Source organism: Micromys minutus (assembly GCF_963924665.1).
Source record: "Micromys minutus genome assembly, chromosome: 3".
In the NCBI taxonomy this organism is placed as follows: Eukaryota; Metazoa; Chordata; class Mammalia; order Rodentia; family Muridae; genus Micromys; species Micromys minutus.
The window spans coordinates 64,103,048-64,224,943 of NC_137972.1; the positions used below are offsets into that span (position 1 = coordinate 64,103,048).

At 36.3% G+C, this 121,896-nt stretch overlaps 1 long non-coding RNA gene and 1 pseudogene across 2 annotated transcripts; one reads left to right on the forward strand and one right to left on the reverse strand.

Annotated features, from left to right (window-relative positions):
* The first annotated feature begins 1,978 nt into the window (after window positions 1-1,978).
* Window positions 1,979-2,737, forward strand: LOC308418932 (serine/threonine-protein phosphatase 4 regulatory subunit 2-like; annotated as a pseudogene). The gene has a single exon. The product of its transcript is annotated as a serine/threonine-protein phosphatase 4 regulatory subunit 2-like (transcript).
* A 19,029-nt stretch (window positions 2,738-21,766) lies between these two features.
* Window positions 21,767-115,997, reverse strand: LOC308419139. Its single transcript, XR_013974978.1, has 5 exons — window positions 115,706-115,997; window positions 114,790-114,900; window positions 112,999-113,095; window positions 60,574-60,745; window positions 21,767-22,255 (listed from the first exon to the last, which is right to left on the reverse strand). It is a non-coding gene; the product is annotated as an uncharacterized lncRNA (long non-coding RNA).
* Window positions 115,998-121,896: the final 5,899 nt, after the last annotated feature.

The window sequence follows — 121,896 nt, forward strand, 5'->3', positions numbered from 1 at the left end:
CTCATTAACCTTATCACAATTCTTTTATACATAATAGAAATGTACTAAAATCAGGTTCAATAGCTGTATAGAAACAAATTTGCATGTACATATCTTTTCTTTATTAGTCTATGCCTATGCTTCATATCTCCAAGGACATGTTGATTTAGGTCAAAGCTGCATGTAACAGTTGTGTGGGAGAACCCTGGATATACATCTAAATGTATCTTACCTCTACTTTCTTTTCTATGTGGGAACAGAAACAGTAATGAAGCCATACTAGGAAACTCTTACAACCTGTCACATCTACACTCCCAAGATATTAGTTATATGACTAAGAATACAGTTCAAGTGTAGTTCAGTATAAAAATGTTATATGTAGATATCCCAAATAAATAAATAAAATTATGTGCTGCAACCAACAGGGAAGGATGGACATTTCAACAGGATTGTATCTCTGATATTCTTCATATTCAAATCTGATCTCCAGAAGAGCAAGTTGGAGATCACTCTGAGAGTCAACAGCTATTTATTTTTGGATTATATTTATAATGTTGTCTGCAGTTATGAACAAACAAAAGAAAATAGATATACAGCTAAATGATCTTTCCATACTCAGTAAGCTTTCACATACATACTCATTCATACATTCACATATATTTACTCATGGCATATTTGCTTATGACTTTTATTTTTCAAAATGATTTGTGATATTAATGTCTGCTTTCCACATCATATTTTACTACACAACCATGAAAGCTAAAGAAACATCATAGATTAGGTAGGACCTGCATAAGAAGCAATTCTAGCAATGGTGCACTGTCCACAAGGAGAGGTCTAGAGCCAGAGTGGTAAGGAGAATCTCATTGCGGAAAAGATGCAATAGTCCCAAAGATCAGCAAGATAAAGTTATCCATGTTGTGACTTGTAGACATTTGGTAGGTCACTGTTCAGCATGGGGTAGCATCTGGATGGGCAATATTGATACAAATTTTGCTAGAGCTTGATAAGTGATGATGTCTGAATTGAGCATGTTTCTTGAGGAACTGAAGCAAAGTAAAAATAGATACAACATATAAACAATAGTCAAAACAAACAAGACTTCAGAAAAAGAATAACTCCAGGTGCTTGGTACAGGGCAGTCTAGTCTAGTCTTTTATAGCCCCTAGTCTTAAACTCTTCTCGTGTTCCTATCTCTACCAGATTGAATGGTAGGACCTACACCTACTACACCTATTGGTTGCTTGTATTTGATGCTATAAAATTGCTTTCTTAATTCAAACACATTAATCTTGAATAAATAATACCTTTCTTTTGCCTATGAAAGAGAAACCATTCAAAAATCCATTCAGTAATTGTGTTTTCCTTAACTATTTGTCCAAATTTATAGATTGTAAGCAATAATTCAATAATTAATCTCATATAGGTTTCTAGGTGATTTGGGGGTTACATGTTGCCAAGCATCCCAGAATCACATAGTTCCCATACTTATACTTTTTTGAACTCTAGCTCTGTATCTTCTCTTCATTTCTTCTAAAAATGTTTTCAATTAATATAAGTGTCCCATTTCACAATGCTCAATTTTACTTTTTTTTATACCCTCATGCTTATGCAAGTGCCCTTCTCTCTGTTATTGCTGTAATGTCTGTATATACCAACAAAAGGGAAGGGGAAAGAAATTAGAATTACTAAAACAGGCTATGTTAGAGCAAGAACGTGTAAAATAAACATAGAAAATAAAGTCTTTTGGACTTGGCATGACTGTTACAACATGAAGACATAAAGTCACAGAGATGTTGATTAGAACCTTTGCAAATGCTAGTGAGTTATGAATTCCAACAAGGCATGTTGGAGGGCTGGAAGTAGCAGCTCAGAGAAGTTCTTGCCCAATCTATCTTGTTCCTTCTCACGCTTACCCCTTGGCTTCCTTCAGAACCCCTCTGCCTGATTGCTAGTGTGTGACTATGTGTGCCAGTGCTGGTGTAGACACCACAGCACTATGGATTTCGGCCGAGGGAGGCACAGGCAGCGAGGAAATCCACGCCGTGAGGCTGCAGGTGGCACAGAAACATTTGAGAAAAGAGGGAAAAAGGAAGTTTGTCCTGTACTGGATCATCTTCTTTGTCATGTAGCCAAAACTGGAGAAACAATTATTTGATGGTCCCAATTTAAAGGCTATTTCATTTTCAAACTAGAGAAACTGATAGATGATTTCAGAACTTCAGCACCTCAACAAAGAGTTCCTCCCAATCCTAAAACTGAATATATTCCCTTTGATGAAATAAAGAAAATAATACTGAAAATTGCCACTGGATTAAATGGTATCTCTTTTGCTATTCAACGAACATGTGAATTGTTGACAGATCTAACAAAAAATTACACAGGAACAGATAAAGTTCTTAGAGGAGTAGAAAAGAATGTGATGGCTGTTAGCTGTGTTTGTCCTTCAGAGAAGAACAATTCTAATAGTTTAAACATAATGAATGGTGTTATATTTCCTGGAAACTCACCAAAATATACTGACAGATCTAATATAAGCTGGCCTGAGACACCCAGGCCACTTAATCAACAAAATCTTTCTATGTCAGCCTCCTTGACCACAAATGATTTGCCTAAGAGCACAGATAGCAAAGATTCAGACCTATAGCTAAGGGAAAAAAAATCCCACAGTGATTTTTCAGCATCTGAATCAGAAATTTCCTCACTGAGACCTTTAAAAAAGGTCTATTTTGGTCTAGAGAAAGTGCCAGATTCTTAACAGTAGTGCTCAGGACCTGTGGAAACATGCCTGAGCTACCAGGACATCTTCACAAGAGCTCCTACACTTGAGACCACAAAAACAGAGCTGAGTCACTGCTACCAGAACTTACTCCTTGCCCAGTAAAAAACAAACACTCAGAAAAAAATTTTCTTCCTTAGCCCAAGGGCCCTCAGATCCACAGAAGAGACAGGTACCAATCACTTACAAAAAGACCACGTACAATTACAGATAACAAGATGGCAAGAAGAAATTGAAAGAACTTAAGCAATGGAAACCTCAACAACCTTGCAACATCAGAATCCAGCTTTCCCACCACAGTAAGCAGTGGATTGTCAAACACTCCATAAAAAGAAGACTTATATTTTAAATAATACCTCAATATGATGATGGAGATCTTTGAGAAGAGCATGAATAATTCCCTTAACATATATGGGAGGACAACCATAAACAATAGAAACTTTTAAAGAGGAAACACACACACACACACACACACACACACACACACACACACACACAAACACACACATACACAAACACTCAAAGAAATCAAAAAACTACAGGAAAACAAAATGAAAAATGAAAGATGTGAACGAATAGAAAATCCAAATAGAAACAATAAAGAAAATACAAACACAGACAACCCTGTAGATGAAAAACCTAAAAAAAAAAAAAAAAAAATAGGAGTCACAGTTGCAAGCGTCACCAACAGACTACAAGAGAGGGAAGAGAGAAACTCAGGGGCTAATGACAACATAGAAAACATAAAAAAAATATTTAGAGAAGATGCTAAAACTAAAAAGCTCCTAAGCCAAAATTTCCTGGAGATCCGGAATTCAAGAAGACCAAACCTATGGATAATAGCAATAGAGGGGGAGAAGAATATCAACTAAGAGGTACAGAAAATATATTCAACAAAATTGTAAAAGAAAACTTTCCTACCCTTAAGAATGAGATGACCATGAACATAAAAGAAACTTATGGAACTCCAAATAGATTGGACCAAAAAGAAATTCTTCCCAACACACAATATTCAAAATGTCAAGTGTTCAAAAGAATGAAAAAATACTAAAAGCAGTAAGGGGAAAATATAATATATGATGGCAGACCAATCAGAATCGTGCACACTTCTCTACAGTGACTATGAAAGCTAGAAGATCCTGGACCGACATCATACAGCCACTAAGAGAACACAAATGCCAGCCCGGGTTACTATAACCAGCAAAACTCTCAATCACAATAGATGGAAAGACCAGGATATTCCGGGACAAAACTAGATTTACACAATATCTGACCACAAATCCAGCCCTACAAAGAATAATGGATGAAAGACCCAACACAAGGAGGGAAACTACATACTACAAAATGAAGAAAATAACTATGGAGAGAGACAGAGAGAGAGAGAGAGAGAGAGAGAGAGAGAGAGAGAGAGAGAGAGAGAGAGAGAGAGAGAAAAGAAGAAAGACACACAGATATAATTCTACCTCTAAAAGCACAAAAAGCAAGAAACAGCAACCACTATTCATTAATATATCTTAAAATAAATGGACTCAATTTCTCAATAAAGAGACATAAACTATGAGACTAGATATAAACAGAATACAACATTTTGCTTCACACAGGAAACTTATCTCAGCGAAAAAGAGGGATATTATCTCAGAGTAAAAGGCTGGGAAAAAAACCGTCCAAGCAAATGACCCTAAGAAACCATCTGGAGTAGCCATTCTAATATCAAATAAAGAAGATTTTCAACCAATAATTATCAAAAAATATAAGGAAGTCCACTTTTTACTCATTACTGGAAAAATTTCCCAGGATGAATTATCAATTCTTAATATATATTCTCCAAATACAAGAGCATCTATATTCATAAAGGAAACTATACTAAAGCTCAAAACATACAATGCACCACACACAATGATAGTGAGAGACTTTAACACCCCACTGTCATGTATGAACAGATTATGAAAGCAGAAACTGAACAAGGACACACTGAAAATACCAGATATTATGAATGAATTGGAATTAATAGATATCTACAGAATGTTTCACTCTAAAACAAAAGAATACACCCTTTTCTCAGCACCTCTCAGCACCTCACAGCATCTTCTCCAAAACTGATCATATAGTCAGTTATAAAACAAGCCTCAATAGATATAAGAAGAATGAATACTCCCATGCATCATATCAGATCAGCATGGACTAAGGCTGGTCTTTAATAACAAAAGAAAACAAACAAACAAAAAAAGTATATATACACATAGAAGCTGAACACTGCTCTACTCAACAATAGTATGGTCAAGGAAGAAATAAAAAAAATAAGGATTTTATAGAATAATATGAAAATGATAGCACAACATGCCCAAACCTATGAGATACAATGATAGCTCTGAATGTCTCCAAAAAAAGAAAAAAAAAATGGAGAGAACATACACAAGCAACTTGACAGCACATTTAAAATCTCTAGAACAAAAAGAAGCAAATACACCCAAGAGGAGTAGTTGGCAAGAAATAATCACAGTCAGAGCAGAAATTAACCAAGTAGAGTAAAAAATAACCATTAAAAGAATCAACAAAACAAAGAGGTGGTTCTTATAGAAAATTAACAAGATTGATAAGCCAGACTAACTAGAGGGCAAAGAGAGAGTATCCAAATTAACAAAATGAGAAATGAAAGTGGAGACAAAACAACTGAAACTGCGGAAATTCAAAAAAATCATCAGATCCTTCTACAAAGGCCTATACTCAACCAAACTGGAACATCTGGACGAAATAGATGAATTCCTAGACATATACCAAACAGACATCAAAGTTAAACCAGGAGCAGTAAACCTTATAAATAATCCCATAACAACTAAAGAAATAGTAGTAGTTATCAAAAGCCGACCCCCCCCCCCAAAAAAAAAAGCCAAGGACAAGATAGGTTAAGTAGAGAATTCTATCAGACATTTATTGACAACCCAATACCAATACTTTCCAAATTATTCAACAAAATAGAGTTAGATGGAACACTACACAACTCATTTTTCGCAGCCACAATAACACTCATTCCTAAACCACAAAAAGACCCTACAAGAAAAAAGTGCTTCAGACCAATCTGACTTATGAACATTGAAGCAAAAATACTCAACAAAATTCTTGCAAACTGAATCCAAGAATACATCAAAAGGATCATTCATCAGGATCAAGTAGGCTTCATCCCTGCGATGCAGGGATGGTTTAATATACAGAAATGCATCAACATAATCCACCATATAAACAAACTCAAAGAAAAAAATACACATGTTCATCTAACTAGATGCTGAGAAATCATTGGAAAAAATTCAACACCCCTTAATGTTACGTCTTGGAAAGAACAGAAATCCAAGGCCCATAACTAAACATAATAAAAGCAATATATAGGAAACCAATACCCAACATCAAACTTAACTGTGAGAAACTTGAAGCAATCTCATTAAAATCAGAGCTTAGACAAGGCTGCCCTCTCTCCCCTTACTTATTCAACAGAGTACTGAAATTCTGGCCTGAGCAATTAGACAGAAAAAAAAAAATTTAAAAGAATGCGAATCAGAAAGGAAGAAGTTAAAATATCACTATTTGCAGAAGACATGATAGTGTACTTTAGTGACCTTAGAATTTTAACCATAGAACTTTTACAGCTGACAAACAACTTCAGCAAAGTGGCTGGATACAAAATTAACTCAAACAAATCAGTAGCCTTCCTCTACTCAAACAATATGAAATACCTCGGTGTGACTCTAAGCAAGTGGAAGACCTCTATGGCAAGAATTTCAAATCTCTGAGAAAGAAAATCAAAGAGGGTCTCAGAAGATGGAAAAATCTCCCATGCTCATGAATTGGAAGGACTAATATTATGAAAATGGCCATTTTACCAAAAACAATCTTCAGATTCAGTGCAATCCCCATCAAAGTTCCAACTCAATTTTTCATAAAGTTGGAAATAGCAAATTGCAAATTCATCTGGAACAACAAAATACCTAGAGTATCTAAATCCATCCGCTAAAACTAGAAAACATCTGCAGGAATCACCGTCCCTGACCTCAAGCAATATTACAAGGCAATTGTGTTAAAAATCGCATGATACTGGTACAGAGATAGGCAGGTTGATCAATGTAATCGAAAAGAAGTTCCAGAAATAAACCCTCACACATATGGTCACTTAATTTTGGCAACAGGGCTGAAAACATTCAATGGAAAAAGAACAGCCACTTCAACAAAGGTGTTGGCTCAACTGGTATTCAGCATTAAGAAGAGTGAAATGAGCCCTTTCTTATCTCCTTGTATAAAGCTCAAGTGGGATGGATCAAAGATGTCCACATTAATCCAGGTACACTGAAAGTGTTAGAAGATAAAATAAGCAAAACCTTAGAATACATAAGCACAGGGAAATTTTTCCGTGCAAAACACCAATGGTTTATGGACTATTTTAGAATATAGATGCCAGGAAGAAAGTCACATATGTGTGGACTGTTTTTTGTAGGATTCCAATGTATCAGTGATTTATCAATAACCATATCTAAAGAAAGACTACTTATTAAGCTCTATGGGTTAACATCTAATTAAGGAATAAATAAATCTGAACTTATTGTTCATAGTAGTATTTTGGATGGTGTATCCATTCCTTATAGCTAAAGAATGCTTCAGATTTATATCAGTGGGAGACTGGAAATATATCATAAATGAAGAGTCAGGTTCTATAGAAATATAAGTAAATGATATAGAGAACACAGTATTGGTGGATATGGTTGTAACTGTCATTATGACAGTTTTGCTTCTCCAGAGAACTATGATGTATGCACAGAGAAATTTTATGAAAAAAAAAATTTACTAGGGACTCCTTTTATTTAGGGTGAACAACAAAGCCTGGGGAGGCCAGGTGCAGTCATGAGTGTACAAGGTAAAGATAGCTCTGATTGATCATTCTAGGGCATGGTTAAGAACCACAATGGATAAAAGGAAGGAGTTATTTAGCAAAGCAAGTGGGGGAGGAAAAAATAAGGCCAGGCTCCAATGGTGTGTTACAATATTAGCCAAAGCAAACCTATGTTAATCTACAAAATGTTCTTAATGTTACCTAGGCTAGATGTTTTTCTTCACATTGACAAGTTTCCATTGCTGAAAAGATTACCTACATAACCCATGAATACTGAGATATTCTACATATAGCATTCTACCATATGTTACTGTGTCCATGATAAAATGACTCTAAAGATATTATGTTATATTCATAAAGTAGTGTCTTGTTCAGCTTTTATCAGAGAAGCTTTCTCCTACAACAGAATGTACAAATATAGAGACCTACAAGACATTATTCAGACACTGATAGACTTTGCAACACTCAGCCTTTGATAGAATGTCTTCATTAAATCTCTCCCCTCATAGTCCAGGAAACCAAACTGAAAGTATGACCCAGAGGGATAGAGGACACCATGAAAACAAGAGACTGTAATTCCATGTTCATTGAACTCAGAGATTCAATCAACATGCACAATGTCTGCAAATTTCTCCTCTAAATCATATGTATGTATGTATATATGTATATATATATATTGATTGTACTATATTTATTGTACTATTTTATGAGTTTTATTTTTATTTTTAAATTGGATATTTTATTTATTTATATTTCAATGTCATTCCCTTTTCATATTTCCCTGTTTTATAAAGTTATTATGCAGGGAGGGGGTTCCAGGATAAGGCATAGCCTATTAATGAATGAGAAGGAAAGTTAGGTGGGAAAAGGTCTAGGAAGGAGAGAGTAGTAGGTAAGGAAGGAGCAAAAGGAAGATGGAGATGAAAGAGAATGTTTCAGATCCTGTTAACTAGGTCAATTTTATCTTGTCTGGGTGGGTTGTTTATAGCTTTATTAATTGACAGTAAATTTATTGTGTGAATATATTGTAGACTGAGAATTTAACATATACATCTAATTGCTAAATTACAAGTTTTAAAAATAACCACAACATATGGCAGCCAATATGGGGCAAGAATCGACTAGAAAGTAAAGATTATCAGCCTTAGAGTTAGAGAGAAAGTTTTATAAGTAAGAGGTGACCAATGCCATGTTGAGTCACATGATGTCTCAAGCACAGGAACATTAAACAAAAAAAACACATAGGCAGTCTTCACTGATGAGCTCTAGGTCTCCTGCTATGAAAAATGCAGAATAACCTGAACAGAGAGTTAGAGATTAGAAGCCACTTGCTTCTTTAGCAAAAATTGTTTAGAAAATGATTCGAAATTGCTTTAAAGATAGTAGAAAAATTTAATGTTCTATTAAGTATTTCAGGATACCCATATTCTTTGTATGTGGGATCCACAAGAATTTTGGGTTAAAATCTGAGTTATACAAGCTGCCTGCTTCTTAATGACAAGTGTCAAAGGAAATATGATTAAATTTGTTTTTATAGTTCAAAGGAGATAGTACAGAGTTTATCCAAATCACCTGTGAATTTTCACCTGTTTTCAGAACTAGGATAGGGAAACTAGTTACTAACTACAAGTGGAGAGTGATGATATTTGTCAGTTAATAAGATTATTAAATGTAAAATTCTGAATAAATGCAGACATATTTTCAGAAGTTATTAATTAATAAATATCCAATGCTCCAGGTAGAGAGCATAACATATCTATGCATTTTGGGCTAAAGTCCTGGTTTGACAAGTTACTTACATATTTTCTTTGGTATTGATAGAAATCTATTTAAATCATTTTATTAATTATCTGGCTACTTGCCATGTAGCTGGACGTTAATGCTTCCTAGTGAGTGTTTGTGTTATTGTAAAATTACCACAGTAGGAGGCTCACATTCCTTTAACATGGTCTTCATAGGAATTTTGAGTTAATTTCTTGACATGACAAATTATTAGAGGCCTAAGAATAGGCTCATACAGTGGTTTCTTTCTGGTTCTTTGCCTTGAATAACTACAATGGTGTTGTTTCTGTTTTATGGTATCATTATTTTTTATTATCTAAAAAGTGACTAAATAAACAACAAATTAAACCCTAGCTACTAGTGGAAAGAATAACAACTGAACTCTCACTTATTTCAGTTGAGCAAAGTTTGAAAGCTTCTTTCTTCTTGCTTTTGCTTTTTCCTTTTTGGATGCCTGTATTGTTTCATTTGTTGAATAGGTTTGGGGATTTATTTTGATGTTGCAGTGAACTTGTTTTCATTATTTGACAAGTAACTTAAGGTTGGTTGGGTAGAGAGGGAGAAAAGTTCTGGGAGATCATAGTAAGGGGAAGAATATGATAAATATACTTAACTTTAAAACTTGTTTAAAATAATAGAAATAGGGCAGAAATATACCAAATAGAAACAAAAATCAACAAAACTAAGAGTTTGTTCTTTGAGAAAATCAACAAGATTGATAAACCCCTAGCCAGACTAACTAAAGGGCAAAGAGAGAGTATCCAAATTAACAAAATCAGAAAGGAAAGTGGTGACATAACAACTTAAACTAAGGAAATTCAAGAAATCATCAGATCCTACTACAAAAACTTATACTCCACAAAATTGGAAAATCTGGAAGAAATGGACAAATTCCTAGACAGATACAAGGTCCCAAAGTTTAACCAGGACCAAGTAAACCATCTAAATAACCCTATAACACCTAAAGAAATAGAAGAAGTCATTAAAGCCTCCCAACCAAAAAAAGCCCAGGTCCACACGGGTTCAGTGCAGAATTTTATCAGACATTTATTGGGGATATAACACCAATATTCGCCAAACTATTCCAAAAGATAGAATCAGATGGAATATTACCCAACTCATTTTTTGAGGCTACAATAACCCTCGTACCTAAACCACACAAAGACCCTACAAGGAAAGAGAACTTCAGACCAATCTCACTTATGAACATTGATGCAAAAATACTCAACAAAATCTTTGCTAACCGAATCCAAGAATATATCAAAACGATCATTCATCATGACCAAGTAGGCTTCATCCCTGGGATGCAGGGATGGTTTAACATAAGGAAAACCATCAATGTAATCCACCATATAAACAAACTTAAAGACCAAAATCACATGGTCATCTCACTAGACGCTGAGAAAGCATTCGACAAAATCCAACACCCCTTCATGTTAAAAGTCCTGGAAAGAACAGGAATCCAAGGCCCATATTTAAACATAATAAAAGCAATATAGAGCAAACCAACAGCCAACATCAAACTTAATGGAGAGAAACTTGAAGCAATCCCACTAAAATCAGGGACTCGACAAGGCTGCCCACTCTCCCCCTACCTATTCAACTTAGTACTGGATGTCCTGGCTGGAGCAATTAGACAGCAAAAGGAGATCAAAAGGATACAAATCGGAAAGGAAGAGATAAAAACATTACTCTTTGCCGATGACATGATTGTATACTTGAGTTACCCCAAAAAATCCACCAGAGAACTCCTACAGCTGATAAACAAGTTTAGCAAAGTGGCCGGATACAAAATTAACTCAAACAAATCAGTAGCCTTCCTATACTCAAAGGACAAACATGTGGAGAAAGAAATTAGGGAAAAGGTACCCTTCACAATAGTTACAAAAACTATGAAATACCTTGGTGTGACTCTAACTAAGGAAGTGAAGGACCTGTATGACAAGAACTTCAAACCTTTAAAGAAAGAAATTGAGAAGGATCTCAGAAAATGGAAAGATCTCCCATGCTCATGGATTGGAAAGATGAACATCTTAAAAATGGCCATCCCACCAAAAGCAATCTACAGATTAATTGCAATCCTCATCAAAATTCCAACCCAGTTCTTCATGGAATTGGAAAGATCAATGTGCAATTTCATATGGAATAACAAAAGACCTAGAATAGCGAAATCCATCTTCAACAACAAAAAAACATCTGCGGGAATCACTATCCCTGACCTCAAGCTATATTACAAGGCAACTGTGCTGAAAACTGCATGGTACTGGTACAGAAATAGGCAGGTGGATCAATGGAATAGAATAGAAGATCCAGAAATGAGCCCTCATGTATATGGTCACCTGATTTTTGACAAAGGAGCAGTAAACATTCAATGGAAAAAGGACAGCCTATTCAACAAATGGTGCTGGTCCAACTGGCACTCAACATGCAAAATAATGAAAATAGACCTGTTCTTATCTCCTTGTACAAAGATCAAGTGTAAGTGGATTAAAGATGTCCACATTAAACCAGATACACTGAAACTATTAGATGAGAAAGTAGGGAAAACCTTAGAACACATAGGCACAGGAGAAAATTTCCTGAACAAAACACCAATGGCTCAAGCTCTAAGGTCAAAGATTAACAAATGGGACTTAATGAGATTGCAAAGTTTCTGTAAGGCTAAGGACATCGTCAAGAAAACAAAACGGCAACCAACAGAATGGGAAAAGATCTTTACCAACACCACATCAGATAGAGGCCTAATATTCAAGGTGTACAAGGAACTCAAAAAGCTAGACACCAGAGAATCAAATAACCCTATTAAAAAATGGGGTACAGAGCTAAACAAATCATTTTCAGTTGAGGAACACCGAATGGCCGAGAAATATCTGAGGAAGTGCTCGACATCCTTAGCCATCAGGGAAATGCAAATCAAAACAACCCTAAGATTCCACCTCACACATGTCAGATTGGCCAAGATCCAAAACTCAGATGACAGCAGATGCTGGCAAGGCTGCGGAGAAAGAGGAACACTTCTCCACTGTTGGTGGGGTTGCAAGCTAATACAACCACTCTGGAAATCTGTCTGGCGATACCTCAGAAAATTGGATATAGTACTACCTGAAGACCCAGCTATTCCACTTCTGGACATATACCTCAGAGACACTTTAATACACAATAAAGATATATGCACCACAATGTTCATAGCGGCTCTGTTTATAATAGCCAGAAGCTGGAAGGATCCCAGATGTCCTTCAGAAGACGAATGGATACAAAAATTGTGGTACCTATACACAATGGAATACTACTCAGCCACCAGAAACAATGACTTAACCAAATTCTTAAGAAAATGGCTGCATCTAGAGAAGATCATCCTAAGTGAGATAACCCAGTCACAAAAGAACAGACATAATATGCAGTCACTGATAGTGGGATGCTAACCCCAGAGGCTTGCACTCCCCCAGAAACAACTCACAGACTGTATGAAGTCCAAGAAATAAAGAAAAGAAAAAATATACATATATTCACACAACAAGAAGACTTTGACTATTTCCATGTTGCGTTTTGTTTTGCATGTACTTTATGCTTATTGTAACTAGTAGGTTTTCAATGCATACTGTCAAGCCCTTGAAAAAAATCAAGTACTGACTAAAAAATATATTCACATGGTTTTATGTAAAATTTATTTTAATGTCTGAAAAAACAGTACTGACAAAAATGTATAATTTTAAGCAAAAAATGTTTAAAATCTGTACATTTATCTTTGTTTTGCAAAATAAAGTTGTTTAAAAAAATAATAGAAAACATAATAAAAAAGAAAACAGGAAACTTATATTTAGACAACAGCTATTTAAGAAAACATTAGCTATTTACATTTCAAGAAAATAAACTTTCAACTGTGTATTTTTTTAAATCACTGTATAAAAATGCTTTGTATTAAAGGAAAAAAAACTTTAAAATTCTGGGCAGGAAAGAAACTGTGTGAAGAAATATTTAAAAGAGAAGAATCTGGATTTTTGGTGTAAATCTTGTAATGTAGTATATACTAAAACAAACAATGGTGAGCAAACTGGAAACTATTGTGAAAATACATAGAATAAATAATTTGTGGCTAATGTAAAAAACAGTGGAACTTTTATAAAATTGTCAAGAAAATGTTAATAGAAGTTCTCTTGCTAAGAATAATAGTAAATGAAGGGTAACTCGCAAGGTCAGGCAACAACAAAGTGCAGCCTTCATTTTTTGGCTACATATATGTTTAAAACTGTCAAAGAACAGATCCAATGAAAGTTATATCAGTAAAATAAAGAAAGAATAAGTTTGGCATGCTCAGGAGTAGCCTCAGCAACAAATATAAATTAGTTACTATATCTGGATAATAGGTCTTATCAGAATAATATATAGAATGCAACTGACAAGTGTGAAATTCTGTGAAAAGAATATTAAGGAACTGCTAAACTGAATATATCTCTGATGACTTACAGAATGGCATTACAAGATATATATATATATATATATATATATATATATATATATATATATATATATATATATATCACTGTATAGAAACCAGTTCTTGTGAATGTGTAAATTTGCTCAATTGCTAAGACCACAACTTGCCCACTAGCTTCAGACCACTATCTGGTGAAATTTGTGGCTATTTCTATTATTCTTTTTATCTACAATTCTTTCTAATGGGCCAAGCAATAATATTTGACATAATGTCGTAGAAAGGGTCCTGCTAGCAATTTTCAGTTTCTGAACGTGGCAGTATGCAATGATACTTCTCCTTGACTAAATTATTTTTCTAAGTATATGTAGAGACATTTTTAGTGCCTTCCACTTTCTTATCTTTACTTATTGCACCAAGTCTCCAACTGGCCATATTCATATAAGTTCTGATAATCCACACTATATTGGGGAATAATACCAAGGTAAACTCCAGTGCACAGAGTTTAACAATTAAGGATCAGGTGAAATAACTCTTCACTTACTTAATAGTTTCAAGAGGTACCTGAACTCAAGTGATGCTAAAAGTGGTTCTGAGTATCTTGAGAAGTTTATCAATATGTAACTAGTGTCCAGTCTTCCCATAAAGCTTGCTCATTTATTTTTGTATAATATGTTACATAGATAAAAGTCTGAAGATTCTCATTTAGAACTGCTAAAATATGGCAATATAAATGGCTGTTAATGATGAGTTTTCTCTTTATTCAAAGACATCTGTGTCAGTTTTCTGACACTCAAAAAGTCCTTTGTTAGGAAAATGTTTCAAGCTCTGAAACACAGGGAATTTTCAGTATACATTGTTTTGCTTTGTGCTTGCCTTGGGACTGTTCTTCTAAAAAATAGAGGACTTCACTTGCAAGTCACTATGTTTGGCTACCCAGTCATATATCTGTTTAAGTTAGATTACTCTTGTGTGATGATTACAATAACCATGTCTTTGTTTTAGTTAATGAGTGTTTTGGGCTCCTATAATCCTAACATCTAGTTGTTCCTTTTACATTCAGCAGTAGTTGTACTTTTAAATTTGTTCTTTTCAGTGACCAATATTCCTTGTGTTGTTTCTGTCATAAATAAGATATTAGAAATGTACTGTAATGACTTATTTTTCACAATCATATTGAATTGTTTTTTAGGCAAACATTGAAATTTCAGGTTCTCTACACTTGTGGTTCAACATTCAATTTAAACTTTTTTAGCATTTCTTACTTTTTTTATATATGCAAGCAGTCTGACAGTCTTTTACCCAATCTATAAAAAAATTGTTGTGGGCAGTGTTCAAAATTTGTGAAGTCATTAATATACACTAATTTTAACACACTTTTTCTATTTGAGCATTGTTACAACTATTTATAAATATTATACAAATTAACTCCCAGTACCAGACTTATCGCCCCTTGATTTTGTATTAAAAAATAGCTCTTCTTCATTTTTAAAATCCTGTGCCAACTACTCACAGTCTTTCTGGCCAGAATTGCTGATGTGAATCATGGACAAGGCTGATGTCTGAATTTCAGGATCAGCAGAGAGGTCTCCTTCAAGTTAATGTGTTTGTTCTTTTTTTCATTCCTGTTCAGTCAGAATGAATTTTATTAAGAAACAAGCAAAAGAATGAATAAAAATTTATATATATATATATATATATATATATATATATATATATATATATATATACATGCAAAATAATAAGTCTCAAATAATTGTATGAAAAATCATCTTAAAGAGGTAATACAGTAGCTTCCAAATCAGAAATTGTTGCTTCCAATAACACATAAGCAAAACACAAAGGGTTATAGGATAAAAAGAAAATCAAGCATAGGAGGAGCATTTCAAGAATATTCTGGCATTTGGAGAGAGTTAAGTTTTACTTCCAGAGTTATTGCATAGCTAAACTCTACAGCCAATGAACTGAATTTCATTCAGAAATTCAATCATATAAAACTGAGTATAGAAACCAATATAGGAAGAGAACATCACATGGACTTTAGCTGTGGATTCTGGGTTCTGCCTCCTTACACAGGTGTCTAGACACAACTAATACACTAACAGAAATTCTGAGTAAAAATTCTTTTAATTTTGGGGCATTATAATCTTGGTAAACTCAAGACTGGAAGGGGAAGGCAGGGTCTGGGATAAATGCTATATTTCCAAAAGCTCCTTTTGAGATACCCAGGACCCACCAGTTAACCAAAGTCTTTGATTTGTGTTTCTGTTCAGGGCATGAGAGCACTGCTGCACACCAAAATTGAAGGGGAAATAGGGCCATAAATGACTAGGATACACTCCAATCAGAAGCAATTGATGAGAGCCTAAGAGGTTATAAAAAAGAAAAGGTCTGCTTTGGGAATCTTAATGTCATGACTCTTTTAGGCAACCCTGTAGGAACCCCTTATGAAGTAACTTGTCCATATTTATTTATTGTGGATTGAATGCAAATGAAAATAGATTATTTGGAGTAAACATACGATTATATAATTCTGGAGATGAGACTGGAAATATACAAGAAGGGAAAATTATTGGCTGAAGGCTAAGGCTAACGAGGTAATTCATTAGCATGGAGAGGCATTATAGGTGCTTTATTATATGATTTACTTCCTATGTTGCTCTCATTTGGGGGTCATGGTTATGTATAACACAGTAGGTATTGAGAGCAGGAAAGGGTTAGCTCCACTGTGATCATCTCAGTTTTTGGAGATTCCTAAGTTTTGAGCATGGACACCCCATATTTTCCCATTTCCATCTTATAGGGCAGTACATGTACCCTCCATTTAGATACCAGACTCCCAGTTATACATGCTCACAAATCTCCACAAAATAAGAAATTGTTAAAATGTTCCCATCTGGCCATTTCTAGTAACCAAAATGAGGTTTTCAGTATTTCGATTAGTTGCATATTATTGACTTTTTGCCTAAAGATAAAACAAGTAAAATATTTCTCAAAAAATCAGAAAGAAGTACATACATAATAAAATTAACTTCTTAACTCACATGACCTACATATTTTTTTTGCATTTAGGTATATGCATACACACAAGCACACAGAAATATATGTGTATCAATATGTATGGGTGTGTGCATGTGTGTGTGCATGTATGTGTGTGTATGCATGTATTTGTTTGTGTGTCTCTGTGTGTGTGTGTGTGCTTGCAATGACTATATAAAAAGTGTCTATGCCACTGAAAGAAAATAGCTTGGGTTCAATAAATTTTTACATTGAGCAGAAAGGGAATTGTGTAATTAAATTCTAGTTTTAAAAATATAAAGTTGAATAAATATAGATCATGTTTCAAAATAAATGTATAATTTAAAAATGAATTAAATTTTCCAAATATTGGGATTTGAGGATAGAGAAGAGATGCAGCCTTTTGTAATATGTAGCTGAGAAATTTAATTGCAGAAGAAAAAGGATCACAGCAGTTTCTTGTCCTCTACTGTAATTTTGGAAACATAACTCTCTGTACCAATGCTCCAGAAACTGAAATATTTTATTCAAGATGAAAAAATAGAATATAGGTGAAGATATTTTGAGAGATAAATGATCTCTTCTTACACAATATTTTTTGCCCGAAAAAGACTACAATGTTGAGTAGTTTGCTAATGTGGTACTAGAATACCTGACTGAAGCACCACGAACCTTATGCAAATCTATCATTAAATCTCAACTACCTGATTGAAAGAGAATTACTGAAGAAACTATGTATTCATATTATAGGATAGGAAAAAAACTGTCTGTTGTTCAAACAGAAGCTTTCCAATTACACACTATACTTGAAGGTATGGTGCATGATATTTGAGTAGGGAAAATAACAAGATCAAAAGCTACAAACTGGGGCCTAATATTATGGGATTGGCCACATACATTTTTATTGGTTATAATATTTCCTCCATGGGACAAAAGCCCTACTAGTCACTGCTCAAATAACTAACAATTCTAGATTAAATAGGTCATGGGCTTAAAACAAACTTCTATTATTATTGAAAGACAACATAAAAATAAAATGACTACTGAAGATAAAACATTATACCCATATACCAGCACATTGCTTAAACCACATAAAGATTGTTTCTTGCCCTACATGTGAAATAAAAGAATGATATTCAGTGGGTTTGTGTACTGAAAGAGAGACCTCGGAGTCCTAGGTCTTTAGAGAGATGTCTTTATCAGATATTTCCCCTCAAGTTACATGGAGTGGTGTGGAAATAAAGGAAAAAAAAGTAAGGTGTCTGAGGTAGTAGATGACTCCAAAGAAACAATATTTTCTATATACACAATAGAAGCACATATATGCAGTCATAGAGACTAGGGCAACACATGTAAGATTTACATAGGTTCAAATAAAACTACTTTTGAGGGGAGAAATCCACAATCATGCACTCAATATTATATATATATTCTCAGATTCAAAATTGATCTACTATAAAACACTGAGAAAAATATTTAGAAAAATGAATATGTTCATCCTAATAATGAAAATTTCCCCACATCATTTTATATGCAAAGAACCAGTCTTCAATATTGAAGGAAAAAGTTGTGAATTCCCTTCACAATTTTATTTAATATATGATCAAAAGCTAATGTCTTAGGTAAATAAATAAAAAGAGAATTCCTTGACTTATTGCAGGTCTTTCGTTACTTATAAATATATTATAGTACATTTTGTGAAAATGATATAACCTTGTTGATATAAAAATGATAAGGAACTTATAAGCCCGCTTTTTACAATATACAGATATTTGATAATACTGTGGTGCATATGGTCAAAGAATATATTCAAATGTATTTCTACCCAAAAAGTATTGCAAATATTTATTTAAAAAGCATATACACTAAATAAATTATCTGCCATGCTTGGTGATGTCTTGTGTTTACAGCCTAGTGCAGCCTGAAACAGAAGGCTCATTAGAGAGTTTGAGATAAACTCCTTGCTGTTGAACACAGAGAGCTCCAGTACCAAGTGAAGAATTTTGAATAAAAATTTAATTTAATACAATTTAAGTACTTATAGAGCATTGGTAAGTCTATGTCTGGAAACAAATTCCTGCTCTTTGCCTTTTCTCAGAGCTTTGTAAGGAAGAGTTCAGATAGGATGTGATGTCAGAGCAGAAAGTAAAATGGTAGCACAATATCCATGCTGGTGAAGCAATTAGTCAACACAGTTACTTACTGAGTCATAGGTAAGAGTGTATGACACAAGGCAGGTAGATTGTCTAAAATTCTAGAGCAATGTGGGAGAAATCACCTGAGAACTTCTGATTTATGTGCCGTCTTAATCACTGTGAAGCAAACTAACTCTTCTAAACTGTGTATGTCTGATTAGTAATTTACCATTTTCATAAATGTGGAGGATTTAAGTTTCCAAGCCTGCAAATGGAGTGGGTAAGTGATGTGACTTTAGCAGTCACCGTTCTCATGTAGATTCTAGTATAACCGACACTGCAACTTGTGATACAGGTAGAGAAAGGTTCTGATAGAAAGATGTTATGCAAATATGTAATAGATTGTTTAAAAGTAATTAAACTGAGACAACTTTGTAGGTATTAGACCATCATCATTGACAAGCAATAAAGGATAATTAGTAGAACACAATATTATTCTGTGTCATATACAATTTCACCTACAAAACTAAAAATGTTCAGCTATTGTCAAAAGATTCACCATTAAATTAAAAAAGTTGATTTGCTCCATGTTAAGTAGTATCTATACCAAAGTAATTATCAGACTATCACAATAAAAATTGCGAATGACGTGGGGAATTTGTGCTTTCTGACATTGTGTGGGTATCCAAAGTGATATGAATCTGTTACTCATGAAGAACGGTACAGTAATCCCTCACTGTTTCCAGATCTCTGGCTCCTGTAACTTTCTTAAAGATGTCCACTCAGCTATTCAGGATTTTCAACATTTGCCACGTGATAAGCACCTAGAAATGTATAAAACATAAGATTCAAGTTATTTCTCTTTGTAAACTCCTCCATGAATAAATTTACAACAGTCAGCTTCTTCTTAGGTACAGTGTAAATTCCAAGAACCTTGTTTTTCCTTCAAACACGTGTTTAATACTAAAGCTAAGCACCCTCAAAAATATTAGTATCCACCCAGTAGAAAAACTGACTCTGTTTTTTTGATGGCTTTATTAATGTTGTCATAAAGTACTAAACAACAGCAACTTTGGAAGTATAGATTAAAGTTTCAAACTTATTATGCATGAAAAGCAAAGTTTCAACTTAAGACACATATGTGGGGGCAGGAACTGAAGTAGAGACCAGGGCAGGTTTCTTGGGGCTTACTTTATTATAAAAGTCATAATAACACCCTCAGGGGGAGCACCTCACTCATTGCTGGACCTCCCATAACCATCATCAGTCCAACATGCACCCATCATTTACACGGGTGTTCATTAATTTAGGAATGATCTACTCCATTCACCCATATTCATGAAGTTGATAATACCAAAACATTTCCTTCCATTTCACTCAATTTTCACTTCCATTCCCTTCTACCTGCTTTCTTTTTCCATCATCTTCTTCACTATATCTCCTATGTTCCCCTTTCCCACATCTCTAACTACATACACAGATAAGTGTGCAGGCCCTAACACTCACACACCCACACAACTCTCTCTCTCACACACACACTCACACACACACTATCTCTCTTTCTTTCTCTCTCACAAACACTCATACACTCTCTCTCACACACACACTCACACACACACACACACACACACACACACACACACACACACACACACATACCTCCTCCCATTTGGCCCTTCCAAACTGAGTTCCTATTATAACAGAAACTACAAAAATACCTGTAATACCAAGTTTCCATTATTGCAAGAATAACAGATGTCTATTTTCTACAATCCCTTCAAGTGCCATCTAAATCAAATCACTAGCTTGCTTGTTATGTTTGCTATTGCTTCTTTAAAAATTGCTCATAAGGTCAGGTTAATTATGGTCAGAATCTCAGGTATGGTAGGATTGAGAGATGCCCATATCAGTACCATTTGTCAGCTCCTTCTATCCACTCTACTACTTCACAACTCTGTTATTTTGCTGGATACGTGGTTCTTTTGTTTATAAGTCATAAAAAATTTAACACTCTCCTAATTTGGTGAGCTGTTCTTTCCTGTCTTATGTTTCAAACAGTCAAGTCCTGTGTTCTTGCTCTATCAGTCCTCCCAGTGAGAGTAAAGCCTTTGTAAAAACCAAATAAATAAATATAGAACAAAGGACACCATTATTTACAATAGAGATATGAGACAGCATCTCAAACACCAGTGAACACATTATGACCTCCACCAAGCTGAGGATCTCAAAAACGTTGTCAGTATAGCAATGAGGACATTCCTCATTGTTCTATGAAATCTGGATTTGGATTCTTGAAAAAGTCTTAGAAATTGTGGCTTTTTTTGTGATTCACTCAGGAAAAGACAATGCTTTCATAAAGCATAGAGGAATATAAATCTTTCATGTTTTTTAAGTGAATGGAAATATCAGACAGAAAAAGTAATGCTATAATATCTGTTTACCTGTTTTTGTATATTTCATGACCAAATAATATTCATTACGACTTTGTCTGTTGACTGTTGTATTGTCTGTTTGATGAGGGTTATTGGAGTATGGAAACAGTTCAGAGACAAAAAGGGACTTCAGTGGACATTTAAGAAAATATTGGTTATTTTATTTATAAACATTTCAAATACTATCCCCCTTTCCAGTTTTCCCCTCCACAAACCCCATATCCCCTTCTTTCTCTCCTGCTTCTATTAAGGTTCTCTCCCAATACCCACCCCATCCTATCTCAACACCCTAGCATTCCAATATGATGATCACTGATCCACCACAGGACTAAGGGGCTCTCTTATTGGTGATGACAGTTAAGGCTATGTACACATCTGCTATGTACACAGATGGAGCCATGGGTTCCTCCATATGCACTATTTGGTTGGCAGTTTAATCCCTGGGATTGTTCAAGGGGAGGTCCGGTTGGTTGCTTCCTATGAGATTGCAAACGCCTTCAGCTTTTACAGTTCTTCCACTAACTCCTCCACTGGTGCTCAGCATCTGCATCTGTATCAGCAAGGCCTTGGGAGAGCTTCTCAGGAGTCATCGATATCAGGTTCCTGTCAGCAAGCATTTCTTTGCATCAGAAATAGAGTCTGGGTTTCTTCTCTGCAGATGGGATGGATCCCTAGGTAGGAAAGTCTCTGGATGGCCTTTCCGTGAGTCTCTTCTCCACTCATTCCTCTGCATTTCTTTTTGACAGGAGCAATTCTGGATTAATATTTTTGAGTTGGGTGTAAGCCACATCTCTCAACCATGAGACCAGGGGAAAGGACTGCAATCTGGATGTAATTTGAATAAAAATAATTATTCAGCAAGAAAGAAAAAAGGTCCCTCATATAATGATTGAGTCATTAAAATAGTTTTAAGATTATAATAATTATGTGAAGGATTTTATTAATCCTTGCTATTAATGATGAGGTGTTGACCACTTAAATATGAGTATAACAGTTAGATAGGAAGAAAAGAACATTAAATCTAGATTGTTTCCAGTTCATTTATTTTATTATCCCACTTTACCTGAATACTTGGCAAACACAGTAGCCTTTGTTCTCTGGAAAAGTGGAACAAAATGTTTTCATCATTTCATAGTTGCGAATTTCTCTCTCTCTCTCTCTCTCTCTCTCTCTCTCTCTCTCTCTCTCTCTCTCGCTCTCTCTCTCTCTCTCTCCCTCCCTCTCTCCCTCCCTCCCTCCCTTCCTCTCTGTCTGTCTGTCTGTCTGTCTGTCTCTCTCTGTCTCTCTCTTTCTCTCTCGTTCTCTCTGTATATATATATATATATATATATATATGTGTGTGTGTGTGTGTGTGTGTGTGTGTGTGTGTATAATGTATATGTACATATATATGTATGTATATATGTTTTTGTGCGTGTGTGTACAGTTATGCCTGTGAAGGATGAAAGTACCTGGCCATATAATGTAATATTTATATTAATGTAATATTTATTTTTCTGTATTATTTGATCCATCTTCTGTGACACCTCACAAATAAGTTATTAGGTAGCTTTAAACCAAGTCTTCTCAGAAAGTCTTCTTTGAAGAATGCATAGCACAGGCTCAGATGTGCTAACTGTATCACAGAGTGGCAAGTATATGTAATATGTTTCTCTTAATTCTATAAATGTTTAACTCACTGATTCTGTCCCTAACAGATTGGTGATTCCTTGTGGTGATGTGTCTTTCTTTTCTGACAGTCCATTTTGCCATAATGTTGTGAGAAGTACCGGGTGTAGGAATAAACTCCTATTATACAGTTTGACAGTACACCCATAAAGATAAAAGAGTTAAATGGAATCATACACTTCTTAAATGATTTCACAGAATTGCTCCACGGTAAAATATTTCTATTGTTTTATATACATTGATATTCTTCTTTCAGTGTAAAACACATTGTAAATTATTAATTTTCTTCCATGCTAAAATATGATATGTAAATATTTGTTTTCATATGATGAAATTAGTTGTTTACCTAAGTTACTATGTTATTGTTTATTTTTTCTGATGATTTTCTATAGAGTAAAAGCATCATCTCAATATTTTCTTTTTTATGCTTTTAGAGCCAGGTGTAAAAAATACAATATTTATTATGTGAGTGACACACAGTAAATATCCTCAGTAAATATTTAATACTTTCTTCATAATAAAATCACTTAGTTAATTATACAGATTAAGATACAGTAGCAATGACTTGAAATCCTTAAAATATGCATGCACCAAGAAGATACTTGTGTACAGAATTGACTTATTTTCCCTGGTATGGAGATTGGGAATTATGGTAGCAACATTTTGATTATATTTACCTTTGTGGTCCCAACACAATGTAAGGCTATGTTGGGATCCTGAATATTTTAAGTACTGTTTAAATTTTGTGTCCATCAAATTAGCATATTCTTTGTGTATTTCTTACATGACACACTGTGTTTCAAATGTGCAAACTAATAACACAACACAAACTGTCTGCAATAGTAACCACTATTCGTTTTACAGATCTCTTGCCTAGAACATTGAGTATTCATTACTATTGTATTGGGGGGGGGATACAGCTCATGATATGACTCTTTCAAAGAAATAAATTTGTCTTCATGAATTACCATGTTTCACAGAATGATTTAAATGACTTTGGAAATAATTTCCTTGGGCAATGTAAATTCTTTTGCTTTACTTATTACTATGATTTTAATATCAGTCTCATGTTATCCACAAGTTTTTTTTTTTTTGTTTTTTTTTTTTTGCAAATTTTAGAGTACAAGAGGCTACATTTCTGGAGCCATATATCACTTACAATGTTTTGGTATGCCCTTCCATTTATCCTGAAATTATTCTTCTCAAACAACCATGCCAGAAGGTGTTACAGACTGTAGAAGTGACAGTTCTATCTAATTTGTCATTGGAGTGAGCAGAGTCTAGGAGTTATTGATATAATAAAAGAAGAAAGGAACCCTTAATGAGTATACGTCTGCCTTATAATCTGGGCTGTGGAAAAGCAGCCAGATATCCTCTATTGAATTTTTTTTATATAGAATTAGAGCACAGGATATTTTTCATTCCTTCACTATCATCTCCCAATTTCTCTTTTTATTGGTATTGTTAAAATTTTTATTAAAAACCCTTTATATTGATAGTGTTAGAAAAATGAAGTAGTATAGAGTTTCCTTACAGGATTTCTTCCCTGGTGTGCAAAGGTATATTGCATAAATATATATATGAAAATTATTATGAGGGAATTTAACCAATATAATTTATTGGTCTGTGTCTAGTTCAAATAAATGAAAATATTTCTAAATACTTTTAGTGAAACAACTTAACAAGTGGTAGAACATCTGGACATTCAGTTTGGATTTTTGGTTTTGTTTTACTTTTTGGAAAAACAAAGGCCAATTCATCTTTTAAGAGTGAAACAATAAGTGACCTACACCTTATATGAGGGATACATTTATCAAGATGATCCTTGAAACCTGTAATTTTTTCTCCATACATTAGCTAAAGTGCTTCATTTAAAATTGCTTAAATCCTCTCATTATTTACAAGTCTTCTTTGTTCAAACCATGAACATTTTAACTAAAGTTTAAGAAATGTATGGTAAAATTGAAGGTGGATACAAATTTCCAGTTCCTGTTAAAAAGTGGGTAGCATAAGGAACAAAATCATTGGATGGATTTCTAAACAAGAAATAAAATTGTCTTCACCTATATGGATTATTCATAGATATATAAATTCCATGTTGCTTTTAAAAAATTCCTGTAATACCATAAGCACAATTAGCACAGAATTAACATTTTTCACTTTTTTTCTTAGAATACAAACCGATCTATTCTTATAGCCTTCTACAAAATACAAATCTAAGTGGTTCAAGGACTTCCACATAAAACCACATACTCTAAAACTAATAGAAAAAATAAACTTGGAAATAGCCTCTAACACATGGGCACAGGAGAAAATCTCCTGAACAGAAGAACACCAATGGCTTATGCTCTAAGATCAAGAATCACAAAATAGGACCTCATAAAATTGTAAAGTTTCTGTAACTCAAATGACATTGTTATTACAATAAAACAGCAACCAAGAAATTAGGAAAAGATCTTTACCAATCCTACATATGAAAGAGGGGTAAATTCAATATATACAAAAACTCAAGAAGTTAGACTAAAGATAATCAAATAACTCTATTTAAAAGTAGGGTACAGAGCTAATCAAAGAATTATAAACTGAAGAATATCAAATGGCTTAGAAGCACCTAAAAATGTACAACATCCTTAGTAATCCCAAAAACGCTGAAATTCCACCTTACACCAGTCAGAATGGTCAAGATCAGAAACTCAGGTGATAACAGATGCTGCCCATAATGTGGAGAAAAAGGAACATTCCTCTTTTGTGGGTGACATTGTAAGTTGGCACAACCACTCTAGAAGTCAGACTGGCATTTCTTCAGAAAATTGGACATAGTACTACCTGAAGATCCAGCTTTACCACTCCTGGTTATATATACAAAAGATGTTCTATCATATAACAGGGAAAGTTACATGGCTCTACTACCATCATAGTTGCCTCATTTTTTATATTGAAAATCTGGGAAGAAGCCAGATGTCCCTCAACATAAGAGTAGATTCAGAAAATGTGGAACATTTACACAATGTAATGCCACTCAGATGTTTAAAAAATTACTTCATTAATTCTTAGGCAAATAGATAGAACCTGAAGATATCATCCTGAGTTAGGTACCCAGTCACAAAATAACACACATGGTATACATTCACTTATAAATGGATATTAGCCCAAAACTCAAATATCTAAAATATAATTTATAGACCAACTGAAGCTCAGAAGGGGGAAAAATATTCACTGGAAAAAATACAGATACAAACTGAGCAGAAACTAAAGGAAAGTCCATTCAGATACTGTCCAACCTGGGATTCCATCTAATATACAGTCACCATACATAGAAAATATTGAAGAAATCAAAAAGTATGTGCTGATAAGATCCTGATATAGCAGTCTCCTGACAATCTCTGCCAGAATCTTCCAAATACAGAGGCAGATGCTCACAATCAACCATTGATCTGAGGATGGTGCACACAAAGAAGGAGTTAGAGAAAGAACAGAAGGAGCTGAAGGAGTTTTCAACCCCAAAAGAGCATCAATATCAGCCAACCAGAGATCCCAGTGGCTAAATAACCATCCAACCAGTAAACATGGACAGACCAGCTATGGATCTAGCCAAACAGATAGCAGAGGAAGGCATTAAAGAGCATCAGTGGGAGTACTGGCCCTTGGTCCTTGGAAAACCCAATTCCCAAAGTAGAGGAATGCCAGGGCAGGGATACAGGAGTGGGTGTATGGGTGGGAGAGAGAGCACCTTCACAGAGGCAACGGGAGGAAAGATGGGATAGGGATTTTCCAAAGGGGAAACGAGGAAAGGCAATAACATTTGAAAGGTAAATAAATATAAAGTTATCTAATAAATCTTTCAATGGTATCTATAAAATTTAAAACAAATGACTCAATTCAGAGACAAAGAAAGACACTATCTCAGAGTAAAAAGATGGGAAAAAACTTTCAAGCAAACAGCCCCAAGAAGCAAGCTGGAATGGCTATTCTAATATCGAATAAAGTAAATTTCCAACCAAAAGTAATCAAAAAAGATAAGGAAGGACACTTTTTACTCATTACCAGGGAAATCTGTCAGGAGGAACTCTCAATTCTTAACATATATGCTCCAAATAAAAAAGCACCCACATTCATAAAAGAAACCCTACTAAAGCTCAAAAAATACATTTCACCCCACACAATAATAGTGGGAGACTTTAATACCCCACTCTCACCAATGGACAGATCATGGAAACAGAAACTGACCAAAGACACTGCAAAGCTAGCAGAGACTTTGAACCAACTAGAATTAATATATATATACAGAACATATCATCCTAAAGTAAAAGAATACACCTTCTTCTCACCACACCAAGGGCACCTTCTCGAAAATTGACCACATAATTGGACACAGAACGAGCCTCAATCAATATGAGAAGATTAAAATACTCCCATGCATCCTCTCAGATTACCAAGTTCTAAGGCTGGTCTTTAAAAACAACAAAGACAACACAAAGCCCACATACACATGGAAACTAAACAACACGCAGTCAAACGATAGCAGGGTCAAAGAAGAAATAAAAAAAGAAATTAAGGATTTTCTAGAATACAACAAAAACAAAACCACAACATACACAAACCTATGGGATGCAATGAAAGCTTTACTGAGAGGAAAACTCATAGACCTAAGTGCTTCCAAAAAGAAACTGGAGAGAGCTCACATCAGCAACCTGACACCACAACTAAAAGCCCTAAAACAAATGAAAGCAGATACACCGAAGAAGAGTAGATGGCAAGAAATAATCAAAATTAGGGCAGAAAAAGACCAAATAGAAACAAAAATTACCATTGAAAAAATCAACAAAACCAAGAGTTGGATCTTTGAGAAAATCAACAAGATTGATAAACCCCTAGCCAGACTAACTAGAGGGTAAAGAGAGAGTATGCAAATTAACAAAATCAGAAAGGAAAGTGGAGACATGACAACTGAAACAGAGGAAATTCAAAAAATCATTAAATCCTACTACAAAAACTTATACTCCACCAAATTGGAAAATCTGGAGGAAATGGACAAATTCCTAGACAGATACAAGATCCTAAAGTAAAACCAGGACCAAGTAAACCATCTAAATATCCCTATAACTCATAAAAAAATAGAAGAAGTCATCAAAAGCCTCCCAACCAAAAAAAGTCCAGTTCCAGACAGGTTCAGTGCAGAATTTTATCAGACATTTATTGAGGATATAACACCAATGCTCTCCAAACTTTTTCCAAAAGATAGAATCAGATGGAATACTACCTAACTCATTTTTTGAGGCTATAATAACCCACGTACCTAAACCACAAAAAGACCCCACAGTGAAAGAGAACTTCAGACCAATCTCACTTATGAACATCAATGCAAAAATACTCAACAAAATCATTGCAAACCGAATCCAAGAACACATCAAAATGATCATTCATCATGACCAAGTAGGCTTCATCCGTGGGATGCAGAGATGGTTTAATATAAGGAAATCCATCAATGTAATCCACAATATAAACAAACCCAAAGAACAAAATCACATTGGTCATCTCACTGGAAGCTGAGAAAGCATTTGACAAAATTCAACACCCATTCATGTTAAAAGTCATGGAAAGAACAGGAATCCAAGGTCCATAGTTAAACATAATAAAAGGAATATACAGAAAACTAACAGCCAACTTCAAAATTAAAGGTGGAAAACTTGAAGCAATCCCACAAAAATCAGCGACTCGACAAGGCTGCCCACTCTCCCCCTACCTATTCAAAATAGTACTGGAAGTCCTGGCTGGAGCAATTAGACAGCAAAAGGAGATCAAGGGGATACAAATTGGAAAGGAAGAGAAAATCATCATTCTTTGCAGAGGAAATGATATTATAATTATGTGACCCCAAAAATTCCACCAGAGAAGTCCTACAGGTGATAAACAATAACAGCAAAGTGTTTGGATACAAAATTAACTCAAACAAATCAGTAGCCTTCCTATCCTCAAAGCACAAACATGTGGAGAAAGAAATTAGGGAAAAGGTACCCTTCACAATTATCACAAACACTATGAAATTCCTTGCTGTGACTCTAACTAAGCAAGTGAAGGACCTGTATGACAAAAACTCCAAACCTCTATAGAAGAAAATTGAGGAGGATCTCAGAAAATGGAAAGATGTCCCATGCTTAGAGATTGGAAAGATCAACATTTAAAAAATGGCCATCCTACCAAAAGCAATCTACAGATTCAATGCAATCCCGATCAAAATCCCAACCCAGTTCTTCATGGAATTGGAAAGATCAATGTGCAATTTCATATGGAATAACCAAAGACCTAGAAAAGTGAAATTCATCCTCAACAACAAGAAAATATCTGCGGGAATCACTATCCCTGACATCAAGCTATATTACAATGCAATTGTGCTGAAAACTGCTTGGTACTGGTACAGAAATAGGCATGTGGATCAATGGAATAGAATAGAAGATCCAGAAATGAGCCCTCATGTATATGGTTACCTTATTTTTGACAAAAGAGCTGTAAACATTCAGTGGAAAAAGGACAGCCTATTAAACAAATGGTGCTGGTCCAACTGGCACTCAGCATGCAAAAGAATGAAAATAGACCCTACTTATCTTCTTGTACAATCTCAAGTGTAAGTGGATCAATTATCTCCAAATTAAACCAGATACACTGAAACTATTAGATAAGAAAGTATGGAAAACCTTAGAACACATAGGCAGAGGAGAAAATTTCCTGAACAAAACACCCATTGCTCAAGCTCTAAGGTCAAAGATTAACAAATGGGACTTAATGAGATTGCAAAGTTTCTGTAAGGCTAAGGACATTGTCAAGAAAACAAAACGGCAGCCAACAGAATGTGAAAAGATATTTACCAACTCCACATCAGATAGAGGCCTAATATATAAGGTATACAAAGAAGTCAAAAAGCTAGACACCAGAGAATCAAATAACCCTATTAAAAATGGGGTACAGAGCTAAACAAAACGTTCTCATTTGAGGAATATCGAATGGCTGAGAAACATCTGAAGAAGTGCTCAACATCCTTAGCCATCAGGGAAATGCAAATCAAAACAACCCAGAGATTCCACCTCACACCAGTCAGATTGGCCAAGATCCAAAACCCAGATGACAACAGATGCTGGCGAAGTTGTGGTTAAAGAGGAACACTTCTCCACTGTTGGTGCGGTTGCAAACTAATACAACCACTCTGGAAATCTGTCTGGCGAAACCTCAGAAAATTGGACATAATACTACCCGAAGACCCAGCTATTCCACTTCTGGGCCTATACCCCAGAAGTACCTTAGTACACGACAAAGATATATGCACCACAATGTTCATAGCAGCTCTATTTATAATAGCCAGAAGCTGGAACTTACCCAGATGTCCTTCAGAAGATGAATAGATACAAAAATTGCGGTAAATTTACACAATGGAATACTACTCTGCCACCAGAAACAATGACTTAACCAAATTCTTAAGAAAATGGTTGCATCTAGAGAATATCATCTTGAGTGAGATAATCCAGTCACAAAAGAACAGACATAATATGCAGTCACTGATAGTGGGATGCTAACCCCAGAGGCTCGCACTACCCCAGAAACAACTCACAGACTTATGAATTACAAGAAATAAAGAAACCAAACAAAACCAAAAAAAAACTTTATACCACAAGAAAACTTTTGACTATTTCCATGTTACATTTTGTTTTACATGTACTTTATGCTCATTTTAACTATTAAGTTTTCAATGCATACTATCAAATATTTAAAAAAATCAAGTACTGACTAAAAATATATTCATATAGTTTTATGTAAAAATTATTTTAAAATCTTATAAAAAGTACTGACAAAAATGTATTGTATAATTTTATGCAAAAAAATGCTTAAAATCTGTACATTTATCTTTGTTTTGTAAAATAAATTTGTTAAAAAAAATAAATAAAAAAGTTAAAAATTGGGTACAGAGCTAAACAATAAGTTTTCAATCAAGGAATATTGAATGGTGAAGAAGTCTCTAAGGAAGTGCTTGACATCCTTTGCCATCAGGGAGATGCAAATCAAAACATCCCTGAGATTATACCTCACACCAGTCAAAATTGCTAATACAACCACTCTGGAAATCAGTCTTGTGGATCCTCAGAAAATTGGACATAATAATACCTGAAGATCCAGTTATCTCACATCTTGCCATATACCCCAGAGATGCTCTAACATACAATAAAGACACATGCACCACAATGTTCATAGCAGTCTTATTTATAGTAGCTAAAACCTGGGAAGAACCCAGGTGTTCTTCAGTAGATGAATGGGTATAAAAATTGTGGTACACTTATACAATGAGGTTCTAGTTAGCTATCAGAAACAATAACCTTATGGAATTCTTAAGAAAATGGATGCATCGAGAGAATATCATCCTGAGTGAGATAACACAGTCACCAAGAACAAAGAGAATATGCAGTCACTGATAATTGGATACTAACCCCAGAAAACTCTGGACACCCCAGAAATAACTCACAGACTGTGTGAAGTTCAAGAAAAACAAAGGCCGAAAAAAAAAAAAAAGAAAGAAAAATCATTATGCTTAATCCTTACCAAGAAAACGTTTGCCTATTTCCAGGTTACATCTTTTTTTTTTTTTACTTGTACTTTATGCTCATTGTAACTAGTAAGATTTTAATGCATACTATCAAACCTTTTAAAAATCAAATATAGACAAAAATGTATTCATATAATTTTATGCAAAAATGCTTTTAAAATCTGTACATTTATCTTTGTTTTTTTAAATAAAGTTGTTCAATTAAAAAACAAAAAAATGACAAAAGATGTTTGAGTCACAAGCATGAAAAAAACTGCTACCTCTCCAATACACAAAGTAAATTTATATTCCCTGTATATCGACAAATAATACAGAGAAAAGCATGTTTCCAATCAAGCATTCTACCATTGAGCCAAATCTTTAGTCAGTAGAGTTATTTTCCTAACCATATTTTTGCCTGATCCTATATCATTGTGTGAGCCTGGTAACATTGGCAGAGCCAGGAGAAGTATTTGCCCTCATTATGAGACAAACAAAAACCTACAGCACGGAAATGTCACATGTATAGAGAACTAATGTACAAAACATAGCTATTTCTGCTAAACAGGCAAGCTGATCAGACTCTTCTTTTAACGCCTGCTCCATCATATCATATATCATATCTTATAAGGTGCTCATGGGTAAGCAAATAAGAATTAGAATACTCAAGTCTCTTAGCAGTTAACAAAGACAGAAACTGACAATGCTTTCACTGTATTAGCCATGGTGCTATCACTCTGCTCACTCAGAAAAATCTCTCATGATTACATGACAGTCAAATCTTCCAATTCTTTCTTCATAATTGTCACTAAGAAGTATTAACATGAATATAAATTATCAAATATTATGGATGTGGGGCACAGAACAGGGCTCGGCCCATCTGCCACCCAGACCAGCACTTCCTAAAATTTTAAAGACTGGTGAGTAGGAGATCTGGGCAGCAAGGGAGCAGAGAGATCTCTGCAAAGTGCACACGGAAAGCACTCCACCCCCATGCTTCCACCCGGAGGCTTTTGGGTGCAGAACAGGGCTCAGACCATCCGCCACCTGGACCAGTGGAGATTCAGGGTCATTGACCAGATACAAGGGAAAGGTAAGAACATATCACTGACAACAAGATGGCAAGAGGGAAGTGAAAGAGTATATCCCAAGGAAACCAAGACAACCTGGCAACAACAGAACCCAGCTGTCCCATAACAGCACTCCAGAAAAACAAGATGCAGACATGAAATCATACCTCAAGACGCTGATAAAGATACTTAAACAAGAAAGGGAGGAAAAGCAAAAAGAATAAGAAGCTTTTAAAGAGGAAACAAGAAAAACACTCAAAGAACTCAAAGAACTAGAGGAAAACAGAACCAAAGAGATGTAGGAATGGAAGAGGGAATTTAAAACGGAAATTGACACAATAAAGAAAACACTAAAAGAGATAACCCTAGAGGTAGAACACCTAAAAAAGAAATCAGGAGTCACAGAGGCAAGCATTTCCAATAGACTACAAGAGATGGAATAGAGAATCTTGGGGGAAGAAGACAACATTGTAAACATAGACAAAACAGCCAGAGAAGATGCAAAAAACAAAAAGCTCCTAACCCAAAATGTCCAGGAAATCCAGGACACAATGAGAAGACCGAAACTAAGGGTAACAGGAATAGAAGAAAGAGAAGATTATAAACTAAGAGGCACAGTAAATATCTTCAACAATATCATAGAAGAAAACTTCCCACCCTTAAGAATGTGATGACCATGAGCATGAAAGAAGCCTTCATACCTCCAAATAGGTTGGACCAGAAAAAAAAATACCTCCAGACACATAATAGTTAAAAAACCGAGTACCCAAAGAAAAGAAAGAATACTAAAAGCAGTAAGGGAAAAAGGTCAGGAAACATACAAAGGCAGACCAATCAAAATCACACCCGATTTCTCAACATAGACTATGAAAGCTAGAAGAGCCTGAACAGACATCACACACACCCTAATAGAGCACAAGTGCCAGCCCAAGCTGTTATAGCCAGCAAAACTATCAATCACCATAAATGGACAGATGAAGATATTTCAAGACAAATCTAAATTTACAAAATATCTGACCACAAACCCAGAACTACAACGAATTCTAGGTGGAAAACCCAACACAACGAGGGTAAATACATCCTAGTAAAAAAAAGAAAACTCCTAAGCAAGAAAACCAAAAAAAAGAAAAAGACACAGACACCACTCAACCCACTAAATCAATAATAGCAAGAAACAGGAACAACTATTCATTGATATCTATTAAACTAAATGGACTCAACTCCACAATAAAGAGACACAGACTATCAGATTAGATACATAAAAATAATCCAGCATTTTGCTGCATACATGAAACTCATCTGAGAGACAAAGACAGACACTATATCAGAGTAAAAGGGTGGGAAAAAAACTTCCAAGCAAACAGCCCCAAGAAGCAAGCTGGAACAGCTATTCTAATATAGAATAAAGTAAATTTCCAACCAAAAGTTATCAAGAAAGATAAAGAAGGTCACTTTTTACTCATTACCGGGGAAATCTGTCAGGAGGAACTCTCAATCCTTAACATATAAGCTCCAAATAAAAAAGCACCCACATTCATAAAAGAAACCCTACTAAAGCTCAAAATATACATTTCAACAAACACAATAATAGTGGGAGACTTTAATACCCCACTCTCTCCAAAGGACATATCATGGAAACAGAAACTGAACAAGGAGACTGTACAACTAACTAAGACTTTGAACCAACTAAAATTAATAGAATCATACAGAACATATCATCATAAAGTAAAAGAATACACCTTCTTCACATCACCCCATGACACCTTCTCAAAAATTGACCACATAATTGGACACAGAACGAGCCTTAATCGATATAAGAAGATTGAAATACTCCCATGCATCCTCTCAGATCACCATAATCTACTGCTGGTCTTTAACAACAACAAAGACAACAAAAAGCACACACATACACATGAGAACTAAACAACCCTCTGTTAAATGATAGCAGGGTCAAAGAAGAAATAAAGAAATAAATTATGGATTTTCTGGAATTCAACGAAAACAAAAACACAACATACCCAAACCTATTGGATGCAATGAAAGCATTACTGAGAGGAAAACTCATAGCCCTAAGCGCTTCCAAAAAGAAACTGGAGAGAGCATACATAAGCAACTTGACAGCACAGCTAAAAGCCCTAGAACAAAAATAAGCAGATACACCCAAGAAGAGTAGATGGCAAGAAATAATCAAAATTAGGGCAGAAATAGACCAAATAGGAAAAAAAGAACCATTGAAAAAAATCAACAAAACAAGAGCGGGATCTTTGAGAAAAGCAACAAGATTCATAACCCCCTAGCCAGACTAACTAGAGGGCAAAGAGAGAGTATACAAATTAACAAAATCAGAAAGGAAAGTGGAGACATAACAACAGAAACTGAGGAAATTCAAGAAATCATCAGATCCTACTACAAAAACCTATACTCCAAAAAGTTGGAAAATCTGGAAGAAATGGACGAACTACTAGACAGATACAAGAACATAAAGTTAAACCAGGACCAAGTAAACCATCTAAATAATCCCATAACACATAAAGAAATAGAAAAAATCATCAAAATCCTACCAACCAAAAAAAAAAAAAAAAAAAAAAAGCCCAATTCCGTGCAGAATTTTATCAGAAATTTATTGGGGACATAACACAAATACTCTCCAATCTATTGCAAAAGATAGAATCAGATGGAATACTACCTAACTTGTATTTTTGAGGCTACAATTATTGTCCTTTCTAAACCAAAAAAGCCTCTCAAGGAAAAAGAACTTCAGACCAAACTCACTAATGAACATTGATGTAAAAATACTCAACAAAATCCTTGCAAACCGAATCCAAGAACACATCAAAATGATAATTTACTATGACCAAGTAGGCTTCATCCCTGAGATGCAGGGATTGTTTAATATAAGAAAATCCATCAATGTAATCCTCCATATAAACAAACTCAAAGAACAAAATAACATGGTCATCTCACTAGATCCTGAGAAAGCATTTGACAAAATTCAACACCCCTTCATGTTAAAAGTCCTGGAAAGAACAGGAATCCAAGGTCCATACCTAAACATAATAAGAGCAATATACACCAAACCAATAGCCAACATCAAACTTAACTGTGGGAAACTTGAAGCCACCCCACTAAAATCAGTGGCTCGAAAAGGCTGCCCACTCTCCCCCTACCTATTCAACATAGTACTGGAACTCCTGGCTGGAGCAATTAGACAGCAAAATGAGATCAAGGGGATACAAATCTGAGAGGAAGAGTTAAAAACATCACTCTTTGCAGAAGACATGATAGTGTACATAAGTGACCCCACAAATTTCACCAGAGAACACCTACAGGGGATAAAAAAGTTCAGCAAAGTGGTTGGATACAAAATTAACTCAAACAAATCAGTAGCCTTCCTATACTCAAAGGACAAACATGTGGAGAAAGAAATTAGGGAAAAGTTACCCTTCACAATAGTAACAAAAACTATGAAATACCTTGGTGTGACTCTAACTAAGCAAGTGAAGGACCTATATGACAAGAACTTCAAACCTCTAAAGAAGGAAATCAAGGAAGATCGCTGAAAATGGAAATATTTCCTTTGCTCATGAATTGGAAGGATCAACATTTTACAAATGGCCATTCTACCAAAAGCAATCTACAGATTAAATGCAATCCCCATCAAAATTCAAACCCAGTTTTTCATTGAGTTGGAAAGATCAATGTGTAATTTCATATGGAACAACAAAAGAACTAAATAGCAAAATTTACCCTCAAAAACAAGAAAACATCTGCGGGAATGACTATCCCTGACCTCAAGCTATATAACAAGGCAATTGTGCTGAAAACTTTATTTTACTGGTATAGAAATAATCACATGGATCAATGGAATAGAATAGAAGATCCAGAAATGAGCTTTTATGTATATGGTCACCTTACTTTTTACAAAGGGGCCGTAAACATTCAATGGAAAAATGACAGCCTATTCAAAAAATGGTGCTGGTCCAACTGGCACTCAGCATGCAAAAGAATGAAAATAGACCCTTTCTTATCTCCTTGTACAAAGCTCAAGTGTAAGTGGATCAATGATCTCCACATTAAACCAGATACACTGAAACTATTAGATGGGAAAGTAGGGAAATCCTTAGGACACATAGGAACAAAAGAAAAATTTCTGAAGAAAACACCAGTGGCTCAAGCTCTAAGGTCAATGATTAACCAATGTGACTTAATGAGATTGCAAAGTTTCTGTAAGGTTAAGGACATTGTCAAGAAAACAAAATGGCAGCCAACAGAATGTGAAAAGATATTTACCAACTCCACATCAGATAGAGGCCTACTATCCAAGGTATACAAAGAACTCAAAAATCTAGACACCGGAGAATCAAACAGCCCCATAACAAAATGGGGTACAGAGGTAAACAAAATGTTCTCAATTGAATATCAAATGGCTGAGAAACATCTGAGGAAGTGTTCAACATCCTTAGCCATCAGGAAAATGCAAATCAAAACAACCCTGAGATTCTACCTCCCACCAGTCATATTGGCCAAGATCCAAAACACAGATTACAACAGATGCTGGGGAGGTTGTGGAGAAAGAGGAACACTTCTCCACTGTTTGTGGGGTTGTGAACTGATACAACCACTCTGTAAAGCAGTCTGGCAATACCTCAGAAAATTGGACATATTACTACCTGAATACCCAGCTATTCCACTTCTTTGATTAAACCCCAGAGACACTTTAATACACAACAAAGATGCATGCACCACAATATTCTTAGCAGCTCTATTAATAATAGCCCGAAGCTGGAAAGAACCCAGATGTCCTTCAGTAGATGAATGGATACAAAAATTGTGGTACATATACACAATGGAATACTACTCAGCCACCAGAAACAATAACTTAACCAAATTCTTAAGAAAATGGCTGCATCTAGACAATATCATCATGAGTGAGATAACCCAGTCACAAAAGAACAGACATAATATGCAGTCACTGATAGTGGCATGCTAACCCCAGAGGCTTTTACTGCCCAAAAACAACTCACAGGCTGTGTGAAGTCCAAGAAAAAAAGAAAAGAAAAGAAAAGAAAACAAACAAAAAAAAATGTCATGCTCAATACTTACCCACCAAGAACACATTGACAAATTCCGGGTTACACCCCGTACTACATGTACTGCTTGCTCATTGTAAAAAAATAAAAAAAAATCTTTACACACCAAGAAAACTTTGACTATTTCCAAGTTACATCTTGTTTTACATGTACTTTATGCTCATTGTAACTAGTAAGATCATAATCACACTATCAAACCTTAAAAAAAAAAAACAAGTACTGACAAAAATGTATTGTCTACTTTTATGCAAAAATGCTTAAAATCTGTACATTTTTCTTTGTTTTTTAAAATAAAGTTGTAAAAAATAAAAATATAAAATATTGGATGTGAATCCCTGCAGATGGTAAATAAAGGGATGTTGATCATTTAGATATTTGCTGATGTCACTTCCTGGGAAATACAGATTATTAAGTCTTGGAAAAATCTATATTAACAAGCTTTTTGAAGTGTTAGTACAGGATGGAATTACTCCAAATCCTTAATTCTGCCAAGTGACCTTTGGTGAGCTGTTTTAACACTTCCTTCGCTCCTTCCATATTCACTGATATTATTCTTCACAAACTGCCTGTGAAACCTGCTCTTCATTTCTTCTAGAAATATCTTCTAGGAAAACTAATACCCAATATCACACAATGTTAAGATTTGAAAACTTGACAATTTTAAAGTCTCTGCATATTCCACATTCTTCAAACTAATCCAGGCATTGAACTCATGGGCTTTTAACTACATGTTTACCTTTAGCTCAAATCTGATACAACCTTTGAATTGTTCTGTTTAGCTTAGTCCCTCATATATCTTTTAAAATGAACATCATGATTTTTTTTGTTGAAAGCTATTATACAAAAGATATTTTGGGTAAAGCTGTGCTAAGTGGTAAAGATCTTGTTCTCTCTTGATTTCCTGCTATTTTATATATTTCTCTTACACCTGTCTCTGTATTTACACCTACATAGAGTAAATTTTAGTAAAATTGATTATCAGTGTATCATTTTGTAAGTCAGTTAAACATCTATCTCTTCTATGTTTGCAATACTTAGAGTTTTTCTCTATTATATTTCAGTTGCTCATCAGGTAAAATTCTAAATTCTTTTCCTCTCAAATTGTCTATTAGAAGTGTAATATAGAACGCATAACATTTCATAGGATATGATAATATCTATATAATTTATAATATATGAAATTGAAGCAGTTTCATGATTACAAGGAAATACTTAAACAAGCAATATAATTGCATAAACACATCAGAAGAATCATAGAGATGTAATTGGTGATATGAGAATGGCCATGAAAAGATACTGGCCAGACAGTTTGGATTCACAAAAAAAAAAAAAAAAAAAAAAAAAAAAAAAAAAAAAAAATGACAAGACAAATCTGTTAGATAAATTCTTTTGGAGGGTAATACAGAATACTGCTTTGACACTACGGACTCAAAAGGGATTTTATAATAACTTTGCTAGACATCATAAAAAGGAACAGACAGTTGAAAATATGATAACAAACTATACTCTTTTTTTCAAGGAATCATGACAATATAATGCTTATTGTAATACCTCAGTTGGAATTCCGAACCTCTGAGACTCTTAAAGGTAGCAAGATAAATGATGTACCTCACGTTATATTTCTTTCTCAAAAAATAAATTGGAAGACAGGTAAGATAATGTTCTGGAAATGTTAAGGTTGGTCTCTCGGGGTATATCCATGGGCCAAAGAGTGTAGGAACAAAATATACCTAGAATCTGTCATAAACTGACTGGCAAAGTTTAAAATCCTCCGTGAAGGTGATGAAGGGCCCCTAGACTGAAAAATGGAATATAATTTTTTAAGTAGAGAAGGTGTCTTCATTAAGACTAGGAGAAATATATTTTCTGTATAATAAAACAGAAGCCAATGACTCAGAGCAGGAGAGGAAGACATCTCAGCAAGCAAGCCACTGCCTATGCTACATCTCCACTGGTTCAGGATACAGCAGGAACAGTCTTTCTCTTTAGAGCAGTTTATTGTCAGGCTAGATCAGATACCATCTGATAACTGGACTCTAGCCAGCAGCCTGATTTGGGGAAAAAATCTGTAAAAGCAATTTTTATTAGCTCCCTTTGATTCTGATTGGAGGAATGTGTACATGGAAATACAGAATGTATTAAGAGCCAATCAGGAGAGACATCTCAAACATAAGAATGCCAAGTGCAGAGCCTGCAGTAACCTTGGAGATCTCCATTAGTGCTGATGAGTCACTTATCTTTCTTTCCTCCCTGTCTGTTGCTGTGGAAGCAAGAAAAGGGAGAAAAGGAACAAAACAAAGCGAAACAAAACAAAACGAAAAATATAATGTACCCTGAGATCTTACTCCAGTTAACAATACACAATATCAGAAAGTGATGATGGGGGCTTTATGATGCTCAGGGGTTCTTGGGAATATATTATGCCTATCTACAAGAAAACCTCTGCTTCTGTTTGTAGGCTTTCTGATTGTGACTCTAGGATATGAAATACAGCTTGCTGCTGAGTCATTCGTCTCTTCTTGTGTATGTTTCCTCCATTGTGTGAATGTGTGTGTGAATTATTACAGTAAAAAATATACTTATATCGATTAGACTGTCTTATTAAATAAAGTCTGCTAAGACTGAAAGGCAGAAATGTGGCTTTAATATTCTGCTCCAAAATAAGCAATTATTATAGAATGTTACCCAGTGTCTTAATGATAAAAATAATTTTAGAAATATTTATGTTTACCTCAAAATGCTTAAAAATATACATTTTCAAAAATTATCTTTGAATGTATATAAGATTTATGTGTGATGGCACATTACATTTGAATGCAGGTATACCTTTCTTTCATTTTGTTGTTTCTTAGGTGCAGTTGATAGTAAAAAATATATATATATATTTTTTTAAATTTGGAACTGGTATATGAAATTGTGTATTTGAAAAATCCACTCCATTTCCCTACACTATATTTTATTTCCAGTAACAGCAATTCCTATTCCCTCAGAAGTCATTGTCTATTCTGCCTCTCTAAAAATCTGAGTTCAGTTAAGGCACTTGTCTGTACATGAATATGGCACCATCTACTGGAAAATTTGTAGTCTCTCAATGTGAACATCATAATTTTACTTACTTTATAAAGCCTTACATTTTGCAAAATCTCAGTCCTTGAAGGGTATTAATGGCTTGGTGCTCAAAGAAAATATTAAATTTTCATTGTATATTCAGTGAGTAATGCAGACAGACCTATATTATAGCCAGGAAAAAATGGTTCATGCCCAATAAAGCAAACATAGCTTATTACACATGGTTTTTAATTGACAAATCTTTAAAGAAGCTATTCTGCTGCTAATTGTTCTTATATACTATAGTTTTAACTCTGTTTTAAATATCTAGCCTTATATTCACAAACGAGCTTTGCTATCACCCTTAGCAAAATCTCCAGTTAGAAGCACACAAAGACCATTACAGTACTACATAACTTGTAGAGGTTCCAGAACAACTGACAGTGTTGTTTCTTACCAACTCATGAATTAAGTAAACTCATAATTGTTGAGATTCTGTAAACCCCACCTCTCAATTTCCCAGCAACAGCCAGGTATACCCCACCCCTCACTTAACCAGCAGTAACCAGGTGTGCTCTGCCCCAGTGACCTGACACTATAAAAGGAGCTGCTTGACCCCTCCTCCCTCTCTTGCTCTCTTTCCTCTCTAAACCTCTTGCAGCCTTGCTCTCCCTTGCCTACCCCTCCTCTTCCCCTTTCCTTCCCCCCTTTCCCTCCACATGCTCATGGCAGGCCTCTACTCCTCTCTCTCTCTCTCTCTCTCTCTCTCTCTCTCTCTCTCTCTCTCTCTCTCTCTCTCTCTCCTCCCTCCCTCCCTCCCTCCCTCCCTCCCTCCTTCTGTCTGGCTGTCTATTTATCTATCTATCTATCTATCTATCTATCTATCTATCTATCTATCTATCTATCTTTCTATCTCCCTCTCCTATAACCTGAATTACACCCTCTTAACTCTTCTATAACCTGAGTTAACTCTATTCTGTACTATACCGTCATGTGACTAGTCCCTCATGGGGAAGGGATTCTCATCATGGGCTTCACAGAGGCATCACCTTTGCCCCCAGGCTTTACCGCACCTTCATGGGCCATATGCCCCCACTCTCTTCATCCTTCCCCTAACATTGATGCCAAAACCAGAAAAGTCATCATTTCAAAACATTGGTGGCCCTGCCCCATGACTTTTCCTTTCATTGGTGCCCCATGTGAATTGGTGCCCCGTGTGAGGACATTAGATTTCCTCAGGACCAGATATCTCTTTTTCCTTTCCTTATGTGACTTTTGACAACATTGGCTTGGTGCTCCGACTCAAGAAAATGCAGGTTCTCATCCCAACGCTCACTAGCCCAAGACCTGGTAAGCTCTCTTCCCACATTGGTCAGAGTAAGCATCCACACAGTCCCAGGGAAGTGTTCCTGAGATACCTCTGAAAACTTTTGTCCTTGGGAAACCCCTCCCCCTTCTACTAGAGCCAAGCCTGGCCTGGATCTAATTCTGAAGCACTGCCTCCAAGGGACACTGCCTCAGACGGGCACTGCCTCCGATTTAGCCCCATTGCTGACCTTCACCCATGGGCCGCCTCTGTGGAGCACAGCCTCCAAGTTTAGGCCCCCATGGCAGCTGTCTCTATCCTCACCCATGGGTTTGCCTTCACCGTCTTTGCCCCTATTTCCTGGGATGCTTTGGTTTAATTTGCAGTAAGTAGAAACAAATAAACTGCACTCCCTTGTTAGCTATCTGTTACATAGTTTTCTGTGTAAAGAGCAGCTCAGTCCCTGCCCCTAGCTTCTGCTTGGGACTCTGTTTTTTAGACCTAGCTGTTCCCATCCCACCTGTGCTTTCTCCATCCTGGTCTCTGTCCCAGACCTTTTCTGTGCACTGGGAGGTGGTGGGCAGGCATCTGATCCCTCAAGAGGTTGAGCCAAGTTTGTTTGGGCCTGGGGAAGGAATCCGGAGCTAACCACCCATAGCTAGTAGAGGACAGTACTGCAAGCAGCAGTAGCCAGTGACACTGCTCCAGAAGGAGCTTCAGGGCAGGCTGAGGTCCCCTGGGCCGAGCTCCCCAAGCTCAGGCCACTCCCTTGGGGCAACAAGCAAAAGGGTGGCAACTGGGTTTTTGCAGGGACCCTGGCCCTGCTTTCAGGCTCTAGGGAAACCATGAAAGCAGACCACCTGGTAAGCAGTGACCTAATCACACACATGGTCTCCCCAACCATGGCAGCATCACAGGTACTTCCCCACCAACCAAGGGGTGGGGTGGCATGCCCCCTGGCTGGAACCACTTGTCCAGAATTTCTGCCTGCCTTACCCTTGTCCTGCTTCTACAGAACCACACCCCCTCCCTGTATGTGAGTGCCTCCAGTGCATCAACTGCATTCTCTCACCCATGTGCAATAGTGCCTTCTCAAACAACATGTTTTATTTATCTTTATTATTTCCAATCTTATTCTGCCTGCTAGATTAAAGTTTTATTTATTCTGAGCAAGATTTATGACTACATTGACAGCTAAAATAACTGCACTTTAACAACTAAAATAAACAAAATTTTATTTTCTAACAAGTAGCTCATATATACGGTTACTTTCTTATGTAAGCTCTGGTTCCATTAATGCTTCAGGTTTCCTCTTGCTAAACTTCCTTTTTCCACTACATATAATTCTTGCTCCTACTGCTCCACAAAAGCTCATCTTAAAAATGTTTATGTTGTTATCTCATGTTGTTATCTATTTATAAACTTATAAGCTACAGGAAACCCACTCAAATCTACCTTCAATGAGCCAAATAAGACCCCACTCAGATAAGTACATCTGGCTAAACCTTAATACCTATTCTAAAGGGTGGGATTCCTCTAGATTTCAAATATTGGTTTCAAATGTACATCTAAGGATTTTTCTTTCTTTTCATGACTATAGCTCTCTCCAAGTGGTCCACTGAGATAAGTGACATGATTCTACTTTTCCTGATACCAGATTGTGGCTAAGGCTCCCGCACAAACACCGGCAAATTGTTAGAAATTAGTATATCAGTCAGCAAAAAGAATCCCCTATTTCCCAAACAAGGCCTGACTAGCCTTTGCAGGCAAAAGAGGGTTAATTCTCTATAGCCAATGGTTTAAGACAGACATTGACCATTGGGAAGACCCCTCTTGAAGGCTTTTGCAGCTGGGCTTTCACAACGGTTCTCTCGGTAGTATGCATCCTCTTCTTCAGGGCTCTAGCACCCAGTCTTCTTGTTCCCCAACTCCAGGGCTTTCATACCCAGACCCTACGCTTAAAAGTCGAGGCCTGGAAAAGAGCACTCTTCCTCTATGTTAGCTTCAGTAACCTGAGTAACATCTCCAGATCCCTGCACATAGGCAAAACTTTTTATACAGAGTTTTATCCACTGGGACACTGGTTTGAGATTACTTGGTAGCCTCCTTTGTTTCTTCCCAATGGGCAACTCAGTGTATCAAAACATGTCACCGGTCTCCCCATTGGGATTTCTTCTTGAAAATTTCAAATCTCTAAAACTAACACCTCAGCTAAAGACACCTAAATTGATACACCTCTGCAACAATGTTTCTAATCAGTATCCACTAGATAATGACTCAAAATGGCCAAAAAATGGCACTCTAGACTAGTTAATTTTACAAGACATTCACTCATATGGCCAACAACCTGGTAAATGAAAAGAGGTTCTCTATGTACAGGCATTAATCTACCTCAGCTCTCCTATTTTCCCATTGTCGGTTAGGAGGACAACCTTACCGTCTTCACCAGACTCCACCACTATTTACATGTTTAGGGGTGTAACTCTCACCCATTGCTTTTAGTAGTGCCAACATGCCCTGTCCCCTTATTGGGAAGAGATCTTCTAGTTAAGTTGGGAGTCTCTATTTCCTTTACTTCCCCCCAATTCTCCTGAACACAATCTTGCCAGCAACCCCTCTGCTCCTTCTTCTAGCCTGTCAAATTACTAGCACAAACATCTTTCCTTTTCCAGTTTCTCAGGTAGACCCCCAAGTCTGTTTCTAAACATTCTTCCGTTGTGATTCCATAGCTAGACCCTACCAGGACCCTTTTAAGGTGATTCTTGTAATGCCTACAGTTCTTTTTTTTCCACATACAAGATCCATAGAATCCCAAGTGGGAGACAAAAGTTGTTGGTAAGCTCTACTAAAAAAAAACAACCCAGGTCTCCAATAAGTATTATCAAAATTCAACTGCCCTGACACTGACGTTGCCCTGACTACACACCTTTCCTCTATTCCTCTTCATGGCATGACAAACTGTTTTAAAACATCCACAACATATCCTGTAAAAATTTGCTCAAAACCTTATCAATTTTGTTTCTACATTCCTTCAATGATAGGTACAAAAATATTCTAACCAAACTATTAGTTCCTGTTATAGGACTACAAGCCTCTGTCCATAGAGGAGCCTGATGTGAATATTTGCCAGGTGGATCCCTATGGTGAAAGCCAGCTTCACTTCCTATGATGCCCCAAGTCATCAGGAAGTACTCAATGAAACTCATGATACCCCTATTCCCCTTTCACCATCAGCCTTCCCCTCTCCTTTTTCTCCTTTTTATGTTAAGAGAAGGGGTGGAATGACAGCACTAGGACTGCACCTGAAAAAAAAAATATTTCTCTATTCCAAATCAAATGTACTTAATCTCTACACACAGTGTATACATATATGTGTTCCAGCATCTTGTAAAATACAGGCACTCATTACATCCAGAACAGCTCCAGAGAAGCAACCTAGAGATAGATGCTTTAGCCTTCTTTTGCAGACACAGCTGCTTCTACTGGACCTGTTCCTTCTGACCTATCATCAGATGATTCCACAGACCCTGGACAACAAGGGAACAGCCAACTCTAAGACTGGACAAATATCCCTAACCCCACTTTTCTGCACACACTAGAAACATCGCCCCAAACAAGTATGAAGCAGTCAAGAAATCAAAACGACCCTATTCCTGGTCCACCATCACATCTAATTTTTCTTTTTAATTAAACCAAAATGGGGGAATGTTGGGATTCTGTAAACCCCACCCCTTAGTTACCAGGTATACCCCACCCCTCAATTATCCAGCTGTAGCCAAGTATGCTCTGCCCCAGTGACCTGACACTAAAAAAGAAGCTAATTGACCCTTCCTTTCTTTATTGCTCTCTTGCCTCTCTAGGCCTCTTGCAGCCTTGCTCTCCCATGCCTACCCCTCCTCTTTCTCTTCCTTTACCCCCTCTCCCTCCACATGCTCATGGCCGACCTCTACTCCTCTCTCTCTCTCTCTCTCTCTCTCTCTCTCTCTCTCTCTCTCTCTCTCTACCTCTACCGCACTCTTAACTCTCCAATGACCTGAATAAACTCTATTCTGTATCATACCATCATGTTGCTAGTCCATCAGGGAGAAGAGATTCTCAACATGGGTCCCCCAGAGGCATTTCTCTTGCCCCCAGGTCTTGTCCCACACCCGTTTTATCCTTCCACTAACATTGGTGCCAAAACCTGGGACATCATCTTTTCTCAACAATAATTATTTAAAGAAGGTAATAGCATTCAGGAAATGTATAGATAGGTTATAAGACACAGAGTGAATCAAAGTGTCTTATGTGGAGTAAGGATTTCTGTATAGTTTAAGAAAGTTACAAAAAGAATATTAGCCAAAAAAGGTATGGAATACTCATGATACAATCCAAAAAACTCAAAAAAAAAACTTACTAAGCTAAAGAACCCAATTGAAAAGTTCCTAATTCCACTTGGGAGGTTAAAGAAAACAATCACCGAAGAAGGGAGGAAGGGATATTTGAGGGAAATGGGACAGGGAGGAGAAAAAATGATCAGGTATTGGGTGGGAGAAATAAGTCTGAGGTCCTGAGGCCCAGCAGAAACAAAGAAACAATGTAAGAGGTTGGGGAAGCCTGAGAATAGTAGAGACATGGGTAGTAAGATAATCTAAGGACTCAACAAGAGGGACATTAGAAGAAATGCCCTGTTGGACTCAGTTCAGTACCACAAAGCCTGTCTGACAGAGTGAAGTTTCACACTGCCAGTCTGAAATAATGCAGCTTCTGCAGCTTTAAGGCTGTCACATAGGAGTTCAAGCTAGGAAGCATAGGAACAAATATCAGCGGGGCACTGACATCTGGCCTGTGAACTTTGGCAGGTCAATGCTCAGCAGGGTGCTGAGATGAAAGTCTGGCCATCAGGCTGGCTTGTTAACCCTGGCCTGGCTCCCAGAGTAAATGCAGAGCTGTGAAGAAAGAGCTCCTGAATAGAGCATTCACTGAAGACAAAAGGAGCCAAGATGAAGATGATTTCAACATGTGTGCTTTATTTTACTGTGTCTTTCAGTCCTTTGTTCTCTCCTTTTAATTTTTTTATTTTCTTTTTTTCCTCTGCCTACTGCTACTGAGATCTGTGTTTCATGAACATGTCTAATATTTTGACATTGCAACATGACACTGTTATATACAAAATTCATGCTCAAGAGACACACAATCAAGATACCCTTCACAAACACACACACACATACACACACAGACACACATACACACACACACACACACACACACACACACACAGAGAGAAATAATTTTTAATTAGGGTAAATTTACTATTTTGTGTTGGGCCACATTCATAGGCATCCTTGATTACTTGTAGCACATTGGCTACCATATGTCAAGCCATCAATACGTCCTCTGCGGAGCATTCCTGTGCCTCCCTTTACCAGCATCTACCCAGGTGGGCTATGGATCAAAATACCCATGTAATTGATCCAATTTATTTTTTTTTACAACTTTATTTTAAAAAAAGGATACATGTACAGATTTTAAAGGCATTTTGGCATAATACTGTATGAATATATTTTTGTCAGTACTTAATTCTTTTAGAGGTTTGATAGCAAGTTCTGAAATCACACTGGTTATTATAAGCATAAAGTACATGTCGGACAGAACATAACATGAAACAGTTATTTTTTTCTTGGTTTGTATAGATTAAGCATAATGATCTTTGAATACCAAAAATTGCCAAAAGGCTCTATTCTTAGCTCTTGGATTATTAATGATTTAAGGTCCAGGTGTACCACACTCTGAGAGGGTGCTCTACATTTATTTTTTTTCCTAAGAAGGACTGAGGCTTTCACTTTTTGGTCTTTGTTTTTCTTGAGCTTCATATGGCCTATTAGTTTTTTTCTGGGGTATTCAGAGCTTTCTGGGGCTAGTATCCAATTATCAGTTACTACATTTTATGTATTTTCTTTTGTGACTGGGTTATCTCACTCAGGATGTTATTCTCTAGATGCATTCATTTTATTAGGAATTTTATAAAGCCATTGTTTCTAATAGCTGAGTAGTACACCATTGTTCTTTCTTTTGAAACAGCTCAGGATCCAGCCACCAGCTTCTCATCCATTTGCCTCTGAGATTGGCCAGGGCTGTTTCTCTAGGACTACTTTTGTAGAAAAAAGGGACTAAGGGAGTGGATGATTTGTTAGAGTCTATGTCATCTTCTCCTATGAAGGCAGAATGTGGAAGATGGCTACAGCTTTGTACGTCTTCCCACTGTGGTGGGGTTAAGACAGAGTGGATTTACAATCTGGGAGTTCAGAAAGCACCTACCATTTCATTATTACTTTCATAATCACTTTATGGATTTCAACTAAACTCAACCAGATTATGCCCCCAGCACAACCTGTCTGATGCACAATGCCCTACAGTGGGGAGGGAAAACTTGTAGAGCTCAACTTCAGTAGAAAAAAAGGGCATCAAAGAAGAGATGGGTTTGCCATCCCAAAGACAAAACTCTAATCTGTAATTGGTTTTGTCTGAATGAACTTAAGAGAACAAAACTAGAGAAGAACCTGAGGAAAGGGGATCCAACCTTCAATATGAACTAGTAAGTTTTCAAGATATGTTGTTGTCATACATATTATCAGAAAATCTGTCAGGCAAGGGGTCCCTGACACCAGATAGAAGAACTGGTAAGGTTGTTGTAGATTCAAAAACCAAAGGGAACCTAATATTTGAGAATGACAGGTCTTAGAAGCAGCTCCTGGTCAAGTGCTACCTGTCTGGAACACAGAACCATTATACTCCAATGAGATGACCATTACATCATATCATGTAACATAAAACCTATAATTCTCCACACTCATTATGAATCTAGATAGGCCCCATGTGCTTGTCAATGAGCTTCCCTTACTGTGGATCCATTCCTGAAAAAGATTTTCAACTCCTCATTCACCCAGTGTAAGATATAAGTATTCACACTTGCCATAAATAAAGAAGTTTGAATCATTGTGGAAGTGTGAGGGTGAGAGGGTGGTTTTTTATCTTCATAAATGGCTATACCTAATTGTACCTGAGAAGACCTTGTCTTTTTCAGTCTCTCTTTACTTATTCCCTAGAAAACAGATCTGATTCTGTCCTGTCCTAGCGTCAGCCATCCTATTCTTACCTGGCTAGGAAAGGAGAGATTCCTGCACCACTGTTTTTAGCTCATTGAGGCCTCCAGCAACTTTGGGTTATACAAGACACTGAGAACCACAGCACCAGCATCTGGACCCTCTGTTTCTCTTGCAGAGAAATACAGGCTGGGACCCCCAATGGTGGACTTTGTTCTACCTTTTCTTAGTTGCATGGTGGCACTCTGGCATCCCAGTTGGTTGGCAGACATGCAGTCTGACTGTAATCTACTATTTTGGTTCTTCTATAATACAATACATCTGAACCATGTTTCTCTTCCTCCATCTTTGTTAGGTCTAGTCCCTCTATCTCCTCTTCAGAAAGGAGCAGGTTTCCATTTCCATGAGACGAAAGCTGTACCTCACAGTGCTAACAAGAAAAAGAAACTGAGTCTAATGGAAAAAAAACTACAGAGGCAAAACCAAAACTATAACAAAAATATTGATTTCATTCTGCTAAAAATATAAAAATAAAAATTAAAAATTTTAATTGCATATTATTTTATCCATAAATTAATACATTACTTGAAACTCATCAGAGGTGCTTCTAGCACAGCCATCCCTTCACTGTCATTAGAGTCTACCTCTTCAAGAATGTACCATATACAGAAAACAAGCTGAGACACACCATCTTATGGAACTGAATTACCACTGGATAATTGAAATTTCCATTCATAGCTACCTTTTGTTTGATTAGTAGGAATTGGTAGCAGCTTATATGTCATTCCAATAAATTTCACTTATCCACAAACATAACCACAGGCATATATTTGTATACATCTATATGTATACCCATACCCACATGCATACTTCATATACATATGCACATGCACAGACACACACATCTTACATACATGCACACATATAGCCATGTATACATATTAATATCTAAATTCAGGAAACATAAGAGAAAGGATAATATCTGCAAGGCAAAACATTTTGATGGCTAGTCCATCTCATCAGACTTTCTTCCTGTGGCCATAAAAGTACAAAAATTATAGAGTTTAATATAACATTAAGATAATATTTCTACCCACTATATGCAATCATCTATTCCTAATCACCTATTCTCCAGTCCCCATTATTCATTTTTAAACACTGGACTTAGGAAATACATAAATGTCTGAGCTATGTTTCTGTCATCTCTAAACTTTTAGTGAAATAATATATACATAGAAGTCTCTCACAGAAAGTTCTGGACAGCAACATAGCTATATAATAATTTCTAAAAAACTCCCTCTCTACTCTCTGATTGCTTTATTAGAAAGTAGATGTTATATAACTAATTCATGAAGGAGGTGTGACTTCCAGGTAGAGCGAGCGAGAGAGAGAGAGAGAGAGAGAGAGAGAGAGAGAGAGAGAAACCCTGGGGAAGAGATAGGCATAAGAGATTAGGCACTGAGATGTAGAAATCAGACTATGGAACTATGGAGAAGTAACCAGCCATGTAGCAGAATAGAATAGTATAAATGGGTTAACTGAGATATAGCCTAGATCAGTAAGAAATCTAGCTTAAGGCCAAGGCAATAATTGATAAATAAATAAGCATGTCTTTATTCTGTAAATGAGGTAGACATACAAAAGAAATGTTTGTTACATGCAAACTTTTTCTATTTTGTTTATTTTGATATCAAACTATCACTAGTATTTGTCATATAGTTTCTGATGATCTTGAGCATTTATGACCTACTAACTCCTAATATTTACAGACACATTTTCATTAATTATTTGATCTACTTGTGGCTCATTTGTGACATTTTACTATGCTTTAGTGGAAATTATCTAATGTAGGAATTCATTCAGGTTATATAGTATGTCAAGACTTATAAGAGTCAATAAGAAGAGGCAAATGGAATTTTATACTTGTTACAAAGTTTAACATACTTGTTATAAAATGGAATTTTCTTGTTCCTTTATACTACCTACATCTCTCCACCTGTGTAGAACACACTTCCAATTATTATCTTCATATGACGAATTTCAGGTTTCTAATAGTTTGTCTTTTTATGCAGTAATCTCTAGTTAACTAACTTCCTATGTTAATGGTCTTTTATTTTGCTAGTTTTTAAATAATAAAACTTACTTTCAACATTTTCTTTTATATTATGGAAGATATCATTTCTGCCTGGGAATGAAAAAGACAGAAAGGTCTTAGTACATTCCACACAATATCTCATAATTATATATTATTTAATGATTAAAGATTGAGATACAGTTATGACTTGAAACTTAAAAGCAAAGTATGCCACCCTAATGAATAAAGGTCACTTATGGTACCTACTCTGAATGTTGCCAATGATGGAATTATAGTTCTAATAATTGTCTGTTTAATTTGTAGTAATATAAAGTATGATTTTCTATCTTCTTAAAAAATTCTATTTGAAATTTAAGGCCATTAAACTAGCAATTTATCACTGCATTTATTTCCAGATACATTGGCATTTTTGCATACAAAACAAATATATCCTGCCTGCCATCTTGATCATTATTATTTACATTACTAGGGTTCTGGTGGACCTAAAACCTAGGGTATTCATTGGTGCCATTAATAATGTGTGTAGAATATATCCAATGGTTTGACATCATCAAAACAAATATACTAGTTATGTAGATAGCTATGGTCTTTGCCGTGAGAATTTATGGATTTGAAAGCTTTCTTTGTTAACATGATTCCTGGCCAAAATTCATGTAAAGCACAACAGACAGTGGCTGTATGATTACAGTGAACAGTCCACATATCTGCTGGTTCCTGTCATTATCTACATGTACAGCCTATCCTTCAGTTACTGTCATTAGTTCCTTCAGTTCTGCCTCTATAAATGAGGCTGATTGATGTCTGTGCCTTTGTTTCTTTTTTTGTTAAAGGACCTCTTCATATACCAATAAATTCTAAATCATCATATTCATCAATCTGTGAAAATTGTGGTTCCAAAATGTTCATACACCATATTGTTACTGATGTATGATATGAGCATGATTCCATGTTAAGTTACTAAGTTCTATTTTTTTCAGTAAAATCATCTAATTTTTCATCAATGCAATATATTTTATACATAGGTTTGGCCTTGAGAAATATACCAGAAGGAACTGAAATATAATACTAGCTGGATACAACTGAGTCTAGATTAAAATGGTCACTACTAACATGTTTCATTTTTAAAATCAAGAAAAGTTCGTATGCCTTAATACATGTCTGTGTGAAATTGTGCCTGTATTTTGGTATATGTGTATTTTTATATGAATGTGAGGTATTTTGTGCTTGTGTATGATTAGATTTGGCATTCTTAATGCATTTTAAGGTTCTGAAGTTATATCTGATATTAAAAGCAGATACAATGTCTTCTTATTCAAGAGGTGCTCATCTACAGGATTACTGGGGTTATTCCTTGCTGTGGACAAAGAATTGACCATATGTTCATGAGAAAACTAAAATTCTGAGATTATTTTCTTAGGCCCTGTATATATTCTGTTCCCCTTATTATTTCAGATTCAATGCCAGACTGAGGCCTAGTGTCATTTTCTCTCTGTAAGACATTATATTACAAGGGGTTAAACCTTCAGAAGTCAGATATTATTTGCCTTGTTTAGCTATGTGGCCCCCTATCTGTCTTTATTTTCTTCTCAGAAATTAAAAACAATGATTATTGGAGTGAAGTGTAAGTTATCTCATTAAATTTTGATCAGAGTGGGCAGAGTATAAGAGATATTCATGTAAAGAATAGGGACCTTGGCAAAGTGCACTCTGCTGCTCATTTAAACAGCATTTGGATGAGCAATGAACCTTTATTGGATCCATTAAAAGTCAAAGTAAACAATTTATTTTTTGTCTCCTCCAATATTGCCTGTATGTTAGGAATTCATTAGTAAAATACTTAAGTATTTCAACATAAACATATCTTGATAGTAATAGATATATGAGGAGGGTTGTGTGTTGTTATACACTCTTTCCTCTTATGCTGTAGGGCATGATATTTTATATATGTTTTACAATAAGAAAATAAAACAATTTTACCAATACAAAGACCCTGTACTACTGACTATTGAAATATATGAGAAATTCCTCCAAAGTGTTGCTTTAAACCTTCAAATGAGTAGAGGAATGGTCTGTGTTGAATAACTTTTGTTTTCCTTTGTTCTTTGTTCTTCTTTTCAATCTTCAGAGAAAAGTTAATTTTAGTTCCTTGATATGCTATACCCAGGATTACTTTTCAAGTCATTTTAAATATGATGGATTGGCTGGAATAATAGTGTAAATGTCTCTATATATGTGTTTGAAAAATTTGAGGAAGAAGAATGTTAACCAGCATTTAATTTTCATACAAATGCAATGGATTTTCGCCCAACTTTAGCTGAAAGTACACACTGAAGTGTTACATTTTATCTAGTGTCATCATGTCCTATGTCTGGTATACATGCAATATTAACCACACCAGAACTAAGCAAAGTAAGATGATTGTACCATGAGAAGCCCCACTTGAACAATATATTTTAAACTTAATTATACAATATAATATAATTTATGTATTATAGAAAAATGGAGAGTGAGACAGAGACAGAGACAGAGAGACAGAGAGAGACAGAGTAAGGGGGTGATTCAAAATATTTTTCCATTTGAGGTGATGATCCTTTCCCGGGGCAAAAGGCAAATCACACACACACACACACACACACACACACACACACACACACACAATCTTCATTGTTGGATATGTAAAATCTCCTTTTAAACTACGATAAGAGAATTCTAAGAAACTTGTAAAACAATACAGTTTATTGCCAATTTTCTAGGTTGTTTCTTTCAAGTATTCTAATTAGGACCCTATTTCTGATTAGACCACCCACTATGGACATAGGAATTTGATACAGGAATATAGAAAAACAGTCTTATGCATGAATACTGCATCTCATAACATGTGAAGATGTTTTTCAAGCTGTAAAGCCTCTGAACTGCATTGACACTCATGTTAAAATCCATGTAATTATGCAATAAAGCACTTATGTCCTCTATGTGAAAAACAGTTGTCTAATTGGACATAAGGTCCATGATAGAAGAAAATTCATGTCTGCTACTGAAACTATTGTTGGAAAATTTATAAATCATAGAGAAGAGCTTAAATACTATGATGTTTTTAACTCACTATATTCCCCAATTATACTTATTAACTATTGTTTACAGGTAAAGGTAACTTGACTCTTTAGAAAAGAAGCTTTTATTAGTCAGTAAATATGTCCTCAACTACATAGAACAGTGAGCTGACTGGAGCTCAACTACATATATACACTTCATCAACACAACTCCTATATTAAATCTCAGTACATTGGAAGATTATAAAAAGGTTTAAAGATACATATGAACCAAACTTCTGCTTCAGGCTAGGTTCGATTTTTATATAGTACTGATTTAGGTCAATGTAATCTTAAAATATTGACTATACAACATCTGCACAATCACATCACCATGACTAAGTAGACAAAGATAATCTCCAAAATCCCTTTCCTATATATGGAGAAATATAGGCAAATAGAAACTGTTTCAAGAGAGGAAACATGTATTTTTAAGTAATGTGGCTCATAAAAGGAGAACCAGTATCAAATGAGCTGGAAAGGAAATGCCTGAGGAAAAGAAGGTGCGTCAACAGGCCCAAAGTGGGATCAAGCTCAAATGGAAGCCTCAAGGTCTGACACTATTACTGAGGATATGAAGTGCTCACAAAATGGACCTATCATGACTGCCTTCTAAAAGACCCAAGAAACACCGGAAAGGGTCACATACAGATATTTGCACCCATCCAATGAACAGAAGCTGTTGACCCCTTTATTAAGGGAAAAATGAAAAAAAGTGAGGAAGAAGGTGACCCTATAGAAGGATCAGCAGTCTTAGTGAACCGATACCCTGAGACATTGTTTGGATCTCAGACACTAGATTACCAAACAGGCAGAATACACCAGCTGATATGAGGCCCCAAACACAAATACAGCAGAGGATTTCCAGATCTGGTCTCAGTCAGAGAAGATGCACCTAACCCTCAAGAGACTGGGGGCTCCAGGGAGTTTAGATGTTTAACAGGGTGGGTAGAGTGGCTTGGAGAAGGGGATCAGGAAGGAGTTATGGGATGTGGAAGAGTAGGAGAGTGGGTCAAGAGGAGAATTAAAAATATGTAATCTGGCTAGTTATGATACATTTTTTTTTCAAAAAAAATTAAGAAAATCTGATAGGACACAAAACCAAAGGCTAATGAAATGTTTTCTTTTCCACATAGTACATGTTCAGAATTTTTACTTCAGTCCTAACTGATGCAAGCATTGCACTGACATCATAAAAGCATGCAAAGGACTAGTACTGAAGTCACATTTAGGTTATTCAGTTTGCTGTAAGTAGGTGTAATGTATCCTCCATAAATTTTATGTGTTTGTTGGTAGAGAGGCATACTTAATCTATAGCAATAATCACTGGATCCATCCTGTCACACAATTTTAGCATAAATGCCCCCATTAAAGTCCTGAATACAGGAACAGGAAAGTTCTCTAGAGTTTTTCTTGATACTTCTGCTCTAAATTTATTGAGTCATTTTACATTTAACTATTATTATCTCTACCAGCCTTAGCTGTTAATGCTTATGGGTTAAGATGAGCATTAGAACAAGCAAAGTCCTATTAGAGAACTACCCAATTCATCAGAATAACTAAAAAGAAATGGTGATGATTGTGTTAGCCTCCCAGTAAATTTGCTCTGAACTAGACCTCTACAAAACTTCTCTGGAGACTAAAATATTTCCTTTATTCTAGACAAAGCATTGAATGCTAGTGAATATACAACTTATGTGAAAAACTAATGAAAAGAAATTTTAAACTGGTCTTGGCATACTTGTAGTGTTTGACTTTTCCAGTTGAGACATAAAGATAAGTCTACACATCTGGAATAAGACATCATTAAGAGCCATTTATTCTCCCCAAATAACATTCTATTCATATAAACAAAAGATAGTATGAGAATATTTTTCAAAGTAGCATGCTACTTAATTTTAAAAAACATGCATATCAAGTAAGAGTCTGAAAATTACAAAAAATTTTTCACAAATGGATGTTTCAATTAAAGGCAAATAGGTTCACAATACAAACATATACTAGAGATGATGTATATGATATGAGGAGAGACTATGAAGTCAAATTGAACAAACTAATGGTACATCCACTTATTAATTGCATAACATCTTATCTTGTTGAGAATGTGGTAAGGGAGTGGTGTGTCTGTTATAATTTCCTTATATTACCCATTTCATCAAAAATATAGTATTTGATTTATTCAACTATTTCATAGTTTCAGTACCCCACCTCTATAACCTTTAACCCAACATTTATCCAGTCTATAAAATATGCAGAAACAGGAAAGGGAGCTGAGGATGAATAGTAAAGCAGTAGCCACCCTGACTAGAGAACCATCACAGAGGCAAGCATTAATCACTGACACTATTACAGATATTCGGTTATGCTTGCAAACAGGAGTCTAGCATGGCTTTCCTCTAAGAGGCTCCACTGAGCAACCGACTCAGAGAAATTAAGAGGCCCACAGCAAAACAGTGATGGGGCTTGGGAAATATTATGGAAGTGTTCAGAGGGCTCGAAAGAGGGTAAAAACTCCACAGGAAAGCTAAGAGTGTCAAATAACCTACACACTTGAATCTCTCAAAGACTGGAACACCAACAAAAGGAAATATACAGGCTAGATATCTGCCTACCCAAACATGTGTAGAAAATGTGTAACTTGGTCTCCATGTGCTCAAGCCTGAGGAACTAGAATAAGGACATTCCCAAAAGCTGTTACCTATCCTTGGGTTATATTCTTTTAGCTGGGCTGACTCTTCTGGCCTCAGAGTTACAGGATGTACCTAGCATTGCAAAGATATTATGTACAGTGTTGAGTGGATATCCATTTGGCCCCCACATTTTCAGAAAAAAAGAGAAGAATGGAGGGGAATTGTGGCTGAGGATGCCTGGGTGAAGGCAGTCAGCATGGTTTAAAGTGAATAAATTTTAATTTTTATTGAATGTTTTAATTATTTATATATCAAATTCTATCCCCTTTCCTCCACTCCCCTCCACAAACCCTCATTGCACCCCCTCCTCCTGCTTCTATGATGATTCTCTCCTACCCACATTCCCACTCCCTTCTCACTGACATGGTATTCTCCTACACTGAGGGTATTGGGTCTTCATAAGGCCAAAGACTTCACCTCCCACCAATGCTAGATAAAGGACATCCTCTGCTACATATGCAGCTGGAGCCATAGGTCTATTCATATGTGCTCTTTGGTCAATGGCTTAGTCCCTGGGAGCTATGGGAGTTCTGGTTGGTTGTTATTGTTTTTCCAATAGGGTTGGAACCCCTTCAGCTTCAGACCTCTCTCTAATTCCTCCACTGTGGTTCCCATTTTCAGTTCAATGATTAACTATGACTATTCACATCTATATTGACCAGGATATGGCAGAGTCTCTCAGCAGAGAGCTATATCTGTTTCCTGGCAACAATAGAATCTCAGGAAACTGGACATATGACAGAAACTCTCTCTAACATTAGAGCTAGAATAGTTCTGCATTACCAAAGTTGTCTACATAACATTTCTTGAGAAATCTATAGTTCCATTGTTCAGTAGATATTACAAAATACCCAAATATAATATCACACCGATTATTGTATGGCTAAAACAACAAGAACAACAACAATAACAAAAAATAATAACAAAAACAAAAAACAAAAAAAATCAAAAATCAAATATCAAATACTACAAAATAAGAAATAATAATTTGTATCACTCAAATTATTTTCAAATGTTTTTCAATTAATTTCCAATGATGTAAATTAATTTTCTATCTTTTATCTATTATTTCCAGAACTATCACTTTCTGTATATACCTTATGGTTTGTTGGTGCTGTATGACCTTGAAAGTTCCCATTACTCCTCAACAAATTTCTTTTATGTTCTAGAATAGCCAATCCATCTTTGTATTAGAATGGTGTTTCTATAGGAACAGACAGGAGACTTCTAAGCAGACAAGAATGTTTACATGCAGAACATCATATTACCAATGATTTCTTGCTAAGAAATTACCCCTACTTATGAAAAGTAAACTAGTATATATATATATATATATATACAATATCAAGTATCTTTTATTAATTTTTGTTTCTCCATTGAAACTATGGAGGCTTAGCTATAATAAGGCAGAATATAATAACAAGCTTTAGAAAAAAATTCCCCTAGTTAATAAAAACATTTTAACTACTTAGTGTTTAAGGCCAATAAAGTCATTAGCACAAAAAATAAAATCACTATTCAAATGACTATACTACTAAAATTAATATACAAACTTACATCCTGACTACTGACTCCTTCCTAATTTTCCATCACAGGGTTCCTCCTGCATTCTACTTCCTCTTTACCATGAAGAGGGTCTTCCCCATCCTGGGTACCATGGCCTCATTACATTAGGTTGATGCAAGGTTATGTGCAACCTTTCCCACTGAGGCCACACAAGGCAGCCAACAGTTACATATATGCATTGCTGGGGGTGGAATGCAGGTTGTTAGTTGACCATTCCTTCAGTCTTTTCCATATTTGTGTGTACATTTCTTTTAGTGAGGGCCAATTTTGGGTCAAATGTATTATAGGTAGTTTGGTATCCCAATACTTCTACCTGAGGCACTTTCAGGCTGCTGTAGGTAGTCTCTTAAGGTTCCATATACCCATCTTGACTAAGGTTATTTATTTTAGCCCTGAGATTAACCCATATACCAATCAGAATGGCAAATAACAAAACTTCAAATAACAAGGATGACAAGGATATAGAGACAGAGCAACAGTCCTCCATTGCTGATACCCTCTCAAAATTGTACAGCCACTATGGACATCAATCTGACTGTTTATCAGAAAATTGTCTAATGTTCTCCCAGAAGACCTACCTATACTGCTCCTGGACATATACCCAAAAGATGCTCTACTACATCACAAGACCACAAGCTTCACTAAGTTTATAGCAACTTTATTCCTAATAGCTAGGAACTGGAAACAATCCAGATGTCCACCAACTGAAAAAAATGGATACAGAAGATTAAGTTCATTTACACAATGGAGTACAATTAAAATATAAAAAACAAGGAAATCATTAATTTTGCAGGAAAATTTATGGAATTGAAAATATCATCCTGAATGAGGTAAACAAGACACAAAAGGACAAGCAGGATGCTTATTCAGTGATACTTAGATATTGGCCAAAAGGTACAGAATACCAATGATACACCTCACAAAACCAAAAATTAAAACAGGAAAGTCCAAATAAGGATGCTTAAAGTACACTTAGAAGGTGAATAAAATTGTCATGTGAGTCAGAATGAAGAAGGGAACTGTGTGGGAGAAGAGTCTAGAAGCGTGATAGGGAACAGTATCAGCTGTGTGGAGAACCAGAAATGAGGTTCAGAGGGGCATGAATGAATGAATGGAAATATGCAGCTACCAATGTTGGTGGTGGGTGTTTGGGAGAGTGCTTATGAATTTACAGCAACCTTGAATGTGGGATGCTCCTAGGAGTCAAATCCTGCTTTTGATTTGCTCCATTTTTGCCCCATAACTAATTTCTATGAAGAACATAGCAACTCCAAGTTAGTTGTCATAAAATCTGAATCTGTTCTTTTCTTATGTATAGCTACTACAAAAGAATCTTTGAATAAGGCCATACCCAATAATAAAGATGGTATTTTCCCTTCCACATTTACTTTATTTATTCTCTGGTTCTATTTATCTCCTTTTGATTTCTATGTCTAGACCTATCTCAACACAACCACAGATTTGTCACCTTTACATTTAAACATACCACTCATTCTGTTTGATATGCATACTTCTTCTTCTGATGATTTTCAGTGATTCCTTGTGCTTTCTTTGTTGAGTTGTCTATATGGAAGTTATACTGATTTTTTATTACTTCTGACCCTAAAATCTTTGGCTCACTGATGTTATACAAAAGGGAATCCTCAAGAGAATAAAATTACAGGGGGCATGGAAGTCATCCAGATAACATGTGAGACATACAATTGAGAAAGGACTTGTTCTGCTGTTTCAGTCTCTCTGAGCATAGATCACCACTACTTGCTTCATTCCTTGAACCTGTCAGGATCTTCCCTATGTCGGGAGTGTATAGATTATAGCTGTTAATCTGTGTTTTTGTGGCATTCCTCAGTTTAACTGGTTGTTTCTTACTCACTTGCCTCCTTTGGAAATCATTTCCTCCTACTGAGTTGTATTGTTCAGTGCTGATATGAAGGTCTATTTAATTCTTCTTTTCATGATGTATCTTGTTTGGTTGTTGTCTTTTGTAGGGTTGCTCTTTTGAGAAGGGAAATGAAGACAGAATGGACTCATTGGAAGCAGAGGAGCTGTGAGTAGAGAAAGAAGACAAATCAATGGTCAGGTTTATTGTATGAAGTAATTTATTTTCAATGAAAATGATAAAAACATTTTGTGGCTACAAGGAGAAACTCAGACCAAAATAGAATGTAATGTAATTTACCAATTGATAGTAAACAAAACCAGCCAGTGGTGCCTCAGAACTGACTAGCATCTACCTGTGTGGCCCTTGATCATGGATACTTAGAAAAAAAAAAGGCTTAATTTACTCATGCACTTCTGAGTATGACTCTGGGCATCTAAATTGAGGCTTTTGCTGATTCTTTGATATTTGACTGTGGCTGGCTCCTCTAGGTTCATATAGACATCTGAATTATACTACATAATAGTACATATGTCGAGTAGAAGACAATAACTTGCATGTAACAGAGAAATGTTACCTCTAAACCCTGATCCAAAGACACAAAATTATTATAGGTTATCTCACAGAGTAATAATGATAAAAATTTTAAAAAATATTTATCTAAAAAATAAATATTTAATATATTTATGTATTTTCAAAAATTCCATGCTAGCACGTGTTTTGTTGGACAAATGTTTGCATTCCAGTAACCTTGGTTTTTCAGCCCCCTCAGATACAACTATTACTAGGTGCAATTAATTATAATATATAATAATTTCTTGCAGATAAAAAATGAATAGTTTGTTTTTGGAAACATTCATATTGCATATACTAGAATTTGCTCCCTTATTATTATTACTATCACTATATCATTTGAAGATTATATAAGCTATGTGCATGTATTTATCACCATCTCCTGAAAGATAGGCTAGCCTCTGAGTCACGTTTTCATGAAAAATACCTGACTATACACTTCCATCAGCTCAATAAATAGAAATGGCTGTTCTGATAAGATTTGTTCTTTATGAATACTGCTTATAAGCATACTATAATTTTGGATTTCAAAAGCAATCTACAGATTTAATGCAATCCCCAGCAAAATTCCCACCCAATTCTTCATACAGTTGGAAAGAGCAATATGCAATTTCATCTGGAAAAACAAAAAACTAGAATAGCAAAATCCATCCCCAACAGCAAGAAAACATCTGCAGGAATCAATATTCCTGACCTCAAGCTATAGTACAAGGCAATTGATTTAAAAACTGCATGGTACTGGTATGGTTACAGGCATGTGGATCAATAGAATAGAATAGAAGATCCAGAAATGAGCCCACTTCTGGGCATATACCACAGAGAAGTTCCAATATACACCAATGACACATGCAAAACAATGTTCATTGCAGCCATATTTATAATAGCCAGATGTTGGAAAGAACCCAGATGTCCTTCAGTAGATGAATGGATACAAAAATTGTGGTATATTTATACAGTGGAGTACTACTCAGATATCAGAAACAATGACTTTATGAAATTCTTAAGAAAATGGATGCATCTAGAGAATATCATCCTGAGTGAGATAACCCAGTCACAAAAGAACAGACATAATATGCAGTCACTGATAATTGGATACTAACCCCAGAAAGCTCTGAACACCCCGGAAACAACTCACTGACTATATGAAGTTCAAGAAAAGAAAAAAAAAAGTAAAAAAACCATTATGCTTAATCTTTATACACCAAGAAAACTTTGACTAATTCCAGGTTGCATCTTGTTTTACATTTACTTTATGCTCATTGTAACTAGCAAGATCTTAATTCATACTATCAAAAGTTGAAAAAAAACAAACACTGACAAAAATGTATTCAAATGCTTTTATGCAAAAATTCTTAAAATCTGTACATTTATCTTTTTTTTAATAAAGTTGTTCAATTAAAAAAAGATCTTTGAATTTTTGAATATATGACAGCATTATGCATTTAATTATAGCTTTGGACTATATATTAGTGAAGATGAGCTTTAAATATTTTAGTATTTTTGTGCATGTGTATATTACAAGAAGTAGATTTGACATACTTTTTTGTCTAAACAGGAATTTGCCAAACAGTCTAACCATGCTGTCGATAATACTGAAAAATCCATCTGTCATCACCATTCCTCATAATCTGGGTTTGCATTCTAATACTTGCATGCCATATTCTTTCTAGTACCCTATGCTTTTTAATATTTGTATTGTAATATTTGTATTTGTAAGTGCTCAGAGTTTCAAAGGATAATATTGCCAACTTAGTCATGAACATGGATATATATATATACATATACATAACATTAAATGCAAGTAAAAGCCTAATAAATAAATCTAAAGCACTATGCTGGTTCCTTCTTCACCACCCCCATCTATTCATTTCCTCTCTCTCTCTCTCTCTCTCTCTCTCTCTCTCTCTCTCTCTCTCTCTCTCTCTCTCTCTTCCTCCTTCTATTCAATCCTTTAGATAGAAGACAGACAGACAGAAAGATAGATAGAACATGAATGATATTTTTGTACAGGGAGCCTTTCCAACCCACCCCACCCTCAATATACAGACCAAATAATACCTTACCTATCCTCTCATCGACTCCAAATAGTTCCTTCCAAATTAAAACTTAATCTAGCCCTTGCATTCTTGGGAATACAAATTTCCCATAACTTATTATGGGAAAATAATAAGAAATAAGTCATCAGAAATCCATCTTTTCCTTCCTCTAAATTTAACTCATGTCTCACTCCAGAGCTTTCAGTGTTACATTAACTGCCTTCTGCCATGAATTTTCCCTTTGCAATATCATTGACCTTTATTTAATCCCCTTAAAATGGAATAAAACCTTTCCTCACTAAAATACTATCCCTGATGGTGTCCAAGCTCTAAATTCTGGCAAAATTACCCTAGGGTCACGTCACTTTGGTGATAAGTTCCAACAATTCCTGTACTCCTTCTTAGCTTTAATCCCCCCATTATACATGTGGAAGCTTATATGAGGACTATGGAATGCTTCACAGCATAATGGATGGTACAACTGAAGTGTTAACTAAGGTAGATGCACTTGATTTATGATTAAACTATCAGAAATAGAGACCTGCAAACCTTAGGGCAACCGACCAAAATGTTTGTCACTCTGTTTTCTTTCTCCTATTTTCAATAGCTACACAGAACTTCTGTTTTACTGTTAACTCAATAGGAGTTGTTGGATAGGCTGATAATCCTTATCCTAATGAAAGACAGATTCCTGCACTCCCTCTGTTGCAGTGGCTGCCCCATCTCCAGAACATCACAAAGAAACCCACCACCAGGAAGCCCTTAATATTTACTAATGGAGGAAAGAAAACATCAAGTCAATAATATTCTACTTTACTTGGTATGAACACCTTCTATATTACCTGATCCAAAAATTTCCCATCATGCTCCCACAAACAAAATAAGGAATCCTATGCTATCTAGTTAGCCTGAAAGTAGTCAGTAGACCCTTTAATAGCTTTAAGAGAGTGTGTATGCTGTTAATTCTTTTCCCTGGTGATCATGGCCCTCTGTCAAATTAGAAACTAATGAACTTTCTCTTTACTCATACACATATTCACCCTGTGACAAGAAACAGCCACTCCCTTCAAAATGTGCCATGTGAGATCTCATAGTACCCTTCATGTTTCAATATTTGAGTGAAATATATTCACTGATAAGAAAATATTCACAATCTTTATTGAGCAATGATATTGATTCCATTCATGCACACAAACAAATATAAATGAGTTCATACCCACTCCTTTCCGTATTCCCCATCCTCAGTTTTTGAAGGTAACAAAATCATAATCCTTTTGTGTGTCTTTTGTTATTATCCAAACTTTAAAACTATGGGCATTAACCCCTGAAGTCTCAAATCCAACGTCCTCTGAAAAATTAATGGTGCTAAGATTCCCCAATTTAGCAGACAAAAATATGTCCCATTTTTGCAGGACTAGACCTCAACTGGCAAAAGTCTTAGAAAGGCTAATTCACCATATACTCTAACTTTTCAACCATGGGCACTCCTTAACAGATAAAACCTGGGAAAGGCCCTGCCTTTATTATCACCCAAACACAAACCTTCTCTTTGCAATGTGAATTTGAACACCACACTGGTATTCCTCACAACTCCAGTGCAAATTGGTAATAGAAAAAGTATATCAAACACTAACAGTCCAACTTATAAAATGAAAAGCAAATACCTAACTCCAAACTTGCAATTCATGATAGGTCAGACTAGCCTAAATATATTTAATATTTATAAGAGCTCCAAACACTCTCTAATCTCCATTTCTAACATTCACCAGGAGTAAATCATATCATGCTGGTATAATGGTAGCATCCATTGGACTGGATTGGGAAGGAAGCAGATATACTCCTAAACACTAGAAGTAGTTTTGTTTATGTCTTTACATAGCAACTACCTAGACCTATTTATGACCCTTCTAGAAATGTCAAGCACTACTACATTTATCAAAATTGTCCACTACTCACTGACCGATTAAGTATTGAAAAAGTGAAGTGGATGCCACCCCCAAAACAAGAGAATCTCATGAAAGAATATTCATGAATTGGTAGCTGTATACCTGTAGGGTATATGCCCTCACTAGGCTTCCCTTTTCTTTTATTCTTACAGCTGATTTTATTATTCTTCATTTTAACTTCACTGCTGCTCATCCTCCTTCTAACTCCCCCAGTACTCACCACTAAAGATTTTTTTTGCTAAGGAGATATTTTGTAAAAAGACACCACAAAATTAAAAGAACTAAGAACTGTCCACTTTCAGTCTCTGGGCCATTACTGATATTTCCATACACCTCAATTCCATGTGTTTTACTTATAGCAACACAGGTGACTGGTTGGATGAGGTTTCCATATATGGACTTGGCAAACATTGGTGATGCCAAAGTGAATCCAACAGTTATGGTTGCACAAAAATTGTCAAACTTGAAACTCATTTTTAATATCCCATCAGTGATCCCTGGGTTGAAGGATGGAAAGATTGGGAGTTGTGGGCAAGCTTTACGCTAACAGCTATGCCACATGCCACGTACTTGACATACATATAGTCTGCAAGCATGACCTTCTCCAAACTCTTCTTTTTTCTACATTAAAATTCATCAATAGGTTTATCAAACCCAGTAGTAGGTCCATGCCACCCCCTACTGAATATAACATATACCATATAGAGCTTACTCCCTCGTAATAACACAGTACCCTCACTAGATTTTTTTTTGTTCTGAAATCCCCTCTACTGGACACTACTGGTAGTTGTTACAATAGATATCTTTCACCATGAACCCTGTGAGGCTTTACCCAGAAAGAAGTTGCAAAACATCCCTCTCTTCAATCTCTTCTTTCTCTTTTGCCTCAGAGGACCTTCTCTGAGATCCCATCCTACAAGTTCCTGTAACATCACTGTCATCACACAAATATCTGTAAACTGTTTCGCAACCCACCATTATCTGGTGTAATAAAATAACATTTTTGGAGACCCAGGGACACTGGCCTGGTGAGAAGGTGTTCTGAATAGCCGGGGAGCAGAGAGATCTCGGCCAATCGCTCGAAAAGTGTGCCCCCCTGCTTGGTTTAGGAAACCAGGAACCCAGAATTGGGCTGTCTGTTCTCAGCTGACTGCTGATGGGTGCAGAACAGGAGCTCAGACCATCTGCCACCAGGAACAGCGGAGATCCAGTGACACAGAACTGGTGAGAAGGCCTTCCAAGTAGCCAGGGAGAAGAGAGATCTCTGCCGGGAACTTGGAAAGTACGCCACTCCTCTGCTTGGTTCAGGGAACCAGGAACCGGGCATTGGGCTGTCTGTTCCCAGCCCGCCGCCTTTGGGTACAAAAACAGGTGCTCAGGTCATCTGTCACGAGGAACAGAGGAGATCCAGGGACACAGGCCTGGTAATAAGGCATTCGCATAGCCAGGGAGCAGAGAGATCTCTGTCAAGTGTGCAGAAAATGCTCACCCCTCTGCTTGGATCAGGGAACCAGGAACCCAGCATTGTGCTGTTTGTACCCAGACAGCGGCCTTTTAGTACAGAGCAAGCGCTCCAAAAATCCACCAACAGGAACAGCTGATATCTTGAGACATAGGCCTGGTAAGAAGGCATTCCGAGTAGCTGGGGAGCAGAGAGGTCTCTGCCGACCATGCGGAAAGTGTGCCCCCCCACCCTAGAGGTAGAAAGCCTAAAAAGTAAATCAGGAGTCACATTGCAAAAGCCTACAAGAGATGGAAGAGAGAACCTCGGGGGCTGAAGACAACATTGAAAACATGGACAAGACAGTCAGAGAAGATCCAAAACCCAAAAAGCTCCTAACTCAAAATGTCCAGGAGATCCAGGGTACAATGAAAATACCAAACATAAGAATAATAGGAATAGAAGTGGGCAAAGAATATCAACTAAGAGGCACAGTAAAAATCATAGAAGAAAACTTCTCTACCCTTAAGAATGAGATGACCATGAGCATAACACAAGCCTACAGAACTCCAAATAGGATGGACCAGGAAAGAAATTCCTCCTGACACATAATAGTCAAAAGGCCAAGTGCTTAATGCAAAGAAAGAATCCTAAAAGAAGTAAGGAAAAAAGGTCAGGTAACATTTAAGGGAAGAACAATTAGAATCACACCAGATTTCTCAACAGAGTCAATGAAAGCTAGAATTTCCTGGACAGACATCATGCAGACCCTAGGAGACCACTAGTGTCAGCTCAAGCTGTTATACCCAGCAAAATCTCAATCACCATAGATGGAGAGACTAAGATATTCCAAGACAAAACTAAATTTACAAAATATCTGACCAAAAACCCAGCACTACAACAAATTACAGGTGGAAAACCCAATACAACGAGGGTAACTACATCTTAGTAAACACAAGAAAAACCCTAAGTAAGAAAACCAATAGAAGAAACACACACAGGCACAATTAAACCTCCAAAAGCAAAAATATCAGGAAAAAGCAACCACTATTCTTTGATATCTGTCAACATAAAGGCACTTAATTAACCAATAAAAATTCAAAGGCTATAAGAATGGATACATAAACAAAATCCAGCATTTTGCTGCACACAAGAAAATTATCTCAGAGACAAAGAAAGATACTATCTGCAAATGGCCCCAAGTAGCAAGCTGGAGTGGTCATTCTAATATAGAATAAAGCAGATTTTCAACCAAAAGTTATCAAAAAAGATAAGGAAGGGCACTTTTTATTCATTACATGGGAAATTTGTCAGAATGAACTCTCAATCCTTAACATATATGCTCCAAATACAAAAGCACCCATATTCATAAAACAAATCCTACTAAAGAACAAAAAATGCATTGTGCTCCACACAGAAATAGTGAGAAACCTCAATACCTCACTCTCACCATTGGACAGATCATGGAAACAGAAACTGAACAAGAACACTGTAAAACTAGCAGAGACTATGAACCAACTGGAATTAATAGTTATCTACCGAACATATTATCTTAAAACAAAAGAATACACCTTCTTCTCAGCACCTCATGGCAACTTCTCAAAAATTGACCACATAATTGGTCACAAAACAAGCGTCAGTAGATAAAAAAGATTGAAATACTCCCATGCATCCTTTCAGATCACCATGGTCTAAGGCTGGTCTTTAATAACAACAAGGAAAACAAAAAGCCCCTATATACATGGAAACTAAACAATGCTCTATTAAATGATAGCAGAATCAAAAAAGAAATAAAGAAAGAAATTAAGGACTTTCTAGAATTCAATAAAAATTAAAACACAACATACCCAAACCTATGGGATGCAATGAAAGCAGGACTGAGAGAAAAACTCATAGCTCTGAGTGCTTTCAAAAAGAAACTGGAGAGAACATACACTAGCAACTTGACAGCACAGTTGAAAGTTTAGAACAAAAAGAAGCAAATAAACCCAAAAGGAGTAGATGGCAAGAAAAAAATCAACCTTCAGGCAAAAATAGACCAAAGAGAAACAAAAAGAACCATTGAAAGAATCAACAAAACAAACAGCTGGATCTTTGAGAATATTAACAACATTGATAAATTCTTAGCCAGACTAACAAGAGGGCAAAGAGCATATCCAAATTAGCAAAATCAGAAATGAAATGAAGACAATACCTGAAACTGAGGAAATTCAAGAAATCATCTGGTCCTGCTATAAAAGTCTATACTCAACAAAGCTGGAAAATCTCGATGAAATGTATGAATTCCTAGACAGATACCAGATACGAAAGTTAAACAAGGACCAGGTATACCATCTAAATAATCCCAATAACACATAAAGAAATAGAAGTCATCAAAGTCTCCCAATCAAAAAAAGACGAGGTCCAGATGGGTTCAGTGCAGAATTCTATCAGACATTTTTTAACGACCTAATACCAATACTCTCCAAACTATTCCACAAAATAGAATCAGATGGAACACTACCTAACTCATTTTTTGAGGTTACAATAACCCTCTTTCCTAAACCACACAACGACCCTACAAGGAACGAGAACTTCAGACCAATATCACTTATAAACATTGATGCAAAAATACTCAACAAAATCCTTGCAAACGGAATCCAAGAACACATCAAATGATCATTCAGCATGTTCAAGTAGGCTTCATCCCTGGTATGCTAGGAAGATTTAATATATGGAAATCCATCAATGTAATCCACCATATAAACAAACTCAAAGAACAAAAACTAATGATCATCTCACTATATCCTCAGAAATCTTTTGACAATATTCAACACCACTTTATGTTAAAAGGCTTGGAAAGAACAGGAAACCAAAGCACGTATCTAAACATCATAAAATCAATATAGAGCAAACCAACAGCCATCAAACTTAAGGATGGGAAACTAGAAACAATCCCACTAAAAAGGGACTCCACAAGGCTGACCACTCTTCCTCCTACCTATTCAACATAGTACTGGAAATCCTGGCTGGAACAATTAGACAGCAAAAGGAAATCAAAGGGATACAAATTGGAAAGGAAGAAGTAAAAACATCACTATTTGCAGATGACATGATAGAGTACTTAACTGACCACAAAACTCCACCAGAGAACTCCTACACCTGAAAAATAAGTGCAGCAAAGTGGCTGGATACAAAATTAACTCTAAAAAATCAATAGCATTTCTATATTCGAAGGACAAACATGTGAAGAAAGAAATCTAGGAAAGTATACTCTTCACAATAGTCACAAAAATATGAAATACCTTAGTGTGACTCCAACTAAGCAAGTGAAGGATCTGTATGTTAAGAACTTCAAACCTATAAAGAAGGAAATCAAGGAAGATCTCAGAAAAAGGAAAGATCTCCCATGATTGTGGATTGGAAGGATCAATATTGTAAAAATGGCCATCTTACCAAAAGCAATCTATAGATTCAATGCAATTTCCACAAAATACCAACCCAATTCTACACTGAGTTGGAAAGAGCAATGTTTAGTTTCATCTAGAATAACAACAAACCTAGAAGAAAGAAATCCATCCTCAACAACAAGAAAACATCTGCGGGAATCACTATCCCCGACCTCAAACTCTATTATAAGGCAATTGTGCTAAAAAGTGCATGGTGCACCTATGACTGGAGATCAGGCTAGATGTGGCAGACCTGTGAACTGCAGCCATGCAACATGGACTGAGGAGGTAGAGTTGAGAGAGTATACAAGGGACTGAGCTTAGGGGTGGAGATAAAAAGAAAGAAAGAGAGAAAGAGAGAGAGAGAGAGAGAGAGAGAGAGAGAGAGAGAGAGAGAGAGAGAGAGAGAGAAAGAAGGGGTGACAAAAGTTTTTAACCTGTGTAGGGAGCCGTATTGGATTTTGAGACAAAGGTCTGCACCCTAAGGTGCTGACTTCTGCCCTTTCTAACTAGTAAACACCCCAAGAGCACATACACCTGTATCATGCCACATCACTGACCAATTATGATGATACACCTCAGCTGGTGGACAGCAGGGAGGATAAAAGGTGAGAGCCTCCCAGGCACGGGGCTCCCCCTCCACAAAAGCATCAAGAAAGGAGTGCTTAATAAAACTGCTAAGAGAAGAATCTGGCCATGTTGCATCTTTTCCTTGTGGGACAAGGTTGGGCGCAACAAAGGGTGCTGAAAACCCAGAAATCGAACCAGGGGGAGCCATGAATATTCAGAACTCTCAAGAGGTGTCAGGAGCAGTACTGGTAAGTTTCCTGGATTGGGACAATAAAGCTCCCTGGATTGAGATAATAAAGTTCCCTGGTTGGGAAAATAAAGCTCCCTGGATTGTGACAATAAAGTTCCCTGAATTGAGACAAGAAAATTTCCTGGATTGGGACAATAAAGCTCCCAGTAATTGGGACAATAAATTCCCGGTAATTTGGGAATATAATGCTCCCTACAATTTGGTACTATAAAGTTCACAATAAGTGACTATCTGAATGGATCACTTCCTTGCACTTGCGCTGTTTGTACCTGTGTGGACAGTCCTAGTGTTGATAGTGTTCCTTATTTGTGGATGACATCACCCTACAGAAGAGTGCTAGGCTTGCTTGTTAGGCTCACTCGTTAGGCTCACTGGTTAGGCTCACTTGGCTGTGGTTCAAGAATCTGCACTCATAGATGAGTGTGTCAGTAACATGGGGAGTAACCAGAACCATCCCATATGTTTGGCTCTCAAAGAATTGCTAAGAGAAAGAAAAATGAAACTAAGTGAGAAAAATATCCAAACATATTTGTCTCAGTGTGGTCTACATGATCCATGATTTGTGGTCTACAGGAACCTTAACCTTCCTTGTTGGGACAAGTTAGGAAGAGACTTAGTTAGGGCATATGAAGAAAAGTGATTAAAACCAGGTATGAGACCTATTTGGAAATTGATTCATGCCTGTGTTGAAGACAGCCGCTATTAAAAACAGTCAAAAGTCACTCAGAGAATATCAGGAGAGCCAGTCAGAATCTGGTAATTGTCATAGTAAGAAATGGGAAAAAAGGCATCAAAAGAATAAAACAGCACAAAAGGACACATTGCAAAAGATGAGGCAGAAATTGCCTTGAGGCATGGGCTGCCTGGGAAAAGCCTGCAAATATTAAAATAGACAATGGTCAGGCTTATACTGCTGCAAATGTTGTTACATTCTTCAAACAAAAGGGAGTCTTTGCTCAAGGTCAGAAATTCTTGCAGTCAGGGCAATGCTAGAAAAGTTCCCAAGTCAGACTGGCCAAGATCCAAAACTCACATGACAGCAGATGCTGGCTATGTTTCGGAGAAAGAGGAACACTTCTCCACTGTTGGTGGGGTTGTAAACTGATACAACCACTCTGGAAATCAGTCTGGCGGTTCTTCAGAAAATTGGACATAGTACTACCTGAAGATCCAGCTATTCCACTTCTGGGCATATGCCCCAGAGACACATTAATATACAGCAAAGATACATGCACCACAATGTTCATAGCAGCTCTATTTATAATATCCAGAAGCTGGAAAGAACCCAGATGTCCTTCAGTAGATGAATGGATAAAAAAATTGTGGTACATTTACACAATGGAATACTACTCAGCCATCAAAAACAACGACTTAACCAAATTCTTAAGAAAATGGCTGCATCTACAGAATATCATCCTGAGTGAGATAACCCAGTCACAAAATAACAGACATAATATGCAGTCACTGATAGTGGGATGCTAACCCCAGAGGCTCAGACTTCCCCAGAAACAACTCACAGACTGTGTGCAGTTCAAGAAAAAAAGAAAAGAAAAAACAAAAATAAACATCATGCTCAATCCTTACACACCAAGTACACGTTGACGAATTCCGGGTTACAACCTGTTTTACATGTACTTTTGCTCATTGTAAATAGTAAGACCTTAATGCAGAGTATCAAACCTTAAAAAAAAAGAAAAAAAAAAGCCAAGCACTGACACAATTGTATTTGTATACATTTATGCAAAAATGTTTAATTTTTTTCTTTTATCTTTGTTTTTTTAAAATAAAGTTTAAAAAAAAATGAAAAAGAAAGAAAAGTTCCCAAGGTAAGTTGGGATGATAAGGACTGCAGAGAAAAATGGTAATAAAGTCTCGGGTATTGAGCAAGGAAGTTTGCTGCAGCAGCAAATGGAAAATAAAAGATTTAGGATGGGAACTTCTCAGTCTCATCCAATTTTTCTGGCTCTTCAAGAGCTACTCTTGTCAAAAAAAAAAAAAAAAAAAAAAAAAAAAAAAAAAAAAAAAAAACCCTTAAAATGAGAAAGAGCGCCCTAAAATTTTTTTTTAAATAAATGTGATACCATTGCACCCTGGTTTGCAGTCACAGGAAGCCTAACTGTCTATGGGACCTGTTTGTGTTTTTCCCCAGGACCGGAGTGATCCTTTGTGGGTACCTGAATGGCTGATGAGAAAGCTGAATAACCACGAAAAAGATGCAGAAACTTTTGTTACTCCTGGCAATGATGACATCTGTCATGAGAGCTGAAGATGCCATCTTTTGGGGGGTTGCCTAGACCTGGCCAGTCCACCTCCCTGTACATCATTATTTTCCTGTTTTACCAGTTTTCTTTTCTACTAATTGTGACTCTGGCCTACCCTGCATACATCCTGACTTCTCAGCAGAGCTTTGCTCTGTCACAAATTTCTCCCTTGCTGACACCTTATGCTTTACCCTAGTTAATTTTAGTACAAACTGCATTTGGCTTCGCAATAGTTCCTTCAACAATTGGCTTGACCCTTCGCAAGGTTCTAAAGTGCAGCTAATTTTCCTAAATGACGCTCTGACACAGGTAACAAGTGGAATGACCTCTGGGTCTGGGTCTGGCAGTAATAATACTAAAATTAACATTACTACATTGATAATGGTTGGACATGTCCTGCGCCCATCAAATGAAGGAAAATATTTTATAATTCCACTAAGCGTAAGATACTCCCATTCTGCCTCCCCATACAGAATTTCCCTCCTGAGCATACCTCTTGCCAGAGCCCTATACAAAAAACAAGGCAGATAGCTCCAGGTTTTGAATTCTCCCAACCTCTAGGTAGAATGCTATTCACTTGGAATAGCACTAAAAATAATGGATGGCCATGGTATCAGTGGATCTTATCTAATGATAAAGGCACCTTTATTACCCTAGAGCTTTGTTCTTTACTGATTACAGACAATTTTTCTATTTACAAGATTTCAGCCACAAGAGACAAGAAACTCAAACTCTCAAATATAAAGTTTAATAGTTTGTATGCTAATCATACTGTATGTGAGGTTGCAGTATGTCTGCAAGGCCACTTCTTTTTGTTATTGTTTCATCAAAATAATAATACTGATGCCCCTAATTGCAATACCTCCCAAAAACAATGCTATCTTACCAATTGCTGTCATGGACATAATAACTCAGCTTTAATAGTCCAAGTGCCCACCTTTTTCTCAGTACCTGTCGTGGCACATCCAAAGCAATTTGCACTGCTACTACTTTTCTGCGAAAAGCGTAATTTTGGCATTACAGTAGCAGTTATTTCTGCTATTGTGGCTTCAGCAGCTGTGATCACAACTGCAGCAGTAGCTGTGACTAATACAGTACAGAAAGCTAGTGTAGTCAATAAAATTGTAGAAAAGACAGCTACAGTATTGGAGATACAAAGAAAAATAGATTCTCATATAGTGTCAGGTATTCTTTTTAAACCAAAGAGCTGATCTACTACAACATCAGCTATATCACTCCATCAGTTGATAACCCTCTCATGTGTACCTTCTCTAAATGGTTTGTGCATTAACCCCTATTCAGCTGAGTATTGGACCTATTATAAACACAAGTCACAGGCAATTTGTAATTATCTAAAAGGCAATTGGTCTTTGCAGGCAGAAAACCTTACTAACCAACTTTTGTTTAAAATAGTGACCCTCAATAACACAAAAGTTAGCCTCCAAACTGCTCAGTCTATTTTAAATTGGCTACAAAAATCATTCAATTTTATTAAGGAGTGGGCAGGGATGGGAACGCTCATATCCATGCTCCTCCTGGCCTGTTTAGTATGCTGTTTGTGTTTCTGTAAATTACAGCTCGAACAGTGCCAAACTAAATCAGTCTGGTACAGGCTATGCAAGCTCTTGAAAATGGCATGTTACCAGCAGTTTGGTTAGCTGCTTTAAAAAATTAGTTTTGGACATGGCACATGGGTTGTCAGGTGGAGCACTGCACAGAGAATACTCAAATTCCAGCAAGAATTTCTCTGGGAGGTATATCCAACTAGATGGGGGTTTAAGTGTCCTAGTGTTCCCCCCTCACACAAACAACATGGGAGCTGGCCAAAATCTCATTGGCTGATGAGCCCAGCTGTGGTTCTGAGTAAGGACCCTAAAACTTTGCACATGGGGAGTTTGGACCTCTGCCTCCACCCATACAAACAATGCCAATGATGTTGTAAAGTTATGTTACTTCTAAGCTTTGCATAGATAGTCATTAATTGAGAGAGGCTCAACTTCAACAATCTCCTAAAGTTATATCATCCGGCCTCTTTCGTCCTGGGATGTTGGGAGGAATGATAACTGACCCAAGGTAGTCATACTCACTGACGGGCAACTTCCTCTAGCCCCTGACCAACCTAAGACATGGAGCCTTGAGGACAACAAGGAAATCCTACGATGGGTAAGGATTCAAGAGGTCGATCCTAAGAAAGAGATGGCAACCTCCTGCATAACAGGCCAGTCAAATACTCCTCTGCCCAGTTTTTCCCCAGAGATCATAGTAGCTTTTTAAAAAAGAAAAAAAAAGGGGGATATGCAGGGAGCCATATTAGATTTGGAGACAAAGGACTGCACCCTAAGATGGCACTGGCTTCCACCCTCTCTAACTAGTAAACACCCCAAGAGCGCATGCACCTGTATCACGCCACATTACTGAACAATTATGATGATACACCTCAGCTGGTGGACAGCAGGGAGGATAAAAGGAGAGAGCCTCCCAGGCACGGGGCTCCCCTCCACAAGAAGCATCAAGAAAGGAGTGCTGAATAAAACCACTGAGAGAAGAATCTGGCCCTGTTGCAATTTTTCCTTGTGGGACATGTTTGGGCACGACAAACTTGCCTGCTGTAAGGTTCCTGAATAAACCGCTTTGAGAAGAGCACTGTGTCATAGCTCCATTTCTGCTGGTTGGAGAAGGTAGAGACAAACAATGACTGTGCTCTAAGATCAAAGATTGACAAATGGGACTTAATGAGATTGCAAAGATTCTGTAAGGCTAAGGACACTGTAAAGAAAACAAAACAGCCCCCAACAGAGTGGGAGAAAATTTTTAACAACCCCACATCTGATAGAGGCCTAAAATCCAATGTATAAAAAGAACTCATGAAGCTAGACACCAGAGAATCAAACAACCCTATTAAAAAATGGGGTACAGAGCTAAACAAAAAGTTCCCAATTGAGGTAATATCGAATGGCTGAGAAGTATCTAAGGAAGTGCTCAACATCATTAGCCATCAGGGAAATGCAAATCAAAACAACCCTGAGATTCAATCTCACACAGGTCAGATTGGCCAAGATCAAAAATTCAGATGACAGCAGATGCTGGCAAAGATGAGAAGAAAGAGGAATACTTCTCCACTGTTTGGTCGGGTTGTAAACTTGTACAACCACTCTGGAAATCAGTCTGGCCATTTCTCAGAAAATTGGACATAGTACTACCTGAAGACCCAGCTATTTCACTTCTGGGCATATAACCCAGAGCCATGCCTATATACAACAAGACACATGCACCAGAATGTTCATAGCAGCTCTATATATAATAGCAAGAAGATGGAAAGAACCCAGATGTCCTTTAGTAGATGAATGGATTCAAAAATTGTGGTACATTTACACAGTGGAGAACTACTCAGCTATCAGAAACCAGGACTTTATATAATTCTTAAGAAAATGGCTGCATCTAGAGAATATCATCATGAGTGAGATAACCCAGTCAAAAAGAACAGACATAATATGCAGTTACTGATAATTGGATACTTACCCCAGAAAGCTCTGAACATCCCAGAAACAACTTACAGTCTCTGTGAAATAAAAGGAAAAACAAAAGAGAACAAAAAACCACTATGCTTAATCCTTACACACCAAGAAAACTTTATCTAATTTCAGGTTACATCCTGTTTTTCATGTACTGTTTGCTCATTGTAACTAGTAAGATCTTAATGCACACTATCAAATCTTTAAAAAACAAAGCCAAGCAATGAGAAAAGTGTATTTGTATACTTTTATGCAAAAGTGCTTAAAATTTGTACATTTATCCTTGTTTTTGAAACTAAAGTTGTTCAATAAAATATTAACATTTTTCAAGGTTTCTGCATTCCTGTAATGAATTTTATCAGTATAAACCAGAAAAACTCCCTTTTCATGTGGAATGTTACTAAAGGAAAAAATAAATCTTCATTTTCTTCTTGTAGGACTGGGTCTCTCAACAAGCGTGGTGCCAAGCAAGCCCCTGGAGCTGCTCTTGTCCAAACACAGCATGTGGCCAGTGATGTCCAGAACAAGATAGAACAGGCCATGGTTTTTTTATTTACAGTCTCCAGTCCTGACAGTTACAGAACACTTCCCAAGATAAAATGATTTTACAAAATCAGAGAGTTCTAGGCTTTCTTAATGCTAAAGTATTTGCATTGTTTTTTTGAAAAGAATTCTTTCTCTCTATCAATGAATCTAGGCTGGTGACACAATCATATGGTTGCTCAAAGATATCCAGTGAATATCTAGACAATCTATGTTCCTAGTACCACCTCTCTATGTTACCCAAGTCTATGCTAGATTGAATAATTTTCTCCTTTTCCCCACACTATGGAAACCCTAAAATACCTCCTCACACTCTGCTTCATAAATTGCTAAAGTGGTAGATAAGTAGCATTACAATTATCATTGCCAATATAGTTTTTGGTTCAATTACAAATTGTTTTTAATGTAACGGTTGATGATTATGATGACATTATTTCTTTACCAAAAAAAAGGGAAGATCTGGGACCAGAAATCCATAAAACCTGGGGACCAAATCTAGAGCAAGGATGAGGTCAAGATGTGTCCAAATATTGAAAATATCATCCTGAGAATTGCAGAAATTAGGGCTGCTTCTTCCTCGCTCTGGGCATGAATGTCCCAGTGCAAATAATACTTACAAAGCCCACCTTAACCACTCTTGAGGTAGTTGCATACCACGATGGCTAAAGTATGGGTTAAACTTCTGTTTTCTCTATAAAAATAAGTCTAAGAGGCACTTGAATTTCTTCTTCATGAAAATAAAGTATTTCCAGTGAATGATGTACAGTAACCATCAAAGGCCCTGTCCACTCGACAATGTTTATATATTCTTTAGGCACCTCTAATAGAGAAGTGTTTCCCTGTAAAACATCTCTAAAATGGTTATTTGTCCTGCACTCACACTGAGTTTTTTTTATCTAACCCGAATGGCCCAGCTAAAGTTTCTTCCTTCCAGTTCAGTGCCTTGATCTGACAGGGAACAGATGCCAACCGGGCATGGCAAAATATGTTTGATATGAAGGAAACAGAAAATAAAATCTCCTGTTACTAACATAAATTTTGGATGCAGGTTAACTCTGAGTTAAAAAATCACACAGGACAATTTAATGTTTACACAATATGAGTTCATTCTTCTGTAAAAATGAATACAGTCTATTTCTCTCTATTTCTATTACAGTGTATATATACAGTGAAATATATATATATATATATATTTGTGTGTGTGTGAGAGAGAAAGAGAGACAGAGAGACATAGAGAGAGATATAGAGACAGAGAGAGAGAGACAGAAAAAAACTGACCATCCACTAGGAATTTAATTCTGTACAAAAATGCTCATGCCATTATTGTACTAGATGACACATGTTGATTAGTAGATGCAGTTATAAATCATTCAAGATTCACAAGTGAGTTAGACTTTAAACATAATTCTCCACAATATCCTTAGTGGTATCTACTGGGACAATAAGGGCTATCTCACCCAGAGACTATATTTCAGACATAATGTATGAATCCATTTATTCATGGCCTACACCAAAGCAATCAAACTGTAAAGTTCAGTAATAGGAACTTTACAGTTCATCCAGAAAAGCAACCAATAAATAAAATGCTCTATTGATTTACATGTCTCTAGAGACAAGTTTGCCAACAATGAATAGGTAGGTAACTTAATACTAGAAATGTCCTTCACAATTCATGAAGTTAAGTCCTCAATGATTGCTATTATATGTAAGTTTAACACAAACATCTAAAGATTATTGTTAACTTCCCAAATCACAACATTGACAATGTCAATATCACTTGTTCCTTACTCAACAATAGAATTCCTAAAGATTTTTTTTTGTATCACTAGTTAACTAACTATTCATGACTGCTTCTTTAAGCATGCATGCCTGTATCTTAATTGAGTATCCCAATCTGGAAACAGTTAAGAATGAGCATTGTGTCATACGTCTACAGATGTTTGGTGGAACAACAAGGTAAATTCCAAAGTTAGTGTCTTGTAATTAACAGTAGGAGTTCAAAGAGGAAAAACTTACTGAAGCATTGTGAAAGTCCATTATTATTTATTCTGAGCAAATGTAAACAACCATAGTTAATGACACACTAAATCACATATAGTCCAGGTGTACTAAAGTATGGGTAGATTCAATTTATTAACATCAGCTGTGTCTTTCACATACAAATGTTACATAGAAATTAAAAATATGGGACACTGAATTCTTTATTTAATCATTTTATTGGATATTCTCTCTATTTACATTTCAAATGTTATTCCCTTGATTTCTTCTCCCATCCCCTTCACCCTCCCATTGTTTCCATGAAGGTGCTCCCACTCTCAACCACCCACTCCCACCTCAGGGCCTTGACATTGGGAGCACAAGCCTTCTCTGGACCAAAAACCTCTCGTTCAATTGATTCTAAACAATGCCAGTCTATGCTATATATGCAACTGGAACTGGGACACTGACTCTCTTATAAGGTTTTCATCTACATTGGTTTATGAACTTCATGTAAGTCTGTAAGTCCGATGCAATTTTCTTAGTACAAAATATGTTTTTCTGACAATATATTTCTTACATATGAATTCAGGTTTATATTTTTGATTTATATTAATGCAAGTACACCTTTTCTTTTACTTGACCTTATATTCTCAACATTGCATTTCTAACTTACAAACGGTCTTTGGATTTTTGTTAATAAATTGGATCAGATTTACCAAAGGATTTCCAAAACTGAAAACGTACTGCCCTAAGTAATGTCTAACAAAACCATTAGATCTCTACACTATTTAAGAGATCCACACTTAGTCCAGTACTTTCTTACATAGCTCCTCAGAGAATGCAAATAACCACAGTGACATAGGCATCACACATACCTGCTGCTCTCAATAATTCCTGCCCCACATCTATTGTTCTCCATCGTTTGACATCCAAGCAGACTATTCTGGTGTTGCTGAAGTATCTATAATGGCTGATATGAAATGATCCATTATGGTTCTATTTAGCATAAATCACTGAGAGTTATTTAGCATTTGCCTCAATGTGATTAGTGAATCTGCATTCCTTGATTTCTTATTTTACAGCCATTTTTAAACTGGTTTTTTCCCCACTATGTCCCACAGTTAGAGATTCAGGCAGTGAGAAATTCTTTCTTTGCTGGGTTAAATATTTTTTTTTTTGTATTTTTAGCAATTTCTATGTTAATTGTTGGTTGTACTATCCTATGTAACCTGATCATAGTTAAGACTGATATCCACATGTAGCTCCCTGATTTCCTCTTTTTATGTGTCATTGTGGAAATTAAGGTCTGCCTTTTGTTTTGAACTAGGTCACTCCTCTCCTCACGGATCTGCAACTTTTTATTATTACCATGTTAGGTTTAATAATTGTCTAATCAAGACCTTACCTGTTGAAATAACCTGTTTTAGATTTTTAATCTAATGTGGTCCCATCTCAGCAAGATCACTTACTAATTTTTTAGCTTCTCCTGTGATGGCTCCTAACACTTGATATTGTTTTACTCAGTCAGAAGATTTCTGTGAATAATTAATCATAGTTATACTGACATCCACATATATCTCCATGACAATAACTTGAATGTCTGTCTTCTGAGGTCTTAGAAGTGAGTCTCCCAAATGTTTATTTGAGAATATTTTTCTTTCTTTTCTATTGAATATTCTCTCTATTTACATTTGACTTATTATCCCCTTTTCCCCCTCACTCATCCTCCCTCTCCCCTTGCTTCCATGAAGGTGCTCCTTCTTCCAAACAACCTCTCAACTTAGTACCTTGCCACTACCCTACAATGGCAAAAACAAACCAAAAAATCCTGACTTTACAGGTCAAAAGGCTTTTTTACCCCCATTGAAGCCAGAAAATGCTATCCTCTGCTACTTATGCATGTGGAGCAATGGGTCTCTTCATGTGTGCTCATTGATTGGTGTTTTGGTCCCTGGGAGCTGTGGAGGGTTTGGTTGGAGAATATTTGGTCATTCAGGGAAAATGATCTATAATAAATTCCTTGGAAGAACAGATGACTGAGCCCTTATCACAACCAAATTCACATGCTTTTCCAGTACAATATAGGGATGAACTGTGCACTATCTAAAACTCTTCCATTTGAACATTGGAATGGATGTTTTAAAAGGTTCTTGGGACCTTCTGTTTATGCTATAACTCCTGTTTAGGCATCTTCCCCTGACATTAACTTATTTTCTCTTAGAAAGAGCTTCCAAAAATAAGAATAAGCCATGATAGGGAACTCACCTGTTTTAAATGTCCACATGTGTCTTTGCATGTCTTCATGATTTGCGTATCTAGAATCTACATCATTCAGCAAAGAAAGAAAAATGAAAGTAGGAATTTGAATGTGGGAAGAATGTAATAGTATGGAAGTGTTTTGGTAGTGGTATGAAATAGTGTTGTATGTTCTTGATATGGTTATTGCATAGTGAAATCACACAGAAACATGTACAAAACAGACATGAATGGGAGAGTTGCTAATAGATGGTGGGGAATATTTCTTGAAGATGCTTACAAAAGATTCATAGTACACTTAATTGGGACCACTCTTTGAATAGTACTAATGTAACTGCATCATTTAACTTGTCTTTGCACATGAGAAATACTAATTGGACTCAGCAGATTTAAAACAAATAAAATAAATTAACATAAGCTTGAAATTCAATGAAGTAATTTGGATTTTGTCACCATATTTTATTGGGAAGAAGAATCAAATATGCATTTATTAAATACTGGTTCCATAGCATGGTGTATAAAATATTATTAGTTCAAATATAAAACTTAATATTTCTAATGAAATGTAGATATTCATCTGAATATTATTATACATAGCCTATTAATACTGTCATTCTAAAAGCCTATAAAGTAATGTTTTAAGGAAAATATTCTAATTCTACTAGTAAAATCACAATATGTGATCATTCTAACAACTTTTGACTAGTGTGCCTTCATTTATTACATATTTGTTATGAAGATGATACCACCTAAGTCATACTGACACTTGAACTATCACCTTATTGTATAGAACAAATTTTCAACATGGATCTGATTTCAAATTCATTTGGCAACTATCTGCTAGTAAAGCAGATGTATATCACAGCAAAAAATGAGGTCTGAAATTTATCAGCTGTACAAAGTCCACTTCCCAATTAATTTTCTATGAGTGAGCAGTCAGGATGAAATAACTGGTCAATAAGTGAACCAGTGAATGAATTAATGCAAATATTTTAGTATATATACATATACATATACATATACATATACATATACATATACATATACATATACATATACATATACATATACATATACATATACATACACATACACATACACATACACATACACATACACATACACATACACATACACATACACATACACATACACATATACATACATACATACATACATACATACATACATACATACATACATATATATATATATATATATATATATATATATATATATATATTCCCAACATTATTTGAGAACATAGTGTTAAATGAAAGAGTGAACAGACTGGCTAGTTTTAAGAGCCAAAAAGTCTCATCTCTCTCTGAACTTATTTCTGTTGAAAGATCTTTTATAATGAGGTCATCTCATGGAGAGTTCACATATTTCTGGAAGGAACCATAGAAGCCAGAAGTCGAAGTCAGATACCCTGGACATCGATTCGTAGCCTGCAGTGAACGATTCATTCCAGTTCCTAAACCAACTATAAGCTGCTCTGTGACTTCAGCCAGACCTCAACAATATGTATCAGTTCTGTTATGTCAAAACTCTGATGTGACTCTCTTGCATTTACATAAACAAGCACACATGCAGATGATGTTTATTTTTGGCATTTATATCACCAAACATATTTTGAGTTCTCAGACCTGGATCACAACATTTCCATCATAAAAGAAAATCAGGGTAGACTCTCATTTTATGTTCCTGGACACAGGAAGGGAAATACTCACTTTTCTAAAAGAATATATTAATATGCTGGATAGGCACTCTAGTCATAACATTACTGTAGGAGTGCCAGCTGTTAACTCACAGTGTGCTGAGTGCTATTTACGAGTAACTGGAAAATTTCCTATGTGATATATTTGCTTTTGTTTTTTGTTACTTTGTTTTTTTTTTCACTTCCTGATTTGACATTAGGTGTGTAGCAAGGTGAGCTGAGTGACAGAGATGGGAAATTATGCCTATAACAAGAAAGAGGTAGAGACCTGTTGAAGTCCTGAAAAATCTCATTTCGACCCCTACAGGTGCAAGCAACATTTACTCCTTGTTCTGGGCCTGTATTCCATGGTACATATTATAACCATGCAACCCTCACTTTCACCATATGTTCGGCAGTCACATACCCTCAAGGCCAAAATACAGGTTCAAACACTAAAAAGCATCTCAATGGAGCTGTATTTCTCCCTCCTGACACGCAAGACAACCTAGTTCCTATAAACCCACTTGACTCACAGACAAGCATCATTACTTGGCCTGGCTTGAATCCATGCCTAAATATTGCAGTGTTACATACAGCTCTCCTTCCTGTAGGGAATAAGCACTGTATAAACCTTGGTGAGTGGACAGGATTTTGGAGATGGATATACACTACTGGCGGAAGCTGGGGTTCTGGTTATATGAAGAGAAATCTTGGATACTCCAGTATTTTGGCCATGCAGCTATGTGACTACCCCAAGCAGTGCAGAGGTAGTGTCAAAGAGATACATGCACTGGAGAATGCAGATTCATATCAGGGAGGGAACAACCCTTACTCCTGTCTGTCTCAAAATGATATTTGGGGAGTTTGGACAAGCCTCAAACTCATTCTTGTTTCAGGCCTCCTCACCTGTTCACAGAGCTCATTTTACCCCACAATTAGATTTTAAAATGTATAAACCCCAGGGTCTGTAATAATAAAAGCCTTCCTCTTCATAAAACATTTTTTTCTGCACAAATATAAATGAAAACTGTAATGCCACGGAATTGACAAATGAAAAACATAAAGCCTAGGAGATACTGTTCAGTCAGTATAGTCCTTTAATAGTGTATCAAAGAAATCTTGTGAGTAAATATACCTTAGTGGAAGTATATAATACTAACATGACACTACTGGGGGGGGGGAAGTTTTTTATAACCTTAGTCCCATCCCTACTTCACAGCAAAAAAAAAAAAAAAAAAAAAAAGGCAGACATAGAAGGACAAACACCAATAAAAATTCTTATTTGCCAAAGTGCAATGATAATGTGAACATTGCTGTAATAACCAGAGAGAAAAGTTAAAAACTCAGACCCTTGAAGGCAGCAGGGTAGGTTTAACAAATAACATTGGTAGTTTTATATCACTTAAACCACAGAGGACCTTAATGGACAGAGAATCTACAAATGATAAAGGTTCAGGTTCTTAGAGACTCTCAGGGGGTCTTGTGAGAACTGCCCTACCATAGCAGTCCTACACAGCAGATCCCTCACGGAAGTGCAAGAAACAACCCACACCCATGTTCTCTGTCCTAAACTTATGTGAAAAGGTAACACATTGAACGAAGATGATACAAGACCATAGGACTAACAAGGATGACAGTTACTGAAACAAAAGCAGTAGCTTTAGAAGCAGGATCACAGTTCCCATACAGAAAGTAGGAGCCTGTGATTCAGAGCAGGAGTGTGGGGGCTATCAGTAACTCCCTGCATATGCTGGGTTTCCACTGGCTTTGACGCTTTCAGGGTTTAGGAGCCGTCTTCCTTCGTTTTCACAGTTTACAGTCAGGCTTTGGCTAGATCAGGTACCAGATGGTACCTGGAATCTAGCCAGGAGCCTGACTGGTAAAATCCCTGGCTGCAGAGATTTTTATTACCTGTGGTATCCTCTAATTGGAGGAGTGTGTGAATTCAAATGAAGAGTGGATTAAGAACCAATCATGAGAGAGATCTCAAACCTAGCCATGAAACGCAAAAGCCTGCGGTAACCTTGGTGATGTGCACCAGAGCTGCTGATTCATCTATCTCCCCCTCCTCCTGCGTGTTACAGCGGAAGCAGGGAAAATGGAAGAGGAGGAGAGAAATGAATTTACTCTGATCTTCTTTTACAATTAACAATAGACAAGGACTGACAGCAGTGCCTGTCTGCTGATCACATATCTGGCTGCTTGGGGAAACATTCTGCAAATTCAAATGAAAGCCTCCACTTCTGTCCGCATTTTTCTGATTGTGAGTCTGGGATGCTAAGTGCATCATGATGCTGACTCTTACGATCTACCTGTTTCATTTCCTCCAATGCTATGATAATATGCTAGAATTGTAACACTGTATATTACGCTTATGTCTATTAGACTACCCTACGAAAAGCGGCTTGAATTGTAAAGGGAAATTATTTTTCAAACCTTGTTTCAAATATGGCAAATTATGGAGAATTTCGGAGAGTCACAGTTATAAAAATGATTTAAAAGATATTTATAAGAGTATATATATATATATATAAAACAATTTTTTATAACTTTGTATGTGATTACACACGTTTACATGCAAGTAGCAATCATCTTTATTTTTCAGGTGCAATTGATATTCACAAAAATGGTATTTAATATTAATATATGATATTGTGTACATGGGAAATTCCCTGCCATTCCCTACATGAGAATACTTCCCCAATCACCATAATTCAATCCAAAGTACATATATGTTATCTCTCTTTAATAACAAACAAATTCATTTAAGGCATCAGATATACTTGGATTATGGGTCCATCTTGTGGAAAATGGGAGTATCTCACCGAAAGCATTCCTGAAAAAATCTGATTTTTTAGCCATACTAACGTTTTTTTTTTTAAGCTGGCTAAATATGATTTATAAATGTATATGAAATAGCAAACTAGGGGAATTCATAGGGGTTACTGTGCTTAAATATCCATCAAGTATGATGCAGATGTTGTTTACAACTGGGTTTTTTTCTAAATGAAATTTGCCAAAGAAGCTGGCATACATGGCCAGTAAAATTCAGAGATTTGTTGATAACTACCCTCCTTCTTATTCTTGGATTTCATGATAATACTGATATGATATCACTAGTGTTTAATATGTTCTAGGCACAATTTATAGGTGCTCACATATCTAAGCTGTACATTATAATCAAGCTCTCTCTCTCTCTCTCTCTCTCTCTCTCTCTCTCTCTCTCTCAGACACACACACACACACACACACACACACACACACATATATGAGAGAATATTATATACATAACATACATAAACTCAAAACCACCCTGTTGCTTATTCTGTACATTTTTGTTCTCTTGCTCTGATATTGCATTCTTTATTTTACTAGTGTTTAGTTTTTCTAAATATGAATAAATTGTTACTAATGTGCATTTCCTCCATGATTCCACATATATAAGTAGAAAAGGAGAAACCTAGAAGATTCTCCCAAATATTTTAATCTCAGATATTCTTCAAAATTCCCAATATTGTTCTTTACACTTTCCAAAACGTTTCACTTACAAATTTTTCCAATTGTAAAGCCTTGGAATCAGTTCTCTATGTCATTCAGATGTATTTTGTTTCTACTTCTTATCAATGTGTTGTATCAATATAAACATTACAGTTATCAGTATTAAAAACCTTAAAGATTATGTCATGATTTCACCACCTTTTTTCAAGTAGTATTCTTTTTCAAATCTTAATCATTATATTGTTCAGGGCTTGGTATCATGAAGCAATACTTAAGTTGTTTACGGTATCATTGGTGGGTATTTCAGAATTATATCATGATTAAGATTTGAATTTATGACTTATACTGCAAATCTATCCAATCAAATTGTCTCCTGAGACCATGGACTCTACACATGGATCAACATCTGCCAATTTCCTGAAATATTAACATTTCTAACTCTGTTCTTCATATCTATCCTTAACCCCAAAGACAAGTTTACATGTCACCTACAGGAACAATCTTCATTTTGCATCAGACAGAGATCAATAAAGAAATCATCAACTGACACAAATGCAATGGTGTTCCCAACCCCAAGTGATAAATCTGAAAACAAAAAAAAAAAAGTGCCATTGAGTCAAGACTCAGGTAACTTTCAAAAAGTACAGCAAAAAAATATAAGATTCAGAGTAACAGGACATGAGCTGTTAGGAAAGTGCCTTCTCTGTTGAATGGAGAAACTGGACCCATAAATCTACACAGCAAGCATACTTAAAGAAGATAAGCATAATGCCATCACAAGCCATCCCATGAGAAGTCAAGGTAATATTAGTCTTTCTGAGGTCTCTGACATGGTTGAAGACTGGTTGCCTCATAGCCAAACCAGCTTTGTGCCATTAAGAAAGTTGATATAGGTCTAAAAAGTTGGTTTTCACATGACATACAATCTGAAACCAAGATATAAGTCAGGTGTAGAATTATAGTATTTTAAGATAGATAAAAAGGTGCTTTATTTAATAGACAAAATTGATAGACTTGGTGCTAAGGCTGTCTTATACTTTGTAAATTGTAAATGGTAACAGTCATACTCATTTTATAGTTGCGAGAAAAGAGCCTTTTGATTGGACAAAAGGGGGAAATGTAGATTGTCCTGCAGCTGTTTTATATTTTGTTATTAATGCCTAGTCATGCACTCATGAAGGTGACTTCATCTGAACCTTCCCATTTTAATTAGTAAAATGATATGGTGATTTGGCATGGTAAGAGAGGTGAAGAGAGAGGGTCAGAGTTTAGAGGACACAGGAGGACCAAGAAAGAAGCTCCAAGATGGACATTGGAAAGGATAAATTAGATCTAGGTGGGCTTAGTTGGTGCTAGGTAGCTATCAACATTTTAAAGATCTTATAGGTCTTTTATCTCATATAGAATGGCAGCTTTTATCTGTATTCATTTCATGTAATCATGTCATGTCGAGGATTTGTTGATTGACAATTGAATATATAAACCTGTATGAAAAGCTATCAGGCCTTAGAGTTGTGTTTGTGTTGGGATTTAGAGTAAAGAAACACCCCAGGATGGGAACCGTAGGGCAGGTGGAGTAAACTTCCAGGGTAGATAGTCCTGCAGATGGAGTGTGACTGTGAGAGTAGCTTGGACTAAGTGACAGATACTGTGTGTTGGCTTTATACTACAAGTGGCACCCATGGAATGAGACCATGGGGCTAATAATGAGATAAGCAATTCAATTTTTAATATTTACTGCAACTATTATTATTACTATCATCATCATTATCATCATCATCATCATAATCATCATCATCATAATCAGCAGCAGCAGCAGCAGCAGCAGCAGCAGCAGCAGCAGCAGTAGTAGTATAATTCTTTAATACTTTTAAACAGTCCAGTCATTATCTTAGTACTGGTTTTCCTTCCAATTGTTTCTTGTCCTATTCCTCCACAAACTCTAAGAGGATGTCCCCACTCCACCAACACCACCCAACCCCCACTCCCTGGAGACTCAATTCTCTCAAGTCCTAGGTACTTCTTTCACTGTGGTCAGACCAGGAGTCCTCTGCTGTCTGTATCGGGGCCTCATATCAGCTAGAGTATGCTGTTTGGTTGGTGGTACAGTTTCTCAGTGGTCTAAGGGTCCAAGTTAGTTTTGACTGTTGGTCTTCCTATGGAGTTGCCTTCCCTCTCAACTTCTTCCAGGTTTCCCCAAATGGAATCACAAGGGTTTCTAGCTTCTGTCCACTGCTTGGGTGTAACTATCTGCATCTGACCTTTTCATCTGTGTGTTGGGTTTCTTACAGTGCAGCCATGCTAAGTTCCTGTCTGAAAGCACACCATAACATCAGTAATACTGTAAGGGCTTCTGGCCTCCCTTGAGCTGGACCCCAATTTAGGCTGTTCACTCAGTTTCTTCTCCATTTTTATTCTTGCAGTTCATTTATACAAGAAAAATTCCAGGTCACAGGATTTGACTGTGGGATAAAAACTCTACCCCTCCACTAGATACCCCATTTTCTGTTGGAGATGTACTCTACAAGTTCCCTCTCCTAACTGCAGGTCCTTTCATCAAAGGTGCTCCCTTTGAATTCTGAGCATCTCACCTCCCAGGCATCTGGTATATTCTAACTGGTTGCCCACCTTTTACTTCAGAAGTTGCCTATTTACGTCATTATTTCTGATGCCACACAGGACTTAATTTTCAACATCAGTAGTGAGTTTGTGTGTGTGTGTGTGTGTGTGAGTATTTACTCGATTAGAGTCTCATTGTTTAGATACAATGTCATTAAATATACATTGATTCCAGGGAACCTATTTTGGGTATTAATCTTCTATATAATATACTGAGTTATTTGGAAATCAGTTTAATTTCAAGCACTAACTTCATTCCGAAAACAGAGACTGCAATTCTCTTTTGTAAATCTGGATTTCAGTTCTGACAATACTATAACTAAGAAATTAACATTTGCTCCTATTTCAATGATGGTGTTTAAACAGTATATTGTGAAAAAGTTTTATTTATTTATAGTATTTTCCTAGATTAAAGACCAAAATATAGTTGTGTTCTATCTATATTTTTATTAATTTAATAATTTAAATAACACCCAATGTTATTTCAGGTATATTGGGTGATTATATAATATAGAAAATACTGTACATAGTGTAGCACTTTTTTAAATAAAATATCCTAATGCAAACATGTGAAAATAAAATAAAATCATGTTAAACTCTAAAGAAAGTTTGTCATCCATTTAACTTCCACAAAATAAATGACTACTTACATTTCAACGTAAGTAGTACTCTATATTAAAAAGAAAATAATAAAGGAAAGATATTAATGAAATACATATCAAGCTTTGAGCCTTTTTGCTCACAGCTCACAAAAGCATGAAGCAGAAGGACCATATGAATGTTAGAAATGAAGACCTTCTTAGAAATCAGAGTGAAGATTGGAAGATGCTAAATATAAAGACACTTTAGTGAATATTTCAAATGGGTAGATCATGCAGAAAGTGTCCTCATCATTGCCCCAGTAGCAACAATAAAAGCAAAGTCAGTAGCAACCATCCTTATGAATATCAGTAAATGGGTAGCAGGATGACACTCAGAATAAAGTCTTGATTATTTATATGGATAGATTTAGGAAACCAATATAGAAGTCCCTCTCTCAAGGTAGTCATCTCTTTGCAGGTAACCATCCCCATGGTATCATAGAGAAAAAAAAAGTCGAAGCTTTATGAAATATATGAAAGAGCAGATGATGTTTCCATTCATAAGGATTAATGTTTTGGCTTTATTCTCTTAGAATCATGAACCCTAGTTGTAATCTCCAAATTATAACTAGACAACCTGACACTCTTGGAAAGCAACTGCTTATGAACTTTGTCTGTCACAATGAATTCCTAAAATTCTGCCATCTTCCTCTGTACTTGTCCAACAATTTGCTGGGAGAAGCTTTTTTTATATTTGGCCACGTAGAGAGGGCTATAGTCATTGACTGAGGAAGGACTTCAGGGAAAGGTAGTGTTTGAGTTCACAGTCTATCCAAATTCCCAGAGAGTGCTATAGTGATATAATGAAGGCTACTTCTTGCTAGAAAATTTCCTCAGCCTTAGTTTTGGAACCCATGCTCTAGTTATATTATGCAGAGAGAATTACAAATAAGTTTACTGTACTAAAACAGAAATCTCTAGTGTTATTCTGAAATATTAAAAGAACAGTGCCTAACCTTTTTTGTTATTAGAGATGATTCCTTCAGCAGCTGATCAAATCAGTTGTACAGACCCACAGCCAAACCCTGGATGGAGCTTAAGGTACTCTGCAGAGTGGAGGGTATGTGATTCAGAAGGACGGAGAAAACCAGGAGAATACAACCCACAGAATCAACTAATCAGGTCTCATTATGCCTCAAGGAGACTGAAGCAACAACCATGAAGCCTGCACAGGTCTGCACCAAGCATCTACATACATGTTGAGGATTCTAAGATTGCTGTTTTTTGCTGGACTTCTACCAGTGGTAGTATTGGTGTCTCTGACACTTTTCCTCCTGTTTCGTCACTTTTAGGTTTTACAACATTACAAATATGAGAGTTTATGCCTATTTTAATGTATATTTTTATTCACTGTTTGATTGCTATCACTGAAATGAATGCTTTTTTCTGAAGGTAAATGGAGATACCATGGATCGAAGATAGAGTGGATTTGGATAGGGGCTGGGAGTGGAGAGAAAGGGAAGACTTCAGCCAGGGTGTACTGTATGGGAGAAAAAGTAAAGAAAAAGAATAAGAAGATTCAGTTGACTCAATCAATAGAAAAAATATGAGAGAATTTTCACACCACTCAATGTGGACTGAAGAAAATGATAAAATTGTTATCTCCATCTATTTTACAAGTGGTTTCAGAAAGAAAGCAACCTAAAACCAAAAGATGGCTTCTGAGTTTCTTAAAACCCTTTTGCAATAACCCATAGCTTACCACAGTGTGCTTGGAAGTGCTTGACATATTGACATGAAAGAGCAAATAGACACAAAGGCAGTAGGTTTAGAAGGAAATAAAACATACTGACTACAGAGCAGTGAGAGGAAAGATGTGTGAGAAAAACTGAAGAAGCAAAGCAGAGAATATAACGAGTGGGGGAGATAACACTGTGAACAGCAGGACGTGTGCACACAATAAAATGTTACACATTAGTAATAAAACATTTCAAATTCAATCAAAGAGAGGTAACAATTATTAAGTGCCACAAAAATAGATTTTGTGTTAGGGAGCTACACTGGAAGGATTCCAGTACTCTTGGCAAAATCCAGAAAGATATATATTTAATAAGTCACTGGTATTTTCTATTGTTGTTTCTGTCAGATCATATTTTGTATGAATTTTCTCTTTATTTTTATCCAGTATTTTCATTGTTATATAATGAGATTGTCTTAAAGAAAACAGAAAAGTAAACACCAGATCCAACTACAAAATTCCCAGCTACTTCACAAGAACTAAGAGCAGCCGCCCAGATTTGCATGCCCTAAGTTGCTGTGTGTGAGTGTGGCAGATGAGGAAAAGGTGGTGAAAACAAGAATAAATGCTGTGGTATCAGCTGGAAGAATTCAAGAAAACCTTTCTTGGTGCTAGAGAACAGGAGAAACTGATGGGTCAAATATCTAAGTGAGTTCTTATAAGCATACATGATAGAGGTACCTTGGCCCTTTATCTTATGGCAACACATATTCCAGCTGCTGTAGTGCCTGCCACTATAATTCCAGATGTAGCTCTGGCTTCAATCCCATCCACAACCGATTTTTTTAGACAAGATGCTAGGATGGAAATAATTGGAGCAATGACTATAACTTCTGCATTCATCCATGTACCTATCAGACCTGAAATTCCTCCAAATTAAAACCATGTATACCAAATATAGTTGCAGTGTCTAATTTTCTGCAGCCCCTAAAATACTGGCTCTATTTGACTAGCCACAATTCTACAGTAAAAAAGAGTTATGGCACAGGGTCCCCAATGAAGGAGCTAGAGAACAGACTGAAGGAGCTGAAAGGGTTTGCAATTCCATGGAAAGAACAACAATATCAACCAACAATCCTACAGAAATCCCAGAGACTAAAACACCAACTAGAGCACACATGGAGAAACTCATGGCTCCCGTTCCATATGTAGCAGAGGACAGCATTGTCTGGCATCAGTGGGAGAAAAGCCCTTTGGTCAAGTGAAGGCTTTTTCCCCTAGTGTAGAGGAATGCCCCGGCACTGAGGTGGACAGGGTGTTTGGGAGATGGAGCACCTTCACAGGAACAAGTGGAGGAGGATAAGGATAGGAGTAGAAGAAAAAGAATTAACATTTGAAATGTAAATACAGAGGCTATCCAAAAGAAGGAGAAAATAAGATAAGCAGTGATAGAGGACTATAATTTACATCAACATCAGTATCCACACACACAGGGACAACAGACACGCATAGCGCAGGCACACACAACACACACACACACACACACACACAGAGGCACACACACACACACACACACACACACACATATACATGTACACACACATACACAGGGACAACAGGCATTCATACTACTCACACAGCACATATACACATGCACATGCATATGTACAATAGGTATGCATACACACACAAAACTTTAAAACCAGTCTTCCCTCATTTTAATAATTTAAGGTTGTCTGTGCTACCAAGACCATAATAGGTCCCAGTATTAAAGCAAATGTAATATATGAACAGTCAAGATGATGTCATATGGCTTTAATATAACAGACTAAAATTGTATAACTCTTTGATGTAGGTCCATAACTGAGTATTATCAGATGTTGAGTGAGTGCTCAGCTTAATCCTGTGATAATGAAAGCTAAATTCACTTGGAGCTCCATTAATCTTTATCATCCCACCTTCTTCCTTTTCCCGAAACCATATTGATACAGCCGTTTATATTACAAAACAAAAGCATCCTGCAGTGATTTTTCCCATTCCTCCAATTATTCCCAGATGACAATTCAGACAAATATTCCTAGATGCTGTAGGATACTATGGCTTTATTTCATAAAAGACCCCTTAAGGAAGATTTTTTTTTCTTATAGGTTTTCATTTTCACACATCTCTCAAAATCTTGTGTGGGTGGAATAAGGTGCTAGGAAGATGGAGAGAAAGAAACTGAAAGACAATTTTGATTGGGTAGCATATTGGGTAAAACAAAGAAATGTAGTGCAATGGAAAATAACAGAAATCTATATGGCTATCCCTAAGATTTGCATTAATGATGGGATGTGGTCTGAACCAGCGTTTTCTGTAACTAGTCAAGGCTTCTAGTGGAAATACCTGGACACCAACCTAGTCCCAAATTTTATGACCTATATTTTGTCATGCTGGCAAGATGTGCTGAAATAAAAGTAGCACATATCATGTAGCAGTTGTCAACCAATGACTAGATCAACTTGAAATCAATGTAACAAGAGAGGGTCTACCCCTGATAATGCTTAGAGGGACAGAAAACTAGATGCTGTAAAGCTCAGAGACAAAGAACTGAGCCAAACACAACTTCCAAAAGAGTCAATGAAATGATCCCTAATGATATACTTGTATATTGGAGCCTAGCATAATCATTATCACAGAGGATTCATGCAGCAACTCTTTGAAGATGTCAAGCATTAGGTGGAGTACGGGGAATTCTGATGATGAATGGAAGAAAAGATTGTAGGAGCAAGAGGAGTCTAGAACATCAAAGAAAATTCACAGCATCAATTAACCTGTGCTCATAAAGACTCATGGGAACTGAACTAACAATCAGTGAGCTTGCATGTATCTAACTTAATTTTCTTCTGCATATATGTTATGGATGTATAGCTTAGTACTTTTGGTATTCTTGTAGGAGTAGTAACCACGGGAAGGACGGTGTTTCTGACTCTTATATCTATTATTCTTCATACTGGGATATCACAACAAGCATTGATATGAAGTAAGGTGCCTATTCTATTGGAACTTAATAGTCTGTGTTTAGTTAATATCCCTGGAAAACCCAATGTTTTCTAAAGAGAAATGTGGGAGAACTAAATTTGGAGGGAAGATGAGATGTGGGGATGAAAGAAGAGAAGGGAGGGAAATGTTATTAGTAATGTAATATTTGACAAAATAGCAAATAATTAAAAAAATCTTGTGTTTACTTGCTTCCATCAGTTTTCTTCATGTGTAAGAACTATCCAAGAGTGAATGACCCTTTTTGTTTATAATGTTGTTTATAGATTTTCTTGATAAGAATAGTAGAATCTATTGCTGTATTGAAATACAAAATTAACTGTTAGATTTGTATATCTTAAGTAGTTACACTGTACATTTTTATTGTTGTACTATGTTTGATTTCTCCATGGTACTCTCAATTTGTATAAATAGTTTTTTAAGAAACAGGGTAGCAATATACCATTACCTTATTAAAACAAATTTAAAGCCCTAAACAAATAAACAACAAAAACTTTTCAAGTAGGTCTGGACTTCTTTCTTTCTGTATACTTTTTTTTACTCAAGAAACAATGAACAGTTGATTTGGACCACATAGAATGAAGATGAAAAATCAAATATTAAAAAAGATTCCAAAAGTCCAGACTGATGAGCCAATTACTGGGGTCAATGCAGAACCATATGTGTGTGTGACACAAATGCAGCTATATTACCCAAAAGCTCACAAAAATAGTTACAGAAATGTCCTAAATCTATAGTCCTACATTTCCCTAAATACTGTGAAGGCAATTTTATTTCTTTAGTTTTAAACATTTGTTACTTTCTTTTTGCACTCCAGTCTCTATCTCCCTCCAGGGCCACCCTCTGACTCTTCAACACCCCATACCTCCTTCCCCCAATCTCCATTAGGATATCTCCAGCCACCCACTACCACAGTAGACCTGCACACTCCATGGAACCTACAGTCCCTTCAGGGTTAAACAGATCTCCTCTGATTTAATCTAGACCCAGCAGTTCTCTGGTATATATGTTTTGGGGGCCTCAGATCAGCTGGCGCACATTGACTGGTTGGCAATACAGTGTATGAGATATCTAGGGCTCCAAATTAATTGAAGCTGCTGGTCCTGCCACAGGGTCACCCTTCTCCTCAGCTTCTTACAGCTTTGCCTAATTCAACCACAGGGGTAAGCATCTTCTGTTCATTGGTTGGGAGTAAATATCTGCACCCATTCTTTAGCTCCAAGTTGGTTCTTTTGGAGGGAGTTATGATAGACCTCTTTTGTGAGCATCCCATAGCCTCAGTAATAGTGTCAGGGCTTGGAGCATTCCCTTGTGCTGTATCCAGTGTTGGGCCTATTGCTTAACCTACTTCATGACACTGTTGCACTATGTAATTTATCTTGACTGCTATTTTTATTGTTTAACCTAGAAGATCTACACTAAGTAGAACTTTACAACATGACTCTCTCCATAAAAGGTGCATTCGGGGACAATAGAAGATAGCTCACATACAGGGAACGTAACAGGTTAGTTCTACTTTTATTTATCCAAGTCCCACGCCAAAAGCAGTCAACCTCCTCAGCAATAGGATCCTTTCACTGAGTCCTAGGAAATAGCTAACAAAAGCCACAAGCCAAAGAGAGTCTGTGGGTAAATACTACTAGGAAAGAAACACTTGCCTCACAGTTAATTAACAAATGACAATGTTAGGGCTTCAAGGAGCATCTCTCTTTGCATTTGTACTGTTTAACACTTGCAGAAGAAGTTTATTATAAAGTCTTCTAATCACTTATGCCTACTCAATAAAAAAGCTCCCAAGGATTCTACAATAACCCCTAACCATTGCTTATTTTGTAAACAGATTTATTTGTTTATTTATTTACTTATTTATTTATGTTTGCATTTTTGGATAGTTTATGCATTTACATTTCAAATTATATTGCCTTTTCTGCATCCCCATGCCATCCTACATCTCCCTGATTCTATAAGGCTGCTCTCCCTCTCAGCCTCCCACTCCCATCTTAACACCCTGACATTACTCTACACTGGGGAAACAAGTCTTCACAGGATCAAGGGCTGCTCCTCCTATTGCTGCCAGACAATGTCATCCTCTGCTACATATGCATCTGGAGCCATGAGTCCCTACATGTGTACTTTTTGGCTGGTGGTTTAATCCCTCAGAGCTCTGTGGAATCTGCTTCATTAATATTGTTGTTCTTCCTATGAGGCTGCAAATCTCTTTAGCTCCATCAGTCCTTTCTCTAACTCCTCCACTGGGGTCCCCATGCTCATTCTGTTGGCTAGTTTTAAGGATCTTAATCTATACCAGTTAAACTCTGGCAAAGCCTCTCAGGAGACATCCGTATCAGGATCCTGTCAGCAAGCACTTCTTGGTATCAGCAATAGTGGCTGTGTTTGTTAAATGCATATGGTATGGATCCCCAAATAAGGCAATCTTTGGATGGCTTTTTTTTATGTCTCTGCTCTACTCTGTCCCTGTATTTACTCCTGTAAATATTTTGTTCTCCCTTATAATAAGTACTGAAGTAACCACATTTTGGTCTTTCTTCTTCTTGAGCTTCATAAGGTCTGAGAATTATAGCTTAGTTCCAAACTTTGGGGCTAATATTACTTTATCAGTGAGTGTTCATACTATGTGTGTTCTTTTGTGACTAGGTTACCTCACTTAGATGATATTTTTAGTTTCATCCATTTGCCTAAGAATTTGAGGAAATTATAATTTTTAATAGCTGTATAGTATTTAATTTGTAAATTATCACATTTTCTGTTTCTAGTCATCTGTTGAAGGACATCTGGATTCTTTCCAGCTTCTGGCTATTATAAATAAGGCTTCTCTGAACATAGTGGTGCATGAGTCCTGGTTGTATGTTGGCACATCTTTGGGGTATATACCCAGAAGTGGTATAAGTGAGTCCTTTGGTAGCACTATGTCTAATGTTCTAATAAACTATAAGACTCATTTCGATAGTTTTTGTATCAGCTTGTAATACCACCAATGTGTTTATTTTCTAGCAAGGTAAGTGTTTTAATATAATTGATCATGATTGTTTTTGGAACATGAACACAATTTAAACTACTATAGACCTGGTGGCTCTTTGATTTCCCAGTTCTCTTGGTCAAGGTGGGAAGTCCAAATTATCTATTTATTTTTCTAAGTCACTCTATTAATCATTGATACATGACTTTTCAATGTGTTCCAGGTTTGGGGGAACCTAGGTGCCATCTTTATTATTCTTCTAATCTATTTTTTTTCAACCTGGAGTTAAAAAAAAATCAAACATCTACATTATGCTGATTTTATCCTATTCCACAACATGGCAGGTCAAAACTAATAAAGCAAGTATATTAAAAAAATTGGGATTAGATTCATCAGTTGAGGATTCTGTTTAGCTCCATACTCTACTTATATTGAATATTTTATTTACATCTTAAATGTTATCCTTTTTCTTGCTTTCTGCTTCAGAAATCCCTTATCACATTCCCTATCTCTCTGATTCTATGAGGGTACCCACCAACCACCCAGCCACCTCTCGCATCCCTGCTCTGACATTCCTGAACACTGTGACATAGAACCGTGAAAGGACTAAGGGCTTGTCCTCCCATTGATGCCTAAAAAGCCAATCCTCTGCTATATATGCAGCTGGAGCCATGGGTCTGTCCATTGGTACTCTTTGGATTATTATGTTTATTGAAGTCTAACTTTTTGAGTTCTTTATATATTTTGTATATTATTCCTTTGTTGGTTGTAGATTTAGGGAATATATTCCCTAACTTTAGACTGCTATTTTGTCCTACTGACAGTGCTCTTTATCTTACAGAATCTTTTTTAATTTGATTGACTTTATTTTGTTGTCATACAGATCTATGGATTAGGAGTTATCTTATGCCCTGTATATTTAGATGTTGATTTATATGCTGGGACATCTCTATAGAGTCAGAATGATAACATAGTCAAGCATCTCTAATCTCATTATTATGCAGAATATTCTATTTTTTCTGCTTGATCAATAAAGAGCTTATTCAGCCTAAGTCTTGGCAAAGAAGTTAAGAACCCTAAACTTCCAGTCCTAGCTAGCAGTGTGAGGCTGAGAGACAAAAAATATAAAAAGAAAAATATGCACCCGAGGTGAAAGTTGAAGGATGGTTCTTCATGACCAGGTCACCAAAGGATTTCCTATGAGGACACACATGGAGCAGATCAAGTCAAGGAGAGACTCAAGACTACAAGTGGATGGTAGATAGCTTGCAGGGATAATAGATGAATATCTTGCCATCTTATGCTTACAGCTTAGAAATAAAATTAACAGGTCTCAGTGTCTTTATATTGGAACTAAACAGTGTACAGTACATATAGAAAGTCCCACAGTTATTTGAGCACAAATGGGACATAAAATTACCCTGAAATTAATATTGTGTTAAGGCACAAAATCAAGCTTAGACAAAAGATTCACTTGTAAGTGAAAGCCCTTGTTGAGCCTCAGTTTACTTCCTAGACATGGTTTCTTTAACTAGAGTCCAATGAGCTAATTCAGCAGAGCTGAACCTCAGACTCTACTGGGATGAAGATTAAATGTTCTTTACAGGTAGGCAGTGGGATTGAGCAGCCAGCATATATGCAAAACTAGCATGTGCAAAAAAAGAAAATCCTGCAATGCCTCATGGCCAAAATAAGATCTTGAGCAACATTCCGAGAGATTAAGGAGCCAACAGTTCCAAGTCAAAAAGATGCAAGGGCATCCTACTAAACAGAGATATGTGCTAGCCTGAAAATTATGCAGAGGCAGAGAAGTGCAGAAGGGAAATATGTCCCGAGCTGCTGTGATTGACTTACTGAAAATCCCCAAAATTCTGAAGTGGAAAAGTATATGTTTGAAAACAGTAAAAGAAAAACAAATATTTAGTTTAAAAATAATAAAGTGAATTCTCCAAAAGAAGGAGAGAATTAGAGAGACTAAATTTTTTTTGATGTTAAAAATGAAAAATACAATGATACAATAAAATGGATCTCTTATAGCATCGTTTCACTTATCAGCATACAAATAATTATTTTTTGTAATAATTATAATTTAACATATCCTTTTAACAGAGAGAAATATTTCATAGAATTTAGGTAACATAGGTGCTGAATTTCAATGATTGAATGATATTTAGACATTTTTTTGAACTATGAAATTTTAAAATGAAACTACGTTGACAAACTTGTGGGGCCTGCAACATTAGAGAAAAGGTGTGAGTAATAATTGATGTAAATAGTAGTATAATTGTAGATACTGATAATTGGAAAATATTGAACCACAACGTCTATTCCAACTTTTATTTTATAAAAGGAAATATTTTTATTTTGAGATAATAATTAAATAATTTCATCCTTTTTATTCCTCCCTACCATTAAATATCAAACTTAGGACAAATGGATAATACATGTATTTGACAAGTAAAAATAGAGCTGGCTGATAGGTTCTCTGGAGAAAGAATCTCTTGTATGTTGTGTGGACACATCACCTCTTGATAAAATGCTGATGACATGTTAGGAGAAGGCAGGAAATAAGTGGTGTGATCTGTAGTAAATGAATAATGATTCTGGGATAGAGTCAAGTTTGGAAGTATTAGCCACATGAACTCTGAGGACACAAATATATAAAACTAAGAAAATTAACAAGTCATGCAGTTCAAGTAGAAGAAAATAATAAAATTATATAATGTGGTGTTTACTTTTTTCCCCCAGAGAGTGATACTATTAGGAGGAGTGTCCTTATTTGAGTAATTGTGTAACTGTGAGAGTGGGCTTTGACATCCTACTCCTAGCCCCTTAGAAAACAGTCATCTCATGTTTGTTTTCAGCACTATTCCTACCTGGACACTGCCACTGCCATGTTTCCTGCCATGTTGATAATGGACTGAAAGTCAAAACCTGTATGCCAGCTCCACTATAATGTTGTCTTCTATATGTCTTGCCTTTATCATGGTGTCCTTTGATAGCAATGAAAACACTGACTGAGACAGAAGTTGTACTGGGGACTCAGGCATATCTGTGAAAGGTTTGGCCATCCTTTTGTCTTGAATAATATAAATTTGGAGACGTTGGAAAGCAGTGGAAAGCTCTAAGTGGTGTTTAATGAGTCATTATAGTTGGTATATGGAAGACATTGTTTCAGAGAGTGATTTGAACTGTGCAAACCTGGCCCAAGAAGTTTTAGTAGAGACAAATTTCTGTATGTGGTCTAGAGATTTCTGTGGTGTTTTATTGAAGATTATGGCTGCTATTTTTTGACTTTTTCTATAGAGCCTACCTGTGGCCAATGTAAAGAAATGTATATTAATTACATTGACAAAATGTCTCATAAAATTCCAGCAGATACTTCTGCTTTATTCTCATGAAGAACAACTTGATAAAGCATATCAAGCTTTGAAGGAAAGAAAAAGAAAGTATGGTTAAGAGACTAAAGATAAATAATAATTAAGACACAAAAAGAAGAATAATGGACTTATTTCATCTGTTCAAGAAAGTTAAAAATATTAAGGGAGTTATAACTCAAGATCTCACCAAGCTAAGCTTATTATGTATTTTCTGTTTAACAAGGAATAGTTTTATTTAATCATTATTATTGCCTGGTTATTGTTTTCATTTAGACATTTAATCTGGAATCAACCACCGCCAAGAAATCAAGGCATGTTTGTGATTCTGATCTTGAGGCTAGATTTATACATGATTTTGATCTGGATCTTGAGGAATAGTGGCTATGAACAGCTTTTGCACACACAAAGTAGTATACACCTCTAATCTCAGGAGGCAAAGGTAAGAAGATTTCTGCATTCAAGGCTATCCTAGGACAGAACAAATTCTAGATGAAGGAATGCTTTAGTGTAGGAATAGCAGTACATAACTTTGATGCCTGCATTCAGGAGACAGAATTATACATATATCTGAGTTCAAAGTCAATCTACAGAGCAAGCACCATGACAAGAATCTGGAAAACAGAAAGTTGGTATTAATGTAATGGAATAAGGGAGGTATGTTCCAGCCCTAGCAATTAGCTATGGTAATGTTTTTCTGGCTTTGCAGTCAAAAATAGAAGGGGATACTGGGACAATTGATGCTGGTTAGCTGTAGCTAAGGGATTAATTTTTATTTAGAAAAGACTAGCATTATTTGGGGTAAAGTCTTTTTGGGAATGTTTTCTGTGAGCACAAAGAAGCTGTATTTCACAGATTGTCATGGTTGTATTTCATGATGCAGCAGGATTTGATAATATGTAAGAACACCCCAGGTGATACTAGTTTTGAAGCTATAAAATGGCCATTGTAAGCAGCTGAGGCTTGGCATTTGAGAGGACACATAGGCCACTGATAAAGGCACAGCCTCAGTTGCAGTTGATGGCCCAGTACTGAAGTGGTCATCTAAAGAAGGCAAAACTCTGAATCATGAAGAAAAACAATGAAAGGTTATTGGTCAAGTCAAGTAGAAACATAATATCTCAGTTTATTTCAGATGCCAATTTCATAGGCACCAAGAATAGCAGCAGTAGTGGAGTGGAGCCTACCAGAACCTGGAATGAGGGCAATAGCTGGAGAAATGATCATAACCTTTTAGGAAGCCCAGAAGATTGTGCATATCCCAGACACAGAAAAGGGTTGCACTGAAGATGCAACAGTCTTAGAGATAAAAGAGCTGCGGAATATCTGCCGAGGAAAGCAGCCAAAGAGAAAGAAGTTTATTGTAGTCAACAAAGATGAAAAGAGTTTGGAAGAGTGCTTTGACATCAGATACAGAGATACAGATTTGGGAGCTGGACCAGCTGGATTTTGTTTTTCTTAGGCCCAGTGTTTCCTCACTATAATGCTTGGAAAAGAAATGTAAATTCTATATTCGATGTATGTGGTACACTTTTAAAATTTTTATTTTGAGGGGATTACAGCTAAATGACTGAATAAATCTCAGAAATGTATTTTGTATAATGCTATGGTCGGGGTGGCCCTAGAGACTCCTGTGTTTGACTAAGCTTATGGTGGGTTGGCAAGGAATAGAGTATGGTGGTTTAAATATGTGTGGCCCAGAGAGTGATACTATTAGCGGGTATGGCCTTGTTGAAGTATGTATGTCACTGTGAGTGTGAGCTTAAGTCACTCATCCAACCTGCCAGGAGGTCAATATTCTGCTAGCAGCCTTCAAATAAAAATTTACTCAGTTCCTCCTGTACCATGCCTTCCTGAATGATGCCATGTTGCTACTTGGATGGACTAAATTCCTGAACCTGCAAGATAGCCCCCAATTAAATGTGGTCTTTAATAAGACTTACCATGGTCATGGTGTTTGTTCTCAGTAGTAAAACCCTAACCAAGATGTGGGGTACTGGTAAAAGAAAACAAACAAACAAACAAACAAAAAAAGTACAACATGAGTACAACTATGGGCACAGATTCGTTGATTCTGTTGATTTTATTATGATATCTTAACACGTCTAAATCCTTCTTTACTTTCTCCTCAGTCCTTCTTCAGAATCCCCCACATTTTTATCCTAATGTTTGGCTGTGGGTCCCTAAAAATGATTCCATTAGCTACTGGACAAATCCATTCTGATAATAATTACATGGATCCCCTGTCTATTAGTATAGCAAACTATCACTACATCTCATTTTATTGAGGTTTACAATAGATTCATGTTTGATTCAATTTTAGGTCTCTGAGCTATCCAGCCTCTAGTCCCTATTCATCCACAGAGTGATAAGGCTGGGGTACTCCATACATCATAGGTCTATAGTTGGGCAATTTATTGATGGGCCATGCCCAAAAGTTTTGTGCCAACATTAACTCAGAAAATTTTGTATGCAGAACACATTTTAAGTTAATTTTTTTTTGCACCTGAATTGGTGTTCCAGACTTTCCACTGAAACCCTTACCTGGATACACAACATGGCCAGTTCATGCTTCTTAACCTCTATTATTAGGAGTCTTATCTAGGCTCACACTTGTAAATTTATGAAAATAAATTCTTCGTATAAGGTTTCTACCCTGATCAATTGTCTATACCTCTAGGCCTAGGCCAATATGTTGGAGTTTTAACAATAACACATGTCAGTTTCTTTATGTCAAGACCCTAAAATGACTTTCATGAAGAACAGATGAACAACACTGTATGCAGATGGCTTCATATTTTTGCCTTTATGTCCTCACATACATGGTGTGGATGCTGACATAGTCACTCTGGTACACACAACATTTTCTTTATATACATACCAAGTAAAATGTGCCTCTGTTGATATTACATACCTCCATGACCACTTTATACCAAAATCTGAGACAATACTGAGTAAATGGGAGCATTATAAAAAGTGAATGCAAAAAGAATTAATTCATATATTCTATTTAAAGTTATTTTAATATTCTCTGGATTGCTTTTTTCTATGTGCTTTTTTACAAATTACATATAATCTTTATACTAAAATAACTGCACAACCAAAAAACAACAATTTTACTTGTATATTATTTATGGAGAGAGGGTATGGCGGCAGTCCCAAGATGGCACTTGGGACTCTGGTCAAGTCTTGTGACTAGCACCTGACTTCCTCCTGCCCCTGAGATTAGTCACTCCCACTGTATGAGCTGCACAGGCACACCCATGATATGGGATCAGGCCAGATGACAAAGACCTATGAACTACAGCCATGAAACATGGACTGAGGAGGTGGAGTTGAGAGAGGATAAAAGGGATTGTGCTTGGGGGCAGAAAGAGGAGAGAGAGAGAGAGAGGGAGAGAGAGAAGGGGAGACAAAAGATTTTAACTTGCATGCTGTAAGGTGCCTGAATAAACCGCTTTGAGAAGAATGCTGCATCGTCATTCCTTTTCTGCTGGTCAGAGACCGTAGGGACAAGTGGTGGCCCGTATGGGGAACCTCCCCTTCAGCATTCAGAACTCATCGAGGTCAGGGTTACTAGTAGGTAAGCTCCCAGGTAAGTGGGACAATCAAGGTTCTCGGTTTGAGACTATAAAGCTTCCCGGTAAAGGGGATGAGGAAGGTTCTCAGTTTGAGATGATAAAGTTCCAGGTACAGGGACAAGTTGCACCTGGCATTATGGGAAACACGATATCAGTTCAGACAATTCACCAAGCTCTGAAGGACTTGCTGAAAGTGAAAGGAATTGAGCTAAGAAAAGAGACTGTAGAGAATTTCTTTTAAAAGCACTGGACCAGGTAGCTCCCTGGTTCCCAGTATCTGGACATCTCACAATATCTAGTTTGAAAAAAAAATTAGGAAAGGATTTGTGGTTTGCCAAAGAGCAAGGGGTATTAGCTAAAAGAGTACTGCCAGTATGGATATTGTTGAAAAACTGTATAGAAGATGAGGAATGCTGTAGTGTGGAGTTGGAGAAGGGAAATGAGGCTCTGAATCAGGTTAGGGAGAAGCGCTCCCAGAATTCAGAGGTAAGAGTAGTGTCTAGTGAGAGAGAAATGTCAGAAGATGATCTGGAGAGCAAGGCCAACAGTTTGGAGAAAGTGAAAGTACGGGTTTAACCATCATCTCAGGGTCTGCCAATTCTGCCTCCTTATGCCTGAGGCAGAGCGGAAGGGTGTAATCTATATCCTGAAACTTGGAGAGAGCTATGAGCCCAGTGCTTTCCTGTATTTCAGGATGCGCAGTGTAAACGTTATCATGAGTTGCTAGACTGGGAAATCATTCAGAGGCTAGCTGAGGGAGTGTGCACCTATGGAGTTAGTGCTGTGCATGTTGTGGCACAATTAAAACACCTACACCAATATAGCATGACTTCTAGTGATTGGCAAAATTTAGTTCGTGCTTGCCTGACCTCTGGTCAATATTTAGATTGGAAGGCATACTATATTGAGTTTTCCACAGAGCAGGCCATTTTTAACACTCACAATTGTCAGCCCGCCTGGGATCAGGACATGATAATGGGACAAAGGAGGTTTGCAGCAGCACAGATAAATTATCCAGTCCAGGTGTATTAGTAGATTAGCATTATAGGAATCAGGGCATGAATATCTCTACCCAATAGAAGGGAGGCGAGTGAGAACTTGACCAAGATCCTCCAAGGGCCCACTGAGCCTTTTGCAGATTTTGTAGCCCCACAAATATTCATATCCATACTGACAAGTTGATTACATTAAATGATTTTCAAAAACTCCTGGGAGATATTCAGTGGATTTGATCCTATTTATCTTTAACAAATAAGCAATTGAAGCCATTGTATGATATTCTGTCAGGTGATTCTGATTTAAATTCTCCCAGGTAACTCACTGATCCTGCCCAACAGCCTTACAGCTGGTGGAAAAAGGAATTCAAGTAGTAGCCTTAAGGTGCCAAAATGAGTTGCAGCCTATCGTGCTGTGCATCTTACCAACAGAAGCCCAACCCACGGGAGTCTTATTGCAGTGAGCCACCTTGCTATGGATACATCCAAAGATTTCCCCGGCCAAGACACTTGTTCATTATCCCACCTCAGTGGCTCAATTGGCTTTTCTTGGCATCTAACAATGCGTACAGTGCTTTGGCATCCCACCTAAGGATTTAATAGCTCCCTATAATACAAAACAGTTGGAAGATTTATCAGCCTCAATAGCTGATTGGGAAATTTTGAGTGTAGTTTTCAGGGTAACTTTGATAATCATTTCCCTAAGCATCCTATCCTACACTTGATTACCACTCATCCTGTAGTTTTCCCTAACATCACTTCAAAGGATGTTTTGCCAGGTGCCCCCGCTTATCTTTACAGATGGTTCCAAGACAGGAAAAGGAGCATATGTGGTGGCAGGGTCCTCACCAGTTACCATACAATTTCCACCTGCATCACCCAAAGTTATTGAATTGCACATTGTGATTAAGGCATTTGAGTTATTTCCAGATTCTTTTGATTTCTGATAGCCAGTATGTTGTTAACATGTTGCTCTACTTGGAAGTAGTGGGTAAAATCAATTCAACATCTACTATTGGACATGTTGTTGTCACCTTGCGTGACTTGATTTTGAAAAGAATGTTGCCCTTTTTTGTACAGCATATCTGTGCCCATACTAATTTACCTGGTCCCCTAGTGGAGGGAAGTGATATTGCAGATAAAGCCACCAGGGCTTGCTTGATTTTTTTTTTTTTTTTTTTTTTTTTGATACATCACCTATTTCATTGGCTCAAGAATCTCACTCACAGTTCCATCTTAATTCCAAGACCCTGTCCTCATGCTTTAAGATTATGTGCGACGAGGCACAGGCTATTGTGAAAGGGTGTCAGAAGTGTGCCACTATGCTACCCCAGATTGGGTTTGGGGTTAACCCACGTGGGTTGTGCCCTCTATACCTCTGGCAAATGGATGTCACTTATTTTCCTGAATTTGGAAAACTAAAGTATCTCCATGTTTCTGTTGATACAACCTCTGGGATTATTTTTGCATCTCTACATACAGGGAAAAAGGCATGCCATGTAATTGCACATTGGTTTGAAGCATAGAGCACCTGGGGGCAGCCCAAAGAATTAAAAACATATAATAGGCCTGCCTATACTTCTGCTTCTTTTGTGCCCTTCTGCAAAATGATGGGCATTTGAGTAACTCATGGATTTCCCTATAATCCTCAAGGACAAGGAATCACTGAGTGTGCTCACCACACACTCAAGGAGTGACTAGTTAAACAATAGGAGAGAATTTCCTCCTCAGGTTCTTCCCCTAGAGACTGATATTGCTCTTTTTACCTTAAGTTTTTAAAATTAAGACAAGCATGGGTGGGTCACTGCTGAGTGTCATGCTAATCCTGATGTTTCTCTTAAAGGGCTGGTTATGTGGAAAGATGTCCTGACTAGAAAATGGCAGGTTCCTGATCTGGTGCTGGTTTTGCAAGAGGGTCTGTTTGTGTGTTTCCTCAGGAACATCGATGGCCACTGTGGGTCCCAGAGAGGTTGACCAGAGTGGTCCAGGATGAGCGGAGCATCAAGCCTGTGGATGAGCCTGATTATCCTGATGCTACTGATGCTCCTGGTGGTGAAAACTGAGGATCTGCGATGGGGTCTCCTACCAGTTTTCTCTAAGCCTTTACCTCTCATGAACTCAGAACAATTCTCTGCATCTAATCCTCCTTGCAATTGCCTTTCTTACCCTGTGATGAGGATATTGCACCCTTTGGGATGCAATATTCTCCCTTAAAGGATTATTATGTTTTCAGATGATTACCAATATTTCTCAGAATAGTGATTGCATTCAATTGTATAATCAGTCTGCAGCCTGATTTGATTTACCCATTTATGGTTCTACCAAAGCCAATGCCACTTGGATTCAAGGGGTGTGGCCTGCCATGATTCCTAAAGACAATGATAATATACCTTCTCAGCCTAGATGGGCTCCCTTTTACAAGGGCTCCCGTGATTGCGTTCCACCTTGGACAGAGTGCCAAGCCAGGAAGGTGGCCTGGGCTGTGAAGAAGTATTTTACATTTTATTCCTGTATTAGTACCAGTCATAATGGATCATTTTCACGATATAATTGGACATATCAAAATCCTGCTCAGGCCACTGCCAGGAATCCTTTTAATGTATGGTTGCTGTGTGGTGTGAATGGTAGTTGTACAGATTTTTCTGCTTTGAGTATGTTGATGGGTGGGAAATTCAAGCTTTCATTGGAATGGGTCTGTGGGATTTGAGACCTCTGTTTCTCAGTGTTCTTGAGGACAGGATGTTACCTTTAAGACTACACCTGTTTGCATGTGGCCTCCTTTTGTGTTTATCATTTATAATGGGAAACTAGAATGCTGTGCTTTGTTCCCTGGCGTGTACAGGCCCCCCTCAGCTAGGATTGGCTGCTTGGATCACCACTGTTGCCTCAAAGCTGAAAGAATGGGCTGGACTAGCTGGATTAGCCCTGGCATTCTGGTGCATGTGTCGTATACAATTTCGACAGTGCAGAACTCAAGCCTTAATGATACACACTTTTGCAGCAGTGGAGACTGGTTGGTTAATAATATTGTTATTCCCAACCAAATCCTCCAGAATATCCAGAGACTCAAACACCAACCAATGAGCAAACATAGAGAGACCCATGTCTCCAGTTGCATATGTAGCAGAGGATGGCGTTGTCTGGCATCATTTCAAAGAGATGTCTTTGTTCCTGTGAAGGCTCATTTTTCCAGGGTAGTGGAACCCCATGCTCCTGAGGTGGGAGAGGGTAGTTGGGAGCAGGAGCACCTTCATGGAAGCAAGGGGAGAGGAAGGGAGGATGTGACTGGGGGAACACACACACAGATACACACATGGGCCTGTACATAAATGCATATAATAACAGTTTAAGAAGTAGATATTAATTTGAAAATAAATAATTACTATATAGGAGAAATAAATTAAAAATTGAAGAATTAGTATATAGGAGAGTTTGTTTGGAGAAAAGGAAAGGGAAAATAATATAATTATAATTATCTGAAACTTTATATAAAGTTCAAAAGTACTATTTGCACTCTAGATATTCATATGCTAGATAAAATGAATAAATTACAAACATCAATATTTAAAACCTTTAGTAATAATTGTCATAAAAACATATAATACTTATTTGTTCATTTATTTATTTCTAATTATCTTTTCAGATGAACAATAAAATTACTGTGAGTAAATGCATTTTTATCAGGACTGTTAACTCTATCTGTTCATTGCAATCATGATGTAGAAACAGGTATCTTTCTTCATAGCATTCTCTTCTAAAATACATAGCCAGAGAGCAAAGGAGAGAGAGACAAACACAGAGACAGAGAGAGAGGGATGAAGTTAGAGACAGAGAGACAGTGAGACAGAGGGACAGAGAAGTAGAGATAAGACCAAAAGGTATTTATGGAAAAGAAAATTGAGAAAGATATAGACATCCCAGTGTTTTACATGAGTGTGGAGAACGAAGTAAATGTTCTTAAAAACCACAGGACATTTTTTTAAAAGAACTAACTTGGAAGAATTTTCACTCCCGGGAAAAGAGTAATTGATTCTTATGTTAAATACACAGGCTAATCATTTCTGTAACTTCATCAACTGATATAATCCTACAAACAAAATAATATTTTAGTCTAGGATTTGTGAATAAACTCAACAGAATGGTATTATTAAAGGTGATTGGTAAATGTTCATGATTGATTCTATTTGGATGACTGAATTGACAGATTGGTAGCTTATGGCTCATATTTAAGTGTCACTGAAATGTTTGCAAATGGCTCATTTTTAGACTTCTTAGGGATATAAAGCCTCTTAAATACAATCTCCAAGGGAGGATTGAGAAGGTTTTTTTTTTAACATATTACCTTCTAGTTTTTATCTCAGACTTATGTATAAGGAGATGGGATTTAACTCTTGTTCCTGTGCATCTTGTGTATTTGTATTTGTTACTGATTCCTGTCCTCTATAATTCTCCACTCACTACTACCACTATTTAATTTCTCTCTATTAATGAAAAGTGAGATCACTTACTTCACATATGTGTACTTGGACATTCTGAAATAATGCATTATCTGCATCTAAATGACTCTGATGAGTGTGGTCATTCATGAATCCTGCCTCTGGGTATACTAAGGGTTTGGCCTGAGGGGTATTATATAAATAGTATATGCATGATCTCAGTTATTGGGAAGTTGGGAGTGCAAGTATCCTTAAATACTCATCCAATACTGTTTGGATGCAGACCATATTACCACTGGCTGAATGACATAGTCATCCTCACTGGTATGGAATTTACTGAACATGTAAGAAAATCTGTCCAGTAAAATTCAGAGAATTTACTGTCGCCAGTCTTCCTCATAATGCATGCTTATAACACTATAACTGCTTTTAATATATGTACTCTAGCATTAAATTCCGGACTAGTGTACTATGTACTAGTAATTTAAATATCTCTAAGGGAAATCCTTTCAAAATATAATATTTAGGAGTTATTGATATAAACTTTTGACATACTGGCATAAATATTATCAGAGTAATGAACTAATTTTGTATGCATATATATGCATATATATTTTTTCATGCATATATATGTATGAAATAAAGTGGCTGTCTATTAATTAGTTATGCATATTATAACAATAAAAACGAAATTTAACTTAACTTAATGAATGTAACCCAAAGACCACATTGATGCTCATTCTAGATAAACTTCTTTTCTACTTTCCTTCTAGCTCTGATTCTGTCCTCTGTATTTCTCCCATTTAAACTTTTGTTTTCTGAATACTCAACTAAAGTCTCAGAAAATGAGTAGGTTTGTGTGCTGTTCTTCTGTGACCCAAAAAACACACAATACCATAAGAGCAACAGATAGTATGCTGAGGTATATTACATCTGAGAATTTTATTCAAATTCTCACCACAGTTTGTTTTTATTTTCAATAGGCCTCATTCAATAATCCCTTAAATAGTAAAGATACACTGAGATACAGAGTACTTTATGTCATTCCTATTGTTAGTTTTCACTCCTGATGACCATGGTTTTTTAGTTATGTTAACGTAAACACTGCAGGTAACAGTACTGCCAACTTTAATGTAAACTCTATTATTTTAGCATCCTTTTATATAGAGGTTAGGCATGGCCCCTGGTTGATGGCTGGTGCCACTTACATTTCTCAAAAAATTTAACCCAGAATTTTTCCTGTCTAAAGGAAATACAGTCACAATTCATGAAGCAGAGACTGAAGATCAGAACATCAAGAGACTTCCCCACCTTAGGATTCATCACATATCATTCCCATATGGCCTCTAAACCCAGTAACTATTGCTGATATGAAGAAGTGTTTGCTCAAATGAGCCTGATATAACTGTTATTTGAGATGCTCTGCCAGAGCTTGACAAATATAGGTGTGGATGTTACCAACAATCAGACTAAGCATAGAGACTCCACTGGAGGAGTCAGGGGAAGAAATGAAGGAGCTGAAAGGGTTTGCAACCCCATAGGAAAAACAACAATATCAACCAACCAAACCCTCCAAAACTCCCAGGGACTAAATCACCAACCAAAAAATGGGGGGGCCCATTGCTCCAGCTGCATATGTAGGAGAGGTTGACCTTATCAAGGTTTGATGACCCATCATAATGGAATGCTGGGGAAGTAAGGTAGATGAGGTTGGGGAGACACCCTCATAGAAGCACTGGGGTCAGATAGGGGACTTGAGAGTGCAAAGAGGATAATATTTAAAATATAAATAAAATAACCAATAAAAATTAAAAATAATCACAAAAGAAGCAGTTATAATTTGCCACATGTTAGTACTTAGAAGGGTAGTAGAAGCCTGGTCTCAAAGCCTAATATGAGATTTTCACTGTATCTTTGCTGGGTAATGCAGACCTATACCTGGCTTCAAAAAGAATTTATACGTAAACCAGGAAAACTGGTCTGCTATACAAGCAGGTAAGATAATTAACCCGGAGCAACAATCTTTATATGAAAATTTTCTGAAACCACTCAGTTTCTAAGCTATGATCTCAATAATCATCCTAATACTTACAGAAAAAAAATAACTATCACCCTCAGCAAAAGCTTTATTTTGTGTTACAGAGACCATTACAAAATTCTACAATTGTTTAAAGTGCAAAAAACCACAGAAAGTGCTGTGACTTACTCCATGCAATGAATGCATAAAATTTGCTGTTATTTCAAGACTCAGAAAAAAATGCACAAAGCAGGAAAACAAAATATAAGATCCAAAGGAATAGGTTGTCAACTGTGAAAAGTATCTTTTGTAAAGAATAGAAAAGTTATACATGTAAAATCTCAAAACCTTTTTTTAGATAAAAAGATCAGAAATTTTAATGCAAAGGGAAATGGAAGACATCTCTGAAGACCCTACACTTAGCTAAAACATTCCAGGAAACTGATAGATGCAAAGAGAGGGACAATTAGGGACAAAAACACTGATACCATACAAGGTAAACGCAGGTAAGAACATTATTGTGAAGTAGTTAAGTATATTTTTATAAATGAGAATCAATAATGATTAAGTCCTAATCATATGATATTTAATGGAACACAAATTCTATTGGCAAAGTGTAGGAGAAAAAAGGAAAACAATGTAAATTTAATACACATATATAAAATTCCAAGTATATCCAAGAAGCTTAAATATATATTTATACACATATATATATATACATTTATATTTATAAACACAATAAATCATATATATGTATATGTATATATATATATATATATATGTGTGTGTGTGTGTGTGTGTGTGTGTGTGTGTGTGTGTGTGTGAAAATTATTGAATTGGAATCACATTGTATTTGGAGAAATATTGCTATCACTACTATAACTCCCAAAGTATGAAATTAGATTGTAGATATTCTTATCGCTGGTGCCAGCAATTATTTTGTTGAGTCATTAGCTGCAGGGGTCTTATAGTACTCCTCTTATGCATTCCATATAATTACCAAAATTATGCTTAAGTATTTGCCATCTGAAGGAAATTTGCAACTGCTGAAGATATTACTCACTTGTGTCATCAAACAGGAGGAATCCAGCTGGTACTCAATTAGAAGTTTCACTGCTACTGACTATGTTTAATTAGGCTGGAAGTTTAACTATGTGCTACTGGAGAAAAAAAAGAAAGTTTCAATAACATTAATGTAAATCTTTTTAAAATATGATATTTAGGAGTTATTAATATATAATTTTGCCATACCTGCATAAATATAATCAGATTAACAAACTCCTTTTTGTTATATTTCAGATTAACTCAACAAGCTTTAATTTATAACTCACACTCTAAAAGTGTACAATAATCTGAGACTAGTTACATCACAAGCCTATGCAAAACCATAATTTTCTTATTCTGCTAAATGGAAAAATAAATAAAATGAGCCTAAATGACATAATTCTGTACACATTGATCTGAAAATTTTGTATCATCAAAGATGACCTTGCACTAGATGGGGAATTGTAAATACATGCTTAGGTAGAAAATTCATAGAGACTATCCAACATTGTATGTAATACTCCATTCTAAATAGGATGTCTTCATGAAAACACTTACCTTATCTATCCTAGATATATGTTGAAAAATATTTAGAAAGAATGTATCAAAGACAGAGATTGTGGATGACTTCAAGGCAACAGTATTATCTGGATAAGACTATATTGGTATACATAGGAACTGAGAGAATATGGTAATGCATGCAAGATTTTAAAAAAGGTTCAAATCACACAAGGATCTCAGCACTGAGAACATAAAAAATGAAATATATAAAGCTTAACCTAAAACTTACTTGCAATTGATCTCTGCTTGGTATAAAGGATAAATAGGAAAACTATGTTTTTGTTTTGTTTTGTTTTGATAGTTGAATGCCACAGGTTGTATTGACCACATCAGAGAGCAGGACTGATGTGTAGGTAACACAAATGTCAGCCTTCAATTGTTGTTGTTTTGTTTTGTTTTTTGTTTAGTTAGTGGGTTTTGGTTGTTTGTGTCTGTCTTCTATGTTTTTTTTTTAACTTTTGTTTTCTTTTTGTTTCTTAATTTTTCTTGTGGTAGTGTTTGTCTGGTTTGATTGTCATCTATATGGTTGTTGTTTTTATTGTTTTAGGGAGAAAGTGGCAGAAATGAAAGAGAGAGTGCAAGAGTGGAGATAACATCTAAGCATAAATTTTAGTAGGTAGATAAGAAAAATTTGAGAGATGATAAAAAGATGGAAGAATGTAAGCAAATATTGTTTAAAAAGTTACAGCAAACTACAAATATATAAAGGAGAATTTCTTCATACTACGGTGAAGCAAATGCTATCCAAATACTCAGGATTAGTTTACCTTATATGATGAATATTTTATATATAGAATAAATTACTATATTAAACAAGGAATTAAAAATGTAAACAGTCATATCAATATCCAAAAAAATATCATTGAGAATCCATAGCTACCATGACGGTTTAAAGAAGAACATATTAATTTTAAAATGAAATTCCATACTGCTACATGAAAATACCTCATGCAAAGACTTCATATGCTTTACTATATCTACACTTTTAAAATCAACACAAGGATAATCATTGTGGCCACCTATATTTGACATTGTCCTAGAAGGCTTCCTTGGGAAATTCCTTGTGGAATATAAATACCAGACATTCTTGCTTGTTAACTATCTGATGCTTAACGCAAATGAAGGAGTTTTGAAAAGTTGGTCAAAAATAATACCAGGTTTGAAGTATTGAGAAGACACACATTTCTTATGGAAATTTCTACACAAGCAATCAAAACTCAGTAGTGAAAATAAAATTGTTTTACAATACCATTAACTGCATGTGGTAGTTTGCATCTGTACTGTGAATTTCTCATGAAGCTGAGAGGAGGCATGGTTTCAGTGATGACTTTGAGAATCCAGTGAACAGCACAGTAAGACTCTGCATCAGAAGTACATGGACATGTGTTAAAAAAAATGTATTTGGATAATAGTAACCTATGTATACTTTACAAACACAAAAGTAATATGCATAAATATGTTACAGAATTAAACTAAACAGTAACTGATATAAATTATGTAAATGAAGCAAGGCAAGTTGTTAAGATAGCTAGCAAAATGAATACCTGAAAGGGCATGTCACTAGCTATAATAAAATACATTAAAATAGGAAATGTTTCATTATACTTTATACAAAAACAGATTGAAAACCCAAATAAATGCTTAAACCTTGTTATGCAGCAAAGATAATGATATCTGATTTTTAATTAAATTTCTTCTGTTTTTAGACTACTGTATATTTTGCTAATAATATGTTTATCAAATCTTTCCTTCAGATACCAGTATTTTAACTAGTTCCATATTTCTTGAGATAGAGTGTTAGAATAATAAGCATTAATTTCAATCAATACTGGTGACTATCATATAGGTAAATTCCTCCGTTATTGGAATGGTAAATCAGTTTAATTTCATGTACTAAGCTCACTCACATAGTACATCCTGGTTTGGAAGTTTATGCTGGAAACCAACCTACTTTTCAGTTATAATATCACTATGGCCAGTTTGAATTTATAGATGCATCATTAAAACCAAGGGGGTTTTATCATAATTGAACTTACTATATTAAATGTAACTTACTATTTTTAAAAGTTTTCATGGTGTAATTTTTAAAAAAATTTGTCCGAAAGTGAGGGAAGAAAAAATAATAGCAAGAGGTTAGAGAGAATGAGGAGAGCATGTAAAGGTACCTTCAATACTGAGGGTCCTGTTCACTATGATACATTAATACACACATCAGTTACATATTGGTCCCAGGTTTTTATGACACCTAACATTTTCTTCTGCCAAACCTAGTATGAAATAGAAGCCTTTGAGGAATGCTGTGAACACTAAGGAATATCACCATCCATCCCCTATATCTCTCTCCTCACTCTTTATTATCTCACTTTCAGCTCTTTATCTATCCATATACCATCAGACCCTCAACTGAACCAGACTGTTATCAGTATATCATTCTGAGCGTTCTATACAAACATTCCTGCGATATTACTATGTGATACAATACTTGTATTATCTCTTGAATTTGTTGCATTGTCTCTACCTTATCCAGTTTAGCCTACAGATAAGACCTTAAATTCTTACACTCAGATGCTCCAAAATAAGGTAAACTTAAAAGGAATCAAGTTAACTTAAGGCAAGAAAGGCTGACAGAAATGGCATGATATGTGCTCTTGGAAACTGCTTTTTATTGTAAGGAGCAACTCAAAGGAGTGTACTTGCAAAATATGTATGAATGTTGTCACAGAGAACTGATAGGTGAAGAGTTCATATCGATAAAGAGAAATTTGTCAGTAAAATCTGATATTTAAATTTCTTTTGATAAGAGTACATAATATCAATCATGCATCATAATACAGTTTAACAAATGGTTTTTATCTCACCTGACCTCACAGGAAGTAATGGGAAGTCAAAAAAGAAACACTAAGAAATATTCTGTGTCAGAGTGCAATAATAATTTAAATCTGACTATATAAACAGGATTTAAAGATTGAACCTCTGAAATGCTTATTTCAATGGGATAAGAATAAATGCAATTTCTCTGTGATACTTGCATCGTCAGAGAGGGCTATGAGTAACAATTATTTTCTACAAATAATACATCCCAAAATGTCTGAGCATTTTCGGGAGCCAAGAAAGGGCTATGCCCAACACAGAAATTCTTCACAGTGTGTCCCCTGAAGGAGTACAAAGAGTAACACAACCCTGGTTTTGTTAGACACTAGTTCCTGAAGTAAATCAGTTTCCTCAAAAATGATTCATGATCCAAGACTGTGACAAGGATGGTGGATCTTAAGGCAGGAACAGTGGCTTCAGCTGGAGGAGCTAAATCCTGAAACACAAATAGGAACAGGTGATAATCCATGAGGAGTATGTGGGACCCTAGCAAGTCCCTGCTATGGATAGCTAGGTTTCATTTGGTTCTCTTGCCTGGAGCTTTTATGAGCATTCCTCTTCCTCTGAGGAACAGCTTATAGTCCTCTCCTTGCTAGGGCATGAAACCACTCAGGGGTCGACTTGGCTATAATCCTGTAATAAAATTGATATTACCTCTGGTTGCCTCTGGTTGCCTCTGGTTGCGTCTGGTTACCTGTATATGGATATGTGATTTAAGAGTAGATTAGCGACCAATAATGAAAAAATATATCAAACTTGAAAATGAAAATCAAAACCTGCTATAAAGTTAGAGATTTCAGAACTAGAATAAAAATCAAAACCTGCTGTAAAGTGAAAGATTTCAGAACTAGAATAACCATTGAGTAAAATTTTCTGGAGGTGTCCACTATCTCTGGATCCTTTTAGAAGTTGCATCTTTAGTCGCTGGGAGCTCTGCAAGGTCTGGTTGGTTGATATTGTTGTTCTTACTATAGGTTGCAAACACCATAATTTCCTTCAGTTCTTTCTCTAAGTCTTTCATTGGGGTCCCTGTGCTCAGTCTGATAGTTTGCTGCCAGCATCATCATCTGTATCAGTATGGCTCTGGAAAAATTTCTCAGAAAACATCCACATCAGAGTCCTGTCATCAGTACTTCTTGGCATCAGCAATAGGGGCTGGGTTTGATGGCTGCATATGGGATGGATCCATAGCTAGAGCAGTTGCTGGATGATATTTTCTTCAGTCTCTTTGTGCATGTATTTTCTCTCATGTTTTCTTTCCTCTTCCAAGAAGTACTGGTGCATCCATTGGCTCCAGCTTCATATGTAGCAGATTATGGTACTGTCTGGCATCAGTATGAAGAGATGTCCTTGTTGCTGTGAAGGCTTGTTTTTTCAGGGCATTGAGGTTGAAGTGGGTTGTTGGGAGTGAGAGCATCTTCAAATAATCAGAGGGAGGGAGATGAGGGTGGGGGATAACATTCAAATTTTAAATACATAAAATAAACCAGAAAAAAGTAAAAAAATAACATTCACACTAAAAAATAGAATGAGAATCTTTAATGATAGGAATTGTTCTGGTAGAACAATAACATCTAGGTTGGTATTTATTGAAGTCTTCAGTACATGGAAATGTTCATGTAAACAATAGATATAACAGTACTGCAAAATATTAGCACAAACTTCATAATTTTATTAACTTTATATTGTGACATCATTGTTTTATTCTTTATTCTATTTTCATTTTATAATCCAGTCATATTCCCCCTTTTGGTCATTCCTTTGATTGTGCCTCATCCCACACCACTACCCTCCATTTTCAAGTCGATGTCCCTAACCGCCCAACTCCCACTTCCACAATATCAGCTCTCCCCATTCCTTAGGGTCTCAAGTCTCTTGAGGGTTAGGTGCATCTTCTCACACTGAGTCCACAGCAGGCAATCCCCTGCTGTATATGTGCCCATGGAGGCCTCATATCAGCTTGTGTATGCTGCCTGGTTAGTGTCTCAGTGTCTAAGAGACTTCAGCGGTCCAGATGAGTTGAAACTGATGACCTTCTTATAGGGTTGCTCTTATCCTCAGCTTCTTCCAGCTTTTGCTAATTCAACCACAGGGGTCAACGGCTTCTGTCAATTAGTTGGGTATAAATATCTGCATCTGACACTTTGAGCTTCTTTCGTGGACAGTCGTGATAGGTTACTGTTTATTCGCACAACATAGGGTCAGTATAAGTGTCAAACATTGAAACCTCCCTTTCAGCTGTTTCTGAATTTTGGATTATCACAGTAACTCCTTTCCCTCAGGTTCTTCTCTACTTTTGTCCCCATGATTCTTTTAGGCAGAAACAATTCTGGGTCAGAGTTTTTGACTATGGAATTGCTATCTCATCCCTTCACTTTATAACCCATTTTCTACTGGAGGTGGACTGTGAAAATTACATCTCCCCACTGGAGACCATTTTATCTGAAGTCCCTTTTTTGAGTCCTGAGAGTCACCTCGCAGGTCTCTTGTACATTTTAAAGCATCTCCTACTTGCTGAGGATGTCTGTTTCAATTATTTCTGCTGGCCCTCAGAACTTCAGTCCTGTCCCCCAATACTTGATAATGTTCCCCTTCTTTTTTTTCCTATCCCTTTTTAATTCAATCTTTTCTTCCCTCCTTCCACCCTGTGATTACTTTCTTCTTCTCAAGTAAGATTGAGGCTTCCTCACTTGGGATCTTAAGCTTATTAACCATGTAAATTCTGTGGATTGTATCATGGGTTTTCTGTACTTTTTTTGTTAACATCCAACTATTAGTGAGTAAGTATCATGCATGTCCTTTAGGGCCTGAGTTACCTCCCTCAGGATGATATTTACTAATTTCATTCTTTTGCCTGAAAAACATGGGATTAGTAGCTGAGTAGTATTCTATTGTGTAAAAAATTCATTTTCTGTATCCCTTTTTCTGTTGTGATACATCAGGGTTGTTTCTAGCTTCTGGCTATCACAAATAAGGCTGCTATAAACATAGTGGAACATGTGCCTCTTTTTAATGGTGGAGTGTCTTTTGGGCCCATGCCCAAGAGTGGTATTTGGGTATTTAGGAAAAACTATTGTGAATTTTTTGAAGAACCTCCAGATTGACTTCCAGGATGGCCTTACCAGTTCATCATGCAATTCTACCAGCAGTGCTCCTTTTTCTCTAGATACTTACCAACATGTGCTGAAACCTGTTTTTATGTTGTTGTTTTGTTTTTGTTTTGTTTTTAATCTCTCTCATTCTTATATGTGTAAGGTGGAATCTCAGGGTTGTTTTCATTTGCATTCCCATGATGACTAACGACTTTGAAGCTTTCTGTAAGTGCTTCTCACCCATTCAAGATTCATCCTTTGTGAATTCTCTGTTTATGTCTATACCCCATATTTTATTGGGTTGTTTGGTTTCTTCTTGATTAACTTTTTTTAATTTTTTATATATTTTGGATATTAGCCCTCTAGCAGAAGTGGGGTTAGTGAACATTTTTTACCAGCCTATAGGTTGCTTATTTGTCCAGTTAACTCTGTCTTTTACCTTACAGAATCTTTCCAGTTTCATGAGATCTCACTTATAAATTCTTTATTCTTTTTTCTTTTTTAATTAGATACTCTGTATTTACATTTGATATGCTATCCCTTTCCCCTGCTCTGCTCCTATCGACCCTCCTCCTCCATTTGCCTTCACAAAGGTGCACTTCCTTCTAATCACCACCTAATCTCTATGCCATTGCCCTGGCATTCTCCTACATTGAATAAACATGCCCTTCATGGATCAAAAGCGTCTTCTCACATTGATGACAGACACTGCTATCTTCAGCTACAAATGCAACTGGATCAATAGGTCTCTCAATGTGTGCACAAAATCAATTCTTGATCTTAGAGCCTGAGCCAATATAGTTCTGTTTAGAAAACTTACCCCTTCGCCAATGAGTTTGAGGCTCTTTCCCAATTTATCTTCTATTAGATTCAATGTACATAGTTTTATTTTGAGTTTCTTGGTGCAATTCTAGTTGATCTTTGTTCAGGGTGACATATAAGTATCTATTTTCATTTTTTCTACATACAGATTTATATTGACACCAGCACCACTTATTTAAGATGCTTTCTTTTTTTCCTCTGTATATATATTGTCATCATTTCTAAAATCTTAATTTTTATTATGTTTTAGTGGCTTTACATTATGAAGCCACACATGAAGGGTTTATGATGTTTCTGGTGATTTATTGAGACTGATTTCATCATCAAAAAATCATGTTTATGATATAACCCAAACCACAACCTGCAGCTGCAAGGGTAATGAACACAGAAGGAGAACTTACCTCTGCCAGTTTCCTGAAGCAGTATGATTTGTAACCACACACACACACACACACACACACACACACACACACATTTATATATATATATATATATATATATATATATATATATATATATATATATATATATTAGGAAGCAGGAAGGTAACTTCATCCTGCACCAGCCAGAGACCATTATAGTACTGCACAACTAATCAAAATGCAAAGAACAACTTACCATAGTGTTTTTATGTATCTAAAATAATAATTATTTAATTAACCCAGAAAGCATTGAATAAAAACAGAAGGAAATTTAAATGATTCAGAAGAAGAGATGTCTGTTGTTAGAAAATGTCTTCTATACAGAATAAGAGAGTTCCAGAAAAACAAAATCTAACAACAAACATATAGAAAGACGGTTTTCCCCACACCAACACAAGTTGGCATGCCCATTCTGATGGAAAATATCATAGACATAGTTTCTCTTTGTAGCTGTAAAGATAAAGGCAATCAATCTTGCTAATACAGATAAAAGTAACCTTTACTTGCAGTATACTCCCTGACAAGCTGTGTAATACCAAACATACAGCGTAAATATGTTCAACACCTAATATACACAGCAGCAAGTAGTTCTATATACGTTTATTTATATAAATAATAATGATGATAATCACTTTGACAAGAAAACCGCATTGAGAATAAACTGAGTAGACAGGAGTGGAATTAGACCTAAATGAACAAATTATGAAAAATTTCTTGAATACAGTAATCATGTATCAAATTCTCAAAGAAATCATGGAAGTGTATATATATATATATATATATATATATATATATATATATATATATGAATTTGAGTATGAAGTAATATATATGTTACATATAACTTATTATATAATATATGTACACTTAACTTCCCATTTATAGTTAACATATATATATATACATTACATTTATACATATATATTAGTTCCATATATATATATATATATATATATATATATATATATATATATATATATATATTTACCATATATTTAGAGAGACATTTCCAAAGCTATAAGTTTTATGTCACTGAGTAATATCTCCAGCAACAAAGATAAATTTTTATAGAGCCATTGGTCAAAGTAGTACTACAAGCCTCCGCATGAACTTCACAGAGTATTTGCCAGGCTATGGTTTCATCTCCAC